This window comes from Dermacentor andersoni, chromosome 4 (assembly GCF_023375885.2).
Source record: "Dermacentor andersoni chromosome 4, qqDerAnde1_hic_scaffold, whole genome shotgun sequence".
Lineage (NCBI taxonomy): Eukaryota > Metazoa > Arthropoda > Arachnida > Ixodida > Ixodidae > Dermacentor > Dermacentor andersoni.
Window position 1 is genome coordinate 181,818,768 of NC_092817.1, and position 106,506 is coordinate 181,925,273.

At 49.0% G+C, this 106,506-nt stretch overlaps 3 protein-coding genes and 59 non-coding genes across 62 annotated transcripts; all 62 read left to right on the plus strand.

Moving 5' to 3' along the window:
* The first annotated feature begins 22,886 nt into the window (after nucleotides 1-22,886).
* On the plus strand, nucleotides 22,887-24,263 carry LOC126532393 (uncharacterized). Its single transcript, XM_050180104.3, has one exon. It carries the CDS (start codon nucleotides 22,887-22,889, stop codon nucleotides 24,060-24,062), a length of 1,176 nt encoding a protein of 391 aa, XP_050036061.1. The 3' UTR covers nucleotides 24,063-24,263.
* On the plus strand, nucleotides 24,185-24,256 carry TRNAD-GUC (transfer RNA aspartic acid (anticodon GUC)). The gene has a single exon. It is a non-coding gene; the product is annotated as a tRNA-Asp (tRNA).
* Nucleotides 24,264-24,420: 157 nt separating the features above from the next.
* Nucleotides 24,421-24,492, plus strand: TRNAD-GUC (transfer RNA aspartic acid (anticodon GUC)). Its single transcript has one exon. It is a non-coding gene; the product is annotated as a tRNA-Asp (tRNA).
* Nucleotides 24,493-24,658: 166 nt separating this feature from the next.
* On the plus strand, nucleotides 24,659-24,730 carry TRNAD-GUC (transfer RNA aspartic acid (anticodon GUC)). Its single transcript has one exon. It is a non-coding gene; the product is annotated as a tRNA-Asp (tRNA).
* A 164-nt stretch (nucleotides 24,731-24,894) lies between these two features.
* TRNAD-GUC (transfer RNA aspartic acid (anticodon GUC)) lies at nucleotides 24,895-24,966 on the plus strand. Its single transcript has one exon. It is a non-coding gene; the product is annotated as a tRNA-Asp (tRNA).
* Nucleotides 24,967-25,130: 164 nt separating this feature from the next.
* TRNAD-GUC (transfer RNA aspartic acid (anticodon GUC)) lies at nucleotides 25,131-25,202 on the plus strand. Its single transcript has one exon. It is a non-coding gene; the product is annotated as a tRNA-Asp (tRNA).
* A 169-nt stretch (nucleotides 25,203-25,371) lies between these two features.
* TRNAD-GUC (transfer RNA aspartic acid (anticodon GUC)) lies at nucleotides 25,372-25,443 on the plus strand. Its single transcript has one exon. It is a non-coding gene; the product is annotated as a tRNA-Asp (tRNA).
* Nucleotides 25,444-26,547: 1,104 nt separating this feature from the next.
* TRNAD-GUC (transfer RNA aspartic acid (anticodon GUC)) lies at nucleotides 26,548-26,619 on the plus strand. The gene has a single exon. It is a non-coding gene; the product is annotated as a tRNA-Asp (tRNA).
* Nucleotides 26,620-28,421: 1,802 nt separating this feature from the next.
* TRNAD-GUC (transfer RNA aspartic acid (anticodon GUC)) lies at nucleotides 28,422-28,493 on the plus strand. Its single transcript has one exon. It is a non-coding gene; the product is annotated as a tRNA-Asp (tRNA).
* A 1,802-nt stretch (nucleotides 28,494-30,295) lies between these two features.
* Nucleotides 30,296-30,367, plus strand: TRNAD-GUC (transfer RNA aspartic acid (anticodon GUC)). Its single transcript has one exon. It is a non-coding gene; the product is annotated as a tRNA-Asp (tRNA).
* A 1,333-nt stretch (nucleotides 30,368-31,700) lies between these two features.
* TRNAD-GUC (transfer RNA aspartic acid (anticodon GUC)) lies at nucleotides 31,701-31,772 on the plus strand. Its single transcript has one exon. It is a non-coding gene; the product is annotated as a tRNA-Asp (tRNA).
* A 162-nt stretch (nucleotides 31,773-31,934) lies between these two features.
* Nucleotides 31,935-32,006, plus strand: TRNAD-GUC (transfer RNA aspartic acid (anticodon GUC)). Its single transcript has one exon. It is a non-coding gene; the product is annotated as a tRNA-Asp (tRNA).
* Nucleotides 32,007-32,169: 163 nt separating this feature from the next.
* On the plus strand, nucleotides 32,170-32,241 carry TRNAD-GUC (transfer RNA aspartic acid (anticodon GUC)). The gene has a single exon. It is a non-coding gene; the product is annotated as a tRNA-Asp (tRNA).
* A 399-nt stretch (nucleotides 32,242-32,640) lies between these two features.
* TRNAD-GUC (transfer RNA aspartic acid (anticodon GUC)) lies at nucleotides 32,641-32,712 on the plus strand. Its single transcript has one exon. It is a non-coding gene; the product is annotated as a tRNA-Asp (tRNA).
* Nucleotides 32,713-32,876: 164 nt separating this feature from the next.
* Nucleotides 32,877-32,948, plus strand: TRNAD-GUC (transfer RNA aspartic acid (anticodon GUC)). Its single transcript has one exon. It is a non-coding gene; the product is annotated as a tRNA-Asp (tRNA).
* A 164-nt stretch (nucleotides 32,949-33,112) lies between these two features.
* On the plus strand, nucleotides 33,113-33,184 carry TRNAD-GUC (transfer RNA aspartic acid (anticodon GUC)). The gene has a single exon. It is a non-coding gene; the product is annotated as a tRNA-Asp (tRNA).
* A 167-nt stretch (nucleotides 33,185-33,351) lies between these two features.
* On the plus strand, nucleotides 33,352-33,423 carry TRNAD-GUC (transfer RNA aspartic acid (anticodon GUC)). The gene has a single exon. It is a non-coding gene; the product is annotated as a tRNA-Asp (tRNA).
* Nucleotides 33,424-33,587: 164 nt separating this feature from the next.
* On the plus strand, nucleotides 33,588-33,659 carry TRNAD-GUC (transfer RNA aspartic acid (anticodon GUC)). The gene has a single exon. It is a non-coding gene; the product is annotated as a tRNA-Asp (tRNA).
* A 167-nt stretch (nucleotides 33,660-33,826) lies between these two features.
* On the plus strand, nucleotides 33,827-33,898 carry TRNAD-GUC (transfer RNA aspartic acid (anticodon GUC)). The gene has a single exon. It is a non-coding gene; the product is annotated as a tRNA-Asp (tRNA).
* A 164-nt stretch (nucleotides 33,899-34,062) lies between these two features.
* TRNAD-GUC (transfer RNA aspartic acid (anticodon GUC)) lies at nucleotides 34,063-34,134 on the plus strand. Its single transcript has one exon. It is a non-coding gene; the product is annotated as a tRNA-Asp (tRNA).
* Nucleotides 34,135-34,299: 165 nt separating this feature from the next.
* Nucleotides 34,300-34,371, plus strand: TRNAD-GUC (transfer RNA aspartic acid (anticodon GUC)). The gene has a single exon. It is a non-coding gene; the product is annotated as a tRNA-Asp (tRNA).
* Nucleotides 34,372-34,535: 164 nt separating this feature from the next.
* On the plus strand, nucleotides 34,536-34,607 carry TRNAD-GUC (transfer RNA aspartic acid (anticodon GUC)). Its single transcript has one exon. It is a non-coding gene; the product is annotated as a tRNA-Asp (tRNA).
* A 165-nt stretch (nucleotides 34,608-34,772) lies between these two features.
* TRNAD-GUC (transfer RNA aspartic acid (anticodon GUC)) lies at nucleotides 34,773-34,844 on the plus strand. The gene has a single exon. It is a non-coding gene; the product is annotated as a tRNA-Asp (tRNA).
* A 165-nt stretch (nucleotides 34,845-35,009) lies between these two features.
* Nucleotides 35,010-35,081, plus strand: TRNAD-GUC (transfer RNA aspartic acid (anticodon GUC)). Its single transcript has one exon. It is a non-coding gene; the product is annotated as a tRNA-Asp (tRNA).
* A 165-nt stretch (nucleotides 35,082-35,246) lies between these two features.
* TRNAD-GUC (transfer RNA aspartic acid (anticodon GUC)) lies at nucleotides 35,247-35,318 on the plus strand. Its single transcript has one exon. It is a non-coding gene; the product is annotated as a tRNA-Asp (tRNA).
* A 164-nt stretch (nucleotides 35,319-35,482) lies between these two features.
* On the plus strand, nucleotides 35,483-35,554 carry TRNAD-GUC (transfer RNA aspartic acid (anticodon GUC)). Its single transcript has one exon. It is a non-coding gene; the product is annotated as a tRNA-Asp (tRNA).
* Nucleotides 35,555-35,721: 167 nt separating this feature from the next.
* On the plus strand, nucleotides 35,722-35,793 carry TRNAD-GUC (transfer RNA aspartic acid (anticodon GUC)). Its single transcript has one exon. It is a non-coding gene; the product is annotated as a tRNA-Asp (tRNA).
* Nucleotides 35,794-35,957: 164 nt separating this feature from the next.
* On the plus strand, nucleotides 35,958-36,029 carry TRNAD-GUC (transfer RNA aspartic acid (anticodon GUC)). Its single transcript has one exon. It is a non-coding gene; the product is annotated as a tRNA-Asp (tRNA).
* Nucleotides 36,030-36,196: 167 nt separating this feature from the next.
* TRNAD-GUC (transfer RNA aspartic acid (anticodon GUC)) lies at nucleotides 36,197-36,268 on the plus strand. Its single transcript has one exon. It is a non-coding gene; the product is annotated as a tRNA-Asp (tRNA).
* Nucleotides 36,269-36,432: 164 nt separating this feature from the next.
* On the plus strand, nucleotides 36,433-36,504 carry TRNAD-GUC (transfer RNA aspartic acid (anticodon GUC)). The gene has a single exon. It is a non-coding gene; the product is annotated as a tRNA-Asp (tRNA).
* A 164-nt stretch (nucleotides 36,505-36,668) lies between these two features.
* On the plus strand, nucleotides 36,669-36,740 carry TRNAD-GUC (transfer RNA aspartic acid (anticodon GUC)). Its single transcript has one exon. It is a non-coding gene; the product is annotated as a tRNA-Asp (tRNA).
* A 167-nt stretch (nucleotides 36,741-36,907) lies between these two features.
* Nucleotides 36,908-36,979, plus strand: TRNAD-GUC (transfer RNA aspartic acid (anticodon GUC)). The gene has a single exon. It is a non-coding gene; the product is annotated as a tRNA-Asp (tRNA).
* Nucleotides 36,980-37,143: 164 nt separating this feature from the next.
* On the plus strand, nucleotides 37,144-37,215 carry TRNAD-GUC (transfer RNA aspartic acid (anticodon GUC)). The gene has a single exon. It is a non-coding gene; the product is annotated as a tRNA-Asp (tRNA).
* A 164-nt stretch (nucleotides 37,216-37,379) lies between these two features.
* On the plus strand, nucleotides 37,380-37,451 carry TRNAD-GUC (transfer RNA aspartic acid (anticodon GUC)). The gene has a single exon. It is a non-coding gene; the product is annotated as a tRNA-Asp (tRNA).
* Nucleotides 37,452-37,615: 164 nt separating this feature from the next.
* TRNAD-GUC (transfer RNA aspartic acid (anticodon GUC)) lies at nucleotides 37,616-37,687 on the plus strand. The gene has a single exon. It is a non-coding gene; the product is annotated as a tRNA-Asp (tRNA).
* A 164-nt stretch (nucleotides 37,688-37,851) lies between these two features.
* On the plus strand, nucleotides 37,852-37,923 carry TRNAD-GUC (transfer RNA aspartic acid (anticodon GUC)). Its single transcript has one exon. It is a non-coding gene; the product is annotated as a tRNA-Asp (tRNA).
* Nucleotides 37,924-39,038: 1,115 nt separating this feature from the next.
* Nucleotides 39,039-39,110, plus strand: TRNAD-GUC (transfer RNA aspartic acid (anticodon GUC)). Its single transcript has one exon. It is a non-coding gene; the product is annotated as a tRNA-Asp (tRNA).
* Nucleotides 39,111-39,277: 167 nt separating this feature from the next.
* TRNAD-GUC (transfer RNA aspartic acid (anticodon GUC)) lies at nucleotides 39,278-39,349 on the plus strand. Its single transcript has one exon. It is a non-coding gene; the product is annotated as a tRNA-Asp (tRNA).
* Nucleotides 39,350-40,228: 879 nt separating this feature from the next.
* On the plus strand, nucleotides 40,229-40,300 carry TRNAD-GUC (transfer RNA aspartic acid (anticodon GUC)). Its single transcript has one exon. It is a non-coding gene; the product is annotated as a tRNA-Asp (tRNA).
* A 403-nt stretch (nucleotides 40,301-40,703) lies between these two features.
* Nucleotides 40,704-40,775, plus strand: TRNAD-GUC (transfer RNA aspartic acid (anticodon GUC)). The gene has a single exon. It is a non-coding gene; the product is annotated as a tRNA-Asp (tRNA).
* Nucleotides 40,776-46,024: 5,249 nt separating this feature from the next.
* Nucleotides 46,025-46,096, plus strand: TRNAD-GUC (transfer RNA aspartic acid (anticodon GUC)). Its single transcript has one exon. It is a non-coding gene; the product is annotated as a tRNA-Asp (tRNA).
* Nucleotides 46,097-46,257: 161 nt separating this feature from the next.
* Nucleotides 46,258-46,329, plus strand: TRNAD-GUC (transfer RNA aspartic acid (anticodon GUC)). Its single transcript has one exon. It is a non-coding gene; the product is annotated as a tRNA-Asp (tRNA).
* Nucleotides 46,330-46,493: 164 nt separating this feature from the next.
* On the plus strand, nucleotides 46,494-46,565 carry TRNAD-GUC (transfer RNA aspartic acid (anticodon GUC)). Its single transcript has one exon. It is a non-coding gene; the product is annotated as a tRNA-Asp (tRNA).
* A 407-nt stretch (nucleotides 46,566-46,972) lies between these two features.
* Nucleotides 46,973-48,208, plus strand: LOC126531904 (uncharacterized). The gene has a single exon (XM_050179634.3). It carries the CDS (start codon nucleotides 46,991-46,993, stop codon nucleotides 48,206-48,208), a length of 1,218 nt encoding a protein of 405 aa, XP_050035591.1. The 5' UTR covers nucleotides 46,973-46,990.
* A 3,539-nt stretch (nucleotides 48,209-51,747) lies between these two features.
* On the plus strand, nucleotides 51,748-51,819 carry TRNAD-GUC (transfer RNA aspartic acid (anticodon GUC)). Its single transcript has one exon. It is a non-coding gene; the product is annotated as a tRNA-Asp (tRNA).
* Nucleotides 51,820-51,980: 161 nt separating this feature from the next.
* Nucleotides 51,981-52,052, plus strand: TRNAD-GUC (transfer RNA aspartic acid (anticodon GUC)). Its single transcript has one exon. It is a non-coding gene; the product is annotated as a tRNA-Asp (tRNA).
* A 160-nt stretch (nucleotides 52,053-52,212) lies between these two features.
* Nucleotides 52,213-52,284, plus strand: TRNAD-GUC (transfer RNA aspartic acid (anticodon GUC)). The gene has a single exon. It is a non-coding gene; the product is annotated as a tRNA-Asp (tRNA).
* Nucleotides 52,285-52,448: 164 nt separating this feature from the next.
* On the plus strand, nucleotides 52,449-52,520 carry TRNAD-GUC (transfer RNA aspartic acid (anticodon GUC)). Its single transcript has one exon. It is a non-coding gene; the product is annotated as a tRNA-Asp (tRNA).
* Nucleotides 52,521-52,683: 163 nt separating this feature from the next.
* On the plus strand, nucleotides 52,684-52,755 carry TRNAD-GUC (transfer RNA aspartic acid (anticodon GUC)). The gene has a single exon. It is a non-coding gene; the product is annotated as a tRNA-Asp (tRNA).
* Nucleotides 52,756-52,910: 155 nt separating this feature from the next.
* TRNAD-GUC (transfer RNA aspartic acid (anticodon GUC)) lies at nucleotides 52,911-52,982 on the plus strand. Its single transcript has one exon. It is a non-coding gene; the product is annotated as a tRNA-Asp (tRNA).
* A 163-nt stretch (nucleotides 52,983-53,145) lies between these two features.
* On the plus strand, nucleotides 53,146-53,217 carry TRNAD-GUC (transfer RNA aspartic acid (anticodon GUC)). The gene has a single exon. It is a non-coding gene; the product is annotated as a tRNA-Asp (tRNA).
* A 155-nt stretch (nucleotides 53,218-53,372) lies between these two features.
* Nucleotides 53,373-53,444, plus strand: TRNAD-GUC (transfer RNA aspartic acid (anticodon GUC)). Its single transcript has one exon. It is a non-coding gene; the product is annotated as a tRNA-Asp (tRNA).
* A 24,179-nt stretch (nucleotides 53,445-77,623) lies between these two features.
* TRNAD-GUC (transfer RNA aspartic acid (anticodon GUC)) lies at nucleotides 77,624-77,695 on the plus strand. The gene has a single exon. It is a non-coding gene; the product is annotated as a tRNA-Asp (tRNA).
* Nucleotides 77,696-77,862: 167 nt separating this feature from the next.
* On the plus strand, nucleotides 77,863-77,934 carry TRNAD-GUC (transfer RNA aspartic acid (anticodon GUC)). Its single transcript has one exon. It is a non-coding gene; the product is annotated as a tRNA-Asp (tRNA).
* Nucleotides 77,935-78,103: 169 nt separating this feature from the next.
* TRNAD-GUC (transfer RNA aspartic acid (anticodon GUC)) lies at nucleotides 78,104-78,175 on the plus strand. The gene has a single exon. It is a non-coding gene; the product is annotated as a tRNA-Asp (tRNA).
* Nucleotides 78,176-78,342: 167 nt separating this feature from the next.
* On the plus strand, nucleotides 78,343-78,414 carry TRNAD-GUC (transfer RNA aspartic acid (anticodon GUC)). The gene has a single exon. It is a non-coding gene; the product is annotated as a tRNA-Asp (tRNA).
* A 166-nt stretch (nucleotides 78,415-78,580) lies between these two features.
* TRNAD-GUC (transfer RNA aspartic acid (anticodon GUC)) lies at nucleotides 78,581-78,652 on the plus strand. The gene has a single exon. It is a non-coding gene; the product is annotated as a tRNA-Asp (tRNA).
* A 167-nt stretch (nucleotides 78,653-78,819) lies between these two features.
* On the plus strand, nucleotides 78,820-78,891 carry TRNAD-GUC (transfer RNA aspartic acid (anticodon GUC)). The gene has a single exon. It is a non-coding gene; the product is annotated as a tRNA-Asp (tRNA).
* A 166-nt stretch (nucleotides 78,892-79,057) lies between these two features.
* On the plus strand, nucleotides 79,058-79,129 carry TRNAD-GUC (transfer RNA aspartic acid (anticodon GUC)). Its single transcript has one exon. It is a non-coding gene; the product is annotated as a tRNA-Asp (tRNA).
* A 406-nt stretch (nucleotides 79,130-79,535) lies between these two features.
* On the plus strand, nucleotides 79,536-79,607 carry TRNAD-GUC (transfer RNA aspartic acid (anticodon GUC)). Its single transcript has one exon. It is a non-coding gene; the product is annotated as a tRNA-Asp (tRNA).
* Nucleotides 79,608-79,768: 161 nt separating this feature from the next.
* On the plus strand, nucleotides 79,769-79,840 carry TRNAD-GUC (transfer RNA aspartic acid (anticodon GUC)). The gene has a single exon. It is a non-coding gene; the product is annotated as a tRNA-Asp (tRNA).
* Nucleotides 79,841-86,154: 6,314 nt separating this feature from the next.
* On the plus strand, nucleotides 86,155-97,096 carry LOC126531903 (uncharacterized). The gene is made up of 4 exons (XM_072287681.1): nucleotides 86,155-87,934; nucleotides 88,695-88,700; nucleotides 90,206-90,820; nucleotides 96,816-97,096. Exons 1-4 carry the CDS (start codon nucleotides 87,490-87,492, stop codon nucleotides 97,094-97,096), a joined length of 1,347 nt encoding a protein of 448 aa, XP_072143782.1. The 5' UTR covers nucleotides 86,155-87,489.
* The last annotated feature ends 9,410 nt before the right edge of the window (nucleotides 97,097-106,506 follow it).

A 106,506-nucleotide genomic window follows, 5' to 3' on the forward strand; every position in this document is an offset into this window, starting at 1 on the left:
CACGCACTTTCAGTGTGTATGCCATGCGAGACTAGACAGGATGTATGTATCGGTCGAACTTATGCCGCTATGCTCAAGTTATGACGTTAAACCTGTGCCTTTCAGTGATCATTGCCTCGTGAGCATGACTTTAGGAATGAAGGGCAGGAAATCGCGCTTTAACTGGCACTTATGGAAACTGAACACAAAGCTTTTGGAGGATGAATGGTTCATTATGCAAGTAAAGACCAAGCTAGACAAACTGCTAGACGCGCAGCCAGCTAGTTTTGCAACTGAATGGGAGGAGTTCAAAGAGTGGGCAAAAATGAGAGCAATAGAAAAGAGCAGCGTGGCTCGTTATAAAGAGAAAGAAAAAGAAATGAACTGGCAATTTGAATGGATGCTGAGCATAGAAAGTAGCGCGCCGGGAACTTTCACGAAAGAAATACGGGAAGTGAAATGCCAGCTCGAAAGAATTGACGCTGACAGGTATAGGGCCGCCGTCATACGCGCAAGGTCTGAAAAATTGTGGGCTGGCGAAACGCCGACAAAACGAGCGCTATCAGACGAGAAAAGATACGCTTGCCGGATAGAAATTAGGAGTATCTTAGAAATTAGGATAGAAATTAAGGAACGTCTTGAACGGCCTATAACTTCACAGGAGATAGAAAATGCAATAGACGACCTACCATCTGGGAAAACTCCTGGGTTAGATGGGCTAAGTGCGGCCTTTTATAAAACCTTTAAGCTTTCTGTTGCACAGTGCATGCTCCATTTGATAACAGGTTCCATTGTCTTTCAATACGTCCCACATCGTTCTAATCCCTAAGACTGATGATCCGGAAGAACGACTGTTGCTGGGGTCATATCAACCGATTAGCCTCACCAACGTCGACTACAAAGTATTTATGAAGGTTCTAGCAAAAAGACTGCAGTCTGTGATCACGAAATTGGTAGGGTCCCACCAGGCATGTGGAATTAAAGGTCGTAGCATTGCCACAAATATACATGTCACACGCAGCGTATAGAGTGTGTCGATGCAGTTGGCGGTCAGATAGCAATGATGCAGCTCGACTTGGCAAAAGCCTTTGACCGCGTCTCTCACGAAATTCTTTTTTCCATCCTGGAACATTCCAAACTAGGTGACGTTATAGTAGAGGGCGTAAAAATGGCCTACAAGAACTGTACGACCGCATTATAGTTACTGGCGATCTCACTGACAAACTTGCTGTACGTTCTTCAGTAAGACAGGGATGCCCGCTTTCCCCCTTGCTTTTTATAGTGTATTTAGAGCCACTATGCCTGGCAATTATCAACTCTGACCGAATTTCAGGTTATAGACTGCAGTCATCACACGTGAAAGTACTCGCGTATGCTGACGATATAGCGGTGTTTTGCGCTGATAGACAGAGCATCTGTGAAGTCACGAGTGTGGTCGAAAAATTCTGCGCTCAGACTGGAAGTCAGATCAATTGGGGAATAAGTTCCGGGCTTTGGCATGGCAAATGGGACGTAGCACCGGGTTCTTTTTCTCGGCTTCGATGGTCCACCTTGCCAACGCGGTATCTAGGAGTACCTTTGGATTGTTATCGAGATCCCAGCTCGTACTGGAAAGAAGAAACTTCGAGAATGAAAGAGAAAGCGGTCGCGTGGCAAGGACGACAGCTATCAATGTTTTCCCAAGCCTATATCTGCAATGTCTTTTTGGTTTCGAAGCTCTGGTATGTCATGAATCTGCTGTGTGCGACACGAACAGCTATTCAAAAAATGCATCGTGTTTTTGCTGTTTTTATCTGGGCGTCCACCTGGGAAAGAACCAGCCGAACTAACCTGTTTGTTTCAGTTAAAACAGGAGGGCTTGGCCTGGCGCATCTTTTTTTGCGACAAGTGGTCTCGCGATTTATGTTTTTACGTGATCAAAGTGATCCCTTTCTAAGAACTGTTATGCAAGTGCGCCTACAGAGACTGCTCCCTGGAAGGACAGTCTCCTGTGATAACAGGAGACTGCCCTCCTGGGTTCGATTCCTCGACGGGGAGTGTTTTTTTTTTCCTTCTTGTTTGTAGGCGCACGCGGCGGTGCCGCCCTCGACACTCAGCTGTCTCTATTTCTTCCCACTTCTGGGCAAGACTGCGCGAACACTTTTGCAATTTTTTATCACATCGTGTATATCTATCACATCGTATAATGCTTTAGCTAGCACCTCGCATGTCTCCTCGTTAGTATAGTGGCATTCCACTTCCAGGAGCCCAGGGGAACGGACGTGCTATCATGTGCTCCGAAGGAGCGGTATCAGCGCCCCATTTTGGCCGCGGAAAAAGGAATGTTGATGAAGACAACCAGGATTACCAAGTGATGCTGCCCCAACTGCCGAAAGGTCGGATTGTTTTCAATACTGTTTTTTTGCATGGCGATATCCGTGCTCGGCCGTACAGAGTTGAGGACTACCGTGACGTCCTGGCCAGCTTGAAAGTGCTCTCCGAGGTTGTCGCCTTGGGAGCTTTCCAAATGAACCACGTGTGGGCCGTAACAATGAAGAGCTCGGAAGCCGTCAACAAACTGTTAACAGCTGCAACAATTATTGTGAAGTGCCGGCGATGCCTGGCGGTTGATGCCAACAACCAAGACTTACGCCTTAAAATGCACTGGGTCCTCCATAACGTCAGCGATGAGGATGTACGCGAGGCCTTAGCGCCGTACGGCGAAGTTACGGAAGTTTCACGAGAGCGCTGGCGCGCTCAGGGCGTGACAGAAAAGGGCTCCACTACGCGTCTGGTGAATCTCAGGTTGAAGCCTGGTGTTAAAAGTGATGATATCCCGCACCAGCTGCGTGTCGCCGGAGAGCCTGCTTTATTAGTGGTGCCTGGAAGGCCACCGCTTTGTTTGCGCTGCCAGGGAAAAGGCCACGTTCGCAGAGAGTGTCGCGTGCCACGATGCTCGCGCTGCAAACGTTTTGGTCATGGCGAAAGTCAGTGTGCGCCTACATACGCGAACGTCACAGGGCCCACAAAGAGTACCGACTCTTCTGAGCTCGTCATGGACGAGGCAGAAGCTGAGGAAGCGGCGGCAGTAGAAAGCGCGAAGTTGGAACCACAACCAACGCCCCCGACCACGGTCCCCGCCCCCTTGCAGCGGGCCGTTACTTCGTTGCCTAGCGAGCAGCAGCCACCGCAAGAAAGGCAGCCTGACCTGTCAAAGGACGCGCTGCACCGGTCGAAAGAAGGCAATGAAGGCTCAGCAGCAACGACGGATCGCAACGCGCCGAGCGCAATGGAGACCGACGTGACTACATCGTCGAATAAGCGGGCGCACATCGAGACGGTGAAAGTCGACGACCCGAATGGTGGCCTGAATGCCGAGGAGCCGCCTGCGAAAGCGGCACCGGTACGTCGCTCACCATTCAGGTCGAAGCCCATCGTTCCCCTGTACAAACGCGTGGCGGGCAAGGCGCCGAAGTAGGCGCTGTTACGTTTCGCCTACGACGCGCGGTATAGCCGGCGCGGATGCAACGGACGCCGGGGCTTCGTTCAAAGCGGCGGACATTTTGGCCCGTTCAGTGCCGCCGATACGCCTCCCCGCCACGCGCGTCCAGGCATGTTTCAGTGCCACGTGTCTTCAAGTGTGCGTGTGTGTGTGTGTGCATGGTGGTGCCCACGCTTGTCAAAGCGCGGCAGCCTGGGAGAGGAGCTCCCCAAGTGTGAAGCGAGGAGGTCTGACCGGCGCCGGCTCGGCGGATGCGTCACTACACTCGTCTCAACATGTCTCTCAGCCTGTCCGTGCCCCGCATCACGTGCACCTCTGACGAGGCGTTCCTTCTTCCCCTCAACTGCGAGCGTATAAAAGCAGCTGCCCCCGGACGCCAAGAGAGAGGCTCCGATTTCTTCCGTTGAGTTACGTGCTCTCCCGTCTCTCCACTTCGGTCGACCTGACCGCCCGCTCTTTTGCGATGCTAGAATAAACAAGTTGTTCTGTTACCAGTCGACTCATGCTTTGCCGGGACCTTCGGATGCTTCCAGTTGTGCCCCAGGCCGCCAGGCCAACGCTACCCTTGGGGCTTGCGACCCATTTGCAACAACGGGTGTCAGCGCTGAGATTCCAACAACTGGTGGCAGTGGTGGGATCGCTACAACGGAGGCCAGCAGCGAAGATATGCGGTTGACTGTATGCTGAGCAGCACAACGACCATCCGGGAGCAGTGCAACGAGCTCTGTGTGATGACTGGTTGCCTGCAGCGGAACGACTGCGCTGAATTCTTGGCTGCGAGGTTTGGCGAGTGCGGGACTTTCTTCTTCTGAGTTTTGCCAGGCTTTTGTTAGTGTCAGAAACAGAGCTGGTAATTGTGGTTCTCGTTGCTGCCGGGTTAGTTTCCGGCAAGACAATAGAAGGCAGTAGAGAAAGCAGCATTCAGAGCAGCCATGGATTTGAAGTCGTTGCGCAAACCGAAATTGCTGGAACTTGCAAGAGAGTTGGGTCTGGATGTCTCAGACAAACTCAGAAACGCAGAACTGCTGAGGGCTATTCTTGAGTTAGAAGCTGAGGATGACGAGCTGTCGGAATGCCTTGAGACCATTGAGGAGAGGGCAAAAAGACAGGAGCGCGAACTTAAAGAGCAAAAAGAGAAACAGGAGCGCGAACTTAAAGAGCAAAAAGAGAAACAGGAGCGCGACCTTAAAGAGCAAAAAGAGAAACAGGAGCGCGAACTTAAAGAACAGAAAGAGCGAGAGCAACAAGAGAAAGAAAACGAGCGAGAGCAACAAGAGAAAGAAAAAGAGCGCGACCGTCAACACGCTTTGGAAATGAAGCGTCTCGAGGTAGAGATAGAACGCGCTCGTAATGGAAGTCAGGCACACGGTGCAGGAGAACGAGTATTCTTCAAAATGACTGACCTGATGCGGCCGTTTAAGCTTGGAGAGGACATTGGTTTGTTCCTGGTTAGCTTTGAGCGAACGTGCGAGAAGCAGGGGTTCTCTCGGGGAAACGTGGCCACAACGCTTGCTCACTTTGTTACCCGGCGAGGCGGCCGACGTAGTCGCTCGCTTGAAGAGAGAGGAGGCAGAGGATTTCGACCAAGTGAAATCGAGTCTGCTAAAAAAGTACAGGCTGTCAGCGGAGGCTTTCCGTCGGAAGTTTCGGGAAAATGAGAAAGGCAGAAGTGAGTCATATACCGAGTTTGCCTACAGGCTAATGTCAAACATGCAGGAGTGGCTCAAAGAAGAGAAAGCGTTTGGTGACCACGAGAAAGTTCTGCAGTGTTTCGGGCTGGAACAGTTTTATAGTCGGTTACCTGAGAACGTGCGGTACTGGGTCTCGGATAGGCCAGACGTTAGTACGGTGGCTAGAGCCGCTGAGCTAGCAGAGGAGTTTGTGACGCGTCGGGCTCGCGGAGCTAAGGACGGTCAAAAGGGTGAATTTAGCTCCAAGTTTGAGAGGCCGAAGTTCACACCCATGAGAGCAAGGGGGGACACACGTAGTGCGGATACGAGTGAAAGCAGTCCGACCGAACGTAAGGAGACGGCGGCAGCCGAAGCCGAACGCAAAAAGCGGTTCGAGACGAGGCAAGCGCGCGTTTGTTATACGTGCCAGAAGCCGGGTCACTTTTCGGCGCAGTGTCCAGAAACAAAAACAAAAGTCGTGTTTTTGTCATTATGCAGCACTGACGAGAACATGAAGCTTCTCGAGCCTTACATGCGAGACCTCCTCGTGAACGGCAAAGAGTGCCGAGTGCTTCGCGATTCCGCAGCTACGATGGATGTAGTTCACCCCTCTTACGTAGAACCCGATATGTTCACGGGCGAGTGTGCATGGATCAAGCAAGCCGTGGAAGCTCATAGCGTGTGTCTGCCCGTAGCAAAAGTGCTTATTGAAGGACCTTTCGGAGCACTTGAGACGGAGGCGGCAGTGTCATCTATGCTGCCCCCCAGTACCCGTGCCTATTTTCGAACAGGTCCGATCACCTCCTGCGCGAGAAGGGGCTTTTGTTTGGTGAGGCTAGCGTTCAGGCCTTAACCAGATCGAAGGTTCGGGAGCTCGCTGCAAAGGCGGTAGTTACGGGGCCGACGTTGTCGAACAATGAGAAAGTGTCAGAGGCGCAGCAAGCTGATATTCAGAGCACGCCCGAACTGAATAAAATTGAGCCTGTAGCGTTAAAGGCACCAGATACTGGAGAGGAAATGCCCGACACGGGAAAGTTAGAAGAGCTATCTGCAGATTTTCTCATCGCGCCTACGTCAGACGGACTTAATAGGTTGCTAAAAGTCAGCCGGTCGGCTTTGATAGCCGAGCAAAAAAAGGATGGCAGCCTAGAAAACATACGCTGCAATGTCAGGGAAGGTATCGCCAAGAAAAATGCTCGTTTTGTGGAAAGAGGTGGGGTCCTGTACCGGAAGTATCTAGACCGCAGGGGAGTGGAGTTCGATCAGCTGATCGTGCCTCAGTGCTACCGTCAGGATCTGTTGCGCTTGTCGCATGGGGGTTCGTGGTCCGGACACCTAGGAGTTAAGAAAACTAAGGACCGTCTCTTGCAAGAGTACTATTGGCCAGGGTGTTTTCGGGACGCAGACCACTTTGTGAAGACATGCGACACCTGTCAGCGGGTGGGCAAACCAGGGGACAAATCGAGGGTGCCGTTGAAGTTGGTACCTATCATTACGGAGCCTTTTACGCGGCTCGTTATTGATACAGTGGGACCTCTGCCGGTAACAGCCACGGGGTACAGACACATTTTGACTGTGATCTGCCCAGCGACAAAGTTCCCTGAAGCATTGCCGCTTAAAGAACTCAGCTCAGTTGATAGTCAATGCACTACTGTCCATATTTGCGCGAGTTGGTTTTCCTGCGGAAATCCAGTCAGATCAGGGCACGGTGTTTACGAGCGCTTTGACGACAGCCTTTCTCGAAAGGTGCGGGGTAAAGCTGTTACACAGCTCAGTGTACCACCCACAGTCGAATTCCGTTGAGAAGCTCCACTCCGTCATGAAGCGCGTGTTGAGAGCATTGTATATTGAACAACAAACTGACTGGGAGCTGTGTCTGTCTGGGGTGATGTTTGCATTAAGGACCGCGCCGCATGCGGCTACGGGGTTTTCGCCAGCTGAGCTGGCGAAAACCCAGTCGCTCGCTGCGGTCTCCACTTCGCATGCTTCGAGAATCGTGGGAAGGCAGGGGCGACGACCCAGTCGTGGTGGAGTACGTGCTTAGGCTCCTCGAACGCTTAAGAAGGGCACAGGAGTTGTCAGGTGAAGCAATGGCAAAGGCCCAGCAGAGGGCCAATGTTTATTATGATCGGACAGCCAGGGCTCGTCGTTTTGAGGTGGGCGATGAGGTCATGATATTGCGCACGTCGCTAAAGAACAAACTCGACGTGCAGTGGGAGGGCCCAGCACGGATTGTTCAAAAACTGTCGGACGTTAACTACGTGGTGAGTCTGCCAGGAAAGCGGAAAGCACAGCAAGTTTACCACTGTAATCTGCTCAAACCCTATAAACAACGGGAAGCAGTGGTGTGCATGATGGTAAACGTTCCCGAAGAGCTTCCGGTCGAGCTTCCGGGACTAGGCTCAGTGACGAACAGGAAAGACACCGATCAAGTCATTAGTGACTTAATCAGTAAAGCATCGCTGTCGCCTGAGCAGAAAACCGAACTACACCAGCTCTTACAAGAGTTTCAAGGTCTGTTCTCTGAGAGGCCTGGTAGGACTTCTGTCCTTACTCATGACATAGAACTTACCTCCCCAGAGCCAGTACGATCCAAGGCGTACCGGGTGTCACCCCGCCAGAGCGATATTATGGAGGCTGAGGTAAAGAAAATGCTACAGCGCGGTGTTATTGAGGCGGGTGAGAGTGATTATACCTCCCCTTTGATTTTAGTTGAGATACCGGGCAAGGAACCTCGTCCTTGCGTCGACTACCGCAGGCTTAATTTCATCACTAAGGATCAAATTTATCCGATCCCCAACATCGAGGAGCGCATTGAGAAAGTTAGTAGCGCTCAGTTTATTTCCACCCTAGATCTTGTCAGGGGTTATTGGCAGGTTCCACTTACAGAAGAGGCTAGTAGGTATGCGGCGCTCATTTCACCAATGGGAACGTACCGTACTAAAGTTTTGAGTTTTGGTTTGAAGAACGCGCCATACTGCTTTTCAAGCCTCATAGATAAAGTGTTGCGGGGACAGCAAGAATTCGCTTTACCGTATCTAGACAACGTAGCGATATTCTCCGCATCCTGGCCTGAGCATATGGCCCACCTGCGGGCAGTGCTAACCCGCCTGCGCGATGCGGGCTTGAGTTGTCTACCTCGGTCACGTGATTGGACGGGGTCGTCGCCGCCCCTCTGAAATAAAGGTGGCCGCTGTGCGAGACTTCCCGCAACCGCGCACGAAGACCGATATTCGGTCGTTCTTAGGTGTCGCCGGCTACTATCAGAGGTACATCCCCAGGTACTCTGATATCGCGGCTCCCCTGACGGATGCTCTAAGAAAAACAGAGCCCCAAACAGTCGTATGGGACGAGACAAAGGAAAGAGCTTTTAGCGCCCTAAAGAGCGCCCTAACAAGCCAGCCTGTGCTACGATCGCCAGACTACACAAAAGGGTTTGTTGTTCAGTGCGATGCTAGTGAGCGAGGCATGGGCGTTGTACTGTGCCAACGGGAAAATGGAGAAGTGGAACACCCCGTCCTGTATGCTAGTCGTAAGCTGACCAGTCGTGAGCAGGCGTACAGCGCCACCGAGAAAGAGTGTGCGTGTCTCGTGTGGGCCGTTCAGAAATTGTCATGCTACCTAGCCGGCTCGAGGTTTATCATTGAGACGGATCACTGCCCTCTCCAATGGCTGCAGACCATCTCTCCCAAAAATGGCCGCCTCCTGCGCTGGAGCCTCGCTTTGCAACAATATTCCTTTGAGGTGCGTTACAAAAAGGGGAGTCTCAACGGTAACGCCGATGGCTTAAGTCGAAGCCCCTAACGTAGGAATCAGCCTCAGAGTTGTTTGTTACTGATGTTTTTCTTCCTGAGGCAGGATTTTTAACATATTGCTTTTGTTTAGTGTTTCAAAGTGATGACGTGCTTTCTAGTGCAATTTTCCAATTTGTGGACGCGTTCTGAGTGCTGCTAGACTACTGTAAGGAACTAGGCAGTGGTATAAAAGGGGAAAGAGCCTGGCATGGCTTAGTGAGGGTTGTGTCGTGCTTGCTGACTGAGCGGTTGAGTTTCGGCGTAGTTCTAACGCTTGCTGGGAACGAGAGAAAAATGGCAACTCTCCCGAAGTCACTTTGCAGTGTCCTGTGTGAACCTGAACGTGAGAACGAGGTCTTCTCTGTGCGCTGCGCTCAAGAAACGCCAAAGGACGCCCGACTTCAGTTATGAGCATCATCGAGCGACATCCCTCCGGACAGCGGATGCATTCCCCTGACCATCGGGATCACCTTCCCCCGGCGGGGCGGTCTGTTACGTTTCCCCTACGACGCGCGGTATAGCCGGCGCCGATGCAACGGACGCCGGGGCTTCGTTCAAAGCGGCGGACATTTTGGCCCATTCAGCGCCGCCGATACGCCTCCCCGCCACGCGCGTCCAGGCATGTTTCAGTGCCACGTGTCTTCAAGTGTGCGTGTGTGTGTGTGTGCATGCTGGTGCCCACGCTTGTCAAAGCGCGGCAGCCTGGGAGAGGAGCTCCCCAAGTGTGAAGCGAGGAGGTCTGACCGGCGCCGGCTCGGCGGATGCGTCACTACACTCGTCTCAACATGTCTCTCAGCCTGTCCGTGCCCCGCATCGCGTGCGCCTCTGACGAGGCGTTCCTTCTTCCCCTCAACTGCGACAGTATAAAAGCAGCTGCCCCCGGACGCCAAGAGAGAGGCTCCGATTTCTTCCGTTGAGTTACGTGCTCTCCCGTCTCTCCACTTCGGTCGACCTGACCACCCGCTCTTTTGCGATGCTAGAATAAACAAGTTGTTCTGTTACCAGTCGACTCATGCTTTGCCGGGACCTTCGGATGCTTCCAGTTGTGCCCCAGGCCGCCTGGCCAACGCTACCCTTGGGGCTTACGACCCATTTGCAACAACGGGTGTCAGCGCTGAGATTCCAACAGCGCTGGGGTCTGCACTTCACGGGTGCCTGTACAACATGTCGCGTAAGACTTTTAAGCGCACGGACGGCAATGAATTGTCGCGCTGCAACCATCCGTTGAAGAAGCTGCAGATGTGCCAGACATAACACTGCAAGGAATGGCCGACTGCAATGAAACGAATGCTGTGTGGTCATGTACAGAGGTGAGCGCTGTGCGACCCATTTGCTCCTCACATAATATGCACGGTGAAACTGAAAAGCCAATGCGAGTAGCCCCACTGAATGTCAGGGGCTTAGCGGCCCGGAGAAGGCAGTACCAAGTGAGCCGCCTGTTTTTGGAAAATGACTTAGATCTAGTCGCAGTGCAAGAAACAAATCGAAAGTGAGGATCAGACGGCCCGCGTGGTGGAAACCTTTCGAACGCGCTAGAATGTTTGTATTTGTCATGCTGTGGGCACATCTGGTGGTTGCGCGATATTCATTCGTAATAACATAGGCATCTCGGATGTGAGCATTGTTGTCTCGGAAGCAGGGCGCTTGCTTATTATAGACTTTTTATTTTCTGGTCTGCCTTGGAGAGTGATCTGTGTTTATGCACCGAATAGCGAGACTGAGCGCGTAGCCTTCTTCGAGAGAATCGAGTGTTATTTGCAGTGTTCGAAACGTATTGTTATGCTTGGTGGTTTCAATTGTGTGCTGATGGCAGAGGACAGAGCTAAAGTTGTACTTTGCCGCGACAAAAGTGCAAAGGTACTAGATGCACTAATCCACGAGAATGATTTGGAGGACCTGGGCTGGCTGCTTTAAAATGGAAATCGACCCGTGTTCACGCACCTCCAGCGTGGAAGCAGAGCGCGGCTCGATAGAGTGTACGCCACGGTTGACTTTGTGAGCATGTGCACTAAGTATGAAGTAAAGCATGTCTCTTTTAGTGATCAGTCTTGTAATGGTCACACTTGGTGGCAAGAAAAAGAAAACGCAATTCAACTGGCAGTTATGGAAGTTTAATGTTAAACTACTGGGTGACGAGATATTTAACGAAAAAGTGAAGAAATAAATAGAAAGCATGGCCGGCATTGCAGCAAAGTCACGTGCGGCTGAATGGGACCAATTCAAGAACGAAGTCAAACTGATAGCTATTGAAAGGGGAACACTGCTCCGTCATAAAGAAAGAAAAAAAAACCGAGGAATTGCAATGCCAGCTTGATTTTATGATCAGCATGGAAGCCTCAAATCCCGGGATATACGGTAAAGACATCCGTGAAGTTAAGGGCGAGCTCGAGGCTATGGACGTCGAAAAGTATCGTTCAGCAGTAATAAAGGCGCGAGTCGAGAAGATCTGGATGGGCGAAACTCCTAATAAGCGCGCATTGCGTGACGAAAGGAGATACGCAACACAAAATGAAATAAGAGAAATTACGTATCAGAACACTTTTGCCAGCGACATTAAAGAAATTGAACGTGCATTTGTCGAGCACTATGAGAACTTAATGGCTGTAAAAAGAAGCGGGAGCATTCCGCTGGCACAAGATACCCTTGATTTAATGCCACGGTTAGATGGTGATACTCGAGCCCTTTTGGAGAAACCCATTAGCGTAGACGAAATAAAACAGGCGATAACTGAACTAACGCTGGGGAAGACACCTGGGCCAGACGGTCTCGGTGCCACATTCTACAAAGCTTATGCCGATGAACTGGCGCCCATTTTACACGCAGTAATCACGGAGGCGTGAAACGAAAGAAATGCCGCGCTCTTTCCGTTCTGCTCACGTGGTGCTGATTCCTAAAACTGATGACCATGCTACGCTGCTATCTGTGGGTGCGTACCGTCTGATAACGCTCACGAACACCGACTACAAAGTTTATACGAAAGTGCTGGCAAAACGACTGCAGACCGTCATCAAATTTCTAGTCGGACCACACCAAACATGTGGCATAAAAGGTCGCTCTATCTCTACAGATGTGCATGTAGCCCGTAGTATTCTTGAGTGCTGTGACATTTTTGGCGGGCGGGTCGCTATGTTGCAGCTGGACTTAGCAAAGGCATTTGATCATGTGTCGCATAAAGCTCTTTTTTGTATCCTTGAACACGTTAACATAGGCACAGTTATATTCGATGGTTTAAAAATGATATACAATGACTGCATGGTAAACATCGGGCTGAATAAGACACCAACTGAGAACATTAAACTCAGATCATCAGTGAGGCAAGGTTGTCCATTGTCACCGCTGCTCTTTGCAATTTATTTAGAGCCTTTCTGTTTATCTCTAATAAGTAATGAAAAAATCAATGGTTGTAAGCTTGAATCGTCCTATGTTAAAGTGCTTGCATATGCTGATGACGTCGCAATCTTTTGTACAGATCGCCAAAGTGTACTAGAGGTGATAAGCGATGCTAAAAGATATTGCAGGCAAACCGGATGCGAGATCAATTGGGACAAGAGCATCGGTTTTTGGCACGGAAGCTGGGACATCACACCGTCTGTCTTTGCAAATTTACAATGGACCGCGTCTCCTTCGAAATATTTGGGGGTGCCGCTTGAGCACTACGAGAGTACCGCGCAATAGTGGGAGGATGAGACGTCGCGTGTAAAAGAGAAAACCGGAGGATGGAAAGGTCGTGATTTATCAATTTTTGCAAAGGCAACTGTTTGTAATTTATTTTTAATTGCCAAAGTGTGGTATGTCCTCGAATTTTTGTCGATGACCCGTGTGAATGTACAGAAAATACACAGAGTATTTGCTGTTTTTATCTGGGATTCCATTTGGGAAAGGGTCAGCCGAACCAACTTGTTTCGTCCTGTTCGAGATGGTGGTCTTGGATTGTCGCCTTTGTTCTTAGGACAGATTGTTTCTCATTTTGTCTTCTTACGAGATCAAAGTGATTCATTCTTGCGTACGATGATCTAGGTCCGTTTGAAAAGCATTTTGCCTGAATTTATTGTCTCTAGTGCACAGCCTGTAAACTATCGGCTTAAAGGCTACTCGCGAGAGGTAGTCGACTCCCTTCGAATACTAAAAGCTCGGTTTTCCGTTCAGTACCTGAGCATGGTAACAAGAAAGAAACTTTACAAGGATTTAGTTGAAGTTATGATGCCAGTGCCATTGTACCGAATGAAACACTACGGAGGCCCAGGACAAGATGTTTTAAAAAGAGTTAAAAGGATGCCAGTGAGAGCAAGCGTAAAGTCGTTCTGCTTTAAATTACACACATCTACCCTTCCGGTCAAAACATGGATAGCCGACAAAGGAATATTTGTACCATGGACGACAAACTGTGCGCTATGTAACAAGCCAGAGACCATTGAGCACGCCTTCATTGAGTGCTGGGATGCAATTTTTTATTGGGACGTCTTGCAAGGAACTCTTAAAAAGGAACTGCCGATAACAGCACAGGGTATACGTTTCCTGCTGGTAGACAGCCATCAGGGCTTCCCGTACGACATGATAATGCTCCTGGGCCTCCATAGTCTTTGGAAGACACGGATGGCGGTAACGCACGCTGATGTGAATGTGCGCTCAGCGCGAGCAAATTTTGTTGAGAGCATTATTTTCATTCGTGAGATATATCGTGTGCAGGCAGATCCGCCTGACTGGTTGGCTATTCTTGATGAATTGGTGAATTTCAAGAAATTTTAGCTTGTCACGTTGGTCCAAGAAGGCCAACGTGTTATTGTGTATGTATGTCATTTTGTGAATTAAAAAAAAAGCCTGCTAAAAAAATCGTTAGTATAGTGGCCAGTGGCCTGTCACGCGGGAGATCGGGGTTCGATTCCCCGACGGGGAGTGTCTTTTTTTCCCCTTCTTGTTTGTAGGCGCACGCGGCGGTGCCGCCCTCGACACTCAGCTGTCTCTATTTTTTCCCACTTCTGGGCAAGATTGTGCGAACACTTTTGCAATTTTTTATCAAATCGTGTATATACTGCTTTAGCTGGCACCTCGCATGTCGAAGCCGAAGCAAGAAGCCATATGGAACGGCTGTGCTCCAAAATGCTCTCTGCTGGAAACAGCGTATCGGCCCCAGGCCGAGGATCGTCGACCCCGTTTTTGAACGAAGATGCAAGCTACAAAGTTGTCCTCCCGTGTCTACCAACCGGTAACGATGTTTTGAATTCTATTTTCCTTCATGCGGACTTGAGTGGCAGACCATACCGTGCTCCCGACTTCCGAGACGCTCTGCTTGAGGTAGTGAATACTTCAGATATTGTGGGTGTCGGACAGTATCAAATGAGCCATGTATGGATGGTTACTTGCGCTAGTAGTGCGGCAAAACAGACTGTCTTCGCTTGTGGTGAGCTCCGTGTCAAAGGGCTGAAGTGCATGGTGATAGATCCGGAGACTAAAAACATCAAGCTTAAATTACTATGGCTTCCACCTCACCTTGAACCACGACGCGTTGAAGAGGCGTTCCAGGCCTATGGTCAGGGGAAGTCGGTGGAGAGAGAAGTATGGAGATGCACTGGCATGGAACAGTGGGTGACAACAAACCGGGAGGTTTCCTTGGTGCTCAAGGACACTATCACCGTAACCTCAATACCGCACATTATGTCCATTTATGGACACCAGTGCCTTGTACTTATCCCCGGTAGGCCTCCGCTGTGCCTTCATTGCAAGCGCGTGGGACACGTTCGACGACAATGCAGAACACCGAGATGCTTGCAGTGCCACCGATTTGGTCACTCAGCGGACGCCTGCGTGTCCACCTACGCCAATAAGCTTCGTTCTGGGCAATATAGCGCAGACTGAACCATCTCATAGATTCTACAGAGGTAGTAGATGCCACCGGAGAGACTACAGGTGGCATTAAGGACGAGGACCAGGAGTCCTTGAAGCCAATGCCAACCAGTCACAACAGCTCAAGTAATACTAGCGAAGCTACCGGCGAGGATGACTCAGTTTGCCCACCTGGCCTAGCAAGCCTTAAAGAAAAGCCCCCTGATGACAAGGAAGAAGAGGAAGAGGCGATGGACATCGCCCAGGTTACGAAGTTCGTGATGGCTAAGAGGGCTGCCGCTTAGCTTTGTTCCATCTGCTTCCTGGTGGTTCCTTCCTGGTGCCTGTGACAAGCCCCGTGGACTCGTTCGGTTCTCCGCCCCGGTGTGCCCATGCTGGAACTTGCTTGGTGGTTTGGCTGAGTTTTTGGTGGATTTGACCTAGTTATCTCACTTATCTAATTTTTGTAGGACTTATTTCGTGATTGAATCAGCACTGATGTCTAAAAACTCTCCTGGGCAAGGGCCCAGCTCTTGGTCAGCCTCCCTTTCTCCTGATGATTTGCCTTTGCAATCTTTCTTCCGCAGCGGTGTTAGCAGCATCCCTGTCGCGCTGGTGCCCTCGAATGGTGGATTCATCCGGCTGAACAACCCACAAGCTGTTCAGGCCGAGCTCCAAGCCATGACGCAGCATTTCCAGATGATAAGCGATGTCCGGCAATTTGGAAGAGGGGATAGTTTGTAGGTCATCAGATTCGACCTGTGTTGCAGACCTCTTAAAGTGTAAGACTTTCGCATCTGTCCCGGTGAGTGCGTTCATTCCTCCTCATCTAGCATGCACTAAAGGCATTGTCCGGGACGTAGACTCTCGACTGAGCCCAACTGAGACTCTGGAGAAACTGTCTGATGCTGGCGTCATAGCTGTATACCGATGTAACCGAAACGGGGAAAAAGTTACCACAGAATCGGTTATTGCTACGTTTGCTGGCATGTCCTGCCCATCTGAACTGAAAGTGTGGCCACTTATTTTTAGAGTGGAACCTCTCGCTTCCCGTCCACTTCAGTGTCGGAACTGTTGGCGTTCTGGCCATAGTGCAGGAGGCTGCAAATCAAATGGACGCTGTCGCGCCTGTGGTGCCGATCATTCCCCCAATGAATGCACAGCTGAAACCGAGACGTGCTGCCTATGTGGAGGAAACCATGCGGCTGACTATGGAAGCTGCTCGGCTAGAGCTAACGAAATACAGTTACTAGAGATAATTGACAGGCGACGATGTTCGCGGCGAGAAGCTATTGCAGTCGTCAAGGAAAGAGCCTTTGGATACGCTGGCGTCACTGCGAGGCAATCTACTTTCCATGAAGACAACTTGCCTAAACTTATTGATTCAGCAGTAGAAAAAGCAATGACAAAGGCTATGCAACATATTGTCACAAATGTTACCGAATGTATTTCACAAGTGTTTACTGCGCAGATGACACAGCTGTTGCAAACAGTTGCCACACCAATCACCAAATCGATTGTTTCTGCTGCAGAACAGGTAGCCAGTTCAGTCCTAGCGCCGAGTACCACATCGGACCCAACATTCGTAGGATCCGATCCTTGTTCTTCGCGTCAGTCAGACTCGCAGGTCGACATGGAAACGGGTCATGATATCAGGCCGCAAAAGCGAACTGGGTCTCCAGTAACTACTTCTTGTCCTTATACCAAAAACAAAAAGGGTAATCCTATTTCTCATTCTGGCATCCAAGAAAGTTCATCGCGACGGTAGTCGCTGAATATCAATTAGATCATCACCATAGCTTTTTTAAAAGTGCTACAATAGAACTGTCGTTCCTTGTTCTTTGCTTCAACAGTCTTAAATTACTTAACAACTGAACTTAATCCTGACGTCATAATCTTACAAGAAACCTGGCTTACTCCTGAGAAAAATTTTCATTTTAAGGATTTTCGATCTTTTCTATTAGATCGCCTTTCACTAGGAGGTGGTTTAATGATGTTGTTATCATCTAAATTTTGTCATAAGGCGAAAATAGCTTTCAGGTTAATGTCTCCAAAATGTGAAATTTTGGCAGTGCACCTTAGCATCCCAGGCTACCGTTCATTTTCTATTATAGATGCTTATTTCCCTACGGGCGTACACAGTACATACCAATTGGATAGTGCGCTTGCCAGCTGTAAAAATGAAGTCGTCCTTACTGGTGACTTCAACTCGCATCACGTGTCATGGGGTTACAAAACAGATGCATGTGGGACACGTCTATAGGACTGGACCATAGATAAAAATCTTTCATGTCTTAATGTCAGACGACCTACTTTTATCCGTGGGCAGTCTCGCTCAGTGTTAGATTTGACGTTTTCTAGCACAAGCGTCGCCGTGACATCTTCGACTACGATTGATTTCGGTACAAACAGTGATCATTTTCCGGTATACCTTGAAATTGCATGCCCTTTAACATCAGTTGATCGACACGGCAGAATATTTGTGAATTGCAAAAAATCTAAAGACTGCTTGCGCTCTACTATTGCTTCAATAGCTAATAGTAATAACAAAGAAATTGGCTTGAATATTTGTTCAGCGTTACAGATGTCCCGACAAAAGTCTGAATTTGTAATTCAGACAGCTAAGCGTTCCCCATCTTGTCCTTGGTGGAACAGTGAGTGCACGCGAGTTTATCGAAGAAGGAAAGCTGCTTGGAAAAAACTTCTACATAATCAGAGCCCACAAAATTGGAAAGATTATCAATTTGTTTCCGCAACCTTCAAACGTACTATTAAACACGCAAAAGATCAGTACGATAAAAACCATTTCGATTATCTATCTAAATCTAAAAACAAACGTGTTTTATTCCATTACCTTCGTTTAAGAAACAGACTCCCAATGAGCGTTAATGTAGACTCAATCATCTATACCTCTTAGGAAATGCAGGAGTCCTTAGAGCTATTGGCTAAAGGTTTGGAGAGCCGGTTCGCAATGCCCCTACACACTTCTGTTTTTACTCTTGCATTCTCGGACTACAAAGAAATATCTTATGCGGAAGTAGCACAAGTTATGTTACGGTCGCCAACTACAGCGCCTGGCCCGGACGGAATAACAAATGCAATGTTAAAGATTTTCTTTCAAGAAGCTCCACGTCAGCTTCTGAACTTGGTAAACTACTCTGTTAGCAATGTATGGATTCCACAAGAATGGAAGATCGCCAAAATTATTCCGTTACATAAAAAGCAAGGGGCAGGATACACTATCGACAACATCAGACCAATTGCGTTGAAATCAAACATAGTGAAACTTATTGAAAGAGTGCTCCTCGGACACATAATAGAGTTTATTGTCGAAAATCAATTGTTGAGTCCTTGCCAAATTGGATTTCGATCTGGCTATTCAATACGGCACGCGCATGTAGACCTTGAAAGTCGAATTAACATCGCCAGACAGAAAAAACAATACGCATCTTTAGTTACCATAGATATATGTAAAGCCTATGACAGCATTGAACACACAATTTTAACAAATCGGTTACAGAGCCATTGTTTTCCAGGCTATATTGTAGCATGGGTGCATGAATTTTTAAAAGACAGGGAATTCTATTGTTTTCGAAGCGGCTATTCTTCTAGAAAACATAAGCAAACAAGAGGTGTGCCTCAGGGATCGGTACTCTCCCCATTATTATGTAATATTTTACTGAGCAGAATCCCCGTTCACCCAGAAGTCAATACCTACGTTTATGCTGATGACATTGCCTTTTTTGGTATGGCTAGTGACATATACTCTCTTTACGAAATTTTGCAGTCGTATCTAAGGGAACTGGAACACTGGCTGGATAGCTTACACTTAAACCTGAATGCTAATAAGTGTGCTATACTTGTTTTTCCAGTTAAAGACCCAGTATACATATCGCTGAACTCCACAAGTACAGTCCACAAGTATAGTCCCACAAGTACCCACAAGTACAGTCACTAAAGTACCTTGGAGTTATTTACAACGGAAATCTTAACTGGCGGCCACATATTGAATATATTGCGACAAAAGGAGCTCGTACAATGGGCATTTTGCGCAAGTTAAGCAATCGAAGAACAGGTATGCGAAGAAAATCCCTCTTGATGGTATATAAAATGTACGTTCGTCTGGTGTTAGAATTCGGATGTGTTTTATTCTCAGGTGTTCCATCATACAAGCTTCGGTCACTAGTTTTGTTAGAACGAGAGGCACTACGTCTGTGCTTAGGCCTTCCAAAATACGTTGCAAATGCCGTATTATACATGGAAGCAAGAATCCCACCCATATTATGCCGATTTCACCTTCTGACCGTTCAGACCTTCTTAAGGCTATATGAATCACCATTAAACCGTCCTTAAATTATTTTCATCTCCGATCCAGAATTATTTTTTCCTGTTCATTAGCCCAGGTTTCATAGACCACAGATTATATTTGTGCAAACATTACATGAACCACTATATGTGCAAATTCGTGACGTACTTCCTAATAATACGCATTCAAATTACCCAGAGATCAGGTTCGACGACATTTTCCTGAACCACGCGAAACCACTCCCTTACGGCATCTTAAACGCCATGTTGCAAGACCACCTAAGCACCCTAGAAACAAACATTATCATTGCAACAGATGCCTCACAGTGTGAGGAAAAAGCTGGCATTGGAATATTTTGTCCTGCGCTCGACTGGTCTTTTTCTTTAAGATTGCCTGATTTTGTGCCTGTTTTTCTGGCCGAGTTGTTAGCAGTAATCCTAGCCTTACGTAAATTAGACCAAATGATTACAACGGCTGCTATTCTTACTGACTCCCTTCCTCTATGCTCTTGCCTTACCGCTACTAATGAGTCACCCATGCGAAAACTCTTCCCCTTACTAGTTCCCGCCCATATGCAATGTGTTCATTTCATTTGAGTGCCTGGTCATAAAAGTTTGTATTTTAATGAAACTGCTGATTCACTGGCACATGCATCACTATCCGGCCCTGTTCTTCCTATTCTACCAGTGACAGCACAGATCACGGCGGCAAGATTTCGGATGAGATCAATTAGATTAGCCTTATCAAACCCACATTTGACAGCTTCTCCAGAGTATAAACACCTGGCATTTCCCTGGCATAGCGAATCTTGTTACACAAAGATGCTTGAGGTCTGCCTCACCAAATTACGCTGCCGCATTCCCTCCCTAAATTTCTATTTACACAGGTCGGGTTTGGTTCCCTCTCCCCTCTGTTCTTTTTGTGAAGAGGAGGAGACGATACAGCACTTTCTTTTATCTTGTCGCCGCTTTGCTGCGTTAAGAAAAAGATTGTTGGAGATACATTTTCGAAGAATCGGCCTGGACTTGACAGAACCTGCAATTCTTTCGTTCGGGGCTTTCACTTTGGGATTCAGCCACAGGGATCCATGCTTCGCTGTCCAAACATTCCTTCCAGAATCTAAACGAATGCCCTGCTAAATTCTATTTTTTTATTACTTTTAAATTAATTATTACTCATTCAACAGTACCTTCCTGATCTTATTTTACCCGGTAATTCAACCCTATTCAATGCTATTCCCATAGATATTAGGAAATTTATGTTCTATATTATTTTGGAATAATCCACCCATTTCTTGGCCAATCCCCCATCGTGGGTAGGAGCCACACGTGCCACAGGCTACAACAACAACAACAACAACAACAACAACAACAACAACAACAAGGAAACGTCCGGCACCATGCAACGACGAAGCAACAGAAAGTGCACTACAGGCGCGCGAGAAAGTTTCTCCTAGTGCTCAGCGAACTCCCTCTCCTGGTGATAATGTGCCGCGCCGGTTTTATCAGCGTAGTCAGGAGAGTGCCACAAAGAAGTCCAAAGGGAGCAAGACCACAGATATACCTGTGGCCAAGGGCGATGAAACACAAAAGCTTTAGGTGAGCAAAATGGCTACCGCCTTCACCCTCCCATTATGTGTAGCGACACTCAACGTACGTGCGCTGAGGAATATAAGACGCCAGCAGCTGTTACTACACGTGCTTAGGCAGCATGAAGTTGATGTTGGTGCAGTGCAAGAGACAAAGATAACGTCTGCTGGTGATTTCAACCTTGCGCTGCTAACTTTTCAACCTGATTACGAGGTGTGTATTAGCCAAGCATGTGGTGCTTCCGCTGGATGCTTTTTGTTAATCAGAAAGCAGTTAAATCATTCTTCATTGTCGCTACGTGTTGATGGGGAAGGCCGCCTTATATGCTGTGACCTCTCTTTTCATGGCCGTAATTGGCGCTTTATTTGCGTTTATGCTCCCTCAAAAGTTAGTGACAGGAGGGCTTTCTTCCTCTCACTTGCTCCGCTCCTAGATACTGACAGAGATTTGGTACTGTTGGGAGACTTCAACTGTGTTTGTCATTCCAGAGACCACTCATACCTAACTAATCGTTATGATGCAAGTGCTACTTTCCTGCATCAGTTAACGGAGGATCACAATCTAATAGACGTGGGAGCCTACACACCTTCTTGGGTGCGGTTCACGCACTTTCAAGGCGTCTCCCATGCTCGACTTGATCGTGTGTATGTTTCGACGAATCTCTGGTCTCACATTCACAACTACGCCGTTAAGCCTGTATTTTTCACAGACCACTGTTTGGTAGCTGTTTCATGGGGTCCTCGAAAATTTCGCAGGTTTGCTCCAAACTGGGAACTGTGGAAACTTAATACACAACTTTTACGAGAGGAAAGTTTTGTAAACAAAGTGAAAGAATTATGGCTAGAAATAACACAATGTCAACAGCTTCCATTGTTTGCTCAATGGGAAATGTTCAAAAATAGAGTGAAAAATGAGGCGATTGCCATTTCATGTGAGCTGTCTCAAAGAAAAAAAGCTGCAAAGCATTACCTTCACGATCTACTGCACAAGCTGCACGCTTTCGAAAGCCAGGAACCAGGGTTGTATAGTGATGAAATAAATACAGTTCGCGCACAAATACAGAAATATGAGACGGAAGTGTACAAAGGAGCAATGGTGCGTTCACGCACAACTCGCTTCACAGAAGAGCAGCCCACAAAAAGGGCTCTCGGTGATGAAAAGCGATATGCGCTTTCCAAGCAAATATTGGAAATTGAGTCTGGTGGGTCTATACACACAGAAACGTCCCAAATAATAAACCTATTTGAAGCTCATTATAAAGATCTTTTCGCTGCAATTAAGCCTCAGAATAGATACGAAGAAAACGCTGATCCGTTTATATCGCTTATGCCACACTTAGAAGAAGACGATCGCCTCAGCGTTGATGGGCCAATCACTCGAGAAGAAATTAATTTTGCCATCGAAACGCTGCAGAAGAACAAGACGCCTGGCCCTGACGGCATTAGTGCTGAATTTTATATAAAATTTCAGGAATTCCTGTGTCCTTTTCTTGAGCAGCTTTTCGAGGAAGCCTATCAATATGGTGAGCTTCCTCCATCTTTCTATCAGTGCCACACAACCTTAATACCAAAGAGCACTGGTGATGAAATAATAAAGAGGGTAAACGGATATAGGCTGATATCGTTGTGTAACGTGGATTACAAAATATTTGCAAAAGTACTGACAAATAGATTGCAGACAGTCATTACTAAATTAGTAGGTGATCATCAAACATGCGGAATTCGAGGCCGCTCTATACAGACAAATGTTCATATCGCACGTTCAGTCCTTGAGTGCATAGAGGGTAGTACGGATCAAGTAGCTCTTCTCCAGATTGACCTCGCCAAAGCTTTTGATAAGGTTCAACACAAATTTTTGTTCCAACTACTGCGACATCTTCAGTTAGGGGATGTATTATACAATGGTATAACACTTTGTTATAAATATTGCACCACAAAGTTAATTGTGAACCGTACCCTCTCACATATAATACAGGTACAGTCATCCGTTCGTCAGGGTTGTCCGCTCTCGCCTTTACTCTTCGCCATATACTTAGAACTGCTTTGCTTAAGCGTGCTTTACGACTCGAGCATTAAAGGATACAGGTATGCCGATGAAGAAATTAAAGTGCTAGCTTATGCAGATGACATTGCCTTCTTTTGCGTCGATAAGCCAAGCATTTCCAAGGCAATAGATGCTACCCTGCGTTTCTGTGAGACTGCAGGAGCTACTGTAAATTTTGACAAAAGTAGAGGCTTTTGGCTAGGCATGTGGGCGCTCACTCCCTCTGTATTCGCGAATATTCATTGTAATCAGTCTCCGTTGGGATATCTTGGAGTACCTCTCGATAACTTTCGTAATAGTGGACCTCATTGGACGTCCACGATAACCACTATTCGTCGAAAGGTGACAACCTGGCAGGGACGTGATCTCTCCATTTTTGCGAGAGCTAAGGCATGCATTACATTTCTCGCTTCGAAGCTTCTTTATGTTCTGCAGGTCTTGCACTGCTCACGTGTCCATGTCCAGGCATTTCATAGAATATTTACATGTTTTATTTGGCATTCATCATGGGAAGCCATGAGAAGGGACAACTTTTTTCTCCCACTTGAAAAGGGAGGCCTGGGTCTTGTGCATTTGCTTGTGCGACAATTGGTCAAGCGTTTATTTTACCTTGAAAATGTCCGTCATCCCCTCCTTCTCGCAGTTAATCGAGCACGTCTTGCGTCACACCTCCCTTTTCTTTTTGTCACGACAAACTTTGCTCAAGAACTACCGTTATGGGTCTTCCTAAAGGAACTTGTCGACACTATTTCATTTTTAAAAGCCAGATTCACCCTTGAATATTTGTTTACCGTTAATCGCACGTCGCTAAATGTAGCCCTCATAGATAACCTTTTCCCTGAACCTCTGTACCGAAAGCCGTATCTGTCTCTATTTGGTCAAGATGTTCTTTGCCGTGTCCGTAGAATGTGCATAGCGCCAGCAGCGAAAACGTTTTTCTTTAAGCTGCACACCTCCACACTGCCAGTTAAAACGTGGCTTCAGGAAAAAGGACTGTTCGTACCCTGGAATACAAATTGTAGACTTTGCAATCAACCCGAGACAATAGAGCATTGCTTTATACTTTGTCATGACGCATTTCATTTTTGGGACACTCTACAAAGAACTCTCCAAAAAGACTTTCCTCTCAGATATTATGGTATCTGGTTCCTTCCTTTCAAAAAGACAGCCAGTAATACACCACACGATTTGCTTATGTTATTAGGACTTTATTCATTATGGAGAAGTCGAATGATCGATAGACATGATGAGCCACCTCGCTCGATAAGGTCTATCTTCCGTGAAGAGACTGCTCAAGTCCGTAGTGTGGTTGCTACATATGATCCCGTACCTGAATGGATTGCGCGTCTGGACGCTTGTGTTTGTTTGCCAGAATATTGAACTGTTATTGGACTGCATACTGTGTGTGAATTTGTTTTGTGTGTGTGTATGTTCATATGTAATGTAACCGCATTGATTTGACACTACCAATATTTCCATGCAATAAAGAAAAAGAAAAAAGCTCCTCGTTAGTATAGTGGCCAGTATCCCCGCCTGTCACGCGGGAGACCGGGGTTCGATTCCCCGACGGGGAGTGTTTTCTTTTTTTTCCCTACTTGTTTGTAGGCGCACGCGGCGGTGCCGCCCGCGACACTCAGCTGTCTCTATTTTTTCCCACTTCTGGGCAAGATTGTGCGAACACTTGTGAAATTTTTTATCAAATCGTGTATATACTGCTTTAGCTAGCACTTTGGATGTCTCCTCGTTAGTATAGTGGCCAGTATCCCCGCCTGTCACGCGGGAGACCGGGGTTCGATTCCCCGACGGGGAGTGTTTTCTTTTTTTTCCCCCTTCTTGTTTGTAGGCGCACGCGGCGCTGCCGCCCGCGACACTCAGCTGTCTCTAATTTTTTCCACTTCTGGGCAAGATTGTGCGAACGCTTGTGAAATTTTTTATCAAATCGTGTATATACTGCTTTAGCTGGCACTTTGGATGTCTCCTCGTTAGTATAGTGGCCAGTATCCCCGCCTGTCACGCGGGAGACCGGGGTTCGATTCCCCGACGGGGAGTGTTTTCTTTTTTTTCCCGTCTTGTTTGTAGGCGCACGCGGCGGTGCCGCCCGCGACACTCAGCTGTCTCTAATTTTTTCCACTTCTGGCCAAGATTGTGCGAACGCTTGTGAAATTTTTTATCAAATCGTGTATATACTGCTTTAGCTGGCACTTTGGATGTCTCCTCGTTAGTATAGTGGCCAGTATCCCCGCCTGTCACGCGGGAGACCGGGGTTCGATTCCCCGACGGGGAGTGTTTTCTTTTTTTTTCCCTTCTTGTTTGTAGGCGCACGCGGCGGTGCCTCCCGCGACACTCAGCTGTCTCTATTTTTTCCACTTCTGGGCAAGATTGTGCGAACACTTCTGCAATTTTTTATCAAATCGTGTATATACTGCTTTAGCTGGCACTTTGGATGTCTCCTCGTTAGTATAGTGGCGAGTATCCCCGCCTGTCACGCGGGAGACCGGGGTTCGATTCCCCGACGGGGAGTGTTTTTTTTTTTTTTTTTCCCCTTCTTGTTTGTAGGCGCACGCGGCGCTGCCGCCCGCGACACTCAGCTGTCTCTAATTTTTTCCACTTCTGGGCAAGATTGTGCGAACGCTTGTGAAATTTTTTATCAAATCGTGTATATACTGCTTTAGCTGGCACTTTGGATGTCTCCTCGTTAGTATAGTGGCCAGTATCCCCGCCTGTCACGCGGGAGACCGGGGTTCGATTCCCCGACGGGGAGTGTTTTCTTTTTTTTCCCGTCTTGTTTGTAGGCGCACGCGGCGGTGCCGCCCGCGACACTCAGCTGTCTCTAATTTTTTCCACTTCTGGGCAAGATTGTGCGAACGCTTGTGAAATTTTTTATCAAATCGTGTATATACTGCTTTAGCTGGCACTTTGGATGTCTCCTCGTTAGTATAGTGGCCAGTATCCCCGCCTGTCACGCGGGAGACCGGGGTTCTATTCCCCGACGGGGAGTGTTTCCTTTTTTTTCCCTTCTTGTTCGTAGGCGCACGCGGCGGTGCCGCCCGCGACACTCAGCTGTCTCTAATTTTTTCCACTTCTGGGCAAGATTGTGCGAACGCTTGTGAAATTTTTTATCAAATCGTGTATATACTGCTTTAGCTGGCACTTTGGATGTCTCCTCGTTAGTATAGTGGCCAGTATCCCCGCCTGTCACGCGGGAGACCGGGGTTCTATTCCCCGACGGGGAGTGTTTTCTTTTTTTTCCCCTTCTTGTTCGTAGGCGCACGCGGCGGTGCCGCCCGCGACACTCAGCTGTCTCTATTTTTTCCACTTCTGGGCAAGATTGTGCGAACACTTGTGAAATTTTTTATCAAATCGTGTATATACTGCTTTAGCTGGCACTTTGGATGTCTCCTCGTTAGTATAGTGGCCAGTATCCCCGCCTGTCACGCGGGAGACCGGGGTTCTATTCCCCGACGGGGAGTGTTTTCTTTTTTTTCCCCTTCTTGTTCGTAGGCGCACGCGGCGGTGCCGCCCGCGACACTCAGCTGTCTCTATTTTTTCCACTTCTGGGCAAGATTGTGCGAACACTTGTGAAATTTTTTATCAAATCGTGTATATACTGCTTTAGCTGCCACTTTGGATGTCTCCTCGTTTGTATAGTGGCCAGTATCCCCGCCTGTCACGCGGGAGACCGGGGTTCGATTCCCCGACGGGGAGTGTTTTCTTTTTTTTCCCTTGTTTGTAGGCGCACGCGGCGGTGCCGCCCGCGACACTCAGCTGTCTCTATTTTTTCCACTTCTGGGCAAGATTTTGCGAACACTTCTGCAATTTTTTATCAAATCGTGTATATACTGCTTTAGCTGCCACTTTGGATGTCTCCTCGTTAGTATAGTGGCGAGTATCCCCGCCTGTCACGCGGGAGACCGGGGTTCGATTCCCCGACGGGGAGTGTTTTCTTTTTTTTTCCCTTGTTCGTAGCAGCACGCGGCGGTGCCGCCCGCGACACTCAGCTGTCTCTAATTTTTTCCACTTCTGGGCAAGATTGTGCGAACGCTTGTGAAATTTTTTATCAAATCGTGTATATACTGCTTTAGCTGCCACTTTGGATGTCTCCTCGTTTGTATAGTGGCCAGTATCCCCGCCTGTCACGCGGGAGACCGGGGTTCGATTCCCCGACGGGGAGTGTTTCCTTTTTTTTCCCTTGTTTGTAGGCGCACGCGGCGGTGCCGCCCGCGACACTCAGCTGTCTCTATTTTTTCCACTTCTGGGCAAGATTTTGCGAACACTTCTGCAATTTTTTATCAAATCGTGTATATACTGCTTTAGCTGCCACTTTGGATGTCTCCTCGTTAGTATAGTGGCGAGTATCCCCGCCTGTCACGCGGGAGACCGGGGTTCTATTCCCCGACGGGGAGTGTTTTCTTTTTTTTCCCCTTCTTGTTCGTAGGCGCACGCGGCGGTGCCGCCCGCGACACTCAGCTGTCTCTATTTTTTCCACTTCTGGGCAAGATTGTGCGAACACTTGTGAAATTTTTTATCAAATCGTGTATATACTGCTTTAGCTGCCACTTTGGATGTCTCCTCGTTTGTATAGTGGCCAGTATCCCCGCCTGTCACGCGGGAGACCGGGGTTCGATTCCCCGACGGGGAGTGTTTTCTTTTTTTTCCCTTGTTTGTAGGCGCACGCGGCGGTGCCGCCCGCGACACTCAGCTGTCTCTATTTTTTCCACTTCTGGGCAAGATTTTGCGAACACTTCTGCAATTTTTTATCAAATCGTGTATATACTGCTTTAGCTGCCACTTTGGATGTCTCCTCGTTAGTATAGTGGCGAGTATCCCCGCCTGTCACGCGGGAGACCGGGGTTCTATTCCCCGACGGGGAGTGTTTTCTTTTTTTTCCCCTTCTTGTTCGTAGGCGCACGCGGCGGTGCCGCCCGCGACACTCAGCTGTCTCTATTTTTTCCACTTCTGGGCAAGATTGTGCGAACACTTGTGAAATTTTTTATCAAATCGTGTATATACTGCTTTAGCTGGCACTTTGGATGTCTCCTCGTTAGTATAGTGGCCAGTATCCCCGCCTGTCACGCGGGAGACCGGGGTTCTATTCCCCGACGGGGAGTGTTTTCTTTTTTTTCCCCTTCTTGTTCGTAGGCGCACGCGGCGGTGCCGCCCGCGACACTCAGCTGTCTCTATTTTTTCCACTTCTGGGCAAGATTGTGCGAACACTTGTGAAATTTTTTATCAAATCGTGTATATACTGCTTTAGCTGGCACTTTGGATGTCTCCTCGTTAGTATAGTGGCCAGTATCCCCGCCTGTCACGCGGGAGACCGGGGTTCTATTCCCCGACGGGGAGTGTTTTCTTTTTTTTCCCCTTCTTGTTCGTAGGCGCACGCGGCGGTGCCGCCCGCGACACTCAGCTGTCTCTATTTTTTCCACTTCTGGGCAAGATTGTGCGAACACTTGTGAAATTTTTTATCAAATCGTGTATATACTGCTTTAGCTGCCACTTTGGATGTCTCCTCGTTTGTATAGTGGCCAGTATCCCCGCCTGTCACGCGGGAGACCGGGGTTCGATTCCCCGACGGGGAGTGTTTTCTTTTTTTTCCCTTGTTTGTAGGCGCACGCGGCGGTGCCGCCCGCGACACTCAGCTGTCTCTATTTTTTCCACTTCTGGGCAAGATTTTGCGAACACTTCTGCAATTTTTTATCAAATCGTGTATATACTGCTTTAGCTGCCACTTTGGATGTCTCCTCGTTAGTATAGTGGCGAGTATCCCCGCCTGTCACGCGGGAGACCGGGGTTCGATTCCCCGACGGGGAGTGTTTTCTTTTTTTTTCCCTTGTTCGTAGCAGCACGCGGCGGTGCCGCCCGCGACACTCAGCTGTCTCTAATTTTTTCCACTTCTGGGCAAGATTGTGCGAACGCTTGTGAAATTTTTTATCAAATCGTGTATATACTGCTTTAGCTGCCACTTTGGATGTCTCCTCGTTTGTATAGTGGCCAGTATCCCCGCCTGTCACGCGGGAGACCGGGGTTCGATTCCCCGACGGGGAGTGTTTCCTTTTTTTTCCCTTGTTTGTAGGCGCACGCGGCGGTGCCGCCCGCGACACTCAGCTGTCTCTATTTTTTCCACTTCTGGGCAAGATTTTGCGAACACTTCTGCAATTTTTTATCAAATCGTGTATATACTGCTTTAGCTGCCACTTTGGATGTCTCCTCGTTAGTATAGTGGCGAGTATCCCCGCCTGTCACGCGGGAGACCGGGGTTCTATTCCCCGACGGGGAGTGTTTTCTTTTTTTTCCCCTTCTTGTTCGTAGGCGCACGCGGCGGTGCCGCCCGCGACACTCAGCTGTCTCTATTTTTTCCACTTCTGGGCAAGATTGTGCGAACACTTGTGAAATTTTTTATCAAATCGTGTATATACTGCTTTAGCTGCCACTTTGGATGTCTCCTCGTTTGTATAGTGGCCAGTATCCCCGCCTGTCACGCGGGAGACCGGGGTTCGATTCCCCGACGGGGAGTGTTTTCTTTTTTTTCCCTTGTTTGTAGGCGCACGCGGCGGTGCCGCCCGCGACACTCAGCTGTCTCTATTTTTTCCACTTCTGGGCAAGATTTTGCGAACACTTCTGCAATTTTTTATCAAATCGTGTATATACTGCTTTAGCTGGCACTTTGGATGTCTCCTCGTTAGTATAGTGGCCAGTATCCCCGCCTGTCACGCGGGAGACCGGGGTTCTATTCCCCGACGGGGAGTGTTTCCTTTTTTTTCCCTTCTTGTTCGTAGGCGCACGCGGCGGTGCCGCCCGCGACACTCAGCTGTCTCTAATTTTTTCCACTTCTGGGCAAGATTGTGCGAACGCTTGTGAAATTTTTTATCAAATCGTGTATATACTGCTTTAGCTGGCACTTTGGATGTCTCCTCGTTAGTATAGTGGCCAGTATCCCCGCCTGTCACGCGGGAGACCGGGGTTCTATTCCCCGACGGGGAGTGTTTTCTTTTTTTTCCCCTTCTTGTTCGTAGGCGCACGCGGCGGTGCCGCCCGCGACACTCAGCTGTCTCTATTTTTTCCACTTCTGGGCAAGATTGTGCGAACACTTGTGAAATTTTTTATCAAATCGTGTATATACTGCTTTAGCTGGCACTTTGGATGTCTCCTCGTTAGTATAGTGGCCAGTATCCCCGCCTGTCACGCGGGAGACCGGGGTTCTATTCCCCGACGGGGAGTGTTTTCTTTTTTTTCCCCTTCTTGTTCGTAGGCGCACGCGGCGGTGCCGCCCGCGACACTCAGCTGTCTCTATTTTTTCCACTTCTGGGCAAGATTGTGCGAACACTTGTGAAATTTTTTATCAAATCGTGTATATACTGCTTTAGCTGCCACTTTGGATGTCTCCTCGTTTGTATAGTGGCCAGTATCCCCGCCTGTCACGCGGGAGACCGGGGTTCGATTCCCCGACGGGGAGTGTTTTCTTTTTTTTCCCTTGTTTGTAGGCGCACGCGGCGGTGCCGCCCGCGACACTCAGCTGTCTCTATTTTTTCCACTTCTGGGCAAGATTTTGCGAACACTTCTGCAATTTTTTATCAAATCGTGTATATACTGCTTTAGCTGCCACTTTGGATGTCTCCTCGTTAGTATAGTGGCGAGTATCCCCGCCTGTCACGCGGGAGACCGGGGTTCGATTCCCCGACGGGGAGTGTTTTCTTTTTTTTTCCCTTGTTCGTAGCAGCACGCGGCGGTGCCGCCCGCGACACTCAGCTGTCTCTAATTTTTTCCACTTCTGGGCAAGATTGTGCGAACGCTTGTGAAATTTTTTATCAAATCGTGTATATACTGCTTTAGCTGCCACTTTGGATGTCTCCTCGTTTGTATAGTGGCCAGTATCCCCGCCTGTCACGCGGGAGACCGGGGTTCGATTCCCCGACGGGGAGTGTTTCCTTTTTTTTCCCTTGTTTGTAGGCGCACGCGGCGGTGCCGCCCGCGACACTCAGCTGTCTCTATTTTTTCCACTTCTGGGCAAGATTGTGCGAACACTTGTGAAATTTTTTATCAAATCGTGTATATACTGCTTTAGCTGGCACTTTGGATGTCTCCTCGTTAGTATAGTGGCCAGTATCCCCGCCTGTCACGCGGGAGACCGGGGTTCTATTCCCCGACGGGGAGTGTTTTCTTTTTTTTCCCCTTCTTGTTCGTAGGCGCACGCGGCGGTGCCGCCCGCGACACTCAGCTGTCTCTATTTTTTCCACTTCTGGGCAAGATTGTGCGAACACTTGTGAAATTTTTTATCAAATCGTGTATATACTGCTTTAGCTGCCACTTTGGATGTCTCCTCGTTTGTATAGTGGCCAGTATCCCCGCCTGTCACGCGGGAGACCGGGGTTCGATTCCCCGACGGGGAGTGTTTTCTTTTTTTTCCCTTGTTTGTAGGCGCACGCGGCGGTGCCGCCCGCGACACTCAGCTGTCTCTATTTTTTCCACTTCTGGGCAAGATTTTGCGAACACTTCTGCAATTTTTTATCAAATCGTGTATATACTGCTTTAGCTGCCACTTTGGATGTCTCCTCGTTAGTATAGTGGCGAGTATCCCCGCCTGTCACGCGGGAGACCGGGGTTCTATTCCCCGACGGGGAGTGTTTTCTTTTTTTTCCCCTTCTTGTTCGTAGGCGCACGCGGCGGTGCCGCCCGCGACACTCAGCTGTCTCTATTTTTTCCACTTCTGGGCAAGATTGTGCGAACACTTGTGAAATTTTTTATCAAATCGTGTATATACTGCTTTAGCTGCCACTTTGGATGTCTCCTCGTTTGTATAGTGGCCAGTATCCCCGCCTGTCACGCGGGAGACCGGGGTTCGATTCCCCGACGGGGAGTGTTTCCTTTTTTTTCCCTTCTTGTTTGTAGGCGCACGCGGCGGTGCCGCCCGCGACACTCAGCTGTCTCTAATTTTTCCACTTCTGGGCAAGATTGTGCGAACACTTCTGCAATTTTTTATCAAATCGTGTATATACTGCTTTAGCTGCCACTTTGGATGTCTCCTCGTTAGTATAGTGGCGAGTATCCCCGCCTGTCACGCGGGAGACCGGGGTTCGATTCCCCGACGGGGAGTGTTTTCTTTTTTTTTCCCTTGTTCGTAGCAGCACGCGGCGGTGCCGCCCGCGACACTCAGCTGTCTCTAATTTTTTCCACTTCTGGGCAAGATTGTGCGAACGCTTGTGAAATTTTTTATCAAATCGTGTATATACTGCTTTAGCTGGCACTTTGGATGTCTCCTCGTTAGTATAGTGGCCAGTATCCCCGCCTGTCACGCGGGAGACCGGGGTTCGATTCCCCGACGGGGAGTGTTTTCTTTTTTTTCCCTTCTTGTTTGTAGGCGCACGCGGCGGTGCCGCCCGCGACACTCAGCTGTCTCTATTTTTTCCACTTCTGGGCAAGATTGTGCGAACACTTCTGCAATTTTTTATCAAATCGTGTATATACTGCTTTAGCTGCCACTTTGGATGTCTCCTCGTTAGTATAGTGGCGAGTATCCCCGCCTGTCACGCGGGAGACCGGGGTTCGATTCCCCGACGGGGAGTGTTTTCTTTTTTTTCCCTTCTTGTTTGTAGGCGCACGCGGCGGTGCCGCCCGCGACACTCAGCTGTCTCTATTTTTTCCACTTCTGGGCAAGATTGTGCGAACACTTGTGAAATTTTTTATCAAATCGTGTATATACTGCTTTAGCTGCCACTTTGGATGTCTCCTCGTTAGTATAGTGGCCAGTATCCCCGCCTGTCACGCGGGAGACCGGGGTTCTATTCCCCGACGGGAAGTGTTTTCTTTTTTTTTCCCTTCTTGTTTGTAGGCGCACGCGGCGGTGCCTCCCGCGACACTCAGCTGTCTCTATTTTTTCCACTTCTGGGCAAGATTGTGCGAACACTTGTGCAATTTTTTATCAAATCGTGTATATACTGCTTTAGCTGCCACTTTGGATGTCTCCTCGTTAGTATAGTGGCCAGTATCCCCGCCTGTCACGCGGGAGACCGGGGTTCGATTCCCCGACGGGGAGTGTTTTCTTTTTTTTTCCCTTCTTCTTCGTAGGCGCACGCGGCGGTGCCGCCCGCGACACTCAGCTGTCTCTATTTTTTCCACTTCTGGGCAAGATTGTGCGAACACTTGTGCAATTTTTTATCAAATCGTGTATATACTGCTTTAGCTGCCACTTTGGATGTCTCCTCGTTAGTATAGTGGCCAGTATCCCCGCCTGTCACGCGGGAGACCGGGGTTCGATTCCCCGACGGGGAGTGTTTTCTTTTTTTTTCCCTTCTTGTTTGTAGGCGCACGCAGCGGTGCCTCCCGCGACACTCAGCTGTCTCTATTTTTTCCACTTCTGGGCAAGATTGTGCGAACACTTCTGCAATTTTTTATCAAATCGTGTATATACTGCTTTAGCTGCCACTTTGGATGTCTCCTCGTTAGTATAGTGGCGAGTATCCCCGCCTGTCACGCGGGAGACCGGGGTTCGATTCCCCGACGGGGAGTGTTTTCTTTTTTTTTTTCCCTTCTTGTTCGTAGGCGCACGCGGCGGTGCCGCCCGCGACACTCAGCTGTCTCTAATTTTTTCCACTTCTGGGCAAGATTGTGCGAACGCTTGTGAAATTTTTTATCAAATCGTGTATATACTGCTTTAGCTGGCACTTTGGATGTCTCCTCGTTAGTATAGTGGCCAGTATCCCCGCCTGTCACGCGGGAGACCGGGGTTCGATTCCCCGACGGGGAGTGTTTTCTTTTTTTTTCCCTTCTTGTTTGTAGGCGCACGCAGCGGTGCCTCCCGCGACACTCAGCTGTCTCTATTTTTTCCACTTCTGGGCAAGATTGTGCGAACACTTCTGCAATTTTTTATCAAATCGTGTATATACTGCTTTAGCTGCCACTTTGGATGTCTCCTCGTTAGTATAGTGGCGAGTATCCCCGCCTGTCACGCGGGAGACCGGGGTTCGATTCCCCGACGGGGAGTGTTTTCTTTTTTTTTTTCCCTTCTTGTTCGTAGGCGCACGCGGCGGTGCCGCCCGCGACACTCAGCTGTCTCTAATTTTTTCCACTTCTGGGCAAGATTGTGCGAACGCTTGTGAAATTTTTTATCAAATCGTGTATATACTGCTTTAGCTGGCACTTTGGATGTCTCCTCGTTAGTATAGTGGCCAGTATCCCCGCCTGTCACGCGGGAGACCGGGGTTCGATTCCCCGACGGGGAGTGTTTTCTTTTTTTTTCCCTTCTTGTTTGTAGGCGCACGCAGCGGTGCCTCCCGCGACACTCAGCTGTCTCTATTTTTTCCACTTCTGGGCAAGATTGTGCGAACACTTCTGCAATTTTTTATCAAATCGTGTATATACTGCTTTAGCTGCCACTTTGGATGTCTCCTCGTTAGTATAGTGGCCAGTATCCCCGCCTGTCACGCGGGAGACCGGGGTTCGATTCCCCGACGGGGAGTGTTTTCTTTTTTTTTCCCTTCTTGTTTGTAGGCGCACGCAGCGGTGCCTCCCGCGACACTCAGCTGTCTCTATTTTTTTCCACTTCTGGGCAAGATTGTGCGAACGCTTGTGAAATTTTTTATCAAATCGTGTATATACTGCTTTAGCTGCCACTTTGGATGTCTCCTCGTTAGTATAGTGGCCAGTATCCCCGCCTGTCACGCGGGAGACCGGGGTTCGATTCCCCGACGGGGAGTGTTTTCTTTTTTTTCCCTTCTTGTTTGTAGGCGCACGCGGCGGTGCCGCCCGCGACACTCAGCTGTCTCTAATTTTTTCCACTTCTGGGCAAGATTGTGCGAACGCTTGTGAAATTTTTTATCAAATCGTGTATATACTGCTTTAGCTGGCACTTTGGATGTCTCCTCGTTAGTATAGTGGCGAGTATCCCCGCCTGTCACGCGGGAGACCGGGGTTCGATTCCCCGACGGGGAGTGTTTTCTTTTTTTTTCCCTTCTTGTTCGTAGGCGCACGCGGCGGTGCCGCCCGCGACACTCAGCTGTCTCTAATTTTTTCCACTTCTGGGCAAGATTGTGCGAACACTTCTGCAATTTTTTATCAAATCGTGTATATACTGCTTTAGCTGCCACTTTGGATGTCTCCTCGTTAGTATAGTGGCGAGTATCCCCGCCTGTCACGCGGGAGACCGGGGTTCGATTCCCCGACGGGGAGTGTTTTCTTTTTTTTTCCCTTCTTGTTCGTAGGCGCACGCGGCGGTGCCGCCCGCGACAGTCAGCTGTCTCTAATTTTTTCCACTTCTGGGCAAGATTGTGCGAACACTTCTGCAATTTTTTATCAAATCGTGTATATACTGCTTTAGCTGCCACTTTGGATGTCTCCTCGTTAGTATAGTGGCGAGTATCCCCGCCTGTCACGCGGGAGACCGGGGTTCGATTCCCCGACGGGGAGTGTTTTCTTTTTTTTTCCCTTCTTGTTCGTAGGCGCACGCGGCGGTGCCGCCCGCGACACTCAGCTGTCTCTAATTTTTTCCACTTCTGGGCAAGATTGTGCGAACGCTTGTGAAATTTTTTATCAAATCGTGTATATACTGCTTTAGCTGGCACTTTGGATGTCTCCTCGTTAGTATAGTGGCCAGTATCCCCGCCTGTCACGCGGGAGACCGGGGTTCGATTCCCCGACGGGGAGTGTTTTCTTTTTTTTTCCCTTCTTGTTTGTAGGCGCACGCAGCGGTGCCTCCCGCGACACTCAGCTGTCTCTATTTTTTCCACTTCTGGGCAAGATTGTGCGAACACTTCTGCAATTTTTTATCAAATCGTGTATATACTGCTTTAGCTGCCACTTTGGATGTCTCCTCGTTAGTATAGTGGCGAGTATCCCCGCCTGTCACGCGGGAGACCGGGGTTCGATTCCCCGACGGGGAGTGTTTTCTTTTTTTTTTTCCCTTCTTGTTCGTAGGCGCACGCGGCGGTGCCGCCCGCGACAGTCAGCTGTCTCTAATTTTTTCCACTTCTGGGCAAGATTGTGCGAACGCTTGTGAAATTTTTTATCAAATCGTGTATATACTGCTTTAGCTGGCACTTTGGATGTCTCCTCGTTAGTATAGTGGCCAGTATCCCCGCCTGTCACGCGGGAGACCGGGGTTCGATTCCCCGACGGGGAGTGTTTTCTTTTTTTTTCCCTTCTTGTTTGTAGGCGCACGCAGCGGTGCCTCCCGCGACACTCAGCTGTCTCTATTTTTTCCACTTCTGGGCAAGATTGTGCGAACACTTCTGCAATTTTTTATCAAATCGTGTATATACTGCTTTAGCTGCCACTTTGGATGTCTCCTCGTTAGTATAGTGGCGAGTATCCCCGCCTGTCACGCGGGAGACCGGGGTTCGATTCCCCGACGGGGAGTGTTTTCTTTTTTTTTTTCCCTTCTTGTTCGTAGGCGCACGCGGCGGTGCCGCCCGCGACACTCAGCTGTCTCTAATTTTTTCCACTTCTGGGCAAGATTGTGCGAACGCTAGTGAAATTTTTTATCAAATCGTGTATATACTGCTTTAGCTGGCACTTTGGATGTCTCCTCGTTAGTATAGTGGCCAGTATCCCCGCCTGTCACGCGGGAGACCGGGGTTCGATTCCCCGACGGGGAGTGTTTTCTTTTTTTTCCCTTCTTGTTTGTAGGCGCACGCGGCGGTGCCGCCCGCGACACTCAGCTGTCTCTAATTTTTTCCACTTCTGGGCAAGATTGTGCGAACGCTTGTGAAATTTTTTATCAAATCGTGTATATACTGCTTTAGCTGCCACTTTGGATGTCTCCTCGTTAGTATAGTGGCGAGTATCCCCGCCTGTCACGCGGGAGACCGGGGTTCGATTCCCCGACGGGGAGTGTTTTCTTTTTTTTTCCCTTCTTGTTTGTAGGCGCACGCAGCGGTGCCTCCCGCGACACTCAGCTGTCTCTATTTTTTCCACTTCTGGGCAAGATTGTGCGAACACTTCTGCAATTTTTTATCAAATCGTGTATATACTGCTTTAGCTGCCACTTTGGATGTCTCCTCGTTAGTATAGTGGCGAGTATCCCCGCCTGTCACGCGGGAGACCGGGGTTCGATTCCCCGACGGGGAGTGTTTTCTTTTTTTTTTTCCCTTCTTGTTCGTAGGCGCACGCGGCGGTGCCGCCCGCGACACTCAGCTGTCTCTAATTTTTTCCACTTCTGGGCAAGATTGTGCGAACGCTAGTGAAATTTTTTATCAAATCGTGTATATACTGCTTTAGCTGGCACTTTGGATGTCTCCTCGTTAGTATAGTGGCCAGTATCCCCGCCTGTCACGCGGGAGACCGGGGTTCGATTCCCCGACGGGGAGTGTTTTCTTTTTTTTCCCTTCTTGTTTGTAGGCGCACGCGGCGGTGCCGCCCGCGACACTCAGCTGTCTCTAATTTTTTCCACTTCTGGGCAAGATTGTGCGAACGCTTGTGAAATTTTTTATCAAATCGTGTATATACTGCTTTAGCTGCCACTTTGGATGTCTCCTCGTTAGTATAGTGGCCAGTATCCCCGCCTGTCACGCGGGAGACCGGGGTTCGATTCCCCGACGGGGAGTGTTTTCTTTTTTTTTCCCTTCTTGTTTGTAGGCGCACGCAGCGGTGCCTCCCGCGACACTCAGCTGTCTCTATTTTTTCCACTTCTGGGCAAGATTGTGCGAACACTTCTGCAATTTTTTATCAAATCGTGTATATACTGCTTTAGCTGCCACTTTGGATGTCTCCTCGTTAGTATAGTGGCCAGTATCCCCGCCTGTCACGCGGGAGACCGGGGTTCGATTCCCCGACGGGGAGTGTTTTCTTTTTTTTCCCTTCTTGTTTGTAGGCGCACGCGGCGGTGCCGCCCGCGACACTCAGCTGTCTCTAATTTTTTCCACTTCTGGGCAAGATTGTGCGAACGCTTGTGAAATTTTTTATCAAATCGTGTATATACTGCTTTAGCTGCCACTTTGGATGTCTCCTCGTTAGTATAGTGGCCAGTATCCCCGCCTGTCACGCGGGAGACCGGGGTTCGATTCCCCGACGGGGAGTGTTTTCTTTTTTTTTCCCTTCTTGTTTGTAGGCGCACGCAGCGGTGCCTCCCGCGACACTCAGCTGTCTCTATTTTTTCCACTTCTGGGCAAGATTGTGCGAACACTTGTGAAATTTTTTATCAAATCGTGTATATACTGCTTTAGCTGCCACTTTGGATGTCTCCTCGTTAGTATAGTGGCGAGTATCCCCGCCTGTCACGCGGGAGACCGGGGTTCGATTCCCCGACGGGGAGTGTTTTCTTTTTTTTTTTCCCTTCTTGTTCGTAGGCGCACGCGGCGGTGCCGCCCGCGACACTCAGCTGTCTCTAATTTTTTCCACTTCTGGGCAAGATTGTGCGAACGCTTGTGAAATTTTTTATCAAATCGTGTATATACTGCTTTAGCTGGCACTTTGGATGTCTCCTCGTTAGTATAGTGGCGAGTATCCCCGCCTGTCACGCGGGAGACCGGGGTTCTATTCCCCGACGGGGAGTGTTTTCTTTTTTTTTCCCTTCTTGTTCGTAGGCGCACGCGGCGGTGCCGCCCGCGACACTCAGCTGTCTCTATTTTTTCCACTTCTGGGCAAGATTGTGCGAACACTTCTGTAATTTTTTATCAAATCGTGTATATACTGCTTTAGCTGCCACTTTGGATGTCTCCTCGTTAGTATAGTGGCGAGTATCCCCGCCTGTCACGCGGGAGACCGGGGTTCTATTCCCCGACGGGGAGTGTTTTCTTTTTTTTTTTCCCTTCTTGTTCGTAGGCGCACGCGGCGGTGCCGCCCGCGACACTCAGCTGTCTCTATTTTTTCCACTTCTGGGCAAGATTGTGCGAACACTTCTGTAATTTTTTATCAAATCGTGTATATACTGCTTTAGCTGGCACTTTGGATGTCTCCTCGTTAGTATAGTGGCGAGTATCCCCGCCTGTCACGCGGGAGACCGGGGTTCTATTCCCCGACGGGGAGTGTTTTCTTTTTTTTTCCCTTCTTGTTCGTAGGCGCACGCGGCGGTGCCGCCCGCGACACTCAGCTGTCTCTATTTTTTCCACTTCTGGGCAAGATTGTGCGAACACTTCTGTAATTTTTTATCAAATCGTGTATATACTGCTTTAGCTGCCACTTTGGATGTCTCCTCGTTAGTATAGTGGCGAGTATCCCCGCCTGTCACGCGGGAGACCGGGGTTCTATTCCCCGACGGGGAGTGTTTTCTTTTTTTTTTTCCCTTCTTGTTCGTAGGCGCACGCGGCGGTGCCGCCCGCGACACTCAGCTGTCTCTATTTTTTCCACTTCTGGGCAAGATTGTGCGAACACTTCTGTAATTTTTTATCAAATCGTGTATATACTGCTTTAGCTGCCACTTTGGATGTCTCCTCGTTAGTATAGTGGCGAGTATCCCCGCCTGTCACGCGGGAGACCGGGGTTCGATTCCCCGACGGGGAGTGTTTTCTTTTTTTTTTTCCCTTCTTGTTCGTAGGCGCACGCGGCGGTGCCGCCCGCGACACTCAGCTGTCTCTAATTTTTTCCACTTCTGGGCAAGATTGTGCGAACGCTTGTGAAATTTTTTATCAAATCGTGTATATACTGCTTTAGCTGCCACTTTGGATGTCTCCTCGTTAGTATAGTGGCGAGTATCCCCGCCTGTCACGCGGGAGACCGGGGTTCGATTCCCCGACGGGGAGTGTTTTCTTTTTTTTTTTCCCTTCTTGTTCGTAGGCGCACGCGGCGGTGCCGCCCGCGACACTCAGCTGTCTCTAATTTTTTCCACTTCTGGGCAAGATTGTGCGAACGCTTGTGAAATTTTTTATCAAATCGTGTATATACTGCTTTAGCTGCCACTTTGGATGTCTCCTCGTTAGTATAGTGGCGAGTATCCCCGCCTGTCACGCGGGAGACCGGGGTTCTATTCCCCGACGGGGAGTGTTTTCTTTTTTTTTTTCCCTTCTTGTTCGTAGGCGCACGCGGCGGTGCCGCCCGCGACACTCAGCTGTCTCTATTTTTTCCACTTCTGGGCAAGATTGTGCGAACACTTCTGTAATTTTTTATCAAATCGTGTATATACTGCTTTAGCTGCCACTTTGGATGTCTCCTCGTTAGTATAGTGGCGAGTATCCCCGCCTGTCACGCGGGAGACCGGGGTTCTATTCCCCGACGGGGAGTGTTTTCTTTTTTTTTTTCCCTTCTTGTTCGTAGGCGCACGCGGCGGTGCCGCCCGCGACACTCAGCTGTCTCTATTTTTTCCACTTCTGGGCAAGATTGTGCGAACACTTCTGTAATTTTTTATCAAATCGTGTATATACTGCTTTAGCTGCCACTTTGGATGTCTCCTCGTTAGTATAGTGGCGAGTATCCCCGCCTGTCACGCGGGAGACCGGGGTTCTATTCCCCGACGGGGAGTGTTTTCTTTTTTTTTCCCTTCTTGTTTGTAGGCGCACGCAGCGGTGCCTCCCGCGACACTCAGCTGTCTCTATTTTTTCCACTTCTGGGCAAGATTGTGCGAACACTTCTGTAATTTTTTATCAAATCGTGTATATACTGCTTTAGCTGGCACTTTGGATGTCTCCTCGTTAGTATAGTGGCGAGTATCCCCGCCTGTCACGCGGGAGACCGGGGTTCGATTCCCCGACGGGGAGTGTTTTCTTTTTTTTTTTCCCTTCTTGTTCGTAGGCGCACGCGGCGGTGCCGCCCGCGACACTCAGCTGTCTCTAATTTTTTCCACTTCTGGGCAAGATTGTGCGAACGCTTGTGAAATTTTTTATCAAATCGTGTATATACTGCTTTAGCTGCCACTTTGGATGTCTCCTCGTTAGTATAGTGGCGAGTATCCCCGCCTGTCACGCGGGAGACCGGGGTTCTATTCCCCGACGGGGAGTGTTTTCTTTTTTTTTCCCTTCTTGTTCGTAGGCGCACGCGGCGGTGCCGCCCGCGACACTCAGCTGTCTCTATTTTTTCCACTTCTGGGCAAGATTGTGCGAACACTTCTGTAATTTTTTATCAAATCGTGTATATACTGCTTTAGCTGCCACTTTGGATGTCTCCTCGTTAGTATAGTGGCCAGTATCCCCGCCTGTCACGCGGGAGACCGGGGTTCGATTCCCCGACGGGGAGTGTTTTCTTTTTTTTTCCCTTCTTGTTTGTAGGCGCACGCGGCGGTGCCGCCCGCGACACTCAGCTGTCTCTAATTTTTTCCACTTCTGGGCAAGATTGTGCGAACGCTTGTGAAATTTTTTATCAAATCGTGTATATACTGCTTTAGCTGGCACTTTGGATGTCTCCTCGTTAGTATAGTGGGATTCTGCTTCCGGCCACCGAGCGTGACGGACGCATGATGACGGGCTCCGTTGGAGCGGCTACAGCGGCCTATTCTGGCCGCGGAAACAGGACGATGGAACAGGAGGGCACCTACCAAGTTGTTCTGCCAGGTCTGCCAACAGGTCGTTATGTTTTAAATACAGTTTTTTTGCACGCTGATATCACGGCGCGACCGTACCGGATTGAAGATTTCCGTGACGCATTGGCACCGCATTCGCTTCTTCCGGATGTTATCGCCCTGGGGGCGTATCGCATGAGCCATGTCTGAGCTATCACCTTCAAGGACGCGGACGCGGTGAAGAAGATCTCGAGCATCGGGGAGCTGCGTGTAAAAAACCGGCGCTGTCTGGTGATTGACCCGGCGAATCAGGACGTTCGACTGAAGCTCCACTGGCTTCTACACAATGTGCCTGATGAGGACGTGCGTGTCGCCTTTGCGCCCTATGGAAAAGTTACCGAAGTAGCCCGGGAGCGCTGGCGTGTGCAAGGTATGACAGAGAAGGGGTCAACCACCCGGCTTGTCACCCTCAAGTTGAAAGCGGGCGTGAAGTTGGATGACTTGCCACACCAGCTGAGCGTTGGCGGTGAGTTGGCGCTTGTCGTGGTACCAGGCAGACCCCCGCTGTGCCTTCGGTGTCGCGGTACGGGCCACATCCGCAAGGAATGTCGAGTCCCGCGTTGCGGAATCTGCCGACGCTTCGGGCACGAAGAAGACCAGTGTACTCGCACTTACGCGAGCATTACAGGCCCGGGAACCAGCGAGGACTCGTCCGAGATGCTGATGGACGAGACGGATGCTGAGGAAGCAGCCCGTGTGGGTGGACAACCACAGCGCCATACTCAGCCATCGTTCACGACTCTGGTGAAGCAAAAGGCGGGGCCCTCCGGCGCAACAGATGGTAGTGTACAGGCGCAGCATAAGCCTGAACAGGACGACGATGACAAGGCAAAGGAGGCGGCGAAAGCCGCGGACGCTAAAGAAAGCAGCCTGGAGACCCCCGGCATTGATACCATGGAGACGAACCAGGAAGCGGCGAGCACCATTGCTGGAAAACGTCCGCATGAAGAAAGCGGAGACGTCAAGCTGCAGCCAGGCGGTAGCGGCGATGAGCCTCCGCCGAAGGCAGGGGGAGTGAGACGCTCGTCTTTAAAACCGCGGCCGAACCTTCCGGCCGACCCGCGGAAGGCGGGGAAACAGCCTCCGTAGTAACACAGTGTCCTGGTCGGTGTCAGCGCCGGTTGTGTTGGTCAACCGGTGTCAAGAGGTCCTGGCAGTCGTGAGGAAGGCTACGTCAACCATGAAGGTAGGCACCATGCGGATAGAGGCGTTTCTTCTTCTAAGACATGGCTTTTAATCTTATTGCTCCACTTCGAGTTGCGACTTTGAACGTCAGAGGTCTGGGAGCAAGAAGGCGACAATACCAGCTTAATCGCCTTCTTGTGGATAACGATATTGATATAATTGTTATACAAGAGTCGAAAATAGAGACCCAAGAGCACACTGACCGCATGGTGTCTTCCTTTCAAGCAAACTTTCATGTGTGCGTTTGTCATTCTGTTGGGACGCCGGGTGGGTGCCTTGTATTCATCCGTAAGACGTTAAGAGTGAACGTAGAGTCTGTATTTGCATGCCCAAGTGGTCGCCTTTTGATTGCTGATTTCACATTTTCGAATTTTTGGTGGCGAATTGTTTGTGTATATGCTCCTAATGTAGAAAGCGAGCGTAAAATTTTCTTTGAATCACTTGAGCCATGGTTGAATGGCGACAAGTTTTTGCTTGTACTGGGAGACTTCAACTGTGTGTGCGCCGCAGCTGACAGAGTGAAGTGTAGGCCACTGAGAGACAAGAGCTCTGAAGTTTTGAATACTTTTGTGCATGAGTATGGTCTCGAGGATGTTGGCAATGTGTTTTCCACTGGGACCCACCCAGAATACACGCACTTTCAGCGGGAGAGCCATGCGAGACTAGACAGAATGTATGTATCTGTCGATCTTATGCCGCTATGCTCAAGTTATGACGTTAAACCTGTGCCTTTCAGTGATCATTGCCTCGTGAGCATGACTTTAGGAATGAAGGGCAGGAAATTGCGCTTTAACTGGCACTTATGGAAATTGAACACAAAGCTTTTGGAGGATGAAGGGTTCATTATGCAAGTAAAGACCAAGCTAGACAAACTGCTAGACGCGCAGCCAGCTAGTTTTGCAACTGAATGGGAGGAGTTCAAAGAGTGGGCAAAAATGAGAGCAATAGAAAAGAGCAGCGTGGCTCGCTATAAACAGAAAGAAAAAGAAAAAGAAATGAACGGGCAACTTGAATGGATGCTGAGCATGGAAAATAGCGCGCCGGGAACTTTCACGAAAGAAATACGGGAAAAGAAATGCCAGCTCGAAAGAATCGACGCCGACAGGTATAGGGCCGCCGTCATACGCGCAAGGTCTGAAAAATTGTGGGCTGGCGAAACGCCGACAAAACGAGCGCTATCAGACGAGAAAAGATACGCTTGCCAGAAAGAAATTAGGAGCATCCGATTTGACGGCCGGACTTCGGAAGATGCGAGAGACATTCAGTGTGCTATAGCCGAACATTTCACAGAACTTCTTAGCAATAAGCTCGAGACCATAGAAGGCTTCCATGTAGACTTCTTGAGGCTGGTGCCAAGACTAGATGATGAAATTAAGGAACGTCTTGAACTGCCTATAACTTTACAGGAGATAGAAAAAGCAATAGACGACCTACCATCTGGGAAAGCTCCTGGACCAGATGGGCTAAGTGCGGCCTTTTATAAAACCTTTAAGCTTTCTGTTGCACAGTGCATGCTCCATTTGATAACAGGTTCCATTGTCTTTCAATACGTCCCACATAGTTCTAATTCCCAAGACTGATGATCCGGAAGAACGACTGTTGGTGGGGTCATATCGACCGATTAGTCTCACCAACGTCGACTACAAAGTATTTATGAAGGTTCTAGCAAAAAGACTGCAGTCTGTGATCACGAAATTGGTAGGGTCTCATCAGACGTGTGGAATTAAAGGCCGTAGCATCGCTACAAATATACATGTCGCACGCAACGTATTAGAATGTGTCGATGCAGTTGGCGGTCAGATAGCAATGATGCAGCTCGACTTGGCGAAAGCCTTTGACCGCGTCTCCCACGAAATCCTTTTTTCCATCCTGGAACACTCCAAACTAGGTGACATTATAGTAGAGGGCGTAAAAATGGCCTACAAGAACTGTACGACCCGCATTATAGTTAATGGCGATCTCACTGACAAACTTGCTGTACGTTCTTCAGTAAGACAGGGATGCCCGCTTTCCCCCTTGCTTTTCGCAGTGTATTTAGAGCCACTATGCCTGGCAATTATCAACTCTGACCGAATTTCAGGTTACAGACTGCAGTCATCACACGTGAAAGTACTCGCGTATGCTGACGATATAGCGGTTTTTTGCGCTGATAGACAGAGCATCTGTGAAGCGACAATTGTGATTGAAAAATTCTGCGCTCAGACTGGAAGTCAGATCAATTGGGGAAAAAGTTCCGGTTTTTGGCATGGCGAATGGGACGTAACACCGGGTTGTTTTTCTCGGCTTCGATGGTCCACCTTGCCAACGCGGTATCTAGGAGTACCTCTTGATTGTTATCGGGATCCCAGCTCGTACTGGAAAGAAGAAACTTCGAGAATGAAAGAGAAAGCGGTCGCGTGGCAAGGAAGACAGCTATCAATGTTTTCCCGTGCCTCTATCTGTAATGTCTTTTTGATTTCGAAGCTCTGGTATGTCATGAATGTGCTGTGTGCGACCCGAACAGCTATTCAAAAAATGCATCGTGTTTTTGCTGTTTTTGTTTGGGCGTCCACCTGGGAAAGAACCAGCCGAACTAACCTGTTTGTTTCCGTTAAAAGCGGAGGCCTTGGCCTGGCGCATCTTTTTTTGCGTCAAGTGGTCTCGCGATTTATGTTTTTGCGTGATCAAAGTGATCCCTTTCTAAGAACTGTTATGCAAGTACGCCTACAGAGACTGCTCCCTGGAAGGCTGGTCTCCTGTGATAACATGTGTGGTGCCGTGACAGGATACTTGCGCGAGGTTGTTCTGTCGTACAAGATGTTGGAAGTACGTTTCAGCCCTGAGTACCTATGCAATGTCAATAAGAAAAAGCTGTACAAAGCGTTGGTTTACGTGATGTTGCCGGTACCCATTTATCGGACACCACACTTTGGAGGCCCAGGGCAAGATATTTTAAAAAGAATTAAGAACATGCCCGTTAGACCAGTTGTCAAAACCTTTTTTTTTAAACTGCATTCCGGTACGCTGCCTGTTAAAACCTGGCTGCATGATAAAGGGCTATTCGTGCCATGGACAACAAACTGCTTGTTATGCAGGAAGCCCGAGACAGTGGAACATGTCTTCCTAGAATGTTGGGATCCCATTTTTTACTGGGATGTCCTTCAGAGGACGATTAAAAAGGAACTCCCTTTAAATCCTTACGGCATCCGGTACTTACCAGTTGATAGTGAAGAAGTGCCCTACGACTTAATCATGCTCCTTGGCCTCCACAGTCTGTGGAAAACGCGAATGCACGTGCGACATGCAGACATAAATACCAGTACCACACGTGAAAACTTCATCGAAAGTGTTCTTTATCTTCGAGAATGTTTCAGGGCACGGACTGATCCACCAGAGTGGATACCACTACTTGATGAATTAGTCCAATTGAAAAGATTTTAGCACCACTCGCGTCAGCCCAAGTGTGGCTGAAGTGTTTTATCATGTTACTTTGTGTTATGCGTCCAAAACGGCAATAAAGAAAAAAAAAATCGTTAGTATAGTGGCCAGTATCCCCGCCTGTCACGCGGGAGACCGGGGTTCGATTCCCCGACGGGGAGTGTTTTCTTTTTTTTCCCTTCTTGTTTGTAGGCGCACGCGGCGGTGCCGCCCGCGACACTCAGCTGTCTCTAATTTTTTCCACTTCTGGGCAAGATTGTGCGAACGCTTGTGAAATTTTTTATCAAATCGTGTATATACTGCTTTAGCTGGCACTTTGGATGTCTCCTCGTTAGTATAGTGGCCAGTATCCCCGCCTGTCACGCGGGAGACCGGGGTTCGATTCCCCGACGGGGAGTGTTTTCTTTTTTTTCCCTTGTTTGTAGGCACACGCGGCGGTGCCGCCCGCGACACTCAGCTGTCTCTAATTTTTTCCACTTCTGGGCAAGATTGTGCGAACGCTTGTGAAATTTTTTATCAAATCGTGTATATACTGCTTTAGCTGGCACTTTGGATGTCTCCTCGTTAGTATAGTGGCCAGTATCCCCGCCTGTCACGCGGGAGACCGGGGTTCGATTCCCCGACGGGGAGTGTTTTCTTTTTTTTCCCTTCTTGTTTGTAGGCGCACGCGGCGGTGCCGCCCGCGACACTCAGCTGTCTCTAATTTTTTCCACTTCTGGGCAAGATTGTGCGAACGCTTGTGAAATTTTTTATCAAATCGTGTATATACTGCTTTAGCTGGCACTTTGGATGTCTCCTCGTTAGTATAGTGGCCAGTATCCCCGCCTGTCACGCGGGAGACCGGGGTTCGATTCCCCGACGGGGAGTGTTTTCTTTTTTTTCCCTTCTTGTTTGTAGGCGCACGCGGCGGTGCCGCCCGCGACACTCAGCTGTCTCTAATTTTTTCCACTTCTGGGCAAGATTGTGCGAACGCTTGTGAAATTTTTTATCAAATCGTGTATATACTGCTTTAGCTGGCACTTTGGATGTCTCCTCGTTAGTATAGTGGCCAGTATCCCCGCCTGTCACGCGGGAGACCGGGGTCCGATTCCCCGACGGGGAGTGTTTTCTTTTTTTTCCCTTGTTTGTAGGCACACGCGGCGGTGCCGCCCGCGACACTCAGCTGTCTCTATTTTTTCCACTGCTGGGCAAGATTGTGCGAACACTTGTGCAATTTTTTATCAAATCGTGTATATACTGCTTTAGCTGCCACTTTAGCTGCCACAGCCGTGTGGAACGGCTGTGCTCGAAAATGCTCTCTGCTGGAAACAGCGTATCGGCCCCAGGCCGAGGATCGTCGACCCCGTTTTTGACCGAAGATGCAAGTTACAAAGTTGTCATCCCGCGTCTACCAACCGGTAACGACGTTTTGAATTCTATCTTCCTTCATGCGGACTTGAGTGGCAGACCATACCGTGCTCCTGACTTCCGAGACGCTCTGCTTGAGGTAGTGAATACTTCAGATATTGTAGGTGTCGGACAATATCAAATGAGCCATGTATGGATGGTTACTTGCGCTAGTAGTGCGGCAAAACAAACTCTCGTCGCTTGTGGTGAGCTCCGTGTCAAAGGGCTGAAGTGCTTGGTGATAGATCCGGAGACTAAAAACATCAAGCTTAAATTACTATGGCTTCCACCTCACCTTGAACCACGACGCGTTGAAGAGGCGTTCCAGAGCTATGGTCAGGTGAAGTCGGTGGAGAGAGAAGTATGGAGGTGCACTGGTATGGAACAGTGGGTGACAACAAACCGGGAGGTTTCCTTGGTGCTCAAGGACACTATCACCGTAAGCTCAATACCGCACATTATGTCCATTTATGGACACCAGTGCCTCGTACTTATCCCCGGTAGGCCTCCGCTGTGCCTTCGTTGCAAGCGTGTGGGACACGTTCGTCGACAATGCAGAACACCGAGATGCTTACAGTGCCACCGATTTGGTCACTCAGCGGACGCCTGCGTGTCCACATACGCCAATAAGCTTCGTTCTGGGCAATATAACGCAGACGAGCCACAACTGGACCATCTCATGGATTCTACAGAGGTAGTAGATGCCACCGGAGAGACTACAGGTGGCATTAGGGACGAAGACCAGGAGTCCTTGAAGCCAACGCCAAGCAGTCACAACAGCCCGAGTAATACTAGGGAGGCTACAGGCGAGGATGACTCAGTTTGCCCACCTGGCCTAGCAAGCCTTAAAGAGAAGCCCCCTGATGACAAGGACGAAGAGGAAGAGGCGATGGACATAAGTCAGAGAAGGAAACGTCCGGCACCATTCAACGACGAAGCGACAGCAAGTGCACCACAGGCGCCCGAGAAAGTGTCTCCTATTGCTCAGCGACCTCCCTCTCCTGGTAATAATGTGCCGCGCCGGTTTTATCAGCGTAGTCAGGAGAGTGCCACAAAGAAGTCCAAAGGGAGCAAGACCACAGATTTACCTGTGGCCAAGGGCGATGAAACACAAAAGCTTTAGGTGAGCAAAATGGCTACCGCCTTCACCCTCCCCTTATGTGTAGCGACACTCAACGTACGTGGGCTGAGGAATATAAGACGCCAGCAGCAGTTACTACACGTGCTTAGGCAGCATGAAGTTGATGTTGGTGCAGTGCAAGAGACAAAGATATCGTCTGCTGGTGATTTCAACCTTGCGCTGCAAACTTTTCAACCTGATTACGAGGTGTGTATTAGCCAAGCATGTGGTGCTTCCGCTGGATGCTTTTTGTTAATCAGAAAGCAGTTAAATCATTCGTCATTGTCGCTACGTGTTGATGGGGAAGGCCGCCTTATATGCTGTGACCTCTCTTTTCATGGCCGTAATTGGCGGTTTATTTGCGTTTATGCTCCCTCAAAAGTTAATGACAGGAGGGCTTTCTTCCTCTCACTTGCTCCGCTCCTAGATACTGACAGAGATTTGGTACTGTTGGGAGACTTCAACTGTGTTTGTGATTCCAGAGATCACTCATACCTAACTAATCGTTATGATGCAAGTGCTACTTTCCTGCATCAGTTAACGGAAGATCACAATCTAATAGACGTGGGAGCCTACACACCTTCTTGGGTGCGGTTCACGCACTTTCAAGGCGTCTCCCATGCTCGACTTGATCGTGTGTATGTTTCGACGAATCTCTGGTCTCACATCCACAACTACGCCGTGAAGCCTGTATTTTTCACAGACCACTGTTTGGTAGCTGTTTCATGGGGTCCTCGAAAATTTCGCAGGTTTGCTCCAAACTGGGAACTGTGGAAACTTAATACAGAACTTTTACGAGAGGAAAGTTTTGTAAACAAAGTGAAAGAATTATGGCTAGAAATAACACAATGTCAAGAGCTTCCATTGTTTGCTCAATGGGAAATGTTCAAAAATAGAGTGAAAAATGAGGCGATTGCCATTTCATGTGACCTGTCTCAAAGAAAAAAAGCTGCAAAGCATTACCTTCACGATCTACTGCACAAGCTGCACGCTTTCGAAAGCCAGGAACCAGGGTTGTATAGTGATGAAATAAATACAGTTCGCGCACAAATACAGAAATATGAGACGGAAGTGTACAAAGGAGCAATGGTGCGTTCACGCACAACTCGCTTCACAGAAGAGCAGCCCACAAAAAGGGCTCTCGGTGATGAAAAGCGATATGCGCTTTCCAAGCAAATATTGGAAATTGAGTCTGGTGGGTCTATACACACAGAAACGTCCCAAATAATAAACCTATTTGAGGCTCATTATAAAGAACTTTTCACTGCAATTAGGCCTCAGAATGGATACGAAGAAAACGCTGATCAGTTTATTTCGCTTATGCCACACTTAGAAGAAGACGATCGCCTCAGCGTTGATGGGCCAATCACTCGAGAAGAAATTAATTTTGCCATCGAAACGCTTCAGAAAAACAAAACGCCTGGCCCTGATGGCCTTAGTGCGGAATTTTATATAAAATTTCAGGAATTCCTTTGTCCGTTTCTTGAGCAGCTTTTCGAGGAAGCCTATCAATATGGTGAGCTTCCTCCATCTTTCTATCAGTGCCACACAACCTTGATACCAAAGAGCACTGATGATGAAATAATAAAGAGGGTAAACGGATATAGGCCGATATCGTTGTGTAACGTGGATTACAAGATATTTGCAAAAGTACTGACAAATAGATTGCAAACAGTCATTACTAAATTAGTAGGTGATCATCAAACATGCGGAATTCGAGGCCGCTCTATACAGACAAATGTTCATATCGCACGTTCAGTCCTTGAGTGCATAGAGGGTAGTACGGATCAAGTAGCTCTTCTCCAGATTGACCTCGCCAAAGCTTTTGATAAGGTTCAACACAAATTTTTGTTCCAACTACTGCGACATCTTCAGTTAGGGGATGTATTATATAATGGTATAACACTTTGTTATAAACATTGCACTACAAAGTTAATTGTGAACCGTACCCTCTCAGATATAATACAGGTACAGTCATCCGTTCGTCAAGGTTGTCCTCTCTCGCCTTTACTCTTCGCCATATACTTAGAACCGCTTTGCTTAAGCGTGCTTTGCGACTCGAGCATTAAAGGATACAGGTATGCCGATGAGGAAATTAAAGTGCTAGCTTACGCAGATGACATTGCCTTCTTTTGCGTCGATAAGCCAAGCATTGCCAAGGCAATAGACGCTACCCTGCGTTTCTGTGAGACTGCAGGAGCTACTGTAAATTTTGAAAAAAGTAGAGGCTTTTGGCTAGGCATGTGGGCACTCACTCCCTCTATATTCGCGAATATTCATTGGAATCAGTCTCCGTTGCGATATCTTGGAGTACCTCTCGATAACTTCCGTAATAGTGGACCTCATTGGACGTCCACGATAACCACTATTCGTCGAAAGGTGACAACCTGGCAGGGACGTGATCTCTCCATTTTTGCGAGAGCTAAGGCATGCAATACATTTCTCGCTTCGAAGCTTCTTTATGTGCTGCAGGTCTTACACTGCTCACGTGTCCATGTCCAGGCATTTCATAGAATATTTGCATGTTTTATTTGGCATTCATCATGGGAAGCCATGAGAAGGGACAACCTTTTTCTCCCTCTTGAAAAGGGAGGCCTGGGTCTTGTGCATTTGTTTGTGCGACAATTGGTCATGCGCTTATTTTACCTTAAAAATGTCCGTCATCCATTCCTGCTCGCAGTTAATCGAGCACGTCTTGCGTCACACCTCCCTTTTCTTTATGTCACGACAAACTTTGCTCAAGAACTACCGTTATGGGGCTTCCTAAAGGAACTTGTCGACACTATTTCCTTCTTAAAAGCCAGATTCACCCTTGAATATTTGTTTACCGTTAATCGCACGTCGCTAAATGTAGCACTTATAGATAACCTTTTCCCTGAACCTCTGTACCGAAAGCCGTATCTGTCTCTATTTGGCCAAGATGTTCTTTGCCGTGTCCGTAGAATGTGCATTGCGCCTGCAGCGAAAACGTTTTTCTTTAAGCTGCACACCTCCACACTGCCAGTTAAAACGTGGCTTCAGGAAAAAGGACTGTTCGTACCCTGGAATACAAATTGTAGACTTTGCAATCAACCCGAGACAATAGAGCATTGCTTTATACTTTGTCGTGACGCATTTCATTTTTGGGACATTCTACAAAGAACTCTCAAAAAAGACTTTCCTCTCACATGTTATGGTATCCGGTTCCTTCCTTTCAAAAAGACAGCCAGTAATACACCATACGATTTGTTTATGTTATTAGGACTTTATTCATTATGGAGAAGTCGAATGATCGACAGACATGCCGAGCCACCTCACTCGACAAGGTCTATCTTCCGTGAAGAGACTGCTCAAGTCCGTAGTGTGGTTGCTACATATGATCCAGTACCTGAATGGATTTCGCGTCTGGACGCTTGTGTTTGTTTGCCAGAATTTTGAACTGTCATTGGACTGCATACTGTGTGTGAACTTGTTTTGTGTGCGTGTATGTTCATATGTAATGTAACGGCATTGATTTGACACTACCATTATTTCCATGCAATAAAGAAAAAAAAAAAAAAAACTCCTCGTTAGTATAGTGGCCAGTATCCCCGCCTGTCACGCGGGAGACCGGGGTTCGATTCCCCGACGGGGAGTGTTTTCTTTTTTTTTCCCTTGTTTGTAGGCGCACGCGGCGGTGCCGCCCGCGACACTCAGCTGTCTCTATTTTTTCCACTTCTGGGCAAGATTGTGCGAACACTTGTGCAATTTTTTATCAAATCGTGTATATACTGCTTTAGCTGCCACTTTGGATGTCTCCTCGTTAGTATAGTGGCCAGTATCCCCGCCTGTCACGCGGGAGACCGGGGTTCGATTCCCCGACGGGGAGTGTTTTCTTTTTTTTCCCTTGTTTGTAGGCGCACGCGGCGGTGCCGCCCGCGACACTCAGCTGTCTCTATTTTTTCCACTTCTGGGCAAGATTGTGCGAACACTTGTGCAATTTTTTATCAAATCGTGTATATACTGCTTTAGCTGCCACTTTGGATGTCTCCTCGTTAGTATAGTGGCCAGTATCCCCGCCTGTCACGCGGGAGACCGGGGTTCGATTCCCCGACGGGGAGTGTTTTCTTTTTTTTTCCCTTCTTGTTTGTAAGCGCACGCGGCGGTGCCTCCCGCGACACTCAGCTGTCTCTATTTTTTCCACTTCTGGGCAAGATTGTGCGAACACTTGTGCAATTTTTTATCAAATCGTGTATATACTGCTTTAGCTGCCACTTTGGATGTCTCCTCGTTAGTATAGTGGCCAGTATCCCCGCCTGTCACGCGGGAGACCGGGGTTCGATTCCCCGACGGGGAGTGTTTTCTTTTTTTTTCCCTTGTTTGTAGGCGCACGCGGCGGCGCCTCCCGCGACACTCAGCTGTCTCTATTTTTTCCACTTCTGGGCAAGATTGTGCGAACACTTCTGCAATTTTTTTTATCAAATCGTGTATATACTGCTTTAGCTGCCACTTTGGATGTCTCCTCGTTAGTATAGTGGCCAGTATCCCCGCCTGTCACGCGGGAGACCGGGGTTCGATTCCCCGACGGGGAGTGTTTTCTTTTTTTTTCCCTTCTTGTTTGTAAGCGCACGCGGCGGTGCCTCCCGCGACACTCAGCTGTCTCTATTTTTTCCACTTCTGGGCAAGATTGTGCGAACACTTGTGCAATTTTTTATCAAATCGTGCTTTAGCTGCCAATTTGGATGTCTCCTCGTTAGTATAGTGGCCAGTATCCCCGCCTGTCACGCGGGAGACCGGGGTTCGATTCCCCGACGGGGAGTGTTTTCTTTTTTTTCCCTTCTTGTTTGTAGGCGCACGCGGCGGTGCCGCCCGCGACACTCAGCTGTCTCTATTTTTTCCATTTCTGGGCAAGATTGTGCGAACACTTGTGCAATTTTTTATCAAATCGTGTATATACTGCTTTAGCTGCGACTTTGGATGTCTCCTCGTTAGTATAGTGGCCAGTATCCCCGCCTGTCACGCGGGAGACCGGGGTTCGATTCCCCGACGGGGAGTGTTTTCTTTTTTTTTCCCTTCTTGTTTGTAGGCGCACGCGGCGGTGCCGCCCGCGACACTCAGCTGTCTCTATTTTTTCCACTTCTGGGCAAGATTGTGCGAACACTTGTGCAATTTTTTATCAAATCGTGCTTTAGCTGCCAATTTGGATGTCTCCTCGTTAGTATAGTGGCCAGTATCCCCGCCTGTCACGCGGGAGACCGGGGTTCGATTCCCCGACGGGGAGTGTTTTCTTTTTTTTCCCCTTCTTGTTCGTAGGCGCACGCGGCGGTGCCGCCCGCGACACTCAGCTGTCTCTATTTTTTCCACTTCTGGGCAAGATTGTGCGAACACTTGTGCAATTTTTTATCAAATCGTGTATATACTGCTTTACCTGCCACTTTGGATGTCTCCTCGTTAGTATAGTGGTTTTTTTTTTTCTTTATTGCAGGAAGTTTCACCAAGCTAACACAAAGGGCATCATTTCTTGAAATAAGGTAAGTGATACATAAACATACACAAACACACATTCAACTTTGTGCGCATGCATATTGTGCGGTCAGTCACATTGTGGCTGGCCATGTCCAGTTTAAAATTCCTTTAATGTGGCGAGGGGCTCAATCCTCGCCAGCCAATCCGGAGGACATTCTTGTTGTTTAATTACATCAATGAACTTGGAAATATCGTCCCGGAAGAGCAGCCGCGCAGGCCGGCTGTCAGGCTCACAAAAGAAACCGGCCATTCGAGCCCTCCATAAACAGTGGAGGCCCATTAGCATAATTAAGTCCAAAGGCAAGCCGTCCTCATTTTCTACTGTCAGAAATCTAATACCTAATGGACTTAAAGGCAATTCTTTCTGTAGTGTTCTTTGAAGAACGTCCCAAAAGAAAACCCCTGCCCAACAATGCAAAAAAACATGGTCAATTGTTTCTAATTGTTTACATATAAGGCAATTTGCTCCCCATGGTAAATAAAAACCCTTCTCTTGTAAAAAGGCCCGTACCGGTAAAGTTCCGGTATGCAACTTAAAGAAAAAGGATTTAGTGCTTGGCTGCACCTGCATTTTCTTAACACGCTTTAACACGTCGTTTCCTTGTCCTCCACTGTTTATGGCTCTGTACATCGGAACCGGCATAATTATGTCAACTACATCCCTGTACAATTTTTTCCGCGACACCGAAAAGAGATAATCATTAGAAAAACGTACGGACAGAAAACGGACACTGTCAACGACTTCCCTTAGGTACCCTCGAAGAGCACCAGGCATACTTAAATTGGAGACCTCGTACATCCGCAGATGCTTGTTCAGTCGTAACTGACACATTGTGCGCAGAAAGGGGTCATGCACGTCTCGAAAAAAAGAAAACCGGTTTACTAGCTGCTTCACAAAAAGATGTGACAGGCCTAAGCCCCCGTCCTTGACTCTCCTAAATAAGTTCGTGCGGCTGCACCTCTCCCATTCTGATGCCCAAATGAACACAGCGAAAACTCTATGGAACCTTTGCACATTTAAACGAGAGCAACAGAAAACTTGCATAGCGTACCATATTTTGCTTATTAAAAACAAGTTACATACAGTAGCTCTCGCAAACATCGAGAGATGAGCACCTTTCCAATTTGTTGTTTTTTCCTTGAGTCGTTTGGCCTCTTCTAGCCAGTAGTCCTCATTCCGCCGGTAATGTTCGAGCGGAACGCCCAAGTATTTAGCTGGCGCTTTAATCCATCTAATGTTGGCGAACATTTCCGGTGTTGACTGCCATTCACCATGCCAAAAACCGAGACACTTATTCCAATTTGCAAAGCTCCCGGTTGTGTTTCCGAAATGTTTAACAATGGTTGTTACCTCTGTAATGCTTTCTTTTGTTGTGCAGCACACCGCCACATCGTCTGCATATGCCAGGAGTTTCACTTCGGCTTCCATGAGCTTGAAGCCCTTTATGCTACTATTTTGAATGATTGCCAAACAAAAGCTTTCTAGATAGATGGCAAACAAAAGCGGGCTGAGAGGACACCCCTGGCGCACGGAACGCTCTATATTAATGGGGGCCCCCAGTGTCTTATTAATAATCAGCCGTGTTGAGCAGTGCCGGTGCGCCAGAGCTACCCCATCAGCGATTATTGATCCTACATTCACGTGCTCAAGAACTAATAACAAAATTTCGTGTGGGACAAAATCAAAGGCTTTTTCTAAATCTATCTGCAGGATCGCAACGGCATATCGAAAATCGTCACAGCATTCCAAGACGCCTCTCATCGTGTGTACATTTGTCGCAATAGTGCGTCCCTTTATGCCACAAGTCTGGTGCGGTCCTACAAGATCCTTAATTATTGACTGTAATCGGCTAGCAAGAACTTTCATTAAAACTTTGTAATCCGTGTTGGTCAATGAAATGGGTCTGTATGCTGTGACTAGCCTCAGCATTGCTTTTTGGTTCGTCTTAGGAATGACGACGGTATGGGCTTCAGAGAAAGACGGTGGTAATCTGTTGGTAGCAAAAACTTCGTCAAACAACGCTTTCAACAAAGGCACCAACTCGTTCTTAAACGCTTTGTAAAAGGCCGCGCCAAGACCATCCGGGCCTGGCGACTTATTAGGGCTCAGGTTATCTACAGCACTTTCTATTTCAGCATGCGTAATGGGTGCTTCTAGAAGTGACTTCGTTTCCGCTGATAGTTGAGGCATACGAGAAAGATAGTTTGCTCTGTATGCCTCGATATCGACTGGCTGGTATGCAAAGAGCCGCTCGTAATGCCGGTGAAAAGCACCTGCGATGCTCTCCCGATCATTCAGTTCTTGGCCATTCTCTTCAATCACTTCTATTTCGTTTCGCCGCGCATGCGTCTTCTCGATACCTAGCGCCCGTTTCGTGGGCGTTTCACCCACGGCCCATGATTGTGCTCTGGCTCGAACGAGCGCCCCGCGATAGCGGTTCTCCTCGAATTGCTCCAGCTGTTGTTTTATCCTAAGTAGGTCTTCTTTAAAAAGACCTGGCTGTTTGCTTTCCAGCGCAATTAGTTTCCGCAATGTTTCCTTCAGCCCGTTCTCTCTCATTTTTTCACGGTATTTCAAGACGCTGCTTCTTTCGATGGCCTTTATTTTAAAACTTTGTTTTAGTAATTCCCAATCAACACCTATCTGCTTATTACCATCCAGTTTAACCTCGTTTATTGCTTCTGACACAAAACGGACAAAGTGCTCGTCACGTAGTAGCGTTGCGTTGAATTTCCACAGATCCCAGTTAAAACTATTACATCTTTTTTTTTTCCCCACATTGCATTTCACTAGGCACTGGTCCGAGAAAGAGACGGGTAGTACAGTGTAAATGTTACATGCAGGTATGATTTGAAGGGACACGTAAATCCTGTCTAGCCGAGCATGGCTAGAGCCCTGAAAATGCGTGTACTGCACTTCGCGTTCCCCTTCTAGACATTCGGCAACGTCGGCAATATCATGCTCGTCTATCAGTTCTTTCAACAATACGGTGCTCTTGTCGTTCGGTCTCTTTTTTTGTAGCTCTATCCCTCCCACTCAATACGCAATTGAAATCCCCTAGCAAAACCAGTTGTTTCGTGACATTGAGATGCTTCTTAATTTCCGAAAAGAAAATGGTTCGGTCTTTATCCGCGTTTGGTGCATAAATACAAATGACCCGCCAGTCACGCTCGCCCAACGAAAAATCGCACCACACAATCCTACCCGACACACATGAAAAATAATTTTGTATCACAAGGCTTTGCAATTTTTTAACAAAAATGATGCAACCAGCAGATGTTCCCACGGCATGGCTAACAAACACAAAATACTTAGACGTGAATCGAAGCACCATGCTTCCGGTTTCCTCCTCTCCGTCAACTTTTGTTTCTTGTACTGCCAACACGTCAATGTCCTGGTCCACCAAGAGTTGATAGACCTGACTCTGCTTTTTCTTGGCAGCCAGTCCTCGCACATTAAGTGTGGCGAAACTAAAAGACAGGTCGGAAGCCATCATTCACTAATATTTTTAAAAGGAAACCCGAAGCATGGTGCTTACCTTTAACGTCTAGCACAACGCTAGACGCCACCGTGCTTGTCCGGTTGCCCGGTGTCGCTTTTTTGCGGCGCCGGATTGTCGTCGACACGCCTCCCTGCCCCGACGTTCGGCACTGGTTTGTAGCCGGAGCGTCTCCCCAGAGGCGCCTTTACAGGCGGTTCATCCGTCTTGTTTGCCTCATGGCTACCTTTGAGGTCTTCTTTTTCCAGCGGTCGCTTGACGGCCGCGCCAGCAACCGATGTATTGGTGGTCCCGTCAGCTGCCTGGTCCTTGCAGTCGGTCAGCGCGCCCACCACAACTTGCGGAAGGTACTTCCCTTTCTCAACGTCTTTCTCTGCCGTTGCCGGTGTCCTCGGAGATTTATTCGCGAGTTTAGGGGGCCGGTGTGTCTCCTCTGCAGCAGGTGCCACTGTAGTGGTGGTCTCCTGCAGTTTGGCCACGTCTTCCGTACCTCTGGCAGCTTCCTCAGCTTCAGCCACGTCCATGACTTCCTCTGCTGTCTTGTCACCTTCAGGCTGACCCACCGCTGTGGCGTAAGAACGCTCACATTTGGCGTCAACATGCCCGAAACGTCGGCACAGAGAACATCGGGGTACCCTACAGTCGCGGCGTACGTGACCGTTTCCTTTGCAGCGCAAACACTGCATCGGGCGTCCAGGGGCGACGACGAGGGCCAGCTCACCGGCGACCCGGATCTGATGGGGTAGGTCATCCACGGTGACACCGCTCTTGAAGTTCAACAGCACAGTCCTCGTCGTCGAGCCTTTGTCACTGACGCCTTCAACGCGCCAGCGCTCCCGGCTGACCTCCAGCACCTTGCCGAAGGCCGCAAATGCCGTCTTCACATCCTCGTCGTCGACACCGTGGAGTAGCCAGTGCAGCCGCAACTTCACCGTCCGGTCCTGCGGATCGATGATGAGGCAGCGCCGCCCCTTCACCAGAAGCTCCTTGACGGCCTGCAGACGCTTTGTTGCATCAGCGCCACGCATGGTGACCGCCCAGACATGGTTTATCTGGTACGCTCCCAGCGCAACGACTTCAGGCAGCAATCCGGTAGGGCGCAGGGCATCACGAAAATCTTCAACCTTGAAAGGCCTCGCCCGGATGTCGCCGTGTAAAAACACGGTGTTCAACGCGACACGACCCGTAGGCAGCTGCGGCAAAACAATCTGATAGTCGCTATCGTCGTTCTCGTTGAGCCTGTTACGGCGGGACGCGCCCGCCTGAGCCGCTCCATGGGAGCCCATGATTGAAATTTTTTATCAAATCGTGTATATACTACTTTAGCTGGCACTTTGGACATCTCCTCGTTAGTATAGTGGCCAGTATCCCCGCCTGTCACGCGGGAGACCGCGGTTCGATTCCCCGACGGGGAGTGTTTTCTTTTTTTTTTTTCCTTCTTGTTTGTAGGCGCACGCGGCGGTGCCGCCCGCGACACTCAGCTGTCTCTATTTTTTCCCACTTCTGGGCAAGATTGTGCGAACACTTGTGCAATTTTTTATCAAATCGTGTATATACTACTTTAGCTGGCACTTTGGACATCTCCTTGTTAGTATAGTGATGCTGCCTTCCGGCCACCACAGTGGACGGTCACGGAATGTTGTGCTCCGTAGGGGCGGTTCATGCGGCCCAGCCGGTCCGCGGTATCAGGCTTACGGAAACGTCTTCACAGGATTACCAGCTTGTTTTGCCGCATCTGCCATCAGGTATGACCGTGTGTAATACCGTGTTTTTGCACGGTGATTTGAAGGCCAGGCCTTATCGAGTCGAACATTTTCGCGATAAGCTTGACCGTCATAAGCTGTTGCCGGAGGTGGTGGCCCTCGGGGCCTACCAGATGAACCATGTCTGGGCTATAACATTCAAGGACGAAGTCGGAAAAAAGAAGCTGCTGTCAGCGAAGGCCTTTAGTGTCAAAGAACACCGCTGCATCGCCATTGACCCTTGCAACCAGGATATTAGAATGAAGCTGTTCTGGCTGCTTCACACGACTCCCGACGAGGACGTCAGAGCAGCCTTGGCGCCGTTCGGAACGGTGACCGAAATTTCCAGGGAGCGGTGGCGAGTACCAGAGTGCGGCGACAAAGGTTCTCACACGCGTCTGGTATCGTTACGGCTGAAGGCTGGTATGACCATGGAAGACATCCCGCATCAGCTACGAGTATCAGAGGACCATGCGCTCGTGATTGTTCCAGGCAGAGCTCCGCTCTGCCTCCGATGCCGCGGCACCGGCCATATACGGCGCGAGTGCCGTGTGCCACGCTGTGGACTCTGTCGTCGTTTCGGCCACGACGAGACCCAGTGCGTGAGAAGCTACGCTAACGTGACCGGGTCTGGCCAGAGCGACGCGTTTGACGAGCACTTGATGGATCAAGCGGACGCGGAAGAGACTGCTGGAGCGGGCGGAGACCAACGAGGCACGGAAGAGAAGCCAGTGGTCATGGCAAGCGTCAAGTGCCAACCCAGAAAGGGCAGTAGCGAGGCAGTGGCCAAGAATGAAGTGCAAAGTGAACCGTCTGCAGAAAATTCTACGGTGCGTGAAAGTGAGGGGGACGCGGAGGCTGCCGAGGGCGTTCTGCGACAGGGCAACTCTGGCGCTGCCTTCATCGAAGAATCCGGCGAGAAAATGGACCAGGCTAGCGCCGTCTCAAAGAGACCTCGCGAAATACCCGATCAAGATGTCAGGCTTGAGCAAGACGACGGTGACAGCAGCGAAGGGCCACCCACGAAGGCTTCCTCTTTCCGGCGGTCTACACTCAAGCCCAAGCCGAACGTTCCGCTCGAGAGGAGGCCGACGCGAGAACATCCACCTGAGGGGCGCCAGACGCCGACCAATCCGCCAGGTGGTCGGCAGACGCCGACCGTCCCACCAGACGGGCGACAGACGCCGACTGTCCCACCAGATAAGCGGACAACGCCGACAGTTCCCCCGCGGTAGCGGGGTGCTGTTCGGTAGAAGGCTCAGTAAGGACTAGGTGCTGCGGAACCTTTAAGTGAATGATGAGTAGCGCATTTGGTAACGTCATGCCTTCGCCGTATGAGACGGAGCTTATGATGGTGTAGGGTTTTGTTTTTTTTTGTAAGTTTGGCGGTCTTTGATCTCCGAAATGTATTGTAGTTTGTGCTTGCTCTTCTCTTTCAATGGCAAATAATCATGGAATAGCAATACGTATTGGCACGCTTAACGTACGAGGGCTAACGGCTAGACGGCGACAAGCACAATTAAGTCGCCTAATGCTGGAAAACGACATAGATATTCTTGCTGTTCAAGAAACTAAAATTGAAAGCGAAGAGCAAACGGACAAAATGGTTCAGGTTTTTAAATCCCGTTACAACACTTGTGTTTGTCATGGAGTAGGTAAGGCCGGTGGCTGTCTTTTATTTTTGCGTAATTCAATAGGTATTGTTGCGCAGAGTGTAATGTCGGCCCAAGATGGGCGATTGGTCCTATGTGATTTCTCTTTCAATAATATTGATTGGCGAATTGTCTGTGTGTACGCTCCAAACAAAATTAGTGATAGGAAATTTTTTTTTTAGCTTTGTTGAGTCACACCTGACGTGTGAAAGAAATGTTGTTCTTCTTGGTGACTTCAATTGTGTTTGCATGCCCGAAGATAGGGTGCCCAGTAAAATAATACGGGATACAAGTGCGCATCAACTCTGCGCAATCGTGGCAGACTATGATTTAGTAGACGTTGGAAGCATATTAAGCGGTAACAGTGTTGTTTTTACTCATTTCCAAGGGCAGAGTCACGCTCGACTAGATCGTTTGTACGTATCAGCAAACCTTGCGCGAACGGTCAATAGCTACGCAGTAAAGCACGTGAGCTTCAGTGATCACAGCCTAGTAACGTGTACATTAGGCACGAAACATAGAGGGTCTCACTTTAACTGGGAACTGTGGAAAATGAACGAAACGATCTTAAGTGATGAATGGTTTGTCAAAACGGTAAAAGGAAAAATTGACGTAATGCAAACAGATGCTACAACAAATTGGGCTGAGCTGTGGGAGCAGTTTAAAATTGAAGTGAAAATGAGTGCGATCGAGAGGGCTTGTGTGATGCGTCATAAAGCTAAACAAAGAGAGAAAGAACTGCAAAGCATGCTCGATTATTTTCTAAACGCGGAGTGCACAATACCGGGATTGTTTTCGAAACAGATTAGAGAAATTAAACGCGAACTTGAAAGGGTGGACGCTCAAATTTACCAAGGAGCCGCGATAAGAGCACGATCCGAGAGGCTGTGGCTGGGAGAGGCGCCAACTAAGCGCGCGCTCAGTGACGAAAAGGGTTACGCATCCTAAAACATAATAAAAGAAATTTGTTTTAACAACACAATGTCAAAAGACCCAGAAGTAATTGAAAAAGCTTTCGTTGAACACTACCGAGCGTTGCTCGGTAGGCAAGTGCCCGTAACAGAAGAGTTTGTGAACACCTTTCTAACACTTCTGCCAAAATTACAAGACTAAATAAAAGAGGGACTCGAGAGACCGATCTCTGCGAAAGAAATTACAGAAGCCATAGAAGACTTGGGTAAAGGAAAGGCGCCTGGACCAGACGGCCTAGGAGCAGCTTTCTATAAAACTTTCAAGGCCGAAATAAGCGAGATACTGCACTGTGTAATATCAGAAGCTCATGAAACTAAGCACTTGCCGCCATCATTCAGAAAAAGTCATGTTGTGCTTATACCGAAAACCACCGATACGGTAAAGCTGAAATCTGTCGCTGGATACAGGCCCATAAGTCTTACGAATTCGGATTATAAAATCTACATGAAGGTGCTCGGAAAAAGGATGCAGTCAGTTATTAAATCCATAGTAGGCCCACACCAAACATGCGGTATTAGGAATAGAACAATATTGTCGAATATTCACATCGCTAGGAGTATATTGGAATGCTGTGATGCGAACCTCGAATGTGTAGCAATGGTTCAGTTAGACCTAGAAAAAGCTTTTGACAGGGTTGCTCACAGCATACTTTTTGCCCTGCTAAAACACATTAATGTAGGCGAAGTGATTCAGGACGGAGTAGCCATGGCTTATGAGAACTGTTCCGCTAACCTTATAATCAATAAAAGACTCAGCGAAAATATACCAGGATTATCCAGTGTGCGCCAGGGGTGCCCTTTGTCGCCCTTACTTTTTGCGATTTTTCTTGAACCTTTCTGTTTGAAGGTACGAGAAAACGAAAACATTCGCGGCTACCGTCTTTTAACTCAGGAAGTAAAAATACTAGCTTACGCAGATGACATCGCACTTTTTTGCATTGAGCAAGAGAGCATTCGGGAGGCAGTCAAGGATGCAAGAAAGTTTTGCAGTCTAACGGGGAGTGCCATAAGCTGGCCAAAAAGCTTAGGCTTCTGGCACGGTGAATGGGACAGCCGGCCTGCAGTATTAGAAACAGTACCGTTCACAGATACGCCAACCAGTTATCTTGGTGTTCCTTTGGAATACTATCACGATACCACGACGCAATGGACTGAACAAACTGAGCGGGCTAAAGCACAAACAACGAAGTGGGGAGGCAAGAATCTGTCAATATTCACGAGAGCCACTGTCTGCAATTTATTTCTTGTCGCTAAAGTGTTTTATATGTTGCAAGTTTTATGCATATCCCGAGTGTGTGTACAAAAGTTGCACAGGGTTTTTGCTACGTTCGTGTGGGGATCAGGATGGGAGCGCACGAGTCGTCTGAATCTGTTTCACGCTGTGCAGAAGCGAGGGTTGGGTTTGTCGCATTTATTTTTGAAACAAGTAGTGTCGCGTTTCATGTTCTTGCGCGACGAAAGCGATTGTTTTTTGCGGTGCGTTATCCAGACGCGATTAGGTGACGCACTGCCAGAATATGTTGTGACGTCGTATGGCATACGTCAAGTGGTTGTCCGAGGTTTTTTGTTTGAAGTGATAAGCTCTTTCCGTTTTCTAAAAGTACACTTTTCTTTGGAATACCTGAACACAGTCGCAAGAAAGCGATTATACCGAGATTTAGTTAATATCATGTGTCCAGTACCAATATACCGTGCAGTATATGCACTGGGGCGTGAGCAGAATGTCTTAAAAAGAGTTAAGAAAATGCCTGTAAGAGCAACAACAAAAACTTTTTTTTTCATGCTACACACTGGCACGCTTCCTGTCAAGCCATGGCTGCAGGAGAAGGGGATCTTTGTACCCTGGAGTGTGAATTGCCAGATATGTCAGAAACCGGAGACAATGGAGCCAGTGGCGTAGCCAGAAATTTCGTTCGGGGGGGGCTCACTTTGCAGCTCGGCCTCCTCCTCATAGAAAGAGTCGATGGATCAAATTCATTAAACATTAATAATAACTGCGTTGCCATTGCCAAAGATGCTGCAAACGAATTCTTGAACGCTACGCACTGTCAAGACAAGTAAAATGTGTATTTTTTCATAAAAGAATATAATCGTTTGTCTCAAAATTATGCCCGAAATATCTTATATCATGTTTTCTGTATATTTAATAAGTAATACAAATGTCAGATGAACTTTAGAACTATATCGGTTTGAAACCAGCAAAGCAGTGCATGCCGCTGATATGAAAAATGTAAAGGCCATGAAATGTACAAGTTGAGGGCAAATATTTGAATGAAAATTTGTTAGCCTCCCGGCATTTCTGTCACTTGCATCTCTCTCTCTCTCTCTCTTTCCCTCCATGTCATTCAAGAACCTTGTTTACATTTTGTATATATGCAACAGCCAGGGAAAAATCTCAATGACGCTGTCCTTTGTTCCAATGTATTGCGCAGCAGCAGCTGTCATCGGTCATGTATTGTGAGTAATTGCACTGAAACTATAGTCAAAACAGAGAGCACATATAAAAAGCAGGAGTTCTGCTAAATATAAGAAGGCGAGTCAAATGAAAGGGATCCAATGCGAATATGTGACAAACGGGGTACTTTATTTAAAAGTAGTCTCCATGAGCATTTAGACATTTGTCCCACTGACTAACGAGTCGCGTAATGCCCGTCTCTTAAAACTCCTTGTGTCGCTTCAAAAATCTGTAACTGATTCTACGTCATCGTCCGACACGAATCTGGTTCGTTCCCTTGAGCAGTTTTTTCAAATGCTCCCAACTGTGGAAGTCGCAAGGCGACAGGTCTGGGCTGTATGGCGGATGTTGCGGCGTTTACCCCTTGAACTTTGCCAATTTTGTATTAACCACATCAGCGACGTGGCGACGGTCAATGTTGTGGAGCAAGATGATCCCATTGCTCAATTTTCCACGTCGCTTGTTCTTGATTGCGACGCGCAGCCGATCCGACGTTTCACAATATAGGAAACTATTGATAGTCTCTCCAGGTTTAGCAAATTCGACCAATAATGACCCTTGACGATCGAAAAAAAAAGTCCACAACACCTTTCTGGCAGAAATGACGGTCTTTCCTAACCTTGAGGGTAGTGAATTCAAATGTTTTCACTGTAAGCTTTGCCGTAGTGCTTCACGCTAGTAGTAGCGGCACCATGATTCGTCGCCGGTCCCAATTGCAGACAAAACGTCGTCACCCTCATCGTGATACGGGATTAGATGAGTCAAGGCAGCGCCGAACTTCTCCGTGTTCTGGCGATGGCTCAAAGTATTGGGCATTCATTGCCCACACAAGAGCCGATAACCGAGATGTTCATGAATTATGGTGTGACCCGTACCGTGACTGATGTTCACACGCCCTGCCAATTGACATCGATGCTTATCCTCCGTTCTTGTCTAATCAGCCTTCGCAATTGTGTTGGGCGTGATTGCACGGCGGCTTTGGCCCGGTCATTGATCGTCTTTGCAACTTTCACGTCCTTCTTCGAACCGTTTGCTCCAACGCTTCACAGTGGCCAATGAAACGCAATGTTCAACACACACGGCAGCCATACGGCGACTAATTTCTTTTTGGGAAACATGTTCATCTGTCAAAAACCTCAGGACACCACGCTATTCAACTTTTGGAGCGTCCATATGTCACGCAACCATGTTCAACCCAGTGTATGAGAGCATTAAAGAACATTTATCCTCACCCCTGCATGTCCCTTTTGTAAATGTGATGCCTATGTGCTATGCGCATGCCTAGCAAATAATGAACGGAACCATTATTGCGCGGAGTGAGTTGGCGCTCTTTCAACTGACTAGCCCTCGTACGTTAGAAATGCGAAGATACAATGGAATATACAAATGTGAAGACATAGCTTGATAAAGGGCAAAAAAGTGTCACTGGAAACAAAGTTCACTGCGCATATACACAATACCTCGCAACAACATATTTAAATATACGTATAAGTCTTCAATAAATCTACGTAGTAAGAAAAATCACTATATATGATGCGTCAAACAATGCAAATAAACATGTTGCGTAACCACAGATTCACAGATCACAGCCCCCCCCCTTAAATCTCCCATTGTATGGCGTGCGACGGAAGGTGGCGCGCTTCCTCCCCGCTTTTCTCCCTTGCGCACACAAGACTGAGCCACCATCATCGGCTCACCCATGTCGCCCCTCCCCTGCCCTCACGCAAATACAGCATGCGGCGCGCGGTCACGATGTTATCGCCCTTGGACTTTATTTATACAAAACATGAGGGCGACGGCGACGGCAGGAATGTTCCTGGAGTCGCCATATAGCTGCTATCGCAACATTATAATAAAAGTATTCGGCAACTGAAGCGTCCCGTGGCCCATTACTTTCCGCAAAAGAAGTAACAAAATAGAACTTTCACCATGCGACAATTCGCTGCGCCGGAACAGTCTTTTTTTTTTCCTTTTGTGGGGAAGGGGGCACCGAAATGAAATAGCGCAAAGGAAAGCATGTTGGCTACAATTGACTGCCTACTTTGGGTACCTAGTGTGGCTACCGAAGGAATATCGAAGAAAACGTGAGACGCTCGGTCCACAGAGAACATTACGCATAATGCTGGGTATCCTACACCGGCGAGACAAAATTTTCCAGAGGTTGCGCTCAAGCGAACGCGTTGCAATCCGTCGAGTTCCCGCAGTGCTGGCGGCGAGCGACTATGCATTGTTTCTTTTTCTCGTCTGCTAACCAGAAAGTGCCCAAAACTCTGCCAGGTGAAAATCCAGTCGGCCAGAGAAAAACGAACGCGCATCCAAGTGCGCCGCGCGGTGGTCGATGCAGCAAGAGGAAAACGCATGCGCTCTGTCTGGATCGGCAGACCGCGGGTATCGAGAACAAAAAAAAAAAAAGAAAAGAAAAGGAGGCTCAATGTGTCCTCGCAAACAAAAGTCCAAGTATAAAAATAAATAAGAACTTAGTTACCTTTGCTGGCTTTAGTGTCTTGACATGGATGCTTTGGCGCAGGTGAAAAAAAAATGTTGATATTCTTTTATGACATGACGGCACAAATGAACAACCACAACGCTTCGTCTCATCGAACCTCGAACCTCGTTGCGTGCTTTGTCAACTTCTCTGATAATGTGTTGATTTGGCTTGTCTCGTTGTATGGTCCAATGCACGACTTTAGAAAATTCAATGCACTTTGGGCATCAAATGTTTATAACAGCATTAAACCCACAAAGTTTCGGAACTGAAAATCTAAAGCACGACTTTGGAGACGTCAATGCACCTTTCGCATGAAAAGGTTATGAGAACTTTACACCCATAAAGTTTCAGAATCGAAATCCAAGCGCTCCGTAGATTCTGCGGCCTCCGCGAGATGCCGAGACGAGCCCGCTTGACATCAAAACGCCCTCGAAACTTTGTGCTCGGATGGGGTTCCTTGCGTTACGATATGTGACTCCTGATGCATGGGCATTCCCGCGAAAGCCAGCCCGATTTCGCAATGTTCGCGCTAAAATGTCTTTCCGAGCGTGAAAAGGACATTCTAGACAAAACCGAGCATGATTTCCGGCCCCGGGAGTTGTTTTGGTCGGCGGCGCATGACAACACGAAAAAATTTCGGGGGGGGCTCAAGCCCCATAAGTCCCCCCCCCCCCCCCCTGGCTACGCCCCTGAATGGAGCATATTTTTCTGGAGTGTAGGGACTCAGTCTTCCTTTGGGACATTCTACAAAGGACACTAAAAAAAGAATTTCCTTTAACACCTTTTGGAATCCGTTTTTTACCGTTTGAAGAGACAGAAGGCGTGCCATGTGATATGGTGATGTTACTCTGCATGCACAGCGTGTGGAAAACACGAATGGCGGTGCGTAATGAGGATGTTGACGCAAAACCGGCCAAAGAATATTTTGCTGAAAATGTATTGTACATTCGCGAAGCGTTCAAAGCGCTCAGCGAACCACCTGAGTGGTTAACAGCATTTGAACAGCTTGCAAACATTCAGCCTTTTTAAACCAAAATTAAACGACAAGGTACACCCGCACATTGAACTGTCTTTTTTGTTTTGTAATCGCAGCGGAGAATAGCTGTGAATCGTGTATTGTTATAAAACAGGCAATAAAGAAAAAAAAAATCCTCCTTAGTATAGTGGCCAGTATCCCCGCCTGTCACGCGGGAGACCGGGGTTCGATTCCCCGACGGGAAGTGTTTTCTTTTTTTTTTTTTCCTTGTTTGTAGGCGCACGCGGCGGTGCCGCCCGCGACACTCAGCTGTCTCTATTTTTTCCCACTTCTGGGCAAGATAGTGCGAACACTTGTGCAATTTTTTATCAAATCGTGTATATACTACTTTAGCTGGCACTTTGGACATCTCCTCGTTAGTATAGTGGCCAGTATCCCCGCCGGTCACGCGGGAGACCGGGGTTCGATTCCCCGACGGGGAGTGTTTTCTTTTTTTTTTTTTTCCTTCTAGTTTGTAGGCGCACGCGGCGGTGCCGCCCGCGACAATCAGCTGTCTCTATTTCTTCCCACTTCTGGGCAAGATTGTGCGAACACTTGTGCAATTTTTTATCAAATCGTGTATATACTGCTTTAGCTGGCACTTTGGACATCTCCTCGTTAGTATAGTGGAACGCCCAAGTATTTAGCTGGCGCTTTAATCCATCTAATGTTGGCGAACATTTCCGGTGTTGACTGCCATTCACCATGCCAAAAACCGAGACACTTATTCCAATTTGCAAAGCTCCCGGTTGTGTTTCCGAAATGTTTAACAATGGTTGTTACCTCTGTAATGCTTTCTTTTGTTGTGCAGCACACCGCCACATCGTCTGCATATGCCAGGAGTTTCACTTCGGCTTCCATGAGCTTGAAGCCCTTTATGCTACTATTTTGAATGATTGCCAAACAAAAGCTTTCTAGATAGATGGCAAACAAAAGCGGGCTGAGAGGACACCCCTGGCGCACGGAACGCTCTATATTAATGGGGGCCCCCAGTGTCTTATTAATAATCAGCCGTGTTGAGCAGTTCCGGTACGCCAGAGCTACCCCATCAGCGATGAGATCCTACATTCACGTGCTCAAGAACTAATAACAAAATTTCGTGTGGGACAAAATCAAAGGCTTTTTCTAAATCTATCTGCAGGATCGCAACGGCATATCGAAAATCGTCACAGCATTCCAAGACGCCTCTCATCGTGTGTACATTTGTCGCAATAGTGCGTCCCTTTATGCCACAAGTCTGGTGCGGTCCTACAAGATCCTTAATTATTGACTGTAATCGGCTAGCAAGAACTTTCATTACCGGCGGAATGAGGACTACTGGCTAGAAGAGGCCAAACGACTCAAGGAAAAAACAACAAATTGGAAAGGTGCTCATCTCTCGATGTTTGCGAGAGCTACTGTATGTAACTTGTTTTTAATAAGCAAAATATGGTACGTTCTGCAAGTTTTCTGTTGCTCTCGTTTAAATGTGCAAAGGTTTCATAGAGTTTTCGCTGTGTTCATTTGGGCATCAGAATGGGAGAGGTGCAGCCGCACGAACTTATTTAGGAGAGTCAAGGACGGGGGCTTAGGCCTGTCACATCTTTTTGTGAAGCAGCTAGTAAACCGGTTTTCTTTTTTTCGAGACGTGCATGACCCCTTTCTGCGCACAATGTGCCAGTTACGACTGAACAAGCATCTGCCGATGTACGTGGTCTCCAATTTAAGTATGCCTGGTGCTCTTCGAGGGTACCTAAGGGAAGTCGTTGACAGTGTCCGTTTTCTGTCCGTACGTTTTTCTAATGATTATCTCTTTTCGGTGTCGCGGAAAAAATTGTACAGGGATGTAGTTGACATAATTATGCCGGTTCCGATGTACAGAGCCATAAACAGTGGAGGACAAGGAAACGACGTGTTAAAGCGTGTTAAGAAAATGCAGGTGCAGCCAAGCACTAAATCCTTTTTCTTTAAGTTGCATACTGGAACTTTGCCGGTACGGGCCTTTTTACAAGAGAAGGGTTTTTATTTACCATGGGGAGCAAATTGCCTTATATGTAAACAATTAGAAACAATTGACCATGTTTTTTTGCATTGTTGGGCAGGGGTTTTCTTTTGAGACGTTCTTCAAAGAACACTACAGAAAGAATTGCCTTTAAGTCCATTAGGTATTAGATTTCTGACAGTAGAAAATGAGGACGGCTTGCCTTTGGACTTAATTATGCTAATGGGCCTCCACTGTTTATGGAGGGCTCGAATGGCCGGTTTCTTTTGTGAGCCTGACAGCCGGCCTGCGCGGCTGCTCTTCCGGGACGATATTTCCAAGTTCATTGATGTAATTAAACAACAAGAATGTCCTCCGGATTGGCTGGCGAGGATTGAGCCCCTCGCCACATTAAAGGAATTTTAAACTGGACATGGCCAGCCACAATGTGACTGACCGCACAATATGCATGCGCACAAAGTTGAATGTGTGTTTGTGTATGTTTATGTATCACTTACCTTATTTCAAGAAATGATGCCCTTTGTGTTAGCTTGGTGAAACTTCCGGCAATAAAGAAAAAAAAAATAATAAGTGTAGTGGCCAGTATCCCCGCCTGTCACGCGGGAGACCGGGGTTCGATTCCCCGACGGGGAGTGTTTTCTTTTTTTGTTTTCCTTCTTGTTTGTAGGCGCACGCGGCGGTGCCGCCCGCGACACTCAGCTGTCTCTATTTTTTCCCACTTCTGGGCAAGATTGTGCGAACACTTGTGCAATTTTTTATCAAATCGTGTATATACTACTTTAGCTGGCACTTTGGACATTTCCTCGTTAGTATAGTGGCCAGTATCCCCGCCTGTCACGCGGGAGACCGGAGTTCGATTCCCCGACGGGGAGTGTTTTCTTTTTTTTTTCCTTCTTGTTTGTCCAAGTATTCGCATGGTGTCGACTTTCGGTATTGTTGTCCCGTTGAGTGTGATGGTAGGGTCGGGCTCTTCGTAGTTGGGTGGTCGGCCTCTCGTTCTTGCTTTCAGGACGAGGTGCTTGGACTCCACATCCACAAAGACGGATCGGGAGCTGCAAGCCTACCGAGACTAGAACGCACCCTATCGCAACTCACGCACCTTGTCAAGAGGATCTCAAGCCAAAGAAGCGGGCTCAAGGAGCAAGACACTCTAAGCATAATACAAGCACTGCTCACCAGCCGCATCACATACGGCACGCCGTACCTGGCTTTAAAGAACGGTGAAATAGAAAAGCTCAACATCATGATAAGGAAGGCAATCAAAGTCGCCCTGGGACTCCCCGCCATGGCCTCTACATCACGTCTCCTTAAGATGGGCGTCCACAACACGTGGCAAGAGCTCGCCGAAGCGCACAAGAACAGCCAGCTAGAACGACTCAAGCTCACGCCCACAGGGAGATCAGTACTGCGACACCTGAATTACAGCGAGACGTATGTCGCAGACACGGACAAGAAAGAGCGAATACCACCGGACGTTCGAGAGTGCATTTGCATCGCACGTGTCCCGCGCAACATGCATCCCATATATCATAAGAGCAGAAGACAGGCTAGAGCCAACGCCATCAAACGAAATTTCAAGCATGACCCGAATGCCCGCTACACCGACGCGGCCAAGTATCCGCATCGAAACGCGTACGCTCTCAGCGTCGTAGACTCCCAAGGCTCCGAGCTAGCGTCGGCAACCATCAAGGCACGCAACCCGGAAACGGCTGAAGAAGCCGCAATCGCTCTCGCCACCACTACATGCACAGACTCAGCGGTTATATTCACCGACTCTCAGGCCGCCTGCAGAAACTTCTTGAGGGGCCGCATCTCGGCCGATGCACTCAAGATACTGCAAAGACGAAGCACTCCGCTCCCGTACACCTCCGTAACGTGGGTACCCGGACACGAGGGACTAGAGGGGAACGAAGCGGCCCACGCCGCTGCCCGCGAGTACGTCAGCCGGGCTCCCCTCTCCCCACGCGCTTTCGGACCCGCGGCAGAAGAGACGGAGGCCGTACCCACCAACTATTCGGCCATATTGCAACATTACAGGCTCGAGCGTCGAGTGTACCCTCCACCGCACCCTAAACTCGACAGAGAAGAAAGCCTGATCCTCAGACGCCTTCAAAGTAATACGTACACGCACGGAATGATAATGCATCGCCTCTACCCGACGCTCTACGGATACCTCTGCCCGCTCTGCAACGTACCCGACACTCTGGCACACTTGCTCCTGGAATGCCCGTGGCACGAAGGCAGCGAAATGCAACCAGAGACGCACGCAAAACGAGCAATAGAAGCAAACGACCTATTCGAAACGTGGGAGGCCAAGCTAACCCTCGGGGACCTGGAAGACCAACGACAACTCGTCGCCAGGGCCAAGAGGGCAGTCGAAGCCAGAGGGTTCCTGGACTAAGGAGCCTTCCCACCTTAGGGTGATACCCGTCCTCGCTCGGGACACTGTTTCGTACAATAAACGTTTATTTCTCTCTCTCTCTCCTTCTTGTTTGTAGGCGCACGCGGCGGTGCCGCCCGCGACAATCAGCTGTCTCTATTTCTTCCCACTTCTGGGCAAGATTGTGCGAACACTTGTGCAATTTTTTATCAAATCGTGTATATACTACTTTAGCTGGCACTTTGGACATTTCCTCGTTAGTATAGTGGCCAGTATCCCCGCCTGTCACGCGGGAGACCGGAGTTCGATTCCCCGACGGGGAGTGTTTTCTTTTTTTTTTTTTCCTTCTTGTTTGTCCAAGTATTCGCATGGTGTCGACATTCGGTATTGTTGTCCCGTTGAGTGTGATGGTAGGGTCGGGCTCTTCGTAGTTGGGTGGTCGGCCTCTCGTTCTTGCTTTCAGGACGAGGTGCTTGGACTCCACATCCACAAAGACGGATCGGGAGCTGCAAGCCTACCGAGACTAGAACGCACCCTATCGCAACTCACGCACCTTGTCAAGAGGATCTCAAGCCAAAGAAGCGGGCTCAAGGAGCAAGACACTCTAAGCATAATACAAGCACTGCTCACCAGCCGCATCACATACGGCACGCCGTACCTGGCTTTAAAGAACGGTGAAATAGAAAAGCTCAACATCATGATAAGGAAGGCAATCAAAGTCGCCCTGGGACTCCCCGCCATGGCCTCTACATCACGTCTCCTTAAGATGGGCGTCCACAACACGTGGCAAGAGCTCGCCGAAGCGCACAAGAACAGCCAGCTAGAACGACTCAAGCTCACGCCCACAGGGAGATCAGTACTGCGACACCTGAATTACAGCGAGACGTATGTCGCAGACACGGACAAGAAAGAGCGAATACCACCGGACGTTCGAGAGTGCATTTGCATCGCACGTGTCCCGCGCAACATGCATCCCATATATCATAAGAGCAGAAGACAGGCTAGAGCCAACGCCATCAAACGAAATTTCAAGCATGACCCGAATGCCCGCTACACCGACGCGGCCAAGTATCCGCATCGAAACGCGTACGCTCTCAGCGTCGTAGACTCCCAAGGCTCCGAGCTAGCGTCGGCAACCATCAAGGCACGCAACCCGGAAACGGCTGAAGAAGCGGCAATCGCTCTCGCCACCACTACATGCACAGACTCAGCGGTTATATTCACCGACTCTCAGGCCGCCTGCAGAAACTTCTTGAGGGGCCGCATCTCGGCCGATGCACTCAAGATACTGCAAAGACGAAGCACTCCGCTCCCGTACACCTCCGTAACGTGGGTACCCGGACACGAGGGACTAGAGGGGAACGAAGCGGCCCACGCCGCTGCCCGCGAGTACGTCAGCCGGGCTCCCCTCTCCCCACGCGCTTTCGGACCCGCGGCAGAAGAGACGGAGGCCGTACCCACCAACTATTCGGCCATATTGCAACATTACAGGCTCGAGCGTCGAGTGTACCCTCCACCGCACCCTAAACTCGACAGAGAAGAAAGCCTGATCCTCAGACGCCTTCAAAGTAATACGTACACGCACGGAATGATAATGCATCGCCTCTACCCGACGCTCTACGGATACCTCTGCCCGCTCTGCAACGTACCCGACACTCTGGCACACTTGCTCCTGGAATGCCCGTGGCACGAAGGCAGCGAAATGCAACCAGAGACGCACGCAAAACGAGCAATAGAAGCAAACGACCTATTCGAAACGTGGGAGGCCAAGCTAACCCTCGGGGACCTGGAAGACCAACGACAACTCGTCGCCAGGGCCAAGAGGGCAGTCGAAGCCAGAGGGTTCCTGGACTAAGGAGCCTTCCCACCTTAGGGTGATACCCGTCCTCGCTCGGGACACTGTTTCGTACAATAAACGTTTATTTCTCTCTCTCTCTCCTTCTTGTTTGTAGGCGCACGCGGCGGTGCCGCCCGCGACAATCAGCTGTCTCTATTTCTTCCCACTTCTGGGCAAGATTGTGCGAACACTTGTGCAATTTTTTATCAAATCGTGTATATACTACTTTAGCTGGCACTTTGGACATTTCCTCGTTAGTATAGTGGCCAGTATCCCAGCCTGTCACGCGGGAGACCGGAGTTCGATTCCCCGACGGGGAGTGTTTTCTTTTTTTTTTTTCCTTCTTGTTTGTCCAAGTATTCGCATGGTGTCGACATTCGGTATTGTTGTCCCGTTGAGTGTGATGGTAGGGTCGGGCTCTTCGTAGTTGGGTGGTCGGCCTCTCGTTCTTGCTTTCAGGACGAGGTGCTTGGACTCCACATCCACAAAGACGGATCGGGAGCTGCAAGCCTACCGAGACTAGAACGCACCCTATCGCAACTCACGCACCTTGTCAAGAGGATCTCAAGCCAAAGAAGCGGGCTCAAGGAGCAAGACACTCTAAGCATAATACAAGCACTGCTCACCAGCCGCATCACATACGGCACGCCGTACCTGGCTTTAAAGAACGGTGAAATAGAAAAGCTCAACATCATGATAAGGAAGGCAATCAAAGTCGCCCTGGGACTCCCCGCCATGGCCTCTACATCACGTCTCCTTAAGATGGGCGTCCACAACACGTGGCAAGAGCTCGCCGAAGCGCACAAGAACAGCCAGCTAGAACGACTCAAGCTCACGCCCACAGGGAGATCAGTACTGCGACACCTGAATTACAGCGAGACGTATGTCGCAGACACGGACAAGAAAGAGCGAATACCACCGGACGTTCGAGAGTGCATTTGCATCGCACGTGTCCCGCGCAACATGCATCCCATATATCATAAGAGCAGAAGACAGGCTAGAGCCAACGCCATCAAACGAAATTTCAAGCATGACCCGAATGCCCGCTACACCGACGCGGCCAAGTATCCGCATCGAAACGCGTACGCTCTCAGCGTCGTAGACTCCCAAGGCTCCGAGCTAGCGTCGGCAACCATCAAGGCACGCAACCCGGAAACGGCTGAAGAAGCGGCAATCGCTCTCGCCACCACTACATGCACAGACTCAGCGGTTATATTCACCGACTCTCAGGCCGCCTGCAGAAACTTCTTGAGGGGCCGCATCTCGGCCGATGCACTCAAGATACTGCAAAGACGAAGCACTCCGCTCCCGTACACCTCCGTAACGTGGGTACCCGGACACGAGGGACTAGAGGGGAACGAAGCGGCCCACGCCGCTGCCCGCGAGTACGTCAGCCGGGCTCCCCTCTCCCCACGCGCTTTCGGACCCGCGGCAGAAGAGACGGAGGCCGTACCCACCAACTATTCGGCCATATTGCAACATTACAGGCTCGAGCGTCGAGTGTACCCTCCACCGCACCCTAAACTCGACAGAGAAGAAAGCCTGATCCTCAGACGCCTTCAAAGTAATACGTACACGCACGGAATGATAATGCATCGCCTCTACCCGACGCTCTACGGATACCTCTGCCCGCTCTGCAACGTACCCGACACTCTGGCACACTTGCTCCTGGAATGCCCGTGGCACGGAGGCAGCGAAATGCAACCAGAGACGCACGCAAAACGAGCAATAGAAGCAAACGACCTATTCGAAACGTGGGAGGCCAAGCTAACCCTCGGGGACCTGGAAGACCAACGACAACTCGTCGCCAGGGCCAAGAGGGCAGTCGAAGCCAGAGGGTTCCTGGACTAAGGAGCCTTCCCACCTTAGGGTGATACCCGTCCTCGCTCGGGACACTGTTTCGTACAATAAACGTTTATTTCTCTCTCTCTCTCCTTCTTGTTTGTAGGCGCACGCGGCGGTGCCGCCCGCGACAATCAGCTGTCTCTATTTCTTCCCACTTCTGGGCAAGATTGTGCGAACACTTGTGCAATTTTTTATCAAATCGTGTATATACTACTTTAGCTGGCACTTTGGACATTTCCTCGTTAGTATAGTGGCCAGTATCCCCGCCTGTCACGCGGGAGACCGGAGTTCGATTCCCCGACGGGGAGTGTTTTCTTTTTTTTTTTCCTTCTTGTTTGTCCAAGTATTCGCATGGTGTCGACTTTCGGTATTGTTGTCCCGTTGAGTGTGATGGTAGGGTCGGGCTCTTCTTAGTTGGGTGGTCGGCCTCTCGTTCTTGCTTTCAGGACGAGGTGCTTGGACTCCACATCCACAAAGACGGATCGGGAGCTGCAAGCCTACCGAGACTAGAACGCACCCTATCCCAACTCACGCACCTTGTCAAGAGGATCTCAAGCCAAAGAAGCGGGCTCAAGGAGCAAGACACTCTAAGCATAATACAAGCACTGCTCACCAGCCGCATCACATACGGCACGCCGTACCTGGCTTTAAAGAACGGTGAAATAGAAAAGCTCAACATCATGATAAGGAAGGCAATCAAAGTCGCCCTGGGACTCCCCGCCATGGCCTCTACATCACGTCTCCTTAAGATGGGCGTCCACAACACGTGGCAAGAGCTCGCCGAAGCGCACAAGAACAGCCAGCTAGAACGACTCAAGCTCACGCCCACAGGGAGATCAGTACTGCGACACCTGAATTACAGCGAGACGTATGTCGCAGACACGGACAAGAAAGAGCGAATACCACCGGACGTTCGCGAGTGCATTTGCATCGCACGTGTCCCGCGCAACATGCATCCCATATATCATAAGAGCAGAAGACAGGCTAGAGCCAACGCCATCAAACGAAATTTCAAGCATGACCCGAATGCCCGCTACACCGACGCGGCCAAGTATCCGCATCGAAACGCGTACGCTCTCAGCGTCGTAGACTCCCAAGGCTCCGAGCTAGCGTCGGCAACCATCAAGGCACGCAACCCGGAAACGGCTGAAGAAGCCGCAATCGCTCTCGCCACCACTACATGCACAGACTCAGCGGTTATATTCACCGACTCTCAGGCCGCCTGCAGAAACTTCTTGAGGGGCCGCATCTCGGCCGATGCACTCAAGATACTGCAAAGACGAAGCACTCCGCTCCCGTACACCTCCGTAACGTGGGTACCCGGACACGAGGGACTAGAGGGGAACGAAGCGGCCCACGCCGCTGCCCGCGAGTACGTCAGCCGGGCTCCCCTCTCCCCACGCGCTTTCGGACCCGCGGCAGAAGAGACGGAGGCCGTACCCACCAACTATTCGGCCATATTGCAACATTACAGGCTCGAGCGTCGAGTGTACCCTCCACCGCACCCTAAACTCGACAGAGAAGAAAGCCTGATCCTCAGACGCCTTCAAAGTAATACGTACACGCACGGAATGATAATGCATCGCCTCTACCCGACGCTCTACGGATACCTCTGCCCGCTCTGCAACGTACCCGACACTCTGGCACACTTGCTCCTGGAATGCCCGTGGCACGAAGGCAGCGAAATGCAACCAGAGACGCACGCAAAACGAGCAATAGAAGCAAACGACCTATTCGAAACGTGGGAGGCCAAGCTAACCCTCGGGGACCTGGAAGACCAACGACAACTCGTCGCCAGGGCCAAGAGGGCAGTCGAAGCCAGAGGGTTCCTGGACTAAGGAGCCTTCCCACCTTAGGGTGATACCCGTCCTCGCTCGGGACACTGTTTCGTACAATAAACGTTTATTTCTCTCTCTCTCTCCTTCTTGTTTGTAGGCGCACGCGGCGGTGCCGCCCGCGACAATCAGCTGTCTCTATTTTTTCCCACTTCTGGGCAAGATTGTGCGAACACTTGTGCAACTTTTTATCAAATCGTGTATATACTACTTTAGCTGGCACTTTGGACGTCTCCTCGTTAGTATAGTGGCCAGTATCCCCGCCTGTCACGCGGGAGACCGGGGTTCGATTCCCCGACGGGGAGTGTTTTCTTTTTTTTTTTCCCTTCTTGTTTGTAGGCGCACGCGGCGGTGCCGCCCGCGACACTCAGCTGTCTCTATTTTTTCCCACTTCTGGGCAAGATTGTGCGAACACTTGTGCAATTTTTTATCAAATCGTTTATATACTACTTTAGCTGGCACTTTGGACATCTCCTCGTTAGTATAGTGGCCAGTATCCCCGCCTGTCACGCGGGAGACCGGGGTTCGATTCCCCGACGGGGAGTGTTTTCTTTTTTTTTTTTTCCCTTCTTGTTTGTAGGCGCACGCGGCGGTGCCGCCCGCGACACTCAGCTGTCTCTATTTTTTCCCACTTCTGGGCAAGATTGTGCGAACACTTGTGCAATTTTTTATCAAATCGTGTATATACTACTTTAGCTGGCACTTTGGACGTCTCCTCGTTAGTATAGTGGCCAGTATCCCCGCCTGTCACGCGGGAGACCGGGGTTCGATTCCCCGACGGGGAGTGTTTTCTTTTTTTTTTTCCCTTCTTGTTTGTAGGCGCACGCGGCGGTGCCGCCCGCGACACTCAGCTGTCTCTATTTTTTCCCACTTCTGGGCAAGATTGTGCGAACACTTGTGCAATTTTTTATCAAATCGTGTATATACTACTTTAGCTGGCACTTTGGACGTTTCCTCGTTAGTATAGTGGCCAGTATCCCCGCCTGTCACGCGGGAGACCGGGGTTCGATTCCCCGACGGGGAGTGTTTTCTTTTTTTTTTCCCTTCTTGTTTGTAGGCGCACGCGGCGGTGCCGCCCGCGACACTCAGCTGTCTCTATTTTTTCCCACTTCTGGGCAAGATTGTGCGAACACTTGTGCAATTTTTTATCAAATCGTGTATATACTACTTTAGCTGGCACTTTGGACGTCTCCTCGTTAGTATAGTGGCCAGTATCCCCGCCTGTCACGCGGGAGACCGGGGTTCGATTCCCCGACGGGGAGTGCTTTCTTTTTTTTTTTCCCTTCTTGTTTGTAGGCGCACGCGGCGGTGCCGCCCGCGACACTCAGCTGTCTCTATTTTTTCCCACTTCTGGGCAAGATTGTGCGAACACTTGTGCAATTTTTTATCAAATCGTGTATATACTACTTTAGCTGGCACTTTGGACGTTTCCTCGTTAGTATAGTGGCCAGTATCCCCGCCTGTCACGCGGGAGACCGGGGTTCGATTCCCCGACGGGGAGTGTTTTCTTTTTTTTTTCCCTTCTTGTTTGTAGGCGCACGCGGCGGTGCCGCCCGCGACACTCAGCTGTCTCTATTTTTTCCCACTTCTGGGCAAGATTGTACGAACACTTGTGCAATTTTTTATCAAATCGTGTATATACTACTTTAGCTGGCACTTTGGACATCTCCTCGTTAGTATAGTGGCCAGTATCCCCGCCTGTCACGCGGGAGACCGGGGTTCGATTCCCCGACGGGGAGTGCTTTCTTTTTTTTTTTCCCTTCTTGTTTGTAGGCGCACGCGGCGGTGCCGCCCGCGACACTCAGCTGTCTCTATTTTTTCCCACTTCTGGGCAAGATTGTGCGAACACTTGTGCAATTTTTTATCAAATCGTGTATATACTACTTTAGCTGGCACTTTGGACATCTCCTCGTTAGTATAGTGGCCAGTATCCCCGCCTGTCACGCGGGAGACCGGAGTTCGATTCCCCGACGGGGAGTGTTTTCTTTTTTTTTCCCTTCTTGTTTGTAGGCGCACGCGGCGGTGCCGCCCGCGACACTCTCAGCTGTCTCTATTTTTTCCCACTTCTGGGCAAGATTGTGCGAACACTTGTGCAATTTTTTATCAAATCGTGTATATACTACTTTAGCTGGCACTTTGGACGTCTCCTCGTTAGTATAGTGGCCAGTATCCCCGCCTGTCACGCGGGAGACCGGGGTTCGATTCCCCGACGGGGAGTGTTTTCTTTTTTTTTCCTTGTTTGTAGGCGCACGCGGCGGTGCCGCCCGCGATACTCAGCTGTCTCTATTTTTTCCCACTTCTGGGCAAGATTGTGCGAACACTTGTGCAATTTTTTATCCAATCGTGTATATACTGCTTTAGCTGGCACCTTGCATGTCTCCTCGTTAGTATAGTGGCCAGTATCCCCGCCTGTCACGCGGAAGACCGGGGTTCGATTCCCCGACGGGGAGTGTTTTCTTTTTTTTCCCTTCTTGTTTGTAGGCGCACGCGGCGGTGCCGCCCTCGACACTCCGCTGTCTCTATACTGATGCCTATACTGATGTCTCTATACTGATGCCTATACTAGAGGATGAAGTCAAGCTTGGGCTCGAGGCATCGATTAGTGCAGCGGAAGTAGAGCGCGCAATCGACGAGTTAAGCTCCGACAAATCATCTGGACCCGACGGGCTGGGCGCAGTTTTTTACAAAGCGTTCAAGTCAGACATAGCGCATATTCTACACAGCGTAATTCAAGAAACATACGAAAAGCAGATGATGCCTCCGTCCTTCCGAAGAAGTCACATCGTCCTAGTTACGAAGAGTGAAGACCCGGTTAAGAGGCCCATAAGTCTCACGAATGTGGACTATAAAATATTCATGAAGGTTCTGGGCAGAAGGTTGCAGAATGTAGTAAAAGCTATCGTAGGCCAGCACCAAACGTGCGGGATTAAAGGACGTACGATAACGACAAATATTCACGTAGCACGGAGCATATTAGAGTGCTGCGATGCTTTTGATAAACGTGTATCCATGTTGCAACTGGACATGGAAAAGGCCTTTGACCGCGTCAACCACCATGTTCTGTTTTGTATCCTCGAACACGTGAATGTCGGCCGAGTGTTCTTGGAAGGTGTCAAAATGGCATATGCTGGTTGTACGGCAAACCTTATTGTTAATAAGCAGCTGAGTGAAAGTATCACAGTTCGTTCTTCCGTGAGGCAAGGGTGCCCATTGTCTCCAGTGTTGTTTGCACTGTATCTCGAACCTTTTTGCCTGAAAATTATATCAAACGAAAAAGTGCGTGGCTTCACGATGTTGTCCACTGAAGTTAAAGTACTTGCGTATGCGGATGATATCGCCATATTTTGCGAAGATAGCGAAAGTCTAACTGAAGTGGTGATGGACGCGGCTAGGTTTTGCAAAGCCTCCGGAAGTGTGATAAACTGGGAAAAGTGTTTTGGTTTCTGGCACGGGAAATGGGATTATGCGCCTGAAATGTTTGAAAGCGTTCAGTGGGCAAGGTCACCTGTCAAATACTTGGGAGTGCCTCTAGACCAATATCAAGAACCTGCAAAATATTGGGAAGCGGAAAATGAGCGCACAGCGAATGTACGCACAAATGGGGTGGCCGCATTCTTTCAATTTTTGCTCGGGCCACAGTATGTAACCTCTTTTTGGTGGCCAAGGTATGGTATGTGCTGCAGGCACTGTGTATGTCACGGACCAGCGTCCAGAGATTGCACCGAGTTTTCGCAGTGTTCATTTGGGGGTCGAGTTCGGAGAGGACAAGTCGCACAAATCTATTTCTGTTCGTTGGAAAGGGTGGCCTAGGTTTGGCTCATTTGTTTCTTAGGCAACTTGTGTCAAGATTTATGTTCCTCCGAGACCAAAAAGATGCTTTCCTGCGTACGGTAATGCAAATTTGGTTGAAAGAGGCACTGCCTGAATATGTGGTATCATCCAGCCCTGTGAAACGCGTACAGGTGCGGGGCTTTCTTTGGGAGGTTGTGCGCGCTTTTCAGTGTTTGAAAGTTCGCTTTTCTGCACAGTATCTTGCTGATGTTAGAAGGAAACAACTTTATAAAGACCTTATTGATACTATGTTGCCTATACCTTTGTACTGTTCCATATACCGTGTTGGCTCTGAAGGGAATGTACTGAAGAGAGTGAAAAAGATGTCGGTGCGGCCCTCAATGAAATCATTCTTCTTTCAGCTGCACACTGGCACACTGCCCGTGAAACCATGGCTACAAGAAAAAGGAATATTTGTCCCATGGTCCACAAACTGTCTAATCTGTAGAAAACCGGAGACTATAGATCACATGTTCCTTCACTGCACAGGCGCTGTGTTTCACTGGGACGTCTTGCAAGGAACTTTAAAAAAGCAGCTTCCAATATCACCTTACGGCATAAGATTTCTATCGGTAGATAGCGGAGATGAAGTGCCGTGGGGCATGTTTATGCTTATCAGCTTACACAGCATATGGAAAAATCGAATGGCGTTTAGGCATGCCGATGAAACTATCCTCCCTGTACGAGAGTATTTTATTGAAAATGTGTCTTATGTAAGAGATGTGTTCAAGGCTCAAAAAGAACAGCCGGGATGGCTCCCATTAATGGATGACCTCGCCAAACTGAAACGCTTTTAATCCTTTGGTGTGAGCTGGCCAGTGCACCGCTCGCATCTTTTACTTGTAAAGCAATATTATTGTTTTGTATGTCTTTCATTGTGTCATGTATACCAAGAGGGTAATAAAGAAAAAAAAATCCTCGTTAGTATAGTGGCCATTCACATTCTGCTTCCGGCGCCCGAGCTGAACGGATCGCAGGATCATGGGCTCCAATGGAGCGGCATATGCGGCTGTTAGCCGCGGCAACAGGCTTTCGACGGAAGAAGATAAAGATTACCTGATAATTTTGCCTCGCCTACCTACAGGACGTATTGTTTTAAACGCAGTTTTTTCGCACGGCGACGCTCGTGTTCACCCGTTTCGTGTAGAAGATTTTCGAGGCGCGCTTCAAGCTGTTGGTATGCTCTCTGGCGTCGTCGCCCTTGGAGCATACCAAATCAACCATGTATGGGTGGTGACGATGAAGACAGCCGAGGCTGCCCAAAAGCTGGCGGCCCTGAAGGAGCTGCAGGTGAAGGGGCGTTGCTGCCTGGTCATCGACCCGAAGGAACAACAGGTGAAGCTTCGTATCCACTGGCTTCTGCATGGGGTGGACGACGAAGACGTCAAGACCGCGCTGGCTTCCTTCGGCAAAGTGACGGAAGTGACCCGGGAGCGCTGGCGAGTGGATGGCGTTTCCGACAAGGGCTCGACGACCCGAGCAGTGCTGCTGCAGCTGAAGGCTGGAATGAAAGTCGACGACCTGCCCCACCAGATCCGCGTCGCCGGCGAGCTTGCGCTGGTGGTAGCCCCAGGACGTCCCATGCAGTGCCTGCGCTGCCGGGGCTCTGGCCACGTTCGTCGTGAATGTAAGGTTCCCCGTTGTTCCCGGTGCAGGCTTTTCGGACACAACGACGCGGACTGTGTACGTTCTTACGCAGTAGCCGCGGGCTCGGCGCAGAGCGAGCCGTCAAGCTCAGAACATATGATGGACGTGACCGAGACGGAGGAAGCTGCCAAGGGAGCGGGAAACAGCAACGTGGTGACAGAAACGAGAGAGACGACCACGCCGACCGAAGGAGGACGGAACTATGTACTTCCCCCCAAGGAACCAGCAGCTACAGTCGAGAGCGTGAAGACGGCCCCGCAAGAAAATGAGAGCCACCAGCCAGCTACGGATGCAACGCAGGAAGAGGCGGATGACAACGCGACCCCTGCTAGCGCCCGCGTCGAATCCGTCTCGGCACCGGTCAAGAGGTCCCTGCAGCAGGAGAAAAAAGTCGACGGAAAGGCCGGTGGTGACTCCGAGGCACCGCCCGCTGAGACGCTACCCGGAAGGCGATCCACCCTCAAGCCTAAGCCGAACCTGGAGACTGACCATAGGCTTACCCTGAAGCCGACCAAAGACGAACCCGGGCGACGGCCACCGGATGGCCACGGAGGCGTCTAGCGGTCAGCTAGACGTTAAGGTGGGCACCATGCTACGGGCCTTCTCCCCTCCGGTTTAAATCAGTAATGGCTACCAACCCGTCGCCTAGCCTAAACACGCTAAACGTTCGAGGTCTGGCTGGCAAAAGGAAACAGAGTCAGGTTTACAGACTGCTAGTGGACCACGACCTCGACGTTTTAGCAGTCTAAGAAACCAAGGTAGACGGCGAGGAGGAGACCGGGAGCATGGTGCAAAGGTTCACGCACAACTACTATACGGTAGTGAGCCACGCCTTAGGGACTTCGGCAGGGTGTGTGCTGTTCGTGAGGAAGCTTCCAGGACTGGTTAGAGACGGTTACTTCTCGTGCACTTCCGGTCGACTTGTCATCTGTGATTTCAGTTATTGCGATGTCCAATGGCACGTGTTGTGCATTTATGCACCTAATACGGTGCAAGAGAGGGCAACTTTCATTTTGAACCTAAACCATCACTTCTCTGTGCAAAAAAACGATAGCCTGTGCTGGGGATTTCAATTGCGTATTGAACGCCGAGGATAGGTCTACGCGACGCGTAGTTTATGACAAAAGCAGCGACATCCTCCTGCAGATAATGCACGAATTCGAATTAGAAGATATCGCTGACTGTTTTAGGGCTGACCGAGACGTGATGTACACTCACTTTCAGGGCACAAGTCACGCACCATTAGACCGTATCTATCTTTCATATGATTGAGTAGAAAAATGCCAGTGCTATACAGTTACCGCCATATCGTATTCTGACCACTGCCTAGTAAAATGCAGGGTGGGCAGCAAGAAAGAACGAAACAAATTCGTCTGGGAACTCTGGAATATGAATGCAGAACTGCTACGGGACGAAACCTTCAACGAAAAGTTAGTGGCTGCTCTGAATTCTTTTGGAACAGACAGTTCTATGAGGCTTGGTGAGGAATGGGAGTTGCTGACACAAACCATTAAAATGAAGGCAATTGAAAGAAGTGGCGTACTCTGATATGAAGCAGAGGCCAGAGAAAAGGATTTAAAATCATTATTGAAAAAATTTGCGAAGCTTGAATGCATGCAACCTGGCGCCTATCAAGAAGATATGCGCGCCGTTAAGAAGAAGCTCGAGGTGTTCGACGAAGATCGCTTCCGAGGTGCGCTAGTGCGCGCCAGAGCAGAAAGGCTATCATGCGGGGAAACGCCAACGAAAAGAGCGATGGGACTAGAAAAAAAGCACTCGAGACGTAAGCATATTGAGGCTATCGAATATGAAGGGGTGGTATTAACGGATAATAATAATATAGGGCGTGCTTTCTTTGAGCATTACATAAAACCTTTTGCATACAGGCCTGTCAACATGCACGATTTCAAGAATTTATTTTTGCAACGAATGCCACAGCTGTCGAGCGAAGTTAAAGAAACAGAACGATCACTGACAGAACATGAAGTGATGAAGGCCATCGAAGACCTGAATCCTGGCAAGTCGCCAGGACCTGACGGTCTTTGTGCCGCTTGGTACAAATCGTTTAAAGGCCACCTAGCTCCTATCTTAACCGCCGTTTTCAATGAAGCATACGAACTGAAAATACTTCCACCATCCTTTGGCCAGTCCCATACAGTATTAATACCGAAAACAGAAGAAACCGAAAAGCTCAAGCAACTTTCCTCCTACAGACCCATAGCGCTTACTAACTGCGACTACAAAATACTGATGAAGGTGTTGGCACGACGGATCCAGTCAGTTATTCAGGAAGTAGTCGGCCCACACTAGACGTGTGGTATTCGTGGAAGAACCATTTTCACTGACATCCATAAGATGAAGTGTGTGCTGGAGTGTTGTGACGCCATGTGCGATGCAGTAGCGATCCTCTAGCTAGACTTGGAGAAAGCATTTGATTGTGGTTCTAACGAGATATTGCTTACCATTCTTGAACACGTTAATTTTGGCCACATAATCATTGAGGGGGTGACCATGGCGTACCGAAGCTGCTATACCAGACTTATAATTAATGAGACGTTGGGGGCCCCCATTAACGTGAAGCGCTCCGTTCGCCAGGGTTGTCCACTCAGTACACTCCTGTATTGTGTCTACATATAAACGCTATGTCAGGCCATCATCGAAAATGAATATATTAAGGGCTTTTGTCTTCAATCAGCAGAGGTGAAGCTATTGGCATATGCTGACGATGTGGCTGTGTGCTGTAAAAATAAGCAAAGTGTATTGAATACCGTTAGTATCGTTAGAAAGTTTGGTACCGTCACGAACAGCTTCGTTAACTGGAAGAAATGCTTGGGGTTCTGGCATGGAAGATGGGTGTCCACACCAGACCACTTTTCGAACGTAACCTGGGTCACGACGCCAGTTAAGTACCTTGGCGCACCCCTTGATGCCTACAAGGACAGTGGCGAGTACTGGAAGGAGCGGACAAAAGAACTAAAAGGAAAAGCCGACCGATGGAACGCCTGTCACTTGTCAATATTCGCGAGAGCTACAGCGTGCAACATGTTTCTCGTGATAAAAATCTGGTACGTAATGCAGGTCCTACAGTGCTCTCGTATTAATGTGCAGAAACTGCACCGCGTGTTCGCTGTATTCGTGTAGGCATCAAGCTGGGAGCGATGCAGCCGAGATAATCTCTTCCGACGTGTGAAGGATGGCGGTCTGGGGTTGGCGCACCTTTTCTTGCGTCAACTAGTAAACAGGTTCTTTTTTCGAGACACAAATGACCCATTTCTGCGCACCGTGATTCAAATGAGGCTGTCAAGAGCACTTCCCGATTTTGTGGTAGGTACTGAAATAATGCCAGGATCTGTCCGTGGTTTCTTTCAGGAAATAGTTGATAGTGTTGCTTTTTTGCGTGTTCGTTTTTCAAGTGAATATTTGTGGAGTGCAAAACGGAAAAAATTATGCCATGATTTGTGTGATAGAGTTTTGCTTGTACTCATGTACAGAGCCGTGTACAGTGGAGGCCCAGGCCTAGACGTATTGAAAAGGGTGAAGATGATGCCAGTTCAACCAGCCACGAAATCTTTCTTCTTCAAATTACCTACCGGTACTTTACGTGTTAAAATCTTCCTGGAACAACGTGGCTTGTACATGCCATGGGGAACCCACTGCCTTATTTGTAAAAAACCAGGAAACCATAGATAATGTCTTCATCCACTGTTGGCACAGACAGACAGACAGACAACGAACTATATTTAAAATAATCCTGAGGAGCTACTGTCAGGACCTCCTAACGGGAGGCCATTGTAGCGTTTTTTTTTTTTTTTTTTTCCTGGGACGTGCTGCAAAGGACTTTAAAAAAGGAGTTACTGATATATCTACACGGAATCAGGTTTCTTGCAGTAAATGATGACGAAGGATTCCCGTACGACCTTATCATGCTTACGGGCGTCCACTGTTTATGGCGCTCAAGAATGGCGGGCTACCATTGTGACCCGAATGCCCGACCAGCGTGTGTATAGTTCCGAGAATGTATGCAGCGATATGTAGAAGTGCAGAAATTGCAACTGCCTGTTCCTGAGTGGCTTTACAGGGTTGAACCCCTGACAGCACTCAAGGAATTTTAATAAGACAATGTCATGCCACAGTAGCGGACGGCATCGAATGTATATATTACTGTTTCTTGTTCGGTTTTTCTATTCATTATTTTTTTTCTTTCGCTTTTGTGTATATCATTTAAGGAATGTGTGTTGTGGTGACATGTCGAGGACTGGCAATAAAGAAAAAAGAAATAATGGCCAGTATCCCCGCCTGTCAAGCGGGAGACCTGGGCTCGATTCCCCGACGGGGAGTGTTTTTTTTTTTTTTTTTTTACTACTTCTCTATTTTAGGCACACGTAGCTGCGCCCACGACACTTATCCTCAGTATCGGTCTGTGTCTTTCGCGCGATTGGGAGTAAGGCTGTTGCGAAACACTTTTATGCTTTCATTCCCATCGTGTATAGAGTGCATTAGCGAACGCCTCTCGTGCCTCCTCGTTAGTATAGTTAGTATAGTTAGTTAATATAGTTAGTTAGTATAATTAGTATAGTATAGTATGTAGAAGAAGACGGCGTTCCGAACGATCGCTTTTCTCATGTTCTCCGCTTCAAAGGATTTATCGGCCCCAGGCCGAGGTGCTGCTCAGGCTTCAGCCAGCAGCAATGACTACCGCGTTGTGCTACCCCGTCTTCCTACCGGTAAGCTGGTTGTGGACTCCGTTTTCCTGCATGCTGACTCAAGTGGTCGACCGTACAGAGCCCAAGACTTCAGAGACGCCCTTCGGAACGTTATTGACCTGAAGGAAATAAGTTCCATCGGTCAATTTCAGATGTCCCACGTGTGGATGGTGACGTGCAAATCAGGGATGACAAAATCAAAGCTATTCGCATGCGGGGAATTATCCGTGAAAGGTAGACGCTGCGTCGTCATTGATCCTGAGCCCACGGAAGTTAAAATGAAGCTTTTGTGGCTTCCTGAGCGTTTGGAAGACTACTACATTCGAGATGCGCTCCAGGCTTACGGGAAAGTCAAGTCTGTACGCCTCGTGCACCGCCTATAGAGGCGCCACTGAAAGCCACCTAGCGGACGCTTCCAACAGTACACGCGGGAGCAGTAGCAGACGACAACCCTTTGCAGCAAGGATGGCTGAAGTTCGCGGCTGCGATTTCTCCTTTGTTCGGGTGCCAGGCTGCTTCTTCTGCGGTGACAGCTGTAGGAAAGATGCTGACCTCTGTGCGAGCGGGTATGAACACGATGTTACCGGTGTTTGGGACAACATGGTCCACATACGTGCAAGGTGTGTTCCGCAGACAAACGCCATGAACCCCATTTACATGACGTGGAGCTCATGTTCCCTAGCCGATAAATTTTGTTGAGTGATGCGATCTCTCGATGTTTTTTTTTTACTCTACCCTTGCCGCAATGCTGCTTCTGTACCTGAATAATAAGCACCCATCGTTAGTGCAGACTTATATCAAACAAATCCGCACGGTGCAATCTCTGCATATGCCGTTGTGATTTTTCTGCCGATGAATACATGTGACATCGCCGAATAAGTGTAGTCGAAGTCGCCTCAAGAAGAGTAATTGCCAACGCGTAAATTAGCCAACGAAGTCACCAAACACACGGGTTAATAAAAGCGCGTGTTAGTGCTGCACCGCCGAAGCGATTCTGCTGCATACGCCGATGAACTACCGTTCCCGTTGCAGTTTGTGCAATTTTAAATTCCCCAAGGGAGCTGCTTGGAAACGTACAAAGCTAAAGACTGACTAACTTTTCACTACTTTTTTATATTACTAGAGAGAGGTGCCACATGATATATTTAAAGGCAGAGCAGCGCCAGTCAAATAGATGAGCGCTGGCGGCAAGGCCCGGTTTAGTCGTCTGCAGCGTAAGTATAAGAAAGAATGCAGTTGAGTACAAAACTGACATGCAAGAAGGGACTACGTTGTGAAACAAACAAATCACTCGGCCTGTTAAGTTTCCTCAGGCAGCATCGAGGTGTGATGACTTCCCAAACGGAACGCGAACATTTCAGCGAGAAATGGAACAAAAATACCATATGCAGCAGCTATTAGCGATTCTCGCCCTGAACTACCTATTTTCTAAACACATCTCCAATAACGCAAACAATATCTAAGATGCCCTCGGGCGAAAAGAATAAAGCTGTTAAAGAAGCACTTCCTTGGTATCATTCCGATAAACCTTGGTATCATTCCGATAAGACACAACGTGATTTATACCCTTTACAAACAAGGCAGGCTGAAAACGTCACAGCAGACTACACGCAATACACCCTACACTATATTCATACAAATGTCCCCTTTGTAATGATTACGCCTCCCTATATCACACCACATGGGCGTGCCCCAACGTGAAGGCGGCCCCGCAAATACCCAACCCCACACCCGAACAGTGGGAGGCCGTGCTGACTAGTTCGGACCCTCGTAACCAGCAGCAACTGGTGCGGCGGCCCCGGGAGACGGCAAGAGCCGCAGGAGCCCTGGACTAAGGGCGCCTCCCGCACAAGCAGAAAGACACCTGCTTGTCCTTTCTTTTTAATAAATGTTTCTCCTCCTCCTCCTCGCAGGCTCAAAAGAATCGACAAGAGTTATGCATGGAGCAACTAGCAACAGTTAAACATGTGCGAAGCCACACATAAAATAGATGTAAAAACATGAAGTGCACGACAGCTGGTGCGAGGATTTACCGCGCCACATGAAACTGACAATTTCAATTCTTGCAAAATTCAGTAGCTTTAACATACAAAGCAATGCGCTCGTGCAGTCGTGCTGCCTAGCTAGCGCAACGCGATAAAGAAGCGGAAAACAATATAAGCGGCAAACAGCATTCCGAACTTTAGTGAAATGCCTTTAAACCTCATGCTGCACTGCAGACCAACTTCGTTGCTCACGCGTCTAACTATGATCGAGTGGAAAAAAACACCGACGAGACAAAGGAAAGGATGAGAACAAGAAATTTCCCTTCGAAGCGAAGATCCATTTTTGCTACCGTTGCTCCCGCTGATGAGGCTTTGCCGGGAATGATTAGAACCGTATCGCCGGCACGTTTTCACCGATATTTGAGCCCCCTACCCCGCAACAATTCTTCTTCGACAATCCCTGAAGCTTTGACCACCCCACACGTGCGAATGGTGTTGCCTATCTTGCTCTGAAAACGTGAATAAGACAGAGAAGCACGATCAACGACACAACAAACTACGGCGCGCGCCAGGCTCCTCTCCCGCGTGTTCTGCGCAAGGCCGCCACCAGTGGCGCGTCCATCGGCGTGCACGGCGCGTATATCAGCAGAAAGCTGGAGAGTATCGGAGATGGAACAGATGCGTACGCTAAATCGTGACGTAGTGTTGACTCTCGCCGATGGAGTGAGCGTGGGAGACGTTCCACATCTACTACCTGTTTGTGGAGTGCAGAGCCTCGTATTAATTCCAGGTCGGCCCCCATTTTGTCTGCGCTGTAACAAGGTGGCGCACATTCGTCGAAACTGCAGAACCCCACGTTGCGAAGCCTGCCGGCGCTTTGGCCACACAGCTGAAGAATGTGTCGTAACATACGCCGATAAGTTACGACACAGAACAAGGCCTCCGGATGAAAGCTTGCAAGAACACATAATGGATATTACGGAGGTTCTCGACGCGACGGGAGACGCGCCCTCTTCTGCGGAGACCAGCTGTGCCAGTAAGGCCCCTCTACCTGTTAAAGACAGTCACAATGGCATCGCAGAACTGCCCGTGGAAAAAGAAAGTAGCGAAGAGAAAGATGACCAACCGAAGCAACAACCCAAAGGAGCACCCGCCACCACGGACCCAATTGCTGCCCAGCAAGCGAATGAGGGAGCCGGAGATGTCTCATCTGATGCATCCAAACATCCCGACACGTGCGCTGAGCCGGCAGAGGACAGACGAAGTAACGCGGATACTTCAGTTCCGAAGCGCCGTGCGACTAACAGATCGGAATCAAGCACAGACAGCGAGACGACCAGTACCACAAGAAAAGCACGTCGCCGCAAAACATCGAAACACTCAGGAAAGTGCCGATGATCACTGTCCAGGAGGCCTGGTGGGGGTTCGGAGGGAGCCTCACCGTTGACCTCTAGGCCCGATCACATAGATCATTAGGTCCAAATAGTTGGTACTCACCATGGCCCTGTCCCAGCAACTTCTATTCGCAACCTTGAACGTACGAGGCCTTAGCTCTTTGCAGAAACAGGCGCAGCTTCGCCGGCTTTTGCCTAGGAAGCGCCTCGACTTCGTCGCCGTGCAAGAGACGAAGATTGAGAGTGATGACGAGACAGAAAGGGCTTTGCGACCTTTTCTGTCTGAGTATAATGTTTGCGTTTCACACGCTCTTGGTTTATCCGTGGGCTGTTTCCTATTTCTGAAAAAGAGCCTACTTTATTCAGCATTTAGTTATCATGTCGACACTGAAGGTCGGTATATATGTTGTGATTTTGTGTTGCAGGTTGTGCCATGGCGCATAGTCAACGTCTATGCATTTAATGACGCTGCAAAACGAACTCTTTTATTTGATACTGTGTCTAGACTATTGGACTGTGATCGCTGCATTGTTTTAATGGGAGATTTCAATTGTGTATGTGATCCGAACGATCGAAGCTGCCTTAACACTCAGCGGGACAGGAGTGGTGAAGTTTTGTCTAACATAATAGAAAATGCAGGGCTCGTTGATATAGGACTGTCGGGACAGGGAGCTTGCTCTTTTGCAAGAATTCAAGGTCATTCATACGCCCGCCTTGATCGGATTTATGTTTCTTCATCACTCCTCTCGAGGACTATCCTGTATTACTATCCCAGTTTCATTCTCTGATCATTGTATGGTTATCGCAAACATTGGTGAAAGTGAAGACGAAGTGTCTGCGAGCCAGAACGCTTTTTCTGTAGCTCAGCTGTTTTTTCCTTATTTCTGCGTACATCTTTGGAGAGCCGGCATGGTTCGTGGCGCGGATGCAAGTTGACGTCCCCTTGCCTCTGCCGGGAATGGCGACTTCAGCGGCGGCTGCGTCTAGGAAGCGGACCGGCCTCCAGAGCGACACCGACGGCGATGACACCAGCGTCTACTCGCTCAGCAGTGAGGACTTCTCCGATGACGCCTTCGAGCTTGTGCGGAGCCGCAAGGTGAAACGAAGACACACCGCCAGGGCATCCATGCCTTCGAGCACGCCAATGGTGGGACCAACTCGGAATACCACAGTCAGTACGATTCTATTTGTACCGGAGCTGGCTACCGACAACCTGAGGCGACTCAACAGACAGTCCGTATCGGTGCAACTTGAAGCGATGGCGCCAAACCAGATAGCAGACGTTAGAGTCAACACACGAAAAAATGTGTTGGCTATCGACGTCACACATGAGACTGCGCTGAGAAATTTGACTACAGTTACAGAACTAGGTGGCGTTAAGCTCCGCTCGTACATCCCCCAGAACAGTGGTTCAACTACTGGTGTCATCTACGACGTGGACGTTTCCATCTCCAGCGCCGACTTGCCGATCCTAGTGAAGCCTGACGTTGATGGCGTCGCCATAACACATGTGTGTCGCCTCGGCACATCCCGCTGTGCGAAAATTATATTCAAGGGCGAGACTCTCCCTTCGCACGTCAAGGTGGGCAAATTTAGACACCCTGTGCGACCATTCATCCCAAGGCCACTGCAATGCCGCAATTGTATGAGGCTTGGACACGTGAGTGCCGTGTGCGAGAACACAAGAGTTTGCTCACGCTGCAGCGAGCCACACGCTGCAAACTCTTGTGAAACCACGGTTCTCAAATGCACCAATTGCCTTGGGTCCCATGATGCTTCATCGAAGGACTGCCCCAAAATGAAGAAGGAAAAGGCGATCTTGAAACAGATAGCGAGAGACCATTCATCTCGTCGGGAAGCTGTTGCGGCCGTTAGAAAGCGACGCTCCCGACGCCGCCGGACTTCAAAGAACGCTGCTACCTCTATAAAGAGTACGCCCCATCCGACATCACCTCCTCCTCTGCCCCCTAGGCGTGAGGCAACTCAATCTAAATTGGACAAGGTCATGGCGGAAAACAATACAACTTGGTCCTCACTACTAAAGCAACAGCCAAAGCCAGAGCAACAGTGGAAGTCACAACCGAAACGACAGCTGATGCCACAGCCGATGCCACAGTCGGTGGTACGACCGATGCCACAGCCGGAGGAGATGCCACAGCCGGAGGCGATACCGCAGCCGATGCCACAACCGGAGGCGGTGCCGCAGCTGATGCCACAACCGGAGCCTAGTCAAGTCATACAGCTGCGCACGGCTGTAGAGCGAACAGCGCGAGTTCCTGACAAATTGCCCGAAGAAGACCGGCAAGTCGTTATGATGCTCCAGTCTCTGATGAATACCCTTCGAATACTCCTAAATAACCTGCACACTCCGTCAGCGCGAAGTTCAATGCAAGTGCTGGATGCTCTCAATTCAGTACTTGCAACACTTCAGTAAGCTTCATGGGTCACCCGCATCATTATATTCGCACTGAAGTCAGAACGACTTGGGTTTAGCTTAAAAATGTACTGCCACGCACTGCAGCGTACTGCTGACGCCCACCGGATCCTTTGTCGTCACTGGTAACTTCAACGTGCATCACCAGCTATGAACCACCAAAATTGACGGCAGCCTAACGTGTCGACGGAGCACTTGCTTTGACTTGACTAATTTCCAAGCACTTTGCTGCGTGCACAGACAGTGTTCCCTCTATATCCCGCTTTCGTCTTTTTGTTCCCCCTTTCCCTTCCCTCAGTGTAGGGTAGCAAACCGGACGCTCGTCTGGTTGACCTCCCTGCCTTTCCTCTCGTTGCTATCTCTCTCTCTCTCTCTTTGGTGAAAAATCTAACTAATTTCCGACTACAGTGGGCACTCTGGAAGCTTAACTCTGAGCTCCTAAAGGATCAGGAATTTATTAATCGCGTGCGCATGGCTCTAACCAATTCTCTTTCTAGTGACTTGCCATTATTTGCTGCTTGGGAACTCTTTAAACAAGAGGTTCGTACAGTGGCTATAGAAATTGGATCAGTGAAATCATTCTATAGAAAGAATGAAGAAAAAACACTTCTTAAGAGCCTATGTAGCCTTTATGAGATTGAATGCGAAATGCCAGGCACTTACATTGTCGACATAGAAAACATTAAATGTGAGTTACAAAAGTATGACGCACTACGTTACAGAGGCGCGCGAATTTGATCTCGAAACGGGCGTGCTCTGAAATCTGAGCAACCAACACGTGAAGCTTTACTTGACGAGCGACGTCACGGTATTTCCAAAGTAATTCCGGAAATATGCTCCGAAGGTAGTCTTCTAACAAATACTAATGACATAATTTCTCAGTTCGAAACTTTCTACACTATGCTGTTTAGTGCCCCGCCGGACGATCCCGATGCAAAAGTTTTAGAGAGTTTTGTATCTCTTGTAAAACCGTTACAGGATGATGACTGTGCAGTCATCAGTGGTAGCCTTACGATCCAAGAAATTGAGCTAGCTATTGATCAGCTGCCTTTGTCGAAAACACCCGGCCCCGATGGACTATCAAGTGAATTTGACAAAGCTTTCAAATCAATTATCAGCCCCATAGTATTGAATATTTTTATTACGAATATAGAGTTTGACGCCCTTCCGCAGTCTTTTTGCAAAACCCACACAGTTTTAATTCCCAAAAGTTCATATAAAGAGAAACTGCGTTCTGTTGAAGGCTACCGACCAATCACATTGTCAAACGTGGAGTATAAAATTTTTGCGAGAGTTTTATCTAATAGATTGCAATTTTCGATGTCAATTAAAATAAGGAAGTTCGTCAGCGTCCGTAAAAGGGTTTAAGGCGCACCACGTGGACCACTTCAGATCGTGCGCGGCGCCGCCGTGAATGCGAAATGCCGTCTGGCACGACCTCATAGTCCAGAGCGCCAATGCGTCGGATGACCTTGTAGGGTCCGAAATAGCGTCGGAGTAGTTTCTCACTGAGTCCTCGTCGGCGTATCGGGGTCCATACCCAAACACGGTCGCCGGGCTGGTACTCGACGAAGCGTCGTCGGAGGTTGTAGTGTCGGCTGTGGGTATGCTGCTGGGTCTTGATCCGTAGGCTGGCGAGCTGTCGGGCTTCTTCGGCGCGCTGAAGATAGGTAGCGACGTCAAGATTTTCCTCGTCAGTGACGTGCGGCAGCATGGCGTCGAGCGTCGTCGTCGGATTCCGGCCGTAAACCAGCTTAACCGGCGTAATCTGTGTTGTTTCTTGCACCACCATGTTGTAAGCGATGAACTGCGCAAGGTCTTGCCATCGTCGCAGCCTCAAGTGGCCTCGATCGCCGACATCGTGAAAGAAGAGGTGCACCGATCGCTTGGAGTTCCTGAGGTACAACCACAATTACCCAGCACCTCCACCAGATGTGACGTGGTGGTGACGTTGAAGAACACAGTAGCAATACTGTGAGGCACAAACTAACTTTTATTGGGCGAACCTGTGCCCACAATAACAGGCTTCACTTATAGCACAACGATAGCGGCGAACACGGTCGGCGATCGTCGAAAATCTGATCAGCGGGTCCAGCGCGTCGGCTTTTATACAACAATCATCGAATGTTCCAGACTAATCGTTAGGACCCACACGCCTTCCACAAAGTTCTACACCATTCGCGTCACGCGATGAAATCAGATAACACAAGGTTCAGCGACAACAGACAGCGGATAGAAGCATCGATAACTTTCCAGAAACTTCGGATACATGCAGGCGCGTCCCGCGCTGTGCGATAAGATTTGTTAGCGGCGAAATGTGGTCGCCCGATAAATATAATTACATGTGTCAATATGAATATTTGACAGCACACTAGCAAACATTGTTGCGTGGACGCTATCAGAACTGCTGAAAAATAATTTCGTTATACAGACTCGACGCCAACGGCGACTGTGATGTGCCGTCGCGACGATTCAATATTTTTTTTTTGTCTTCTAAATTCTTGGACATTTCAATATTATTTCTCAAGTTGCGTCGCACTGTACGTTTATCGGTATTCTCAGCGTGCGATTTCCCTCTGCTTCTTTTTCGTAATCCAGTGCATTAATTCATAACACAAACATGACCATATGCCGTGCCTTTTTTAATGTGCGTCGTACCGCTTCCTTTCCGTTCCAGTGAACTTGCCAGTATCTAGCCTCAACAAGTTCATAGACAAAACCGTCATGACATTGGCCGGGCAGCGGGCGCGTGTGAGTGTCTCAATGCGCGTTTTCTGCTACTCACCGAACATCGCGCAGTCCCGGCGCCGTAGCAGAAATGTTCCTCGCGTCTGCATGCTTGCTGCATACCCGAGTTGTAGCCGGTGCCTGTCTGCCGCTTCTAAGTTTCACGCAGCTCTTTGCCGTGGGGCTACGTGTGAACAAGGCTGACACCGAGCTCCGTTCCATACGTCCGGCACTGCGGCACCAAGCAGTAGCCTACAATGCTGCACGCCTCCAAAGGCAGCACTACGTATTATAGTACTTTCAAATGTCAAGCAGACACCCAAGGCGGTAAAGCCTCACCACTTAATCGGAACCGTGGCGCAGGTGGGACTATAAACTTTCGTTTTCATCCCCGCTTCAGCGATTCCGAAGCAGCCGACGCGGCCGCTATGTCCACGTGATCCCTCATGGCACGTCACGCCGACGGTAGCGCCAGATTTTCCAGTGGTGGAGCTCGCCCCCAATAGTGGCCAGCCACGGCCGGACTCGACTCTCTCCTCCGCGCTCCCTTAGGGAGCGCGGAGGAGAGAGTCGAGTGCGGCCGTGGGCCAGTATCCCCGTCTGTCACGCGGGAGACCAGGGTTCGATTCGCCGACGGAGAGTGATTCTTTTTTCTTACTGCATCTTCGAAGCAAGCGCGCTTCTCTTCTATGCGGCCTCGGCAGCGGCAGGCCAGTCAAGTGTAGTCACCCTCGAAGGTATTTATGCTACGATACAGCAGATGCTTTACCAGATGGGCGAATTAAACAATAAAGTCAAGGAGAACACACTAAGCCATGAAGACCTTGAAAGAAGAATACGCAAGGTTGAGTTTGGCTCGCGCAAGCGGGTCGACGACGAGAGCAGCAACCCACGCATCAAGGCGTACAGGCGCATAAACAACACGGGTGACGTCAGGGACGCCGACAACTGCGACGGCGGTGCCATGAACGTCAGCAATGGCTAACACCACACGCAGCGCGCCCGAACACCTCGAGATCTGGCAGTGGAATTGTCGCTCTTTCAACAAGAAGGCAAGTTCACTCCAACTTTTCATCCAAAATCACCTATACCCCCCCCCCCCCCCGACGTCATCTGCCTTCAGGAGGTCGGGAACCAGCCGATCAGGCTGCGGGGTTACTACGTAATTAAACACGCGGGATCACCGAAGGTCGCGGTTTTAGTTCACAAAACGGTGACGGCCGTGGGACAACATTATCAACGTCATGACATTAATCATGTGCTAGTGGAAGTCCTCCCGCAGAAGAGGGGTAGACGTAGCACTTTCATCCTGAATTTGTACAGTCCACCGAGGGCTCAGAAAGACGACTTCCGCAACATCATTTACGAGAACGTGAGAGCCGCTGGCGGCAACCAGCTGGTAGTGGTGGGAGACATGAACGCTAGACACACGACTTGGGGCTACCAACAAAACACGCAAAAGGGGAGGTCGCTCCTCGATGCGGTTGACCAAATGGGCCTCGAATTGATAACCAACCTCCTCCAACCAACCCGAGTAGGCAATAGTGTAAATCGAGACACGTTTCCGGACCTGTCATTTGTCAAAAACGTAAGGGAATACTCATGGGCGCACCTGGGCGAAACATTGGGCAGCGATCACTACATCCTCTGCATCTCGGTATCCACGCCGAAACTCAAGAGAACAATTGGCGAAATTAGGCTTACGGACTGGGAGGCATTCAGGCAGTACCCCCCGCCCGAAAACGGTATAACGGACATAGCGGAATGGATGCAGCACCTCCGGGACGCCCACATCCAAACCACTAAAACCATCCAGCGCACGGTCGAGACGCCCGAAGTCGACCGCCGGCTCTTACACCTGTGGGAAGCCCGTGAGGGCCTCCTCAAACGGTGGAAGCGACAGCGGTTAAACCGGAAGCTACGTCTACGAATCGAGAAAATAACAAACGAAGCCAGAAATTACGCAAACGAGCTGACGCAGCAAAATTGGGTACAGTTTTGCACCTCGCTCAAGGGTACCCTGAGTACAGCGCAGACGTGGGCCATCCTACGTTGCCTGATCGAGCCCGACAAGGCGAAATCGACAACCAGTCGGACGCTTCTGGAAATCGCTCACAAGTTCCCCGGAAACGACCAGGATCTGATCGACACCCTAAAAACCAGATACCCTGCCTCCTAAAATATGAAGGAGGACCAAGACCAGAACTGGACGCTCCCATCACGGAGGAAGAGGTCTATGCCGCGGCACGAGCCTCACATCGCAACACTGCTCCCAGAGTTGACAAAATCACCAATGCCATGATCAGAAACCTGAGCCCGATACACATCCAGGACTTGACCGACTACCTAAACGAGGAACTCTGGAGCAAGGGCCACGTACCGAACGAGTGGAAACACGCGGAAATCGTGACCATTCCCAAACCCGACAAGAAGCCCGCGATCGACGCCCTGCGTCCCATCTCGCTGACTTCGTGCCTCGGCAAGCTGTACGAGAGGGTCATCGAAACCCGCCTCCAACATTACATAGAGGACGGTGACCTCTTCCCGCACACCATGCTTGGCTTCAGGCCGGGACTTTCTGCGCAAGATGCGTTCCTAATCCTAAGGGAAGAAGTTCTTAAGGGCATCCCTAAGGGAGGAGAACACCTCCTGCTCGCACTCGACCTAAAAGGGGCCTTCGATAACATCTCTCACGAGGCCATTCTCAAGGGACTGAACGACATCAGCTGCGGGGAGCGCATCTTTAATTACGTTAAATCGTTCTTGACGGGCCGGACGGCAACCATCGGAATAGGCCAGACTCGATCGGATACGATCGACGTGCCGAACAAAGGAACACCGCAAGGGGCGATAATCTCCCCGATTCTATTCAACGTCGCGATGCTAGCGCTGACCAAAGAGCTGCGGAAGATCTTCGACCTAAGTTACGCCCTGTACGCAGACGACATCAGGCTCTGGGCCACCAAGGGCTCCCTAGCGCGAAAAGAGGCGACCCTTCAAGAGGCCGCGACGGCCGTGGAGAGATTTGCGGCAGCGAGCGGGATGCGTTGTGCGCCCGAAAAGTCCGAGGTGATCCGGGTGCACGGAGGAGGAATCTACAATTCCCCCGGCCCTATCGACCTCTATCTTGAGGGCCAAAAGATCACGGAAGGCAATAAGACTAGGATTCTGGGTTTTTGGATCCAGAGCAACCTGAAAGCCTCCCACACCATCCAAACCCTAAGGTCTGCCACCAGCCAGATCTCGCGGGTTATAAAACGAATTACAAGAAGCCGCAAGGGCATGCGAGAAGAGGACACGCTTCGCCTCGTCCAGGCTCTGGTGATCAGCAGAATCACGTATAGCATGCCGTATCACTATCACTCGCTAAACGCGACCAAGAACAAGTCGATGCCATCATCAGAGGCGCGTACAAAACGGCTCTGGGTCTCCCTGTCACCACCTCAAACGAGAAGCTAGCGGCCCTCGGGATCCACAACACCTTTGCTGAGCTGTCGGACGCGGTTATGGCTTCGCAAAAGACCAGACTACAAAAGACGGCGGCGGGCAGAGCCATCCTCCACCGGACCGGAACGGCAACGGAGCTCCGTGCCCTCGATGGGAAACGATCACTCCCGCCTGAGGTCAGAGGCAAGATCAAGGCGAACCCGATACCGAAGCACATGAGCCATGAACTCCATGAAGGACGACGCAAGGCTCGCGTCGACAGACAGCGCCGACAATTCAAGGGTGACCCGTACGTAACGTACGTGGACGTGGCGGCGTACCCTGTAGGGGGCCTCTTCGCGGTAGCCGCCGTGAACGGGAGAGACAACTCCTTGACCCTCGCGGCCTCCGTAAGGGCAGAGACCCCAGCTGCAGCTGAGACCATAGCCGCGGCGCTGGTAATAAAGCAAGAAGACAGGGTAGGCAGGGAAGTCCATGTCGTTACCGACTCGCAACAGGCCTGCCGTAACTTTACCAACGGACGAACACCGCTGCTGGCGGCTCAGATTCTAGGCCCCAGGCTGCAAGAATACCATCAAATCACGTGGACGCCGGGCCACGCGGGTCTGGAGGGGAACGAGAGGGCGAACGCCCTAGCTCGAGCGCTAATCAACCGAGCGGGGCAAGAGGAATCGTCTCATCAATCCCCACCCTTTACCTTCATGCCCCTGCCGTCCAATTACTGCGACCGACTCGAGATCCAGCGACTCAACCGCAGGATTTATCCTCCGCCTCACAGAAAGCTCAGCACTGAAGATGCCGTAGCTCTCCGACTTATTCAGACAAACACATTTCCTAACCTACACAAATACAGTAAAATGTTCCCACATACATATCGCGGCATCTGCCCCTGGTGCGGCGACACACGCCCTACACTGTTCCACATCTCGTGGGGCTGCGGGGGCAAACCTCAACACTTAAAGACGCCTAGCACGTCATTTGAGCGGTGGGAGGTACAGCTGACCGGCGATACCCTGGCGGGACAAGAAGCTCTCGTCCAGCAAGTACGTCGAGCAGACATGGCCAGTGGAGTCCTGGAAGGAGGACACCACCCACTCGACCTCAAGAGCAACCACCTCGATGGTTCGAATAAATGTTTTTCTCTCTCTCTCTCTCTCTCTCTCCTATCCCCCGAGCCGAGAAGCTGTTTCCCTCGCCGTCCGCCAGATGGCGCTACCTGTCGGATCAGCAGCTTGGCTCGATCCCGTCTACAATATCTGTGCTCGTAGCCGAAAGCAGTTTATGCTTCATTCTACAAAATGCACGCAAGTACCGATGTTTAAGGCGTGCGTCTATTTGTCGTACAAAAATCCCTCACGTGACCTGATCCTAGGTGCCTAGGGACAGCATCATTTAGGGATTTTTGAGAAGGCGCGATGCTGGCGCCGAGCGACGCCGTGGCGAGTTCGTCCTCGGCGTGATCGTTCTCTGGACCGCGCGTTGTGGCGTTGTTCAACATTGCTCATGTAATCGTGCATGCGTTGCTTGTGTGTTGGTTGTAGGTTCTGTGTTACTTGGCGGAAAGCCGTGAGTAGTGGCGGTGCGGCAGTGCGGCTTTGGCCTCGATGAGCTCTGGCACTACAGAATCTACGTTGTGTGACCCGTGCTTTCTTGAGAACCCGGCGGTGGTGACAATTGAAATATCGAAGTTGCCTAGTGCCTCGGCAGCGAAGTTCTGCGAACCGCTATGTGGCGTCGCCGTGTCCGACTTTGCTTAACGGACATCGAGGGATGTGCTGCTCGCTGCAAGTCATGTAAATGCAACTGCGTCGACCGCCCACTGTTCAGCGCTGAATGTGTGTTTGGTGTGCTGTGCTTGAAACGAGTGGTGCAGCCGTGCAGCGGGGGTGGCAGAGGAGCAGAGTGGCTTAGGGGCTCCGTTTGCGCGTTCACAGACATGTCCCGTCTTGGTCTCATTAGCGCCTGTCGCGGGACTGTCGTGTGCTAGCTCCTTGCCTAGTATGAAGTTTACGACGCTAACACACAGCATGTTCACGTTTTTCCGCGCTATATGTCATTTGCATGACGGCCGAGTTGAAAACGAGACATATAAGATTACTTTCTATTGTGGAAGTTCTGGAAGTCTTATTACGCAAGGAGTGCGAACGTAAACATAAACACATATGTGTGTCTAAAATTTTGAATTACCTATAATACCCTTTACGACTGATAAGTGGGCTACACGGCCTGTGTGAATCAGCTACCGTATGTTGCGACACTCTTACGTGTGGTAGACTGATGCATGGTGCGCGTTTATTTCTGTACTGTTGTAAAAACCATTTGTTTATTCACTCAATACAAATGTACGGCTTCTTCGCCGCAGTACATTTTAGTTACGCGGTGAAGCATACTAAATGTGGGAGGGGGCCACTATCAGCCAGCATAGTATGTCCACTTAGGCTACCTGAGAGGCGGCGGGTTCGCGAGCGTATGATTAAAGAACTCTTATTATGTCCAGTGACAGTGGCCCCTTTTCACTTTTAGTATGCTTCACCGTACATTGCTTAGGCTTCACCGCGAAATATTAGTGTATTGCGAGAAAGATAACCCTAAAAAGCCTAATTATGCAAAGTTTCTATTGTAGCTTGCTACACCGCAATACAGGGGTGAAAATTAGCGTCATGCAGTAAAGCATACTAAGAGTGTAAAGGGCACATAGGTTTACACTGTGCTCATTATTTTCAATTGTGACCTAATTTGCAAGTGCATCTGTGCTCGTGGTAAGCTTCATTGACAATTCTTTGTACATCACAAATTCATATTGCAGGGAAGCTTACTAAAGCACATTCGCCATTATGGTACGTGTTATTCACCTTCAATGCAGGAGCACAATGTGGATTCCTGCCCCTGCTTTTGGCTGGACTGCACATGCTCATTGAGAATTGATTCATTGTTCATAAGTGCACTGGTACTTTACTCTAAACTGGAGGGCTCAAGTTAATATGGAAGCACAATTTTTATTAAAGGGACAAGATGTTGCCGAGATGGTTGCAGCACAGCTTTTTTTTTTCTTCCGGGCACCTTTTCTACTTGAAGCTTCCATTGCAGTGTTTCAAACCTCTTTGAACCAGCACATAGTGTATATAAAAATTGGACACTGATTGGGAATATCACCTAAGTTCATGCCTATATATGGTAAAAAGATGTAGCACGACCAGACAAAATAAAAGAAGGGGGTGGGCTGTAGCAATACTAAGTGTTAAATGGTGCTTTATCCTTTCCCTTGAGTTTTCTTTCTGTTTTTGTGCTTTTTATGGATCCTCCGCAGTAACCATGCGAGTGCTGAGCTTGAGCTTGTTGGTTTCAAGTCTCATGGTTGTTACTAACAGAACAGTGTGATAAACGAACAAGGGCTTGGAGGCATCGGTTCACCTTGCTTGCCTCATGGCGCTGCTTCATAAGCACCGTGAGCATCCAGGCCAACTAGGAAGGGAGGTTTGTTGCAATTGCTTCTGAACTTTATTGCCACCAAACCAACAGTGCTCTCAATGAGAGCTTTTGGACAGTAGAATGCTTGTACCCAGCAAAGTCTTAAGAAGGAAGCATTCAGGATGTGCAAAATGGGCTTTTGAAGCTGGCAGCATTACTGAAGGGGCTTTGCCCATCTGCCCTCTTTATGGATACACAAAGATAATTTCCTCTTTAAGAGGGATTGTTTCAGAGGTTGTTACATGGCAACAGTGTTGGGTGTTTAGTAGCTTGTCTTTGCCCACTGTTAATAAACTGTTCCTTCTCCAGTGCCCCTGTGAAGTGCCTACTTTTTGGACACAATGTGCTCTCCATGCATGCATGCATTTTTAGCTTGTAAGGACGTCTATTAACCCCTTGCCTCAAGCTGGTCCTTGCTGATGCCACCCAAGAAGGCATTGGGGGGAGTATGGCAATGTACACTTACAAAAAAACTATTGATACCAGTGAAACCAAATTAATGGAGCTGCTGTTCTTTTTTTGTCCACTCCATCCTTGTTAGTTACAATGAGCAATGTCCGAACAGAAGGCATATGTAGTTGGTCGTGCATAGCCTGCGCACTAAGACTTGTTGGCATGTTATGACCTTAGCAGTGTTTATATGTAAAAACCTTCTGATGTGTTGATGACTCCCTTTTCTTTATCATACTTTGCCTGATGGAGCCAGCAAGTGGGTCAACCAGATGTTCAACAGGTTCCCACTAGTTTTTCCAGAGTCTCCTTTACCAGGGTGCTGCTCATAGATATCTGTTTTCTTGACCTTGCACTGCACTTCAACCATGGCCACACCTGCTAAAAGCATGCGATCAAAAAAGTGCTATACATCATGTTGCTCCAAACTCGTGACATGTGCTACAAGGCCTTGAGGAACACCCTCATTTATTTACGCCCTCATCATACTGTACGAAGCTTCGCATGATAAGTGCGACAATTAACATCTGCTGGTTTTTCAGTGTTATTCCTGTCCAGCTTGCTGAAAGCTATCCCGAGTGTTTCAAAAGCAAACGACCGCTGCTGGACAAGAAGTGCTTAAAACAAGGGTCGCTATAACCACATATGTCACACGAAATGAAGGCCACTGAGTATACAGGCGGTTTACTTCATATCCGAGAAGCTTGGTTCTCCCTTTGCTAGTGAGTGAACTCAACTTGCCCCGAATACATGGCCTGTGACAAACTATGTGCCAGATGCTGTGTCCCCTGCAAAGCTGAAGATGTGTATAAGATCCTGACCCTGCAGCGGCTTCTACACTGGGCAAACAGGCTACTATAAAAACGACTGCATTTACTAATATGCTAATAACATGAAAACGGGCAGAAATTTGGCTATTCATTGGACCCAACTGCAGGTGCAAGCCACTCTTCCACCAGATGTGTGTTGTTCACAGAAACTGGAGCTATACAAATGCAGATAAAAACAATGATGTTTGAAAGTAGTAGAGTTGAACTACATTCTGCACAAGCAGTGCTATCTGCAGCGCTGGTACCTTATAGCCACAATTCATGGCTGCACCACCATGCAAAGGCACTATTCTTGAATTATTAACTTCTATTATATTTATGGTGGCCATATATTGCAATTACATATCCACATTGTGTGCAATATGGTTAAATGTCAATTATGATAGCCATTCCTAATCTGAAATGCAACAAAAGAGCAAATATAGGCAACAAATTGCAATTCAAAGACACAAAAGACAACCAGTGCACAGGATAAGTGATAGACTTCCTTTTATTGAAGAAGAAACGCGACATGTGTCATGCCACCACCAGTGGGTAGCAATCTTTCAAGCTTGGGTGACAGAGGCAAAACTTAGCAAAATGCTACAATCACGCTGTAAAACGGCCTTGGACACAAAAAACCGACATCATATTGTACAGAATGAAAGGGCAAGACTCCATCTAAGAACGGTCTATGGTACCACATACTTGAAATGGTGTAAAATATGTTGACATGCCCTACCCGTAAAGAAAAAGCAACAAACACAGAAAGCACGCCTTAAAATGCAATGTGAAGAGTCTGAAACCAAGAAAGAACAACCCGAAAAAGGTTTCGCTAAGTCTTTCAACGATTAAAATTGTCAAACTGTATCATCACTTCTTAATGAACCTGCACAGCTGAAAAGGAAGGAAGGAAAGCCCAATAGCAGGGCTGCAGAAAATGTCACCGAATAAATATACTTTGCTTACCAACGATACCTGTGGTTTAGTTGTGGTCTGTGTATAAACCAATTGTGTATAAACTTTTCTTGTTTAGAATGGTTTAGCGGATAGGGAAAAAATGACCATAAGAACACCAGGTGTATGCATAGTCTACGCACAAAAAGCCACTGCTTTCTTACTTTATTTTCTCTGAACTACTATTCATGAGTATTTAAGTGCCTTAATAGCACTGCTAACATCCTACTGCAAAACACAAAATTGGGCAAGTTGTGGCATAAAGAAAATTGCAATTTCACTCATAATGTGAAACAATGATGCAGTAGCTGGTGAAATATGCGCAGGAAGCTTACTTCATGCAGTGTTTGTTGAAGTGAACACTTGCCAATGCAAGTCGGTAATCTCCTTAAAAAAGTAAAATAAGAGTCGTATTTATTTGTGGCAGTTGTGCCTCAGTGTTGAAGTGGAAATACTTGGCTTTTCTTCCTCCTCTTTCATATCCGGACTTAGCCACTGATCCACACCAAAACAACCCTTTAGCTTCTTACTTCTGAATTCGTTTTGGTTTTCTCAAATCTATATTTGGGCTACCCATTGCTAGGCCTCTCGCTTTGCTTGAGGAAAACAAGACACCAACAGCTCCATCCAGTAAATCTGAGAAGCCAAGCACTAGAAGGAGATTAATGAAGCAGATGCACTCAATCATTGTCATCACATGCAAGAAGAAAACTTAACATAGGACTGCCTTCACAAGTGGGAAGGTCATGTGTAAGAACTTGAAGGTGTGGATGCCAGCTCTATATACAGTACGCAGACATTGAGCAGGTGTTAGCCAATCTAGGCACCTGTTGGCTAGATCACGCTCTCCGGTATCAGTATTCACCACGATTGTACCTTCAGCAGAGTGGGTGAAATGTAGAATTGTGGACTGCCACTCTTTTGATCGTATGTTTGAATCCTCGCGGCACAATGAGAACTTTATTTGCAATATTCTAGCAAGAAATTCGGGAATTCCAGTGACAACACCAGTAGACATCGGAACAACCAGGGGAGTTAGCCCATAGCAGCTATTGCTGTAAAAAAGAAGACTGGCATAAGCACAAGAATTGAGATGGGCATACTACATGCCTTTGTTCTGGTAGTGGTCCACTACTTTGGTGCTACAGTTAATGATCTCCACTGTCACTGGACATAATAATACTTCTTAAATTATACACTCGCGCACCCGCCGCCTCTGAGGTCGCCTAAGTGGACATACTATGCTGGCTGATAGCGGCCCCCT

What these genes read in the sequence shown, in the direction of transcription:
- LOC126531903 (XM_072287681.1), top strand. Translation starts at nt 87,490, where the DNA reads ATGTTCTCCGCTTCAAAGGATTTATCGGCCCCAGGCCGAGGTGCTGCT. An exon ending in GCCGGCAGAGGACAGACGAA is followed by an intron (nt 90,821 to 96,815) that starts GTAACGCGGATA and finishes CGGCCTCGGCAG; the next exon opens with CGGCAGGCCAGTCAAGTGTA.
- LOC126531904 (XM_050179634.3), top strand. Translation starts at nt 46,991, where the DNA reads ATGCTCTCTGCTGGAAACAGCGTATCGGCCCCAGGCCGAGGATCGTCG.
- LOC126532393 (XM_050180104.3), top strand. Translation starts at nt 22,887, where the DNA reads ATGTGGGCGCTCACTCCCTCTGTATTCGCGAATATTCATTGTAATCAG.